Here is a 144179-nt window from a genome sequence, read left to right as displayed (position 1 = left end):
TAGAACTGAAGTCGCTTTGGTCAAAACTTTGTTTGAATGCTGTGCGGGGAGATGCATCTCTCTACAGCATTGAAATGTATGGGCGCCACCAAGACGAGATTCGTTATCTCCGAAGCCGCAAGAGACTTTGTTGAATAACTTTAATTCTAAAACTTGAATCTGAAGTTGGCCTCGGCTGGTACCTTGGTCCCGAAGCCAACTTCGAATTCAAGTTTTAAAATGGTTTTCAAGTTGAAAAATCTAGGTCCAAAATCTTCGCTCAACACTAAATGTAGACGTGTGGTATGTATGAACTCCGCACATCTTGTATTTTTTTGGGGTAGAATAATAGATATATGTTTATATGTGTAAACTTCTGCTTGAATGAGTTTCAGGAGCAAATGTTTGTTTTGATTAAGTTTTTAAATAAACATGAAGGTGGACATGGTTGTCAACGGTCTGTCAAGGCAATGACAATCATCAAGTTGTCTGCTTCCGGAAAATAGGTTTTACTCCTTGTATTAGATATATATAGATCTCTATCTCTATCTATCTATGGCAGCACCAACCATTAATGGAAGTGGGTGCTAGCTCAAGGGGAGAGGCTTACCCAAAATGTATTGCTGAAAAATAGAGCAGCACTCCAGGATTGCAGTAAAAAAAAATTGTGTTTATTCACCTATTAGTGACGCGACGTTTCGGCTTTATGTTGGAGCCGAAACATTGCGTCACTAACTGGTGAACACCACTATTTTTTTACTGCAATCCTGGAGTGCTGCTCTATTTTTCAGAGAAAAATATTATATATATAAACAATCCAAATAAATGTAACGCAGCACTCCTTAGATAAAAAGTGAAAAAATGTATTCAACACGTGTTTATACAGGCCTGTGTTGAATACATTTTTTATTTTCTGCGTTACATTTATTTGGATTGTGTTTGGACCCCAGGGGAAAATGCTGGCACCTGAATCATTTGCATCACTTGAAGTGAGGAGTGCTGCCCTGCCATCTTTTGGAGAGATATTTTATTTACCGTATTTTTCGCCGTATAAGACGCACCGGCGTATAAGACGCACCTAGGTTTTTGGGGAGGAAAATAAGAAAAAAAAATTTTTTAACCAAAAGGTGTACTGTGGGTTTGGTGGGTTTGGAACTAGGTGGTCTGTGGATGGCACTATTACTGGGGATCTGTGGATGACTGACACTGTTATGGGGGGAACTGTGGATGACAGACACTGTTATGGGGGGAACTGTGGATGACAGACACTGTTATGGGGGGAACTGTGGATGACAGACACTGTTATGGGGGGAACTGTGGATGACAGACACTGTTATGGGGGGATCTGTGGATGACAGACACCGTTATGGGGGGATCTGTGGATGACAGACACCGTTATGGGGGGATCTGTGGATGACAGACACCGTTATGGGGGGATCTGTGGATGACAGACACCGTTATGGGGGGATCTGTGGATGACAGACACCGTTATGGGGGGATCTGTGGATGACAGACACCGTTATGGGGGGAACTGTGGATGACAGACACCGTTATGGGGGGATCTGTGGATGACAGACACCGTTATGGGGGGATCTGTGGATGACAGACACCGTTATGGGGGGATCTGTGGATGACAGACACCGTTATGGGGGGAACTGTGGATGACAGACACCGTTATGGGGGGAACTGTGGATGACAGACACCGTTATGGGGGGGAACTGTGGATGACAGACACCGTTATGGGGGGAACTGTGGATGACAGACACCGTTATGGGGGGAACTGTGGATGACAGACACCGTTATGGGGGGAACTGTGGATGACAGACACCGTTATGGGGGGAACTGTGGATGACAGACACCGTTATGGGGGGAACTGTGGATGACAGACACCGTTATGGGGGGAACTGTGGATGACAGACACCGTTATGGGGGGAACTGTGGATGACAGACACCGTTAATGGGGGGAACTGTGGATGACAGACACCGTTATGGGGGGAACTGTGGATGACAGACACCGTTATGGGGGGAACTGTGGATGACAGACACCGTTATGGGGGGAACTGTGGATGACAGACACCGTTATGGGGGGAACTGTGGATGACAGACACTGTTATGGGGGGAACTGTGGATGACAGACACTGTTATGGGGGGAACTGTGGATGACAGACACTGTTATGGGGGGAACTGTGGATGACAGACACTGTTATGGGGGGAACTGTGGATGACAGACACTGTTATGGGGGGGAACTGTGGATGACAGACACTGTTATGGGGGGAACTGTGGATGACAGACACTGTTAGGGGGGAAACTGTGGATGACAGACACTGTTATGGGGGAACTGTGGATGACAGACACTGTTATGGGGGGAACTGTGGATGACAGACACTGTTATGGGGGGAACTGTGGATGACAGACACTGTTATGGGGGGAACTGTGGATGACAGACACTGTTATGGGGGGAACTGTGGATGACAGACACTGTTATGGGGGGAACTGTGGATGACAGACACTGTTATGGGGGGAACTGTGGATGACAGACACTGTTATGGGGGGAACTGTGGATGACAGACACTGTATGGGGGGAACTGTGGATGACAGACACTGTTATGGGGGGAACTGTGGATGACAGACACTGTTATGGGGGGAACTGTGGATGACAGACACTGTTATGGGGGGAACTGTGGATGACAGACACTGTTATGGGGGGAACTGTGGATGACAGACACTGTTATGGGGGGGGAACTGTGGATGACAGACACTGTTATGGGGGGAACTGTGGATGACAGACACTGTTATGGGGGGAACTGTGGATGACAGACACTGTTATGGGGGGAACTGTGGATGACAGACACTGTTATGGGGGGAACTGTGGATGACAGACACTGTTATGGGGGGAACTGTGGATGACAGACACTGTTATGGGGGGAACTGTGGATGACAGACACTGTTATGGGGGGAACTGTGGATGACAGACACTGTTATGGGGGGAAACTGTGGATGACAGACACTGTTATGGGGGGAACTGTGGATGACAGACACTGTTATGGGGGGAACTGTGGATGACAGACACTGTTATGGGGGGAACTGTGGATGACAGACACTGTTATGGGGGGAACTGTGGATGACAGACACTGTTATGGGGGGAACTGTGGATGACAGACACTGTTATGGGGGGGAACTGTGGATGACAGACACTGTTATGGGGGGAACTGTGGATGACAGACACTGTTATGGGGGGAACTGTGGATGACAGACACTGTTATGGGGGGAACTGTGGATGACAGACACTGTTATGGGGGGGAACTGTGGATGACAGACACTGTTATGGGGGGAACTGTGGATGACAGACACTGTTATGGGGGGAACTGTGGATGACAGAGACACTGTTATGGGGGGAACTGTGGATGACAGACACTGTTATGGGGGGAAACTGTGGATGACAGACACTGTTATGGGGGAACTGTGGATGACAGACACTGTTATGGGGGGAACTGTGGATGACAGACACTGTTATGGGGGGAACTGTGGTGTTGATGACAGACACTGTTATGGGGGGAACTGTGGATGACAGACACTGTTATGGGGGGGGAACTGTGGATGACAGACACTGTTATGGGGGGAACTGTGATGACAGACACTGTTATGGGGGGGAACTGTGGATGACAGACACTGTTATGGGGGGAAACTGTGGATGACGAGACACTGTTATGGGGGAACTGTGGATGACAGACACTGTTATGGGGGAACTGTGGATGACAGACACTGTTATGGGGGAACTGTGGATGACAGACACTGTTATGGGGGGAACTGTGGATGACAGACACTGTTATGGGGGAACTGTGGATGACAGACACTGTTATGGGGGGAACTGTGGATGACAGACACTGTTATGGGGGGAACTGTGGATGACAGACACTGTTATGGGGGGAACTGTGGATGACAGACACTGTTATGGGGGAACTGTGGATGACAGACACTGTTATGGGGGGAACTGTGGATGACAGACACTGTTATGGGGGAACTGTGGATGACAGACACTGTTATGGGGGGAACTGTGGATGACAGACACTGTTATGGGGGAACTGTGGATGACAGACACTGTTATGGGGGAACTGTGGATGACAGACACTGTTATGGGGGGAACTGTGGATGACAGACACTGTTATGGGGGAACTGTGGATGACAGACACTGTTATGGGGGGAACTGTGGATGACAGACACTGTTATGGGGGAACTGTGGATGACAGACACTGTTATGGGGGAACTGTGGATGACAGACACTGTTATGGGGGAACTGTGGATGACAGACACTGTTATGGGGGGAACTGTGGATGACAGACACTGTTATGGGGGAACTGTGGATGACAGACACTGTTATGGGGGAACTGTGGATGACAGACACTGTTATGGGGGGAACTGTGGATGACAGACACTGTTATGGGGGAACTGTGGATGACAGACACTGTTATGGGGGAACTGTGGATGACAGACACTGTTATGGGGGAACTGTGGATGACAGACACTGTTATGGGGGAACTGTGGATGACAGACACTGTTATGGGGGAACTGTGGATGACAGACACTGTTATGGGGGAACTGTGGATGACAGACACTGTTATGGGGGAACTGTGGATGACAGACACTGTTATGGGGGAACTGTGGATGACAGACACTGTTATGGGGGAACTGTGGATGACAGACACTGTTATGGGGGAACTGTGGATGACAGACACTGTTATGGGGGGAACTGTGGTGACAGACACTGTTATGGGGGGATCTGTGGATGACAGACACTGTTATTGGGGGAATCTGTGGATGACAGACACTGTTAGGGGGGATCTGTGGCTGACAGACACTGTTACAGGGGGATCTGTGGCTGGCACTGTACAGGGGGATCTGTGGCTGGCACTGTTACAGGGGGATCTGTGGCTGGCACTGTTACAGGGGGATCTGTGGCTGGCACTGTTACAGGGGATCTGTGGCTGGCACTGTTACAGGGGGATCTGTGGCTGGCACTGTTACAGGGGGATCTGTGGCTGGCACTGTTACAGGGGGATCTGTGGCTGGCACTGTTACAGGGGGATCTGTGGCTGGCACTGTTACAGGGGGATCTGTGGCTGGCACTGTTACAGGGGGATCTGTGGCTGGCACTGTTACAGGGGGATCTGTGGCTGGCACTGTTACAGGGGGATCTGTGGCTGGCACTGTTACAGGGGGATCTGTGGCTGGCACTGTTAGGCTGGCACTGTTACAGGGGGATCTGTGGCTGGCACTGTTACAGGGGGATCTGTGGCTGGCACTGTTACAGGGGGATCTGTGGCTGGCACTGTTACAGGGGGATCTGTGGCTGGCACTGTTACAGGGGGATCTGTGGCTGGCACTGTTACAGGGGGATCTGTGGCTGGCACTGTTACAGGGGGATCTGTGGCTGGCACTGTTACAGGGGGGAGGATCTGTGGATGGCACTGTTATACATGTGTCATCCACAGACCCTCCCAGCCCATAACTGTGCCATCCACAGATCCCACGCCGCTCCAGTATACTAATATAATATGTCTTATTCAATTAATAGTTATTAAATATGCCTTTATTCCTAAAAGTACCTTAAATCCTAAGCGCTTCAGTACAATGCCGGCAGGCCGGGCAGCCGGCGCGGCGCGTCACTCACTGACGTCACTTGCCTGCGCCGCCTGCTTCATTCATAAAGTAGGCGGCGCAGGCACGTGACATCAGGGAGTTACGCTGCCGCCCGCCCGGCCTGCATTGTACGGATGCGCTTAGGATTTAAGGTACTATTAGGCATAAAGGGGCATATTTAATAACCATTCATTGAATATGACATATTTTATTAGTACACCGGAGCGGCGGGGCGGGCCTTTAGTACAGTGACTGCACCGCCCCGCCGCTATTGCCGGCCCCAGCTCCTCCTCCCAGTCCCTCCCCTGAGTCCTCGCTCGCTTTACATCGCTGCCAGCGATGTAAAACTGACTGCATTCGCCGTATAAGACGCAGGGGCATTTCTCCCCCATTTTGGGGGAAGAAAAAGTGCGTCTTATACGGCGAAAAATACGGTATATATATATATATATATATATATATATATATATATATATATATACACACATACATATATATATATACACACACACACATATATATTTTATTATTTATTTACAGCTCAGAACTAGATATGTAAATTTAGGCCTAAGTGGTATGCATGTTTATTTTTAAGAGGTGTGGTCCATATAACTTTCTGCTTGGGTTATTCTGTGTGTATAAAGTGATGAGTGGCATTTTAACAATGTGCCAGATGTCTACTTTCAGCAAATATATGGGTATGAGGGGTTAGTATGATTTTTATTTTAGGTTTTATTTGTGCACACCAAAACTGCGAAAACTGTCCTGGCTACCAGAGGTACAGATGGTCCAAATAGCCCTGGCAGTGAAAATTTAAAATATAAACACATTTGCAGGTCATCCTTACCGCATCTGTATTAGGTTAGGGCTAAATGGCAACACTGGTCGCTGCCAGGATCGCAGAGTAGCAGTGATCTCAAATGAACGGGATCGCAATGCGAGTGGCCACAAATCTGACACCGAGATCCCATTCATTTCTATGTGGTCACTGCTACTCTGCGATCCTGGATGCGATCCGTGTTTCCGTGTGGTTCGTCCTATCCTAAAAAAATCCAGAGAGGGAGCCCGAAAGGTTCTGTTCAATATGATCACTGAGGGAATATTCATGCACATGACCACTGTGAGGGAAACATGGCATTACATGGCTCGACTTTGCAGAGGTGCCCTGCTGTGGTCATAAAGGGTGAGCAGGGAACCCTAACCCTATATTATGTCCACATGCCCTACTAAGACATATGTAACTTGAATTCCCTTGAAGATTTGATACTAGCAGAATAAGCCCTCAAGCACATAAGCGTGGGCCTGCCCTGCCTGTGCTGTGAACTGCGGGTCCGTAAAACAGGGACACCAGCCTACCATTCGTAGCATCTTGCAGATCGAGGACCCATTGAAGTAAATGGGTCTGTACTGCGATGCAGAGTGCACACGGCTGGTGTCTGTGTTTTGCGGACCTGCAGTTTGCGGTTTGCAACATGAGCACGCAGGCCCCATGGTCAAGAGCATGAGGCCTAAGGGTAATTCATCTTAGGGAAACCAGCATTTTAAAGGGAGTCCACTTTAACACTGTTACAGATGTGCTAAAAATAAGCCCATTGATGCTACAAGAAAGAGCACACTACATTAAATTATGATCAAGTGAGACAATATGGCTGCATTCACAACACCCTAGTAAGGTGATGTGGATATCGCCATGTGATTCAGCTCACGATCTCCATTTACACAGAATGCCCATATTCTTGCTCTCTTCTGGACTTATCAGATGTATGACACTTCATAAAAGTCATACTTAAAGGGGTTGTCCGGGATTGGGGACATGGGTCTACATGTACAATGGTCCCCTAAATATTACATTCATGCCTGTCCTTCCCTTACCAGACATTTCTGATGGCCCTTTTTCACTTCACAAATTTTCAGCCGGAAGTGCAGTTTCTATCACAGTCAGTGACGTACCGGGTCCCTTTCTGCATAGCGAAGCCTCTCCTTCCGCTTCACAAGGAGCCCGGTGACGTCACCGTCAGCCTCTAATTATTCCAAGCGCATGGAGGGGCAGTAACTATGCGGCAACAGAAGCGCTAAGCCACGCCCATCGCAGCGCTAAGCCACGCCCCTCGCTGAGCAGGGCGCATTCTTAGTAAGGAAGGAGGCGTTTAGCTGCGCTGGGACCCAGAAAGCATTGAGGCAGGAAGTTACCGCACACATAAACAGAAAGGTAAACAATCAGTGGGGGACTGTAGGAGCCCTGCTGAAGTGAAAAAATACCTAAAAACATCTGGGGGGACCTTCAAACCGCTATTAATAGTGATTTAACTGGTTTTAAAAAAAAAAATCTTGATCCCGGACAACCCCTTTAAGAAACCCCTCTTTTAATGTAAAAATACTACTATTTGATCAAGTAAATTAACAACATGCACACAATGCTATTTTTGGTCTCCACATTCGATACGCAACCATAACCCCACTGCAATGAGATTTTTGAGAAAATGTCAGGTGTCCATTGACTCCCTCCCCGTACTCTTCTTTAACAGCGCCCTCTGCTGTTATAACAATGCATCTTACGTTTCCAAATTTCAGTAGCTTTTTTGCTGCATATTTTTTGTTAAATTTGTTTCAGAGAACTGACACAAATGTCTGCCCAAATGTTAATATATCAAACTGAAAATAAATGGCTGAAATAGCCATCTTCTTGGTGTACTTTCACACTAGCGTTTTTCTTTTCTGGCATAGAGTTCCATCCTAGGGGCTCAATACCGGAAAAGAACTGATCAGTTTTATCCCCATGCATTCTGAATGGAGAGCAATCCGTTCAGGATGTCTAAAGTTGAGTCACTGAACAGCGTTTTGGACAGAGGAAATACGGCAGCATGCTGCGGTATTATCTCTGTCCAAAATTCCCAATCCGGCATTAAAAATACCGCAATGCTGGATCCATCCTTCTTAAGTAAAAATTAGAAAAAAAATTATAAACCCATCAGTTTCTCCGAATAACATACGGAGAGACGGATCCATTCTTGCAATGCATTTGTGAGATGGATCCGCATCCGAATCAGTCTACAAATGCTGTCCGTTTGCATGCAGATTGCCAGATCCAGCAGGCAGTCCCGGTGACTAAACTGCTTGCCGGATAACTCTGCCGCAAGTGTGAAAGTAGCCTAAAACCAGACATATTTGTAAATGTGGTATATGTGTTATTTTAATGTCAATCCAAAGTATAAATGTATAATAAGCAAAATACTAGTTAATAAGTTAAAACAAACATGTAAAATACTTCTCAGATTAGTTATATACCTATTAAGTGCCATGGTCACTGTGGCTCCTGGCGGCATATCATGGGATGCTGCAACAGCGGCTTCAGCGAGGGATGCTACAGCTTGAGTGGCTTCAGAAGCTTGAGTAGTTTGGATGGTCATCTCTCCCCCTTGAAGTGTAGCCCAGTTCTGCTCCACCTGAGGGTAAAGAAGCTGTTCAACAGAAGGCTAAACCTGACCCGACTAGAAGAATCCATATCTTACGCTCCATGTTCTGCTGTATAGGCTCCATTGAACGGCATGTGTACAGCAATGCTTATAGGGAAGTAAAGCTCCGGATATATGCCATCCGATCAAAAAAAAAAAAAATCTTAACTTTCAGTTGGTTTTAGGCAGAATACGAAAAAAAAAAAACCTTTGAAACTCTGAAAGTGGAGGCACAGTAAGGTCCGATCCAGTAGAATGCAACCCCTTTTGTGGATCCTTACAAAACGGAGCCATAATACAGCTGTGGCATGCTCTTTATATGCGTTCCATGTCATTTATAACCTTACCTCCCCATCACTAACCGTGGAATAATTGACTTGTGCGACAGTTACAGTAGTTGGCAGCTCCGATGCATCTGCAAGTGTGGCAACAGTCGCCCCTGTACCGACCTGCAGCAATCAAAGCAGCTATTAGGCACCATTAATGGCTGTACATGTGTTCACAAACCCTCTGTAGCAGAAAGAAACGAGCTCTGTTTAGGCTTCGCTAATGCTATGATCTTCAGCCAAACTGAGCCCAGAGAATCTCCCACATTATTCAGTTTGCTTGACAGCTGCCGAAGGGTTTTTCACTGGAGTATTTTGTCTTCCTACTACCCTGTAAACCCATTTCTACGTTCTTGCTACAGAATATCAAGTCAGATGTGCCCCCGAAAGGAGAAAAGACTTCAAGCTGATTGTAAGGTCCCCCCCTTCTCTTTACTAAAGTGGACTACTCATGGGTAGCACTTGCGGTTTACCAGTAATTGCCAGACTGCACCTAGACTTGCAACCTAAAATAACGGCAAGTCCAGGTGGAGGCGGCAATTAGTGGTAAATCAGAAAGATATGTAATAGCACCCCAAGTAAAACAAAAAGAGGTTCTCCGAAATCCAAATGCATTCTTTTAATTGCTTAGCTTACCGCAGACAATGCACAATTGAGCCCCCAGCACATTTATTTTTTTTTTTTTAAAAACACTGCAAAAGGTATCCTCCTGGAGTAACTCGATTACTGCCATGTCTGGTGGTTTGGATCTCGAACTTCCAGTTTTGGAAGTTTCTGCTTGGGTACGCATACCAAACGCAGCATGCATCAAATGCTGGCATCTTTTCTAGCACTTGTTCCACCCATCCACCAGTTTAGTATAGGTGCTGGGGGAAGCAACACGTCCTGACATTAACGAGGACGCCAATAAACTGCACGACCAGAAGACTGAGGGGGTCATTTATTAAGCTGAAATACGCCTATATTAGGAGTATTTAAGGAGCATATCACGATGCAACAGCTAGTCGTGCTGCAGTCTGCGACTACCCCTCACGCCAGGTCTAAGAAAGTGGGCGTGGCGTGGAACGGCCAGCAGGTCCGTCACATTTACCATTTTCTACTCTTGTTTCTGGCGTAGAAAAAGGTCTAAATGCTCGGAAGCTGTCTTACATTTACAACTGGCGGAGATTTGCTAAAGTTATGAAGAGGACAGTGCCTCTTCATAACTTCGCTGGAACCACCGTCAGCTTAGGGGTTTATTAAGACCGGTGTCTAAAACACTGGTCTTAATAAATGTGCCCCTGAATTTAGACTGAAGTCACAGGAGTCTATGAAAATCTGCCTATGTCTGTCAAGTGACTGCAGCTGGGAAAGAGGAAAGTGTTCTACTATAGAGGAATAAGTAATTTAGCAAACATCTTCCATCCATATGTTAAATGGAATCATTTTATTAAATATATATCCTAGCCCCAGTTTGCAATAGCATCATAGAGAAGCAATAAACTTTGTACAGTCTTTGTACAGTTTTTGCACTGGACAGTATATCCATACATCATGAATTATACACAATACAAAAAAAATAAGTCACAAAATAAAATCCCAACACAAAAACAAACAAACTAAACTACGTGGGTGATGTGGAGACTTTCCATGACTTCTAGGGTTTAAAAACTGTAGCAAACCTGAATCAGGGACACCGTGCCATCGGGGTTGCTGATTGTCTGTACCACAGTCTGTGAGGGCACAAGGTGAGCAATACCATGTGCAGTTGCCACCTGTTGTGTCTGTTGATCCTCAAATGCATATAACAGATCTTCCCTACCATGCTGCTTATAACAATTCTTCACTATAGTCCTTAACGCTTGGGTCCAAGAAACCTGCAATACAAAAGGTGGATGTGAGGTACAAGACTTACCATGACGGGGAGTAGAAAAAAATATATATAACGAAACAGATTTTTAGCAATTCACAGTAACACACAAATGGCAGTATTATGGCTTTGTAGTTAGCCCTGTGTGGTACAGAGCAACAGCATCAATAGTTTCTTCTATGCAATGCCAGAGGTTTTACGAATACTGTGACTGTCACCACTGCTGTAACAGGAGCATCTTTAAGGCTATGGACACCTTTGGGGCAATTTTTTGATGATTGCATTTCATCATTCTAGGCTAAAATAATGTTCTCATTTGATCTGTATTAAAAACATTTACACCTTTTTTGAACTACAGTGGTTAAAAAAAAAAAAAAAAAAAAATCAATCAATCAATCTGTTGGAAGAGTATTACTTCTCAGTCCCGCCAGCTGATAGCTCATGTGAAGCCTTATCTCTGATCTCCTGACACCATAAACATTCATTAAGGCTAAACTGTTATCAAACTCATAAGAATATGGCTTAAGGCAGTATTACAATGGCCAATAATCTTTAACGAACATTCGCATCTTGCAATGTGATACTGGCGCCAATTGCCTGATGAACGTGCATGCTTAAAAATCAGCACTTGACGGCGGCAGATTGTGCTGTCTAATAGCGATCTGCTGCCGGCAAACCAATAGACAGTATGGGGACGAGCGATGACATAGCAAACACTCCTCCTCCCTATGCTGTGTAATAGCAGCAGTTTCCTCCGCTAGCTAGCAAGTGATTGCAGAGAGGGAAAGCTTCCCTCATGACAATCGCTTGTTGATCTGCCTGTCTAATACAGGCATTAATTGAGTGTTGATGAGGTCAGGAGATGAGCAATATGGCTTCACATAAGCCGTCACCTGACGAAACTTAGAAGTGATAGTCTGCCAACAGTTAGACCAACCTATAAGAAAAAACTCACATATAATGTATAGATAACACTATGTGATCATGTCTCAATAAATTACATATATTTTATGTGTGTGTCTCCCACTTTTCTTTGGGGTTATTGGTTCTGTTTTTGGGTTGGCATAGTCTGCCAACAGACTGGTTTGGGGGAAATGGGGAAAAACAGCAATACTGCCACTGAGTTTTTACGCTACAAATTTTTCAGCATGAATAACATGATAACTTTATTCTCTGGGTCAGTACAATTACAGCGAAACCAAATATGTTTTTGCATTGCCGCATATCAGTGTCTTAATCTTAAAGAGGAACCTTTTATGGGTTTATATGTTGCAGATGCAAGCACTTTTTTCTTCTTTGTAAAATACCCCTCCGTTTCGGCGCGTTGTCCCCCGCTGCTTAATATGTTAATTTAGACCATCAATACAGGGAGGAGGAGACGGCCGGCTTCTCAATGGGCGTCTCCTTCTCCCTGGTTGTAGCGCAGTCAAGTCGCAGTGGAGAGAGAGAGACGTTTTCTCTCCCTGGCTGTGGCACTCTCCGGTGCGACTGGACCGCGCTACAGCCAGGGAGAAGGAGACACCCTGTTAGAAAACCAAATGTCTTCTCTTCCCTGTACCGATGGTCTAAATAAAACACATCCGGATCTAAAAACAGCGCAGTAGGGACAGCGCCGGAACGTAAGGGTATTTAACAAAAAAAAAAAAAAAAAAAAAAAAAAAAAAAAAAAAAAAGGGACTAGGGGCCGCCCTATCTGGTAAGCATACCAGTTTGTAACATACAGGTGAAACTAAAAAAAAATTAGAATATCGTGCAAAGTTTATTTATTTCAGTAATGCAACTTAAAAGGTGAAACTAACATATGAGAGAGACTCATTAGGCTACTTTCACACCAGCGTTTCGGTGTCCGCCTGTGAGATCCGTTTCAAGGCTCTCACAAGCGGCCCCAAACTGATCAGTTTAGCCCCAATGCATTCTGAATGGATGCGGATCCGTTCAGAATGCATCAGTTTGGCTGCGTTCCGCCTCCATTCTGTTCTGGAGGCGGACACCAAAACGCTGCTTGCTAAACGGATCCGTCCTGACTTACAATGCAAGTCAATGGGGACGGATCCGTTTGACGTTGACACAATATGGTGCAATTGCAAACTGATCCGTTCCCCATTGACTTTCAATGTAAAGTCAGGATGGATCCGTTTGACTAACAATTAGACTTAGACTTTTTTTTTTACATAGAATGCAGATGTTCTGAACGGATACCATCATTTGCATTTATAGGTGCGGATCAGTCTGTGCAGATACCAGACGGATCAGGACCTAACAGGTGTGAAAGTAGCCTTACATGCAAAGCGAAATATTTCAAGTCTTTATTTGTTATAATTTGGATGATTGTGGCTTACAGCTTATGAAACCCCAAAGTCACAATTTTGAGGTACCCTTTGCTCAGGGGGTATGGATTAATTAGCTGACTAGAGTGCGACACTTTGAGCCTAGAATAATGAACCTTTTCACAAAATTCTAATTTTAAGCTTTACTGAAATAAATAGACTTTTGCACGATATTCAAATTTTTCTGAGTTTCACCTGTATAAACCCATGAAAGGTCCTCTTTAATAAGCCTCTGTACTGGCAGTGAATCCGCCGGCCTCTAAATAACTTTAGCATATCCAGCGCTGGTCTAAATGTAATGCATCTTCCTTGCTGGCTTACATTTAGACCATTTTCTATACCTAAACCATGCCTAGAAAATTTATAAGATTGGCCTCCTGTCCCCTTCCCCTGCCATGCCCACTTTTTTAGACCTGATGTGAGCAGGGAAAATTCAGATTGTGGTGCAAATAACCTTGGCGCTGTAATCTGCGCCAGAAATATGCCTTATATTTCGGAACGCAAATGACCCCCGATATATGATTTTTATTTTTTTATTCTACAGAGACATCTGAGGACTTGTAGTTTTTATTTTTTTCCATTTTGAGGTACATAACACTTTCTGGTTGCTTTTTATTCCATTTTGTTTGCGGCGAATAAGCAAAAATATCAATTCAGTTTTTTTTACGGCATTCGCCATGCAAGATAAATTATGTGAAAATGATATAGTGTGGGTCATTATAGATGCGGCGATACCAAATATGTTGAGGGGATTTTATTTTTGCAATTTTCCCATTGAAAAGCATTTCTTCAATGGAAAATTGTGCTTTTTTTTTTTTTTACTTTGAGTTTTTGAGTTTGACAGGGGGTCTTCTGCTCACTTCTAATATACAGTACAGTGTATTATACTGTCAGTGGGATACTGACAGGTACCATCAGGCTGCACATCTGATCGGCATACACTGCAGGCAGACCTGAGGGGGCCTTTGTAAGCCCCATGGCTGCCATACTAAGACATCAGAACCCCACAATCTCATTCACAGCGGTGCTGATGCCTGAGAGAGGGAGCCTCCATCCTCTAAACCACTTAGATGGTGTCGTTGCTATGGACCGTGGCATCTAAGGGATTAAATGGCTAGGGCATCAGCAGTTACAGCAGGAGCCCAGCTGTCATGAGAGGACTGGGCTCCTGTTCTTCGATGCATTTAGACTAAGCTGCCGTAACAAGGTGGCAGCCTAGCCTAAGGCCTCACTAACAGGTTAAAGATTTTACATGTTGCACACTCTTTCTTTAGATTAATGTAATTAACAGCATCATACCCTCTGTTTCTGTTCTTCGGTGCGGACATCACTGCGCACATTTGCCCATGGTATGTCATCAGGCCACCAGATAGGTTTACAGCTCTCTTTGCCCCAGCCTGGTTTACCTCTTCCTGTGGAATATTTCAGCATTTCTGGGATGAATGCACGCAGCTGAGCCTATATAAAAAAGCAAACAAATAAAAAGTTATAACCCTAAAGAAAGTTGAATAATTAAGAATAAAAAAAGTTCACATTTTTAATATAGTTTTTCTAATACAGCTTTCCCTTTTAGTGCATTTGCAGACTAGCAGGCTCTCTGCTTCACAGTGAATCTATCAGAACTGCTTTGTCGGCTGGATCTGTACTTTCCTAACAGCTCATAAACACTCACCATAGCTAAATTCTTATAAGTTTGATAGAATTTATCTTAAATGCGTGTCTATGAACTGTCAGGAATACAGAGATAAGGGATACAGATTCAGCTGACAGTAGTTCTCTGAAGGATTCAGTGTGAAGCCAACAGCCCACTAGTCTGCAAAATGTGCTGTAAAAAAATGGAAAAAATATTTGAAACTGAAAATGGGCAGATTGCAATAACCTAGTACTATTAGAAAAGAAACAAAGAAATATTACCTATCCTAAGGACTGGCCATTAATTGAAAACTCCTGGATAAAACACTTAAAAGAGGACCTGTCACCATGAAATTCAATTCAACCTGCAGGCAGCATGTTACAGAGCCGGAATAGCTGATCACATTGGCCGTGTCCGTTTTTCAGGCCACGGATGCGCAAAGCAAGGACACCGGCCATGTGCACCATGCATTGTGGCACAGACCTGCATCAATAGGTCAGCGAACCGCATATTGCAGCCCAAAATAGTACATTTACATGCAGCAATCTCCTAGACAGTATGGAGAAGTGTGATCGCTAATGTCATTGCTCACCCTGACACAGAATCATTGTTTGTTGGCAGCAGAGTGCTGTTGAGACAGCAAGATCTGCTGCCAGCAAACAATTTAGGTGTCGGCACCAACAATCCTATTACCTGATGAATGAGCCCTTCGCTCGTTCATCGGCAGCACTTTTACACGTGCAAATTATCACTAACTAGCGCTGGTATGCAATATAGTCTGCCCGAACATTGGGTATTATAAAGGGGCCTTAAATCACTGTTTGTGTAAACAGCATTCTGCTGCCGGCAAACAGTGATTCTGTACGGGGACAAATTATGACATTAGCGATTACTCCTACCCATACTGGAAGGCGAGTGCTGCATGTATATGGCAATTCCATGTCTGCTCCATCGGGCCACGTAAAAGGGCCTTAAGAGAGGTTTTGCCTCTTGTAACAGGTAACAGCTTAAGGTTTGTTTGTTTTTTACAGATATGCCTCATGGATTTTACCCTCTTAAGGACACATGACGCCCGCATGTCGCCAATCGCAGCAAACAGCAGGTCGATTCAGACTGGCGGTTTCGGAAGTTTCTGATAGACCGCGGGGATCAGAAAATTCAAATAAGCTTTTTTTTAATGTTTACCCACCCCCTCAGGTGAATACGATAAAAAAAAGAAAGAAAAAAGTGTAAAAAAAAAAAGCAATTGTTTGTCACCTTATATCACAAAAAGTATAATAGCAAGCAATCAAAAAGTCATACGCACCCCAAAATAGTGTCAAACAGTAATCTCATCCCGCAAAAATCATACCCTACCCAAGATATTTGCCCAAAAACAGAAAAAACTATGGCTCTCAGACTATGGAGACACTAAAACATGATTTTTGTTTGTTTCTAAAATGAAATCATTGTGTAAAACTTACATAAATAAAAAAAATAGTATACATATTAGGTATCGCCGCGTCCGTGACAACCTGCTCTATACAAATATTACATGATCTAACGTGTCAGATGAATGTTGAAAATAACAAAAAATAAAAACTGTGCCAAAACAGCTATTTCTTGTTACCTTGCCTCACAAAAAGTGTAATATAGAGCAACCAAAAATCATATGTACCCTAAACTAGTACCAGCAAAACTTCCACCCTATCCCGTAGTTTCTAAAATGGGGTCACATTTTTGGGAGTTTCTACTCTAGGGGTGCATAAGGGGGGCTTCAAATGGGACACTGTATAAAAAAAAAAAAAAAAAAAAAAAATGCAAAATCTGCCATTCAAAACCGCATGGCATTCCTTTCCTTCTGCTCCCTGCCGTGTACCCATACAGCGGTTTACGACCACATATGGGGTGTTTCTGTAAACTACAGAATCAGAGACATAAATATTGAGTTTTGTTTGGCTGTTAACCCTTGCTTTGTAACTAGAAAAAAAATTATTAAAATTGAAAATCTGCCAAAAAAGTGAAATTTTGAAATTGTATCTCTATTTTCCATTACATCTTGTGGAACACCTAAAGGGTTAACAAAGTTTGTAAAATCAGTTTTGAATACCTTGAGGGGTGTAGTTTCTTAGATGGGGTCACTTTTATGGAGTTTCTACTCTAAGGGTGCATCAGGAGAGCTTTCAAATGGGACATGGTGTCCAAAAAACCAGTCCAGCAAAATCTGCCTTCCAAAAACCATACGGCGCACCTTTCCCTCTACACCCTATTGTGTGCCAGTACAGTAGTTTACTGCCACATATGGGGTGTTTCTGCAAACTACAGAATCGGGGCAATAAATGTAGCATTTTGTTTGGCTGTTAACCCTTGCTTTGTTACTGAAAAAATTTATTAAAATGGAAAATTTGCCCAAAAATCTGACTTCTGAAATTTTATTAACTCTTGTGGAACACCTAAAGGGTTAACAACGTTTGTAAAATCAGTTTTAAATACCTTGAGGGGTGTAGTTTCTATTATCTAATTTTTGGGTGGTTTCTATTATGTAAGCCTCACAAAGTGACTTCAGACCTGAACTGGTCCCTAAAAAGTGGGTTTTTAAAAATTTCTGAAAAATTTCAAGATTTGCTTCTAAAACTTTAAGCCTTGTAACATTCCCCAAAAATAAAATATTCCCAAATTGATCCAAACATGAAGTAGATATATGGGGAATGTAAAGTAATAACTATTTTTGTAGGTATTACTATGTATTATAGAAGTAGAGGAATTAAAACTTGGAAATTTGCTAATTTTTACAAATTTTTGGTAAATTTGGCATTTTGTTTATAAATAAAAATGATTTATTTATTTTTTTACTTAATTTTACCAGTGTCATGAAGTACAATATGTGACGAAAAAAATCTCAGAATGGCCTGGATAAGTCAAAGCGTTTTAAAGTTATCACCACTTAAAGTGACACTGGTCATATTTGCAAAAATTGGCCTGGTCCTTAAGGTGAAATAAGGCTGTGTCCTTAAGGGGTTAATTAATGGCTGCTAAATCAAGGAAGTGAGTTTCTTATCTGCTGGATTATTGTTTTCTATATATCAATCTGGTCAGCTCCTTCTGCCGTATAAAATGCTGTCTGCAAATTGCAATGCATTTTGAGGTGCCAGGTTCTCTTTAAAGGGAGGAGGTTACAACTAATGGGCAGTCCTTAAAGGGAACCTGTCATGTGGATATTTGATTATAATCTAACTAATTATATACAATCATTAACTACTAAAAAGTTCCTTAGATGTATTCACTTACTGGTGTGACAGATGGTTACCTCATAATATACACACAAAGATGCCACATGCTAATGAGCTGATTTGAGTCCAGTGGGGTTTTTTTTCATTCAGAGATATAGCCACTCCCCTGCCCACCTGCTGCTGATTCATATGGAAAATAACTGTCAATCTGCAGCCGGTAGGCGGGGAGAGTCAGGAGATCATAAATATTCATGACTCATCATTATCAGCTGGAGCTTTTCAATACAAGATGTTGGCAGATTGACTGGGTCAATTAAAGAAAGTGACCCAGCATTTTGCTAAGAGAATCAGTCACTTATTTATGTTGCCGTTAGTTAGGACACCATAAAACTGGTGACAGCTTCCCTTTAAGATGGGTAATTATTATTTGATCAGTTGACTCCAACCTCCAGGAGCCCTGCTAGTCAGCACTGTGAAGGCCACGGAGCTCATGCAAATGCTGCATCACATTGTGCACACAGGCTTGACCGTATGAATGCTTGTGTCCGATACTGCGGCACTGCCCCATCACTGGAAGAATGAACAATAAACTTCTGCAGCGGATGGAGTTAGGGGTTCATTCATATTCCTTTATTTTTAAGGGCTCCCAAATGGCAAAAAAATTTAAGTGAACAAAGACTTACGAAGACTAGCAACCTTTAAAAAGCACTCAACGGCTAGAAAGGGGAACGTATTTGAAGAGAAACTGTTTGTCGAGATTCGACTCCGTATGGGGAACATGCATAGACAAATCAGGGGTGTGCAGTCAATGGCTGTCCTTGCACTGTGGTAGCTGGACTGTTCTAGGTTGTTCTTAAAGCAGGGGTGGCGCTTATGTGCTTGCAACTATTAATGTATATCTGTTGGTCAAAGAAAGGTATACAGGGTGTGTGCTGATCTCTCCTTTTTCTTGAATACAGTGGCCAAGATTATCGACCGTACATGTCACTCATTGGAAAATGTGGGGGGGGGGGGGGGGGGGGGGGGGGAATCAATGTTGTTCCTCTTACTTTTGCTATTGAACCATTGTTGTCATTTTGGCTAGTCTGTCTATGGGCTTGGTACTGCGGGTCTGCCGACGTCTCCGTTGTCTCCACTATTGAATTCATTACTGTGATTTGTGTATTTGCACATATTCTAATGCATCTAACTATTATGTTAGATTTGCTGCTCTTTTCCTATAATGTTGGGGTTATGGGGGATTTTGTTATTGTATTTTTTGACTACATTTGTATTTACTTTTACTTCAATAAAAATTATCTGATTTAAAAAAAAAAAAGCACTCAACTACTGTATTTTAATATAGCAACTTTTTTGTCCTTTTCACCTATTTAAACATACACTGAATTAACATACATACAACATTCACAACAGGCTTCGTTTACTACATTTTTCTTTAACCCCTTCCAGAAGTCTGTGCAAGCACGATAACCGTCAGGTTTCTGCTGGGTTAAAAAGCAGACACCTAGAGCTAATGTCTGCGATTGGCTATAATGCCGATTACAAACATTTAAACCCTCAGATGCTTCAGTCAACTGTGACCGTGGCATCAGATAGGCTTTTCCCACACAGAGAACGGAGGAGAATAAATTCCACCCCATTTTGAATTTTCTGGGTTGCTTGCAGGACAAATATTGTGTTAATGAACCCAACTACTGAGACAATAGATATTGAGGGCAGAAATAATTACTAGCCCTGTCTAGTTGAGAAGTATAACCTACTTGTTAGCTACATTCTCTGGAGACATGATGATCGTGAGACACAATCACACTAAAACCAGCAACAACAAAAAAAAAGCTTTCAATCGGCGAGTTAACATCTGCAATCCACACATGAAACTAACACAAAGCAAACGCCTCTTTTCAGCTGCATACAGATGTGCCATTGCCTTCTCATAGGCTAAAGGGGACAGGAAAAATACAGCAACCTTCGCACACACAAAAAAAAAAAACAACCATTCCCCACAACACATGTTTATGCCTTGTGGCTTTTCCTAAATGATTGGGTGATCCTTTTTTTCCCCTATAGGGAAGATGTCAAAAAATACCAGTGTGTCCTGTGTTTCATATCACCTATCTGGAGCAAGAAAAAACTAAGAAAAAAAATAAAATAAAAGGTTGTTCAAAGCACCATTGCAACCTGTGTGTGAACCCACCCTAAAGACAACTTTGATTAAGTGAAATATCTGAGCAGCTTATTGGTAGGTTTTTCATATATAGCATTATGTGTAATAACCAATATTCTAGCTGTATGAAATAGCTGGATTTGCAGGCCCATAACACCATCATAGCTCTGTCTCCCTTAAGACTACCATGGAAAATAGAGCAATTAAGGCTGTGTTACCTGAAGCCCTCAACCGGGCGAGTGAGCAGCACACCTGAGCTCTCTTTCACTTGTCCCATTTAATCACTCCTCCTAATGAAAGGCTATTGGCGCTTCCAAAGTTGCTGTAAAATCCCATAGGAAATGATGCGTCACCTTACCTCATTTACTTCAGGATTGACTGAGTGACTGCAAACACTACTTACCCCAATTAATGCTACAATTCCTTCATGAACAACCTATATAAATAAAACTATATACAGTGTGCTGTGTTAGGGCGCAATCACACGACCCCTCCATGTTTTGCGGTCCACAAAACACAGATGCTGCCCATGTGTGTTCCACAATTTGCGGAACGGGCGCATTTACACGATCGTGCAGTGTTTTGTGGTCCTCAAATTGCGGATCTGCAAAACACGGATGCCGCCCATGTGAGTTCCGCAATTATAAAAAGACCGCTTCAATTATTTGGTGCGTTATTACCATCACTTAGGGCTCATGCACACGACTATTTTGCAGCCCACAAAAAATACGGATGACGTCCGTGTGCATTCCGTACCGTATTTTGCAGAACAGCTGGTCCCCAATTACAGTACTATCCTTGTCCGTAATGCAGACAATAAGGCCAAATGCACACAACCATTGTGTGTTTTGCGGTCCACAATTTGCGGAACGGCACGGACAGCCATGATATAACTGCCTATTCTTGTCTGCAAAACACTGACAAGAATAGGACAGGTTATATTTTTTTGCGGACCACGGAACGGAGCAACGGATGCGGACAGCACACTGAGTGCTGTCCGCATCATCTGCAGCCCCATTGAAGTGAATGGGTCCATATCCGAGCCGCCAAAACTGTCTCGGATGCGAACCAAAACAACGGCGGTGTGCATGAGGCCCAATAGGACATGTTCTATTTTTTTGCGGAACGGACGTATGGAAACGGAATGCACACAGAATAACTACCGTTTTTTGTACCAATTAATATTAATGGTTTCCGCATACGGTCTGCAGAAAAAAAATAATAATGATTGGACACAGAAATAAAATACGTTTATGTGCATGAGCCCTTATTGCCAGCCAAAACCAGGTGCGAGTCAGAAGCACAGAACAGGAGCAGATCTTTCTATTATACCTGATCTCTGAGTAGGCTTCACTCCTGGTTGTGGCTCACAGTAACTGATGGAAATAACTGACCAAATAAATGAAGTGTGAACTTGGCCTAACTGAGAATCTAATCGTACAGCAGCAGCTTACACATTCCACACACTCACCTAAATAATGGTGCCGTATAGCAGCTACGACGGGGCTGCTGGTGAAACAATGGTGCCTTTTCAAGAACCAATTTAAAACCTTGTATAACGTATGCATACGTTGATTGAGCTCATAATACCCTCTCTAAAGGACCACAAACAGCTACCCCACACTACATCAGGGTATGGCAACCAGACGTACTGCCCGGATAACTATATTCCGAGCGCTGGACAAGTCTCTATAACTTTCTTAGTGCTCGCCTAGTCTCCAAACGGTTAGCTTGATAAAAGACTGGCAGATATATTCCTTGGTAGCGATAATCTGCCGATGTAAAGGTGACGCCAATTACTCTATGAACGCTCGTTCATAGGGTAATAAGATAGTTTTGCAGAAAAGGCAAGTTTCCCGCAACTTACGTTGTAGTCTGTGAGAGCAAAGTGTTGTGACCATAAATCCAAGAGCATTGTATTTTCTGTAACGGTCGCACCGCAGTTGTGGCATGCCATGTGTCGCACTGCCATACCACTGACAATCGTTAGATGCAATGTTGTGTGACACGTGTGAATAGCCCCAGCTTAAGAGGCTTTTACTTGGGGTGGCATGTTGCTATCATTTAACTACTGCCGTTCTATTCTGAATGTGGGGTTGCTTGTGGGTTTAAATCCAGAATATTAAAACTACCATCAGTCCACTGTGCCTTTTAATACTTTACTTTTTTCAGTTTTTAAGGCTACATGCACACGAACGTATTTTGTTTCAGTGTCCGTTCTGGTTTTTCTATTGCGGATAGGATGCAGACCCATTCATTTCAACGGGTCCACAAAAAAGTGCTGTCCACATCAGTATGTCCGTTCCGTAGCCCCGCAAAAAAAACTGCAATTTGCGGACCGCTAAGCACATACGGTCGTGTGCATGTAGCCCAATACTGTATTCTTCCGAAGGGCAGTATTGGTGAAGCAAGGGACCAGAGAACCTCGTTTTTGCTGAGGTGGCAGTTTCTTTAGAACACAGAAGTGGCATGCTGGCAGACTGCTGCTCACCTGGGTCATCTTGTCCACAGACACTGGAATGCCATCTATAGTCAGAGGGGGCAGATCAGAGTTGATGTCTTGTTGGACAGGCGCATGCTCTGCCAGTGCAGTTTCCAAGTCCTCCAGGATCATACTCTTATACTTGCGCACCTAGGGGAGAGAGTGGGTGGTAAACAGACATGAGTGAAGCTCTCAGCCTCCCTGTGCTTAGTAACATGACAGCCCCAGGGCATAAAGGCAACTTTGACAGCACAGCTGCCAGCTAAAAATACACGGTCCTCTGTGTCTCTGATGGCTGAACGAGGAGGAAATAATGATGAAACATCAAGTAATGACTGCAGTAGTAGCAGTAAGAATGAGTGAATACTAAGGCCTCTTTCACACGAGCGTGACGGATTAGGTACGGATGCGGTCAGTGAAACTCGCACCATTTTGCAAGCAAGGTCAGTTTTGTCTGCACAATGCGTTTTCATGCGTGTGATAAATAATTGAAGGTTTACACACAACATCTCTTAGCAACCATCAGTGAAAGACGCATTGCTACCGAATGCAATGTGTTTTTGACTGAAGCCCCATTTATTTCTATGGGGCCAGGGCTGCGTGAAAAGCGCAGAATATAGAACATGCTGCGTTTTTTACGCAACGCAGAACTGATGTGTGAAAAATGAAAATTGAAATGAATGGGTCAGGATTCAGTGCAGGTGCTATGCGTTCACGTCACACATTGCACCTGTGCGGAAAACTCGCTCGTGTGAAAGGGGCCTAAAGGAACATTCAGTAGGCAAAATTCAACAGCATTGAATCCACCTCAAAAACTTTAGCAAGGGGAAGGAGTAATTTGATTCTGCCACCATTTCCCACTCTGGTAATAGTGGATAATTTATCACCTACACCTCTGCATAATCTCGACGGGAAGAGAAGAAGCATGTCAGTGTCACCAGTGGTCTCTGCATAGCAAACAGTTAACAAGGGTTTTCCCCAAGATCCCCAAAAATAAGGTACAGACAAGGAGTGGCATAATATAAAAAAAAGCAGTCTAACCTGTCCAAACCCCGCAGTTCTTTGTTTTCAGCATTGCAGTAATTATGTCCTCCCAAGTACCCCATGCAAATGCTGAGGCCAGTGACTGGGCTGCAGCAATCATGTAGTCATCGCTGCAGTGTCGCAAACAAAGAGCTGTGGGGAGCACCAGAAAGGTGGGGGATTGGGTACTTGATTAAAGGGGTTGTCTAACCTTTTTTAGGGGATACCCTCAGGATAGGCAATGAATACCTGATTGGCGGGGGTTCCAACACCGAGTACCCCAGCCAATTAGCTGTTCTGTTGAGCCCTGTCACCAGAACTACACTATCAAAATTGTGGTGGACACCACTTGCAACCACAGAACTGCTTGCATTCACTTCAATGAGAGGGGCGTTGCAGTTGTGACCGCTGTCCACTACAATGCCAACAGTGCCGCGTAGTTCCAATGATGGAGTTACACAAAAACAGCTGATCTGCGGGGGTGCCTGAGCCTCATGATAGCTTATCATTTAAAGGGAACACATCACCATGATCTAGGACTATGATCTACAGTAACACATGCCCTGCCCCCATTCCCCCACAATAAGCACTGCTCTGAATTACATTGTCAGGAACGCTGTGCATGCACACAAGAGTCCTCTCCATTATGATATTACAGCACAGCGGTCAGGCCTGGGTATTTCAGAGCAGCTTTGAGAGCCACAGCGAAAAGGTGTGGAAAATAAGGCAAAAGCAATGACTTTGTAGGACTTGTCACCATTGTGCATTATGCAGTTAGTCCGCTGATCTCATAGGCACTGTATAAGGATAGTCCGGTTCCAATTACTGCACACTAAAAGACCAAACACCTTTCCAGTTGGTAAAGAAGCAGGAGACAAGAAGCTGAACACTCACCACATTCTCCAAAGGTGCTGCTCCAAACACTTTAAAAACAGGGTTAGGTTTAGAAGGAGAAATGCACAGGACAATCGCCTGCTGGCCGACCCTAGTGGTGTACTCATCCAGGGTTGCCCTAAGTTTCCTGGAGTCAAAAGAAGCACATAATTCAGTGTAAAACTAGATATATTACAAATTATAAACTTAAATACATTTATACGTTAAAGTTTTTTCTTCGCTATATAAACATGTATGTAATATGTTCTGACGAAGGCCTCTTGCACACGACCGTATGGTTTGCGGTCTGTTTTACAGTCTTTTTTGTTTCAGCAGTGTTTGTTTTTTGCGGATCGCAAACGGAAAACATACAATACTGTTTAAACAATAAGTACATAAAAAAAATTGGGCTGGGCATACCATTTTCAATAGATGTTTTTGCAAAAACGGAACGATACGGAAGACATACAGATGCATTCCGTTTTTGTTATTTTTGCGGACCCATTGACTTGAATAGAGCCACGGAACATTATTTGCGGACAATAATAGGGCATGTTCTATGTTTGAATGGAACGGAAATACGAAAATGGAAGGCATACGGAGTACCTTCCATTTTTTTTGCGGATCCATTGAAATGAATAGCTCCCTATACAGAACGCAAAAAAAAAAAACAACGGAACATAAACCGGTTCGTGTGCAGTAGGCCTAAGGTTAGGGCTAAAATACTGGGATTACAGATTAGATCTTGTATAATATTAAAGGAGTTGTCTCTGGGACCCGCACCTATCTCCAGAACGGGCCCCCTAAAGTAAAGGAGAGCACGCTGCGCCGCATGTGTAGCTACCCTCCATTCATTTCTATAGGAGTTCCAAAAATAGTGAGCCAATTGAGTCCAATAGAAAGGAAAGGCGAGTGCACTGCGCTGGTTCTGTGTGTGTGTAAAAGTGGGTGGCTGCAAGTGACAGTAGGAGGAAGGATCACAGCACGTTAGTGTCATCTCTCCTCTGCACCTCTGGTCAATAGCAGCACACACAGACAAGGTTTAGACAAGTGGGGATGAACTCACCTCAGTAGCCGGGTTTGTTGTCTCTTACGTATGGAAGGGTTAGACTCAAAGATGTGGGGTTTCTTGCGTTTCTTCCCTGTGGCCACCGCTGCCGCAGCAGCCATTCCAACAGGACCTGAAAATAAAAAGATATACTAATAGCCCAAATTCGAGTATTAAAGGGTTACTAAGCCTTTGTTGTAAGAAAGAAAGGGGCGGAAGTGCTGCTCAGAGCTCCCTGCCCCTTCAGTTTCCATTGGCTCAACTTTTCGAGTGTGTAGAGCAGGGATCAGCAACCTCCGGCACTCCAGCTGTGGTAAAACTACGACTCCCAGCATGCACACTTGCTTAGCTGTTTTCAGAACTCCCATAGAAGTGAATAGAGCATGCTGGGAGTTGCAGTTTCACCACATCTGTAGTGCAGAAGGTTGCTGACCACTGGTGTAGAGTATGGCTCCATACTCCACGAGCGCTCGAAGGCCAAAAGTCTGTGTCATGGACCGACTGTGGGTTTAACTGACTTGAACTCACAGCATCATAGAGCTGCATTATGTCATTTCGAGTTGGCTGAACTTGTGGTTGGGGTTGTGACACATACGAGAAATACAGATGCATAACTTGGTCTGAACACGGATCTGACCTAAATGTTACAAGTCACAATAAAATGCCTTCAGACTGTATAAAACAGCACCATCGAGCAGGTGACAACCTCCTGAAAACCTGTTGTAGCAAGACCTCCTCAAGACTAAGCAATGGTGCTCTTGGATAAAAATGATGAGTTCATATTGCAATGAAAGGGGAACACATTTACCAACGCAGTAAACAAAGATTTTCAGGTCGATTTAGATAATTTTCAGTGTTCAGAAATGTAACCAGTATATTACATGCTTACTCACTGCAGGCATTAATATCTTCTAAGGGTACTTTCACACTAGCGTTATTCTTTTCCGGCATGGAGTTCTGTCCTAGGGGCTCAATACCGGAAAAGAACAGATCAGGTATATCCCCATGCATTCTGAATGGAGAGCAATCCATTCTGTATGCATCAGGATGTCTTCAGTTCAGTCGCTGTACGGTTTTTGGACAGAGAAGATACCGCAGCATGCGGCGGTATTTTCTCCGTCCAAAATTCCGGAACACTTGCCGGAATGCCGGCTCCAGCATTATTTTCCATTGAAATGCATTAATGCCGAATCCACTCTGAAAAAAAACGGATCCGGTTTTGCGGTCTGCGCATACCTTTAAAAATGTGAAAAATATAAATACCGGATCCGTTTTTCCGGATGACAACCGGAGAGATGGATCCAGTATTGCAATGCATTTGTAGACTGATTCGGATCAGTCTACAAATGGTATCCGTTTGCATACAGATTGCCGGATCGATGGCCAGCAATGGAACTGCCTGCCGGAATCCAACAATGCCAGTGTGAAAGTACCCCAAGACGAGTATTTAAGTAATGATACTGCTCCCCCTGCTGGCAGAGTGGTGGATTTACATGCAGCTGCTGCTTGGAAGAATTATAGCCACATAAACAATTAGAACTTAATATTTAGAGGGGCATTTATGAATATCTTTACTCCATTATTGTGGCATTAAAAAGATGCATATTATGGTGCTAGCCATCGTTTGCAACTTTCAGCTTTCTGTGGTAGTGCTTAGCGGTAGCAACTGGCGTAAGCTATAGCTCATGTCTAGGCGTGGATTTCAGGTTCTGGTTTATGGAAGGTCAGAGATGTGCCTAATTTGAGGCATCTGACCTTTAATAAATTAGGCGCATCTTACTCCAGCGCACGTATGGGAACGATAGTCCCCGATATTCAGAGATTTATTTTCTTCATGCTTAGGTTAGGGATTTGCACACTATCCTGCACAAACCACACAAGTCTATTGAGATTTGGCTTATCATTCCTAACAAAAACTCCCTCCTTGGGGAGAAGGACAGACAGAATGGTATCCAGCACAACAGCAGTTTACAGCTTGGAAGTTCGGGGAGGCATCTGTGTCTTTTCAAAGCCATTTTAAGAGCTACCAATTTTCTCCATCAATAGGGAATCATATTACTGAGGTGGAATTCACTAAAATGCCCTCAGGACATCTGCAGAAAGTATTTCCTACCCTTTAATTGGCCATTTACCATTCATCCACACCATGATACATTGGAGGCAGATGCTGGTATACGGCAGTTTTCCCATAACAGGTTCTATTAAACGTTTTCCCCCAATAAACGTCAAAGGGTAAACACAAGAAAGTAAAAAGTGTTGGTTACATTCACACATCTGTAAGGGGGTTTGTAAAAATCATTTTGCTTGCTGCAGAAACAACCCTATTCAGAACAAATTTTCAGCAAAAAATAAAATAAATATTATATATATATATATCTATATCTATATCTATATATATATATATATATATATATATATATATCTATATCTATATCTATATATATATCTATATCTATATATATATATATATATATATATATATATATACACACACACACACACACCCCTAGTGTGAATGTAACTGTGTGCTGTCTGTCAACTCAACCCAAAATTAACGGGGTTGTCTGTTTTTTTTATATTGATAGCCTATCCTCAGAATAGGTCATCCATATTAGGCTACTTTCACACTGGCGTTTCTGGGACCACCTGTGAGATCCGTTTCAAGGCTCTCACAAGCGGCCCAAAACGGATCAGTTAAGCCCCAATGCATTCTAAATGGATAAGGATCCGTTCAGAATGCATCAATTTGGCTGCGTTTGGTCTCAGTTACTTTTTTAGACGGTCACTAAAACGCAGCTTGCAGCGTTTTGGTGACCGTCTGACTATACTGAGCCTAACAGATCAGCCCTGACTTACAATGCAAGTCAAGATGGATCCGTTTTATACTTAGACTTTTTTTTTTTATGAATAATGCAAACGAATCCGTTATGAACAAATACAAGTGTTTGCATTATTGGTGCGGATCCATCTGTGCAGATACAAGACGGATCCGCACCAAACGCGAGTGTGAAAGTAGCCTTAGATCGGCGGGGGGCCCCGACACCTGGAACCCTTGCTGATTAGATGTTTGAAAAGACCAGGACACTTTGGTGAGCACTGCAGCACCTACCAAGTACAATGACATCACGTTCACCGGTCACCTGGCCTAGAGCTGAAATAGCAAGCACAGCCACTATCCAATGGATGGCACTGTGCTTGGTAAGGTGCGAAGAGTGCCGAGGATTCCTCAAACAGCTGATTGGTGGGGTCCCAGGTATTGGACCACCACCGATCTGATATTGATGACCTATCCTGATAATAGACCATCAATATTAAACCCCAAGAAACCACCTTTAAAGGGATCAGAGCCAACTGGTGGACTGTGGGTTTGAGCTAAACTGCAATGCACAGATACTCAGATTACTCTCTGTTGGGAATGGGGATAGTGTGCCATAGACATTAATGTGCATATGCGGGAGCTCTGATACGCGAGCCCTCACAGCTCTTAGACATAACCTCCAGGGCTCACATGACATGCTTCACTTCAGTTTTGGAATGAAATTCATTGGAGGGGAACCTGCTGTTTCTGGCCCCATGACAGAGTTCAGCATTGATGATGCATATACCAGATGCTTTCACCTAAAAGAAAACGGTCATTCCACCTTTAGGACTATTCATGGGCCTTCCTTGGGAAATCAAACTGCAGAGATTACTATAATGGAAAACTGGCATGAACATCGGGTTGGCTTGATGGTATTCCTGACGGTGGGGCTCACATGTTATCAAGCATGACACAAAAGCTCATCTTCATACCTGCGGCTGCCAGGTGAGCTGTTATTTCATCAGCAGCAGTGGAGTTCAGTATGTCAGAGTCATCATAAGAGGTGTCCTCAGGAGATGATGGAGAATCCTCATCGGCACTCAGCATACTATGGTCCGTGTAGGTAGCAACATGGACTTGTTGTACTTGCTGACCCACAGAATGGGCAACAGTGTGAGCAACTGTATGTGCTTCAATGGTAGTAAGGTTATCTGTCTGGGTGACTTCATGGTCCTCCATAGCTTCAAACTGTAGAAACAAATCAAGACCAATATTAGACATTACTCAAGGGCAGTGGTGTTCATCCTTCCTTTGCCTGATGCTACTGATCAGTTCCGTTCAAGCAAATGGGATTGTCTGGATATGTATGGCGCTGTGCCCCTCTAAAAGTACCTGCACACGAGTGCGGGTGAACAGGCAGAAGAGCTACATGAACTTCTGTGTGTTCCTGCACCCAAACCACAACCAAAAATGCTAAATCTCTAACAGTGGTTTTAAGAGAGGATTGTTGTGTTTTTTTTCACAGATCTATGGAAAAGTGTGAAATTCGCAGCTTAAACCACAAACAATTAAGATGCTGCAGATTTGGAAATCCACACAGCACGTCAATTTCCACGTAGAAAAAAACCCAACCAATATGTACATGAGAATAGTCTATTCTCATACACTTTGCTGGTACTGTACTACGCCGCATTAGGCTACTTTCACACCTGCGTTCAGGTGTCCGCTCGTGAGCTCCGTTTGAAGGGGCTCACAAGCGGCCCTGAACGCAGCCGTCTGGCCCTAATGCATTCTCAGTGGAGGCGGATCCACTGAGAATGCATCCGTCTGCCATCGCTCAGCCTCCGCTCCGCTGCAAGCAGCGTTCAGGTGTCCGCCTGGCCGTGCGGATCCATCCAGACTTATAATGGAAGTCAATGGGGACGGATCAGCTTGAAGATGACACCATATGGCTCAATCTTCAGGCAGATCCATCCCCCATTGACTTTCAATGTAAAGTCTGAACGGATCCGCTCAGGCTACTTTCACACTTAGAAATTTTTCTAAGTTATAATGCAGACGGATCCGTTCTGAACGGATGCAAACGTCTGCATTATAGGAGCGGATCCGTCTGATGAAACATCAGACGGACCCGCTCCGAACGCTAGTGTGAAAGTAGCCTTATCTGTATGGGAATATGCGTGCAAACTGCAACGTGTGTACGCAAAAAACAGGACATCAATGGTTATAGGGTTTTGGGGGATTTTAATACTGATGACCGATTGGTTAGGGTCAGACACCCGGCACCCCCGCTAATCGAAGGGAAAGCATATGAGCTGCCTTCTCTTCATTGTTAACCTGCTCGCTGCGGTGAGCAGGTGTAACTACAAGCCTCCCCAATCATTTCAATGGGGGCGGCTCGTTCCTATTTAAGTGTACAGGAACGAGGTCTATGGAAGTGAATGGGATTGCTTATAATTACACCTGCTCATTGCTGTTCTGTCGACGGCGAGCAGGTTAACAATGAAGAGAAGGCTGCGCTTGCAGAGAGAGTGGCCTTCCCTTCAAACAGCTGGGGTGCCGCTGATATCGATGACCTGTCCTGAAAATAGGTTATCAATATTAAAATCCAGGAAAACCCCTTCAAGTCCAGGGAAAGTCCTTTAACAAAGCATACCTTTCCAATAATAACCTGATACATACCACATCAGTTGCTTCCAGGAACACAAACAGGAATCCATTTTAGTAGTAGGTACTACACGCAGTGAAACCTCTCAGTAAATGACATCCTCCCCTCTATGACTGTGTACACAGAGATAGCTGTCAGTCACTGATAGGACCATCTACCTGACTTCAATGTCCAGAATGAGCAGGGATATAAATTTATAAATTACAGGTTTTACTGAATCCTTTCCCAAAAAACTATATAATCAGTCTGCTCAGCTCATCCTGCTCTATGACATGCTGCCTGCAGATTATTTTCCATTTTCATGGTGACAGGTTCCCTTTGATGTGTAGCAACATATCCACAATCGTGTTCCCCGTCATCGAGCAACCATATTTAGACAATGCTATTTTACAACCTTACAATCTGAATTTTTAGGGTACTTTCACACTTGCGGCAGGACGGATCCGACAGGCTGTTCACCATGTCGGATCCGTCCTGCTGCTATTTTGCCGTGCCGCCGCCCCGTCCCCATTGAATATAATGGGGACGGGGGCGGAGCTCCAGCGCAGCACAGCGGTGCACGACGGAAGCCGCCAGACTAAAAAGTTGGACATGCAGGACTTTAGTCCGGCGGCTTTAGCCGTGCTGCGCCAGAGCTCCGCCCCGTCCCCATTATAGTCAATGGGGACGGAGTGGCGGTCCGGCGAAATAGCAGCAGGACGGATCCGACATGGTGAACAGCCTGTCGGATCCGTCCTGCCGCAAGTGTGAAAGTACCCTTAGTATGGCAGAAGACCTGGGATAGACAATCTGACCATTTGAACATTCAGACTGCAATTCCTAAGGCTACTTTCACATCTGCAGCATGGAGATCTAGCACAAATGGCAAGAATCGGCCAATGTCCGGCTCATTCTCAGCATTTTTTCCGGAACGCAGCCAGATGTCTGTTCAGACCTCATTATAATGAATGGGGCCAGCGGGCATTCCGGTTGCATCAGGCAGTGAAGGATCTGGAGAATAGCTGCAGCAGATTTGGAAGTAGCCCAAGTAAAACTCTGAAGGGGTGGGGTGGATTCCTGAAGTCCAGCAGTCATTTTTTATTTTAGGACCTGGCTGGGAGTTACTTTCAGGTTGGAATCACACATGCAGCATTTGACACTGTTTTTTGAGCCAAAGACAATAATAGATCCAAGGAGATGGAAAAATATAAGAGGAAAGGCTGATAGAGTTCTGTTTATGTCTATTTCATAGTTTGGCTCAAAACCTGGCACATAAACTGCACGTGTGATTCCCACTTAAAGAGGTTGGCTTACAAACATTTATTTCCCATCTATAAGGCCTCATGCACACAACCATTTTTTCGGGTCTGCATCTGAGCCGCAGTTTTTGCGGCTCGGGTGCGGACCCATTCACTTCAAAGGGTCCGTGTGCTGTCCGCATCCGTATTCACGTCTAGAGGACTGGCAAGTACAGCCCTACAATAGAAGTGAATGGAGCAGTGGTCAGCCATGTTACACAGAGGACACTGCTCTCATGACCATACATTTATTGTCTATCCCGCGGAGAAGTGGTCAATGTTGTTCACAGAAAAGGTCCTTTAATGAAGTATAAGCAATAGATCAGGGATACAGTTAAAAGGTAGATATAAAATGGTCTTTTATTATTATTATTATTATTAACAACTCACCTGTCCACAGTGTCACCCACTTCTGGTTCCTGCCAGACTGGAAGGGGTTTGGTTCCGTCACCCGTGACCACTGCACTCAGTCACTGGCCTCAACTGTCTCATGTACTAGCATATCACATGGACATGCCACTCTGGCACATATGACTGCTGAGGCCAGTGATTGACTGCAGCTGCGAAAGGACCAAGCCACTCCCAGTCCAGTGGGTTCCGAAAGCAGCTGAGAACAGGACAGCAGCACAGGAATGGTAGGACTATGGACAAGTGGTTGTTTTTTTCTTATTGTTTTCATCGCTCCCCAGGCCAGACAACTCTGCTGTGTCGTTTTTAATAGAAAACAAAAACTGTGAATGATGATTTGCAGTGTGTGAATTTGAGCCAATACAGAGTTTTACAGTAGTTGCCCATTATAGCATTTATGCTGCTGCAAAGTTGTCATTCATTACCGCACCGTTCTGTGTCTACAGAAAATATGGTGTGTTTTTCTGATGGAGTTTCCCGAAAACACTGCAATGTGTGAACACCGCTTTAGCAGATTTGTCAGTTATTCAAATTTGAACATGAGGAGCACACAGTACAGGGATTTGGTCAGGATTCATGGAGTCCTCAATGCTGAGAAATATAGGCAGATACTCCTCCATCATACTCCATATCTTCCCTGCAAAGAAGAACAAGAGGGGGGGGAGATGTATCAAACTGGTGTAGCCCATAGCAACCAATCAGATTCCACCTTTCATTTTTCAGAACTCTTTTGGAAAATGAAAGGTGGAATCTGATTTGTTGCTATGGGCAACTAAGCCAGTTCTACTTTACACTAGTTTGATAAATCTCCCCCAAGGAATCCTGGAAGTGAGGATATGGCACCCACAAAGCCCTGATCGCATTATCATTGAGACAGTCTGGGATTACATGAAGAGACAGATGGATTTAGGCAAGTCTACATCCACGTCAGATCTGTCGTTTGTTCTCCAAGATATTTGGAACAACCCCCAGGCCAAGTTCCTTCAAAAACTGTTCAGGTGTAACTAGCAGAATTGATGCTGTTTTGAAGGCAAAGGGTGGTCACATAAGATACTGATTTGATTTACCGAAGATTTATTTTGTGTATTCACTTTGCATTTTATTACATGATAAAAAAAAAAGGATTTACACATCTATTTTGAAGGCATTAAATACCACATAATGGGAGTGAAAACAGAATGTTCTAATTCTTTGCCAATTTATAGAAAAGCAAAAACTAAAATCTTGCATTAACATAAGTATTCAGACCCTTTACTCAGGACTAAGTTAAAGTGATTATGGCCTTCAATATTCGTTGGTATGATGCTACAAGGTTTGCACATCTGGATTTGGGGATTTTCTGCAGATCCTCAAGCTCTGTCAGACTGGATGAGGACTGTCGGTGGACTGCCATATTCATATCTCTCCAGAAATGTTCGATTTGGTTCAAGTCAGGGCTCCGGCTGGATCACTGAAGTAAATTCACAGAGCTGTTCCTAAGCCACTTCTGTTGTTGGTAGTATGCTTAGGATCACTGTTGGAAGGTGAACCTTCAGCCCAGTCTGAGGTCTAGAGCACACTGGATCAAGTTTTCATTAGGAGTATCTCTGTACTGTGCTCCATTCAGCTTTCCCTCAATCCTGACCAGTCTCCCTGTCTCATCTGTTGAAAAACATCTCCACATCATGACGTAGCCACCACCTCTGTTTGCTGTAGGGATGGCATTGGACAGATGAGCAGTGCCTGGTATCCTCCAGACACGATGCTTAGAATTGAGGCCAAAAATGTCATCAGACCAGTGTACCTCGTTTCCTCACAGCTTTGAGTTTGCTTTTTACAAACTCCTGGTGGGCTTCATGTATCTTTTACTGGAGGAGAGGCTTTTTTCTGGCTACTCTGCCATAAAGTCCAGATTGGTGGAGGGCTGCAGTGATGAGCGAAGTTTTTAAAAATTTGATTTGGCAACTTTGCCGTTGTTCACCAAGAAATTAGATTTATTCCAAATTAATGTCACAAATCGCTAAGAGTACTTAGAGTACGGCCACATGGAGCAGCTGTACTAGGGGCGGGTTGTGGCCATGTTGCAGTGAAGAACCGCGCAGCTGCCGTGAATTAGCCCGCAGCTGACTTTCATTTAATAATAAAGACCGCACTTTATAGTCCTTCATTGTTAATGGCTGAGCTACACCTTTAAACAGGGCCTGTTGCTGGTATGGGGTTTGGCTGGTCAGGTGGGGGCTCAATATGCTGGCATACTCACATCTCCAACCCCAGCGCTCTACTGCCCTACAGGTGGAAGCCCTTCTTCTGCCATCTGCTTTCCCTTCTTTTCCACATCATCTAATATCGATGAGAATATATCAGGAACATCCAGATCCTTCTCTCTCTGCATCTTATTGACTTTTCTAAGACATGGAGACTTTGAAGGATGATTTGGAAAAAGTAAAGCCAGCAAAAGATAAGGATGGTCATCATTAAGACCTGGCTTCCCTAAGGGGTGTAGACTAGATGGTAGTGGTGGGCACGCTGGCAGTGGAATAATAAAGGCTTCCATCTTATTGGTATTGAATTACATTTTATGGCTGATGTAAGAATAAATAAATAAAACTGACCCAGAATAAGTCTCCCTACACTGTCCCTGCAGTCTCCCTCTCCAATATTCTTCTATTAATCACTTTCAGCAGCACTGTCCCTAGCACATAAGTGCTTGCCTCTTCTCTCCCTATGCTCAGCTCACAGGACAATGGAGGAGCCTGAGCGGGATGAGGGTTTTATAGGGCTGTGACATCACAGGGGATAGCTATCTGCAGATTGGCTTGCTGCACAACATTATGGGTGTTCTTGTGGTCTCTGGCTTGTCTTCTGTACACTTAGCTTTGCTTTGTAACACGTGCAGCTGCCATTTTAAGAAAACATGATTCATTACCACGAAGCACAAAAAAAACTCAGATTTATTTAGAATAAAGGTTTTCCTAAAATTCCAGACCGAATTTTGCTTCGAATGCTTCGCTCAACAGTAACCACAGCATCTAAGGGGTTAAATGTCTGGAATCAGAGTCATTGTCGATCATAAACATTAGCCCCAGGCGTCTGCTGTGTAAAACGGAAGAAATCTGGCGGGCACCTTCAGAAGGGGCTGTTTGAGATCCTCCATTGGATACATTAAAGGGGTATTCACATCACATGCAAGGGGGGCATATCGCTAGGATATGTCCCCATTGTCTGATAGGTGCGGGTCCCACCTATGGGACCCGTACCTACAAGGAGAATGGCGCGGGGAGAGCTGTGGCTGGAGGACCCTAGGTTTGGTCCACACCAAGTGCTGCTCCCATACAAGGGAATGGAAGCGCACCGCGCATGCCCAGCCCCTGCTCCCATTAATTTCTATGGGGCCGACGGAAATAGCTGAGCCAGCGCTTGGCTATTTTCGGCGGCCCCATTGAAATGAATGTAGGGAGCAGCTGTGCGCAGTACACCCTCCATTGGTTTCCCCACTCCGTTTTCGTTGTAGGTGCGGGTCCCAGAGGTGGGACCTGCACCTATCAGACAATGGGGGCATATCCTGGCGAGGGAAAATGAATTGTCAGGTCAATGTGCAGAGCTAGAGAGACAGTTTCTCCCTGACCCATTGGACCTGAACAGAACTGTGTGGTTAACTGCTGGCAGACAATTATTTATCACACCTACACGAGAAAGCCCGTAGGAAGTTATTCTTCGCCAAACAAATGTACATTGAATTAAATCAGTCTAGTCAGTTGTCAGCCCACACTGTTAGGCAAAACGTCATCTCCAACCACTCTGAAAGTGAGATGCTGATTGATTCTAATGACATGGCTCACAGCTTTAACCAATTTTATAGCGAAATATAAATCTCAGATAACCTATGCGTCAGCACTGCTCGCCTCTCATCTAAACAATTCCCAGACTGACTCCAGAAGCCAATATTACCCCAGAACTTTATATTAGGCTATTCGTACCCTAGGGAATCTCTGGGACGGGATGGCCTTCCCATGGAAATCTGTTGTAGGTACCTTGAAGAATTTCTGACACCCGGAACAGAACCCACAGATTGTGGATCATATCGCCCTATATCACTTTTGAATAATGACTACAACATCTTGGGAAAGGTCCTTGCTATTAGATTAAATAAAGTAATCCTCTCTACTGTAGGTGTGGAGCAATCTGTTTTCATGCCAGGAGGTCTACTTCTGATAACATCCAAACCGTACAGGTAGCTGTGCTAATGGTTAGGGCAATGAATAAGGATTGAGCCTTGACCATCTTTTAGACCAAGGCCTTAGAGTCGGTTGGTGGTTGGTTTTCTTTTTAAAATTGATGGGTAAAGTCAGATTCTTCAGCCACTTCTTTTCGCGCTAGGAGTACAGCTTCTAGCTTTGATTATTCATCCACTAAAGACACAGTTTGATCAGAAGTGATCAAATCTGCATAATTTTTCGGCTGCTTCTGGTGGCGTAAAGGTCTACATATACACTTCAGAAAAATACACTACTCCTTCTCATTGGAGTTTTACCCCTTTCCACTGATTTCAATGGAAAAGCAGCCTCAAAACGCTTGACGCAAGTAACATGACACATGTGCTCTAAGGCATGTATTTCAATTGAAATCAATTGGAAGCTGCTTTAGTGTTTAGAATGCGTATTATGCAGTGTAAAATGCCAATATTCGCAGACCAGTAGTTTTTGGCCGTGTAGATGTACTTCAGGAGAGTCATGAAAGGTATGGCATGGACTACACAGATAGTGGCACAAAGGTCTCACTTTAGTCCTGTGTGGTGTGGACTCGGAAGACAAAGTGTGACAGGGTCACACAGTACTAGGTTCCAGCACAGAGCCACCCTTTTTAGGGCGATAACACCGATTTCATTTTTAGGGTCCAGTACCAGGGTTAGGTATATATTGCCACCCTCACACTGTATTGTTACTCCTCCACTACCCCATCTATTAGCTGAATGGTACCCCCACTGACTAATCTGGGGTTACCTACTGAAAAAGGGGTTTGTTAGTGGACCCTGGTCTTTTTGGCATTTACGCATGTGTGTGTGGTTTGTTATTACACACTATATGTACTCTGCTTTTTAGATGCATACTTAAAGGGGTTGTCTTATCTCAGACAATGGGGGCATATCGCTGGGATATGGCCCCATTGCTGATAGGTGCCCACCTATGCTGGGACCGCACCTATAGAGAACGGAGCCCCAAAAGTTGTGGCAGGCAAACTACACATGCACACACCCCCTCCATTCATTTTCTATGGTGCCGCAGAGCACTTCTATGGGGAGCATGCTTGGCTTTGGCCGGAACGGAGTCCTCCAGACACCACTTTGCGGGGCTCTATTCCCAATATAAGTGAAGGTCCCAGCGGTGGGAGACGCACTTATAAGACAATGGGGGCATATCCTAACGATATGCATCCATTGTCTGAGATGAGACAACCCCTTTAAACATTATGTTTTACATGTCTAGCACTTTTAGTGACTACGTTTTTGTGCAGACCATCTTCATTTTTTGGCGATTTCACTTTCACACGGTCAGCACCAGTAGTATTTTCTATCAGTATTTGTAAGCAAATCCAGGAGTGAAACCTTCAGAGAAACAGTATGGAAGGATTTGTGCTTCTTCTGTGTTGTGGACCCCCTCCTGATTTTGGCTTTCAAATACTCATGAAAAATACGGACAAATACTGATTGTGTGAAGGTAACCTTTCTGTGGGGGGTTTCTCCCAAAGACATCAATTGCTGTTGTGGGCTACTGGAAAACCGCAATGTTTGTTTCCCCATATATTTGTCCCATAGTCGGATTCTGAGGAGCAGTGACGAGCTTTACAATCCATAATTTTTCTAATAAGTTAAAAACCACTTTTAGGGTACTTTCAGACTTGTGGCAGAGGATTGAGGCGACGACCTATGCAAACTGATGGCATTTGTCAGACGGATCAGGATCCTGATCCGTATGACAAATGCATTAAAATGCCGGATCCGTCCCTCCGGTTTCATTCGGAAAAACGGATCCGGCATTAATTTTTATTCACATTTTTCTTGGTCTGAGCATGCACAGACCGCAATGCTGGATCCGTTTTGCCAGAACACTCAGGGCAGGATCCAGCATTAATGCATTTCAATGGGAAAACATGCCAGATCCTGCATGTGTTCCGGAATTTTGGACAGAGATAAAACCACAGCATGCTATGGTATTCTCTCCTTCCTGAAAAGGCTAAAGAACTGAACTGAAGACATCCTGAACATTCAGAATGCATTAGGATAAAACTGATCAGTTCTTTTCTGGTATAGAGCCCCCTAGGACAGAACTCAATGCCGGAAATGAATAACGCTAGTGTGAAAGTACCCTAAGCGGTGCAGGTCAGGCAGTGGTGTTGGGATGTAGCTAGTAAGGTTTATGTCACATTGTTGTGTTATATGACATTCCTGTATGGCTCAGCACACTGAGCGTTTCAGCCTTGACTTTTTTTTTTTAACCGTCTCTGTGCAAAAAAGGTTACCAACCCCTGATCTAGAATTCTAGACTATTGGTAGAGGCAGCTAAATTTCATTTGGCGCCATCTCTCCCGGTCCCAGCCAAGCATGCATATGTAGTGAATGGGAGAGGGAAGACTCCTCTGATAAAGGCATATCACACCACTAATAATACCAACATGCAGGAAAAACACAAGTCATCTGGATGCAATGCATTTTTCAATGCAGCATTAAACCAGCATTTGATTATTTTTCACTTAAAGGGGTTTTCTAATCTCAGACAATGGGGGCATATCGCTGGGATATGACCCCATTGTCTGATAGGTGTGGGTCCCACCACTAGGACCCGCACCTATATCGGGAACGCTCCCATTCACTTCTATGGGAGAGGCAGGGATTAGCGCTTAGTGGTGGACGGACCCCGGGAAATCTGGGGTCATCCAGCCACAGCGCTCCCTGCTCCGTTCTCAATATAGGTGCGGGTCCCAGCAGTGAGGCCCGCACCCATCAGGCAATGGGGGCATATACTAGCGATATGCCCTCATTGTCTAAGATGGGGATACCCCTTTAAGTTATTTGGAGCAGCTGATCCCTATAATATGTTCATCTTAGATTCATAAAATCATGTTTTTATGGGGAATGTTAAAAGCGCTGTGTTTTTTCAAGGTTATGACAGAAGCATTAGGGTACTTTCACACTCGCGGCAGAGGATTCCAGCAGGCAGTTCCATCGCCGGATTCGGCAATAAGGACGCAAACTGATGGAATTTGTCACACCTATCCGTCTGATAAATGCATAAAAATATCGGATCTGTCTCTACGGTGTCATCCGGAAAAACGGATCCAGTATTTATTTGTTTTGCAATTTTAAAAGGTCTGCGCATGCACAGACGGGAAAGCCGGATCAGTTTTGCCGAAACACAATGCCGGATTCGGCATTCCGGCAAGTGAGCAGTATTTTTGGCCGGAGAGAAAACGGCAGCATGCTGCAGTATTTTCTCAGTCCACAAAACATAAGAGGGACTGAACTGATGCATCCTGAACGGACTGCTCTCCATTCAGAATGCATTAGGATAAAACTGATCAGTTCATTTACGGCAGGCATCCTCAAACTGCGGCCCTCTAGCTGTTGCAAAATTACAACTCCCAGCATGCCCAAACAGCCTACAGGTATCAGCCTACAGCAGGGCATTGTGGGAGTTGTAGTTTTACAACAGCTGGAGGGCCGCAGTTTGAGGATACCCTGATTTACGGGATTGAGCCCCCAGGACGGAACTCAATACCGGAAAACAAAAACGCTAGTGTGAAAGCACCCTTAGCCTGGACTATACTTTACACAGAGATATGGATTGATATTTCCATACAGCAGCATGTAGATAGTCATAATGATCAGCACAAAAATGTCCCACTGACTGCTGTGACAGGAGAGTGAAATCAATGGCCACATTGCGGGGAATAGCTATTCCAGTTTATCTCTGCCATAAATGCTTAGTTCAGAGCGACGCCCCGCCATATACCTCGCCTTCCACCCCCCTGCCGTGTAACACAGCCTCACACCCAATCCTACATTACAGTCTTCTTATCACACGCCAACAGTAGCAAGTGAAAGGAGACAACTGCAAGTATTCCATGTCAGGCTTAGGGCTCATGCACACGGAAAGAAAATACGTTCATGTCTGTTCCTTTTCTTGCTGATCTTGCATGGAACCATTCATTTCAATGGGTCCACAAAAAAAACACTGAAGTTACTCCGTGTGTATTATGTTTCCATATATCCGTTCCGCAAAAAGATAGAACGTCCTATTACACCGCGCAACAATGATTTTGCTACTGAGAGAAAAACATGTGATTTATTACTAAAATTAGCGTGCCGATTCCAATTATGAACTCGGAAATTTGCCTGACATGTCTAGATTTTAACCCCTTAAAGACCCTGGGATTTTCCATTTTTGTTTTTCACTGCCCCCCTTCCCATAGTCTTTTTTTTTATTTTTCCATTCACATAGCCTTAATAGGGCTTATTTTTTGCGGGACAAGGTATACTTTCTAATGGCACCATTTACGGTTGCATACCGTGTAGTAGGAAGTGGGAAAAAAATTCCAAATGGGGTAGAATTTGGAAAAAACGCAATTCTCATAATTTATATATATTATTTTTTTTTACACTGTACACTATGCAGTAAAATTTACTTGTTACCTTCATATTCTCCAGGTCAGTACGGTTCCAACGATACCACACTTGTATAATTTTTCTTGCGTTTAAATACTGAAAAAAAAAATTAAATCCTTTGAGGAAAAAAGTAGTTGAAGCAAAAAAAAAAAAAAGGCTAATTTTTTTTCCCCCCATTACGCCATTGTTATATTTTAATTGTATGGGCATTTTTGCAAGCGGCGATGCCCATTTTTTTTTTATTGTTTAAGTATTTTTATTTTAAGGTGATTTGAACTTTTTTTTAAGTTACCTTGGGTGACAATGACTGGCAATCATTTGATTGCCTATTGATGTCTATATAGACACCGTTGAACACTATTTGCACTATACCAATATAATGCTGCCACCTAGTGGCCTGTATTGGTAGAGTAATCTAATAGGCACTGAAGCCTGATTGAGGCTTCAGCCTATTAGGTCAATGTAACAGATTCTTACCGGAGCAGAAGTGCGCAACTTCCGCTTCTGGACTGCGCAGATGCCATGGTCACATTTGACCATGGCATCTGAAAGGGAAAATGTATGCGATCAGCCTTATGGCTGATCGCATACATGTGCCGCAGGTCTCTGCTATTTAAAATAGCACATGCGAGTGAGCGGCATGTTTGGGGACCGGACTTCCGCCGTACATGTAGATCCCAAAGGGTTGAGAATTAAAGGGGTTAAGTTATACATGCAAAGCCTATTTAGTTATAATATTAATGCATTATATTGGAGATATTCAAATTGACATGTCCGGACGCACTCAGGCTGATGTCAGCAGTAAGTACATAAGGCAAGCTGGACAGATTTTGATAAAGTGATCTGTTATAGTGCTATCAGTTTTGAAACTTAAGATGGATAAAAGCAAATGTGTTAACGATCCAGACAATTTCTGCTACCGATATTCAGTATTTTGACCGGTATCGGCATGTATTTTGCCGATATTCCGATAACGTATTGGGAACACAGATCGCGCTGCTGACAGCGCTCTCCGTGTTCCCTCAGCAGCACAGGGGAGAAGGAAGCAGTGTCTCCCTTCCCCCCCCCCCCTGTGCTGCTGCCACCAATGAGAGGAAGGAGGACAAGAGGAGGGGAGGGGTTATGGCCACTGCGCCACCAATGAAGAGAAATCTCTCGTTCATTTATATACAGGCGGCGGGAGCTGGCTGCAGAATGACATAACCGGCTCCCGACCTCTATGAGTGGTAGCTGCGATCTGTGGTAGTTAACCCCTCAGGTGCCGTGGCTCGCAGCTACCGCTCATAGAGGTCGGGAGCCGGCTATGTGATTCTGCAGCCAGCTCCCGCCTCCTGTATATGAATTAATTAAAGATTTCTCTTCATTGGTGGCGCAGTGCGACCCACACCCCAGTATTAAAAACATTGGTGGTGCAGTGTGCCCCCAGGATCCCCTCTTCCCTGCTCCTCCGATTGGAGCCCCAGCAGTGTAATGCTGGGGCTCCGATCGGTTACCATGGCAGCCAGGACCCTATTGAAGCCCTGGCTGCCATGGTAAGCTCCATGCTGCTGTGTGTACAAAGCACAGAGCAGCAGGGACAGTGTGAGCTCCTAATCACCCTGACAGAGCTAAAAGTTAGTTAAAGAGAAAAAAAAAAAAAAAAAAAAAATTATAATATATATATATAGATAGATAGATAGATAGATATATATATAGAGAGAGAGAGAGAGAGAGAGAGAGAGAGAAATAAAAAGATTTTAAAAGAAAATACACGTTAACAATAAACATTAATTTTCTGCAGATTTGTGTCAAAAATGAAAATTCCCAGAATATCGGTATAAATTATCGGCAATCGGCCTGAAAGTTCACAAATTATCGATATCGGCCCTAAAAATCCAATATCTGTCGATCCCTAAAATACACTACTTCTGATCAGCGCAAGAATCTGACAAAGCGAGTGAGTCTTGCAGCTTGGGATGCATTTGTGCTAGTAGTGCAGAACTTGCTTGTGAACAGACGAGCTGCAAACTATGCTGAATTAGTAGACAACATGCTTACAGCATATGAACAACTTGGCTGCCGAATGCAATTGACACGTCCATATGATGGGTCTGCATCCTATCCCCATTCATTCTCTATGGGGACGGAATGGATGCAGAGAGCACACTTTGTGCTCTCCGTATCCGCATTTCCGGAGCGCGCCCCCTGATCTTCCGGTCCACGGCTCCGGAAAAAAATAGAACATGTCCTATTCTTGTCCGTAATTGCGGACAGAAAACAGGCAGTTCTATGGGGGTGCAGATCCGCAATGCACTACGGACCTCTGAATTGACTTTTTCCCACCCAATTTGGGACACGTAAGTGACGAACATGGAGAGCGGTTCCATAAAGATATTTCTACAATGGAGAACAGGTATCAAGGCCGGTGGAATCCCAACATGATGGGGGACTACTGCTGGTTTTTGCAACAGGAAAATATGACGGTTCACAGACCAAAAAGCAGAAGCCTGAAGCACTTTTAACAGTAATGGGCCTTGCTCAAGTAAGACTTTTAAACTGAAAAACAAGACTTTTTGAAATTGCTATTCCATTACATTTTCATACACTGTTTACTACGCAAACTTTGATGTAGATCAGGTAATTGTTGGAGTAAAACTCGTTCTGTTCAAAATTATTCAATGCTTTCCAAGTGCTTAATTCATTGAGGCATACTTTATGCATAGCACAAATGTTTTTTGCCCAGAAGCAGACGAAAAGGTTATTTTTTTTGTTGCGTGGTGTTATTGTCCGCATTACGGACAAGGATAGTACTGCTCTATTATGGGGCCAGCTGTTCCCCCTCCACAAAATACGGAACGCACACGGATGTCATAAGCCCTTACACTGAAAGCTGAAGCTAAATGGATTTTATTTTCCATTGTTACTTGAATCTTCTGCCTTCAGTAAAATCAATTACCGGAAAATGGTTACATGTTTCTGGCCCACCTCATATACACATAATACTGAGCCTATAGTCTTACATAGGGTCCGTTGGCATACAATTAACCATTTTATTTTTAAGGGTACCAGTAAGCATACTGTGCTATCACAGAAGAAAACTTCTACATAAAAGTATCCATTTTAGTACATGGAAATCTATGTACGGCTACATTTCTATAAATCTGATGAAAACCAGCCAAACAAAAAAGTAAACTGAACTCAGGCTACTTTCACACTTACGTTGTTGTTTTCCGGTATTGAGATGCAGCAGAGAACATCAATTCCAGAAAAAGAAAATTTCCGTTTGGTCCTCATGCATTCTGAATGGAAAGCGATCCGTTCAGGATGTCTTCCGTTACAGCAGTATTGTGTTTTGTGACTAGACACAAAACCGCTGCAAGATACGGTTAAAAATGGATCAGACACTGAAAACAATGTACGTCAATGGTAATGGATCCGTTTTATTTGAAGCCTAAAAAAAAAAAAAAAAGATCCGGATCACCCATTGACTTTCAATGTATGTAGTAACAGATCAGTTTTTTTCTGTTTTGATTTCACACAACTGCACCCTAACGGAACTGATGAATCCTATTGTCAAAAATCTAAACTGATCTGTTTAATTCCGATATTGGGATCCTCTGCTGGATCTTGGAATTAACAACGCAAGTGTAAAAGTAGCCTAAAGCGCCTTTCACACGAGCGAGTTTTCCGCGCAGGTGCAATGCGTGAGGTGAAAGCATTGCACCCGCACTGAATCCGGACCCATTCATTTCTATGGGGCTGTGCACATGAGCGGTGATTTTCACGCATCACTTGTGCGTTGCGTGAAAATCGCAGCATGTTCTACTTTTTGCGTTTTTCACGCAACGCAGGCCCTATAGAAGTGAATGTGGCTGCGTGAAAATCGCAAGCATCCGCAAGCAAGTGCGGATGCGGTGTGATTTTCACGCACGGTTGCTAGGAGACGATCAGGGTGGAGACCCGATCATTATTTTCCCTTATAACATGGTTATAAGGGACAATAATAGCATTCTTAATACAGAATGCATAGTACAATAGGGCTGGAGGGGTTAAAAAAAATAATTTAACTCACCTTAAGGCCTCATGCACATGACCGTTATGTGCATCTGTGTCCGTTGTTCCGTTTTCTGTGACTTTCAACGGGTCAGTGGAAATCTCGGAAAATGCACCGTTTGTCATCTGCGTCCTCCCACCTCCCACCTCCCACCATTGGTGGCAGCGGAGAGTTCCGATCGCTGGGCTCCGGTCGGTAACCATGGCAACCAGGACGCTACTGCAGTCCTGGCTGCCATAGTTAGGGTACTTTCACACTTGCGTTTTTCTTTTCCGGCATAGAGTTCCGTCACAGGGGCTCTATACCGGAAAAGAACTGATCAGGCATATCCCCATGCATTCTGAATGGAGAGTAATCCGTTTAGGATGCATCAGGCAAAAGAGAAAACCACAGCATGCTACGGTTTTCTCTCCGGCGAAAAAAACTGAAGACTTGCCTGAACGCCGGATCCGGCATTTTTCCCATAGGAATGTATTAGCGCCGGATCCGGCATTCAGAATACCGGAATGCCGGATCAGTCGTTCCGGCATGTGCAGATCGGTAAAAATGAGAAAAATGTACAAGACGGATCCGTCGGTCCGCATGACAAGCGGAGAGACGGATCCATCCTTGCAATGCATTTGTGAGACGGATCCGCATCCGGATCCGTCTCACAAATGCTTTCAGTCAGCGGCAAATCGGCGGATCCGGCGGCCAGTTCCAACGACGGAACTGCCCGCCGGATCACACTGCCGCAAGTGTGAAAGTAGCATTACTTAGCAATTTTAGAAGCATTATACTTACCTGCGCTGTCTGTGACCGGCCGGGCGCTCCTCATACTGGTAAGTGACAGGTCTGTGCTATAAGCAATGCGCCGCAGAGACCTGTCACTTACCAGTAGGAGGAGCGCCCGGCCGGTCACAGACAGCGCAGGCAAGTATAATGCTTCTAAAATTGCTAAGTAATCATGGCAGCCAGAAGTGCAGTAGCGTCCTGGTTGCCATGGTTACCGATCGGAGCCCCAGCGATTAAACTGGGACTCCGATCGGAACGCTCCGCTGCCACTGGCCACCAATGAATTGAATACAGGGGAGGGAGAGGGGCCGCACTGGCCACCAATGAATTTAATACAGGTGAGGGAGGGGGGGGGCCTTACTGGCCACCAATGAATTTAATACAGGGGAGGGAGGGGGGCCGCACTGGCCACCAATGAATTTAATACAGGGGAGGGAGGGGGGCCGCACTGGCCACCAATGAATTAAAAACTGGGGAGGGAGGGGGGTCTGCCCCCTGCTGCCTGGCAGCACCTGATCTCTTACAGGGGGCTATGATATGCACAATTAACCCCTCAGGTGCTGAGGGGTTAATTGTGCGGATCACAGCCCCCTGTAAGAGATCGGATGCTGCCAGGCAGCAGTCGGCAGTCATGTCCACAGTTCTTAGTATATTCTAACTTGAAGCGTCCCCCATCACCAGCGTTTTCACGATGTAACTCAAATCCGATGGTATATTCTAACATAGAGGCGTTCCCATGGTGATGGGGACGCTTCAAGTTAAAATATACCATCGGATTGGAGAAAACTCTGATAGGGACTCCTGACTTTACATTGAAAGTCAATAAGGGATGGATCCGTTTGCAATAGCACCATATTGTGTTAACGTCAAACGGATCCGTCCCCATTGACTTGCATTGTAAGTCAGGACGGATCCGTTTGGCTCCACGCGGCCAGGCGGACACCAAAACAACTTTCCTTCATGTCTGGTGATCCTCCAAAAATCACGGAAGACACACGGAAGAAAAAGGGACATGGATCACAGAACAACAGAACCCCGTTTTGCGGACCGTGAAAAAAATACTGTCGTGTGCATGAGGCCTAATCCACTTGTTCGCGCAGCCCGGCTTCTCTTCTGTCTTCTTCTTTGCTGTGCACAGGAAAAAGACCTGTGGTGATGTCACTGCGCTCATCACATGGTCCGTCACATGATCCATCACCATGGTAAAATACCATGTGATGAGTGCAGTGACGTCATCAAAAGGTCCTATTCCTCAAAGAAGACAGAAGAGAAGCCGGGAGGCGCGAACAAGTGGATTAAGGAGAGTTAAATTATTTTTTAACCCCTCCAGCCCCATTGTACTAAGCATTTTGTATTAAGAATGCTATTGTTTTCCCTTATAACCATGTTATAAGGGAAATTAATAGCAATCTACACAGCATCTAACCCAAACCCGAACTTCTGTGAAGAAGTTCGGGTTTGGGTACCAAACATGCCGATTTTTCTCACCCGCGTGCAAAACGCATTACAATGTTTTGCACTCGCGCTGAAAAATTGTGCATGTTCCCGCAACGCCTGTGTGAAACCAGCCTAAGGCTACTTTCACACATGCGGCAGGACGAATCCGACAGGCTGTTCATCCTGTCGGATCAGTCCTTCCGCTATTTCGCCGTGCCGCTACTCCATCCCCATTGACTATAATAGGGACGGAGCTCCGGCGCAGCACAGCGAAAGGCCGCCGGACTAAATGTCCTGCATGTCCGACTTTAGTCCGGTGGCCTCTCACCGCGAGCTCCGCCCCTTCCCCATTATAGTCCATGGGGACAGAGAGGCGGCACGGCGAAAGAGCGGATCCGACAGGGTGAACAGCCTGTCAGATACGTCCTGCCGCATGTGGGAAAGTACCCTAAGCTAACTGGATGGATTTCTTGATAGATTTATCTATACAATAGCATTTCTGATGTAGGGCACAAACACAGTCTGGCAGCTATACCTCTTAAACATAAAACTTCGCTTTTAATGGAAACTAGGCCATAAAAAGGTCACCAAGAAACATAACCACAATAAAGAAAGACGTAAGGAATAAACGACCAATCCAAAAAGCAAAAAGTACATGGTGCAAGATAGGCTTGGTGACAAAACGTAATTACTACACAACAAGGTCTGCAGTTTATATGGTCCTACGTGACCGGAATACTCAAAAGTTCAATACAACAACAACCACGAGAGTATATATAATTCCTTACATATAAAATATTTCTTTATTAGTAATTAAAAGAGTGTACAAAACACTATCATGAATAACATATAGTACAAGTTTCCAAGTTTTTTTTGGTACTGCATCTATAGCTTTCAATTACTAGTACAATACATCCACATAGGTAACAAATAAGTATATGAAGGAAACACAATGTGCATGACTTAATAAACTGCAGGGTATTAGTAATCTCTGCTGAATTGAAGTGCATAAGTGTCCCAATATCTGTCTAGTTCAATATTAAGTGGCTAATGCATAGTGGTAGACAAAAATATGGAATCTGTCAATACCTGTGTGGTGACGATATAGACGAAGGTACCGCTCCTCATGAGAGAGAGATTACTAAACCCTGCGGTTTACCAAGTCATGCACATTGCGTTTCCCTCATATACTTATTTGTTACCTATGTGGATGTATTGTACTAGTAATTGAACGCTATAGATGCAGTACCAAAAAAACCTTGGAAACTCGTACTATATGTTATTCATGATAGTGTTTTGTACACTCTTAATTACTACTAAATAAATATTTTATATATAAGGAATTATATATACTCTCGTGGTTGTTGTTGTGTTGGTGACAAAAGGGTAAAGTTTAAAAAAATAAGGGGGTTAGAGGGAAGCAGCCAGCTACCCCTTGATTATACCTGAAATAACCCCTATAAACAAAGTAATACCATGATGGTGCATGGACTCTAACGAAACCTATCCCTGGTGCACCCTAAAACAGGACAGGTAATATCTGATGAATGGGGATCCGACTCCCGGCACTGCCACCGATCAGCATGCCAAGCACAGTGCAGTATAGTGGCTGTTCTTTTTGCACAACTTGCTGTAAGGAGCTTATCGGTAAAATTCACAACAGGTGTTTGATCCATGAGTCGCCCAATAAATTTCCTGGTTCAATTAGAATTGGTATTTGAACAGTCCTCCTCATCATGCTGTTCACATTTTGACATCATGAGACCAAGCAGGGTGTTCTCACACTGAAGTGGCCCCTGAGCTTAGAGCGTCATCAACTGGTTGTATCAGGGATACAGAGAGACTGGAAGAGTCACAGAAAGGCATAGAAGTGGACGTCCTTTTTGCCACATCCCACACTGATGACCGCTTCATTGTGAACAATGCCCTGTGGAACCGGACGATTAATGCCACACAACTCCAGGTACATTTAAAGGGCTTCTGTCACCCCACTAAAGTCATATTTTTATTTTTTTTGGGCTACTTAAATTCCTTATACTGAGATAGGCCCATTGAGGATGGAGCAGCCTGTGCCGACTGAAGACCGGTATGGCGCAGGCGCCAGATTTTGAACGCAGACAGGGCTAGCCAGAGGACGAGCCCGTTCGCTGGCCCTGTCAATCAACATGAGGAGGGGGCGTCTTTATGAAAGGAGGATGCGGCTGCTACCAGCAAGTAGCCGCCCTACTTGCTGGTAGAGAGGTAATTTACATATTATAAAAGTCCTTTTTTTTTGTTGAAGAAACTGCTGAAGGAAAATTAGTAATAGCATTATATATTGATATATCGCAGTATAAGGAATTTAAGCAGCCCAAAAAAATATGACTTTAGTGGGGTGACAGAAGCCCTTTAAGGGAGGCGAGAGGCACCCAAGTGTCACGTCAGACCATTCAAAACTGTTTACATCGGTGTGGGCTGCATGCTAGACGACCTGCAAGGGTACTTGATCACACTCATCATCGTCTTGCATGGACCAGGGAGCATCTACGTTACGTCAGGGACCAGTGGGCTTCAGTGCTGTTCACTGACGAAAGTCTATTCACGGTGAGCAGAAATGATGGCCGCCAACGATGTTGGAGACGTCAAGGAGAGTCCTATGCATCAGCCACTGATGAGCCTTTGGTGGTGTTACAGTGTGGGCAGGTGTGTCTAGTCAATACAGAACTGCCATACACTTTGTGAATGGTATAGTGACAAGCCCATACTACTTGAATAACATCAGTAATCCAGTCATTGTGCCTCTGCATGAACAACACAGGCCTGATTTCATCTTCACAGACGACAATGTGCCAGGTCATCGAGGTTGCATCATTAGGGAACAGGCTGCTGGAGACTGGGGGACCTAAATGGAGTGGCCTGCACTTTCTCCAGACCTGAATCCCATTGAAAACCTATGGGATCAGCTGAGTCGCCGCGTAGAGGCTTGTAACTCTGTACCCCAGAACCTCAATGATCTGAGGGCCACCCTTCAAGAAGAGTGGGATGCCATGCCTCAGCAGACAATAAGTCGACTTCTGAACAGCACGAGATGTCGTTGTCAAACTGTAATTGATGCTCAAGGCACCACTGGTGTGAGCTTTTGTTTTTTGTTTCAATGAATTGTTTGAGATGAGGAAATCACCATTGCTGCTTCTACTTGCCCTACTTTTATGATATAATATCACTGAAGCGTGAACTTTGTTTTCCATAAATTTCACCCAAATGCAAAATATCCCTAACTTTTTGTGAGTAGTGTATATCATCAGAAAATAAAGAGGTTAGAAAAAAAATGGTGTGTGTCACTATCTGGTTTTAACTAGCAATATTAGGTGACATTTCCTATAAAGGGTTTTTCCAAGGATTTTATACCGATGACCGATCCTCAGGATAGATCGTCAGCATCTAAGAGCTACTACCTACACCCCGACTCATCAGTTGCTTGAAGCAGAAAATCCGATGAGCACTTCTGCCTCCTTGAAGCTTACCCTAGGCCAGTGATGTCACATTCATCAGCCATGTGGCCTTGGTGCAGCTCGAGTAAATAGGTTTTAGCTGTGATAACTTTCTTATGTAGGGGCACTTTTTTTTCAGTATGAGATGACCGTTTGATTGGTACTATGTTGGGATGCATATGACTTTTTGAATCACTTGGTATTACACTTTTTGTGATGTAATGGCTTTTTTGACACTTTTTTTACGGTGTTCACCTAAGGGGTTAGGTAATATATTTTTATACAACAGGTTCTAAGGGACGCGGCGATACCTAATATCTATACTTTTTATTTAAGTTTTACACTGTAATATTTTTTAAACAAAAAAAATATATATCATGTTAGTGTCCGGGAGCCATAGTTTTTTTTTGGTTTTTTTCTGGGCGATTATCTTAGGTAGGGTATAATTTTTGCGGGATGAGGTGACGGTTTGATTGGCACTATTTTGGGTGCATATGACTTTTTGATCGCTTGCTATTACACTTTGTGATGTAAGGTGACAAAAAATGGCTTTTTTGACACCCATTTTTATTAGTGTACACCTGAGAGGTTAGGTCATGTGATATCTTTATAGAGCAGGTTCCTTTGGATGTGGCGATACCTAATATGTCAACTTTTTTATTTACTTAAGTTTTACACAATAACAGCATTTTTTAAACAAATTATATTTTAGTGTCTCCATATTCTGAAAGACAGTTTTAAAAAAATAAAAATTTGGGCGATTGTCTTAGGTAGGGGCTAATTTTTTGCGGGAAGAGGCGACTGTTAGATTGGTACTATTTTTGGGGGCATACGCCTTTTTGATCGCTTGGTGTTGCACTTTTGGTGATGTAAGGTGACAAAAAAGTGGGTTTTTTGCAGTTTTTTTATACACTCACCTAAAAATTATTATTAGGAACACCTGTTCTATTTCTCATTAATGCGATTATCTAGTCAACCAATCACATGGCAGTTGCTTCAATGCATGTAGGGTTGTGGTCCTGGTCAAGACAATCTCCTGAACTCCAAACTGAATGTCAGAATGGGAAGGAAAGGTGGGCTACAACAGCAGAAGACCCCACCGGGTACCACTCATCTCCACTACAAATAGGAAAAAGAGGCTACAATTTGCACAAGCTCACCAAAATTGGACTGTTGAAGACTGGAAAAATGTTGCCTGATCTGATGAGTCTCGATTTCTGTTGAGACATTCAAATAGTAGAGTCCGAATTTGGCGTAAACAGAATGAGAACATGTATCCATCATGCCTTGTTACCACTGTGCAGGCTGGTGGTGGTGGTGTAATGGTGTGGGGGATGTTTTCTGGGCACACTTTAGGCCCCTTAGTGCCAATTTGCCTGGGGGATGTTTTCTGGGCACACTTTAGGCCCCTTAGTGCCAATTTGCCATCGTTTTAATGCCACGGGCTACCTGAGCATTGTTTCTGACCATGTCCATCCCTTCATGACCACCATGTACCCATCCTCTGATGGCTACTTCCAGCAGGATAATGCACCATGTCACAAAGCTCGAATCATTTCAAATTGGTTTCTTGAACATGACAATGAGTTCACTGTACTAAAATGGCCCCCACAGTCACCAGATCTCAACCCAATAGAGCATCTTTGGGATGTGGTGGAACGGGAGCTTCGTGCCCTGGATGTGCAGCCCTCAAATCTCCATCAACTGCAAGATGCTATCCTATCAATATGGGCCAACATTTCTAAAGAATGCTATCAGCACCTTGTTGAATCAATGCCACGTAGAATTAAGGCAGTTCTGAAGGCAAAAGGGGGTCCAACACCGTATTAGTATGGTGTTCCTAATAATTCTTTAGGTGAGTGTATACATTTTTTTTTTACGTGTTCACCTGAGGGGTTAGGGCATGTTATGCTTTAATAGAGCCAGTCATTACGGACGTGGCAATACCTAATATGTCTACTTTCTTTTATTTAAGTTTTACATGATGACTTGAAATCATGTTTTAGTGTCTCCATATTCTGAGTCAGTTTTTTTGGGTGATTTTCTTATGTAGGGGCTCCTTTTTTGCGGGATGAGGCGACTGCTTTATTAGTACCATTTTGTGGGACATACGCCTTTTTGATCACTTCATGTTGCATTTTTTGTGATGTAAGGTGACAAAAATGGCTTTTTTTGACACTATTTGTTATGGTGTTTATCATGTGATATTTATAGAGCCGGCAGTCACGGACGCGGCAATACTAAATATGTCTATTTTATTTTTTTAATTACTTAAATTGGGGGATTTTGTATATGTAAAACTTTTTTTTACTTTTGTTTTATAAAACACAATTTTTTTATTTTACACTTTGTGGCCCCCATAAAAAGGTCATACAAGACCTCTGGGGGACATTTGACTTAATTTTTTTTAGGGCTCATGCACACAGCCGTGCCCGTATCACAGCCTGCAAGCAGCGGGTCCGCAATATGCAGGCACTGGCCGTGTGCTCTCCGCACAGATGCAGACCCATTCACTTGAATGGGTCAGCAATCTAGAATGTTCCTCTTCGTGCCTCCGCACCGCAAAAAAAAATAAAAAAATATAACATTTCAAGTTGAACGGGTCCAGATCTGTCTGCAGCAGCTGCACAGATGGTCCCCGTGCATTGGGGAACGCAAATTGCGGCACCCAAAGCACAGTACGGCTGTATTTAAGAGGCCTTAAAGAACTGTAATCTTTACATTTTTCCATGTCAATATCTATATTTAAACAAACCCTATACAATCCTGCACTGGCCACTAATCCTAATAATAGGCGCCACTTCTTGGTCTGAACAGATCACTTTACTGTAGTTATCTGCTTATCATTACAGACAGGATTAGGATGACAGGTATCACCTCTGTATAGATAAGAGATGATCCACCATTGACAATAGGTGATTGTCAGATGTTATCTCTTCTTTCCTTGTACGATGACCTCTGCACAGGGCACACAGCATGCCTAGAAGACAATGGGATGTGTTTTGCTATCTGGCAGAAGAAAACGTTGGTGACATATCTTTACACGGCGGATCAGCGGGGGTCCCGGGAGTCGGCCCCCTATTATTACACATATATTTTAACCATGTGGCAAATGGAGGGGCAGAACTGGTCACTAGTAGCGCCAGAGACAATACGATTACCCGTATCAACCAACAATTGGGCCTCCATACTCTTCACCTATATCAGCTATAGGTCCAAGCAGCTGAAGCCCTACAGACACAGCACATACAACAGGGAGGACGGCAGGGTGAAGGGTTAATACAATGGGCTGTGCTGCAGGCGGCCTGTCTATGCCCCCATTCACACAGCCGGTCCTGCACATGATGCAGCATCCAGACCCCAGGGACTGCACCGTCATATACGTGCACGGGTCCGGCCTGGTCTGCAGCCAGCACAACACCCTGCAAGAGGCCACCCCAATAAAGAGCACGTTCACACGGGCCTAGCTAGGCCTGCGGCCTCCTCCCCGCCTTTTCCTGGCGCTCCAGCCGTTTCCCATCACCCTTCTTCCCGCAGTTATCCCCGACAAGCGCTGTGCGGGGCGGAGCTGCTGGCTGAGCCCCGGAGCCCGAGCTCCGTGTTGCGGCTGCGCCAGCAGGGCTGAGATAGCTGGAGATTGCGCGGTAGGGCACTCACCTCAGAGCGGCTGCGCTACAGCGAGCCTGCGCCGTGACACTAAAGCAAAGACCTCTCTGAGCTGCAATGGCTGCGGGAGCCCACGCTACACACGACCAGAGCTGGAGCTGCGTCAGTAGCGTGGTGACGTCACGGCTCAGCTTAGTCCACGTAGCGGCCTGCTCTGTCGGCCATTGGGAGAAGGTCACAAGCTGCTCTGTACTAGTCGTGGGAGCCTGTGTCCTGCCAGACCTCACCTTATCAGTTACATGAGGGGAATGCTCTCCTGTCATAGTGGTTCTATCTATCTATGTAGCTATCTCTCATATCTATCCAATATCTATCTATCTCCTATCTATTTTATATGTATATATCTATTTCATATCTTTCTATCTATCTAGAAAATGAATATCCCACAGAACTCCAGAAAAGTAAAACAGATGTGACTTATTCACCAACGCAACTGCTTGAGGAAGGTTCCAGTGTGCGGACCGAAACGTTGGTGATTAAAAGTCACATCTATTTTACTTTTCTGGAGTGCTGTGGAATATTAATTTTTTTGCATTTTTGGAGATGGGATTGCTTCAACATCCGCTGGCACCCATTTGTCTTTGTACTTGCGGTGCCGTTCACATTCTATATTATTTTTTCTATCTATCTCATATCTATCTATCATATATCTATGTAGTATCTATTATCAATTTAATATCTATCTATCTCATATCTAATCAAATAAGCTTTATTGGCAGGACTAAATACATTTTAGCATTGCCAAAGCAAGTGGGAAATAATTGGGTAGGGTTCGGGAATAGGGTCACGTCTAGGGTGGGAGTATAGGGTAAGTTTGGGGGATGGGGACACTTCCAGGGTGGAGTATCCATGGTATATCAGGCTCCTCTCAGTATATGGCAGGCAGTAATATATTGTGCTGCTATGGCCGCTGTGTTCTCTTCCCCCAGCAGTATGGGTAGTCTCTCTTCCTCCTCCATGGAGGTGAAGTCTGGGCAGAGATCAGACAGTCTCCTGAAGTGAGTCTCCCTCACTGCTGAATATTTAAGGCACCGTAGCAGGAAATGAGCCTCATCCTCCACGGTCTCCTGGTCGCACTGCTGGCACAGTCTGCTCTCCCTGGGCATATACCTCTGTCGGTGATGCCCAGATTCAATGAGCAGGCTGTGGGCGCTCAGTCTGTATCGGCTCAGGATCTGTCGGTCTTTTGGATTGGGGAGTTTCTCCAGATATGGGGCCAGTTTGTACTCCTTCTGCAGGCTCTGGTATACTGTCAGCTTCTGTGATGTTCGTATGTCGTTCTTCCAGACGCTGATATACTTCTCTTTGCCCTTGTGTATCGTCCTCTGGGTTACCCCCTTTGCCAGGCTGTATTGTTTGGTGGCTTGGGCAGGCTGGGTTTGGGTGACTTGCAGGGTGCTTTGTTTTTCTGGGGCTTCTTGGTATAGCAAGGCTTTGTGATGGTAGGAGTTGGGATTGCTGCTATGCAGATGGGCTCTGAATGATGGCGCCCACTTCTGAACAGCAAAGTAGAGTGGGAATCTGCCCAGTTCTGCTTGACAGGTGCTGTTTGAGATGCTCTTGTGGACCTGGGGAAGGTGTTTGCAGAATTCTAGGTGGAAAAGTTCTGTTGGCCCAGAGTCCCACTTTGCCCATTCTGGGTATGTGTCTATCTATCCATCTACCATCCATTTATCATCTAAAGGGCTTTCTGACTTGAACAACCCTTTTCATCCTGTGGGATCTATGTGGATACTAACCACCTGTACATTTGGTGACTGTACATAATAAGAAATGTATGTATACACGTCTTTGAAGCCTTTTTTCAACTCCTGGCACATGCAGTGAACCCTCAGCCCAGCACTAGGCACAAATGGGGTCATTTATCAAAGTGGTGTAAAGTAGAACTGGCTCAGTTGCCCATAGCAACCAATCAGATTCCACCTTTCATTTTTAGAACCCTTTTGGAAAATGAAAGGTGGAATCTGGTTGCTATGGGCAACTAAGCCAGTTCTACTTTACACCAGTTTAATAAATTACACCAAAAGTGTTTCAGAGAGTGTTCCTTTAACCCCTTAGGGACACATGACGTACCGGTACGGCATGTTTCCTGAGTCTTTAAGGACCCATCACGTACCGGTACGTCATGGGTTTAAACCGCGATTGCGGGGGGGGGGGGTTAATCGGAACAGGATGCCCGCTGAAATCATTCAGCGGGCATCCTGTCACAATGCCGGGGGGGGGGGGGGGTCATTCCTTTCCTTCTGCGCCCTGCCGTGTGCCCGTACAGCAGTTTACGACCACATATGGGGTGTTTCTGTAAACTATAGATTTAGGGCCATAAATATTGAGTTTGGTTTGGTTGTTAACCCTTGCTTTGTAACTGGAAAAAAATTATTAAAATAGAAAATCTGCCAAAAAAGGGAAATTTTGAAATTGTAGCTCTATTTTCCATTAATTCTTGTGGAACACTTAAAGGGTTAACAAAGTTTGTAAAATCAGTTTTGAATACCTTGAGGGGTGTAGTTTCTAGAATAGGGTCATTTTTAGGTGGTTTCTATTATGTAAGCCTCGCAAAGTGACTTCAGACCTGAACTGGTCCCTAAAAATTGGGTTTTTAAAAATTTCAGAAAAATTTCAAGATTTGCCTCTAAACTTCTAAGCCTTGTAACATCCCCAAAAAATAAAATATCATTCCCAAAATGATCCAAACATGAAGTAGACATATGGGGAATGTAAAGTAATAACTATTTTTGTAGGTATTACTATGTATTATAGAAGTAGAGAAATTGAAACTTGGAAATTTGCAATTTTTTACAAATTTTTGGTAAATTTTGTATTTTTTTATAAATAAAAATGATTTTTTTTTACTTCATTTTACCAGTGTCATGAAGTACAATATGTGACAAAAAAAACAATCTCAGAATGGCCTGGATAAGTCAAAGCGTTTTAGGCTACTTTCACACTAGCGTTGTTTGAATCCGGCGTTCAATTCCGACACCGGATCTGCCCGCCGGATCCAGAAAAACGTGTGAAAACTGATTACATTTGAATCCTGATCAGGATTTTGATCACAATGAAAAAATGCATTGGCAAAAACGGATCCGCCATTTATGGACTTTAACATTTTTTTCATATTTTTCGGGTTTAACATGCAAAAGCCGGATCCGTTTTGACTGAACACACGGCGCCGGATCTGGCGTTAATGCAAGTCAAAGGGAAAAAGGCCGGATCCGGCGTTCAGTCAAAGTGTTCAGGATTTTTGGCCGGAGGTAAAAATACTGCATGCTACGGTTTTCTGAAAAGCCTGATAAGTCAAAAAGACTGAACTGAAGACATCCTGATGCATCCTGAACGGATTACTCTCCATTCAGAATGCATTAGAATGAAACTGATCAGTTCTTTTCCGGATTTGAGCCCCTAGGACGGAACTCAGCGCCGGAAAAGAAAAACGCTAGTGTGAAAGTACCCTTAAAGTTATCAGCACTTAAAGTGACATTGGTCACATTTGCAAAAAATGGCCTGGTCCTTAAGGTGAAAAAGAGTCCTTAAAGGGAACCTGTCACCGGGATTTTGTGTATAGAGCTGAGGACATGGGTTGCTAGATGGCCGCTAGCACATCCGCAATACCCAGTCCCCATAGCTCTGTGTGCTTTTATTGTGTAAAAAAACTGATTTGATACATATGCAAATTAACCTGAGATGAGTCCTGTATGTGAGATGAGTCAGGGACAGGACTCATCTCAGGTTAATTTGCATATATATCAAATCAGTTTTTTTTACACAATAAAAGCACACAGAGCTATGGGGACTGGGTATTGCGGATGTGCTAGCGGCCATCTAGCAACCCATGTCCTCAGCTCTATATCCCAAATCTCGGTGACAGGTTCCCTTTAAGTGGTTAACGGCTCATGCACACGACTGTTCCGTGCAATTTGCCGTCCCCAATGCATGGGCAATATCTGTGTGGTTGCCAGGACGGAACGAGACCCATTTAACTTGAATGGGTCCGTGATCCGTCCGCACCATAAAAAAATAGAACAGTGAATAGGTCCGCATCCGAGATGCGGGGTGCACATGGCCGGTGCCCGTGTATTGGAGACCACAATACGGCCGGGCAACAGTCGTGTGCATGAGCCCTAATGGGTTGTCTAGTTTGCGAGAGGAAACCGGACAACCCTGGGATCCACCTGAAATAAAGAACAGGTAAGTACCTGACAGACCCCGCACCAGTTCTCCCACCCAGGCTCTTCTTACTGGCTGCAGTGGTAATGTCACATCAACAACGTTACTGGTGAAAGCCCATCAATGGCTCTTTAGAGCGCTAAAATCAAACAACCACTTTATGTTATCTGGGCCAGTGTGTGTCGGTGCACTTTTTTTTTATTATATGGAATAGCGCATACATGTCAACTCTCCTGGAACATCTGAGAGCCTCCCAGAATCTGTGGTGGAAATGAACACCATATTAAGGGTCCATTGACACGTCCGTGGAATGGGTCCGCATCCGTTCCACAATATCCGGAACGGGTGCGGACCCATTCATTCTCAATGGGGCAGGAATGGATGCGGAGAGCACACCGCATTTCCAGAGCGCGGCCCCGATCTTCCAGTCCGCAGCTCCGGAAAAAAATAGACCATGTCCTATTCTGGTCCGCAATACACTACGGATGTGTGAATGGACCCTAACATGCTGCCTCAGATTCAAAATCCACTCTGTAGGTCAGTTTCTGCCATATGGATGAGATCTTTTAGGCCACCTGCACACGTTGCAGAATACATGCGGATTTTCGTGCAGAAAAACCGCAGTGTAGTACAGTACCAGCAAAGTGTTGGCGATTATACAAATCTCATGTACTTTGCATATTTTTTCTGTGCAAAAATTGACCCACGTTGCAGATTTCCAAATCTGCAGCATGTCAGTTACTTTATGTTTGCGGTTCTAACTGCAGATTTCACCCTTTTCAATGGAAGGTTGAAATCTGCAGCAAAACCGCATCTAATACACAATTAGAAATTGCGGATTTTGGTATGGATATGCATGCAGAAACGCACATAAATTAGTGCGGATCTTATGTGTATTGACCTGCACCTGTGTGTCGGTGGCCTTATAATGCTGAGACTGCAGAAAATCCTCAGGGTTTATGTAACCTAAATCTTATGTACCATAAACAGTATGCATCGTTAAGCCATCCTGCTCAATAATATTGGTTTTATGCCGTTTGCTGTATACGTTAGGGAAAAAAAGGATACAAATAGCAGGATACCACGTTTTTGTATCCTGCACAGTCCGGTAAAAAAAAAAAAACGTGTCTGTGTATATGTACAGTACAGACCAAAAGTTTGGACACACCTTCTCATTCAAAGAGTTTTAATAACTATGAAAATTGTAGATTCACACTGAAGGCATCAAAACTATGAATTACCACATGTGGAATTATATACATAACAAAAAAGTGTGAAACAACTGAAAATATGTCATATTCTAGGTTCTTCAAAGTAGCCACCTTTTGCTTTGATTACTGCTTTGCACACTCTTGGCATTCTCTTGATGAGCTTCAAGAGGTAGTCACCTGAAATGGTTTTCACTTCACAGGTGTGCCCTGTCAGGTTTAATAAGTGGGATTTCTTGCCTTATAAATGGGGTTGGGACCATCAGTTGCGATGTGGAGAAGTCAGGTGGATACACAGCTGATAGTCCTACTGAATAGACTGTTAGAATTTGTATTATGGCAAGAAAAAAGCAGCTAAAGCAGCTAAGTAAAGAAAAACGAGTGGCCATCATTACTTTAAGAAATGAAGGTCAGTCAGTCCGAAAAATTGGGAAAACTTTGAAAGCATCCCCAAGTGCAGTCACAAAAACCATCAAGCGCTACAAAGAAACTGGCTCACATGTGGACCTCCCCAGGAAAGGAAGACCAAGAGTCACCTCTGCTGCGGAGGATAAGTTCATCCGAGTCACCAGCCTCAGAAATCGCAGGTTAACAGCAGCTCATATTAGAGACCAGGTCAATGCCACACAGAGTTCAAGCAGCAGACACATCTCTAGAACAACTGTTAAGAGGAGACTGTGTGAATCAGGCCTTCATGGTAGAATATCTGCTAGGAAACCACTTGTTTGGGCTAAAGAACACAAGGAATGGACATTAGACCAGTGGAAATCTGTGCTTTGATCTGATGAGTCCAAATTTGAGATCTTTGGTTCCTACCACCGTGTCACAGAAAAGGTGAACGGATGGACTCTACATGCCTGGTTCCCACAGTGAAGCATGGAGGAGGAGGTGTGATGGTGTGGGAGTGCTTTGCTGGTGACACTGTTGGGGATTTATTCAAAATTAAAGGCATACTGAACCAGCATGACTACCACAGCATCTTGCAGCGGTATGCTATTCCATCCGGTTTGCGTTTAGTTGGACCATCATTTATTTTTCAACAGGACAATGACCCCAAACACACCTCCAGGCTGTGTAAGGGCTATTTGACCATGAAGGAGAGTGATGGGGTGCTGCGCCAGATGACCTGGCCTCCACAGTCACCGGACCTGAACCCAATCGAGATGGTTTGGGGTGAGCTGGACCGCAGAGTGAAGGCAAAAGGGCCAACAAGTGCTAAGCATCTCTGGGAACTCCTTCAAGACTGTTGGAAGACCATTTCAGGTGACTACCTCTTGAAGCTCATCAAGAGTGTGCAAAGCAGTAATCAAAGCAAAAGGTGGCTACCTTGAAGAACCTAGAATATGACATATTTTCAGTTGTTTCACACTTTTTTGTTATGTATATAATTCCACATGTGTTAATTCATAGTTTTGATGCCTTTAGTGTGAATCTACAATTTTCATAGTCATGAAAATAAAGAAAACTCTTTGAATGAGAAGGTGTGTCCAAACGTTTGGTCTGTACTGTGTATATATATATATATATTTATTTAATTTTTTACAATGGAACTCTGTGGGGAACAGATGCCAATGTGTGGTATCAGTCTGAGGCATCCGTTTAACGTATGCGTTTTTCTGTATTAGAGTGGGTTCACATCACATTTTTCCTGTAAGTTTAACGTATACAAAAAAATGTATACATTAAACGTACAGGAAAAATGTGATGTGAACCCCCAGCCTTAAGCCTTATTCACATGTCCGTGCTCAAATCCGTGAGAAGATGGTCAGTGATGGGTCCATGTGTCCGTTTTTTGCTGTCTGTATGTTTCACTCACCCTGCACAGCTGAAAAACAATTTTGAAAGCATCTCTTCCTAATGATCCGTGAAACACGGATGACATCCATGGTTTTCATAGACCCATAAACTGTAATGGGCGTGATAGATTTGTGAACACGGACAAAAATAGAGCATGCATCCATGCTACAAAACTGACCCGCAGACCGTGGTAAAACACTGATGTCTGAATACACACATTAAAATAAAAGGGGACGTGTGCTGTCCGCGGAGAACATGTACAGCACACTGACGTGTGAATGAGGCTTTACATAGAAAGAAGGAACACCCTAAGGCCCCTTTCACACAAGCAAGTTTTCTGCGCGATGTGCAATGCGTGACGTGAACACATGGCACCCGCACTGAATCCTGACCCATTCATTTCAATAGGTCTGTGTACATGAGCTTTTTTGTTTCAAGCATCAGTTCTGTGTTGTGTGAAAAACGCAGCGTGTTCTATATTCTGAATTTTTGGGGGATTCAGTGAAAAATACATTGTATCCGGAAGCAAGTGCAGATGCAATACATTTTTCACGGATGGTTGCTAAGAAATGTTGTTTGTAAACCTTCAGTTTTTTTATCACGTACGTGAAAAACGCATCAAAAAGCATTGCACCCATGTGGAAAAAACTGAACTGAACACAATCGCAGACAAAACTGACAAAAATGTTGCAAGTTTCGCTGAACGCACCAAGACACAATCCGCCACGCTCGTGTTTAAGGGGCCTAATAAAGTTATTTGCACTGGTGTTTCTAATGTCCACAGACTGAGCGAGTAGAAACTGGGCCGAGCACTTGAGAATGAAAATCCAAAAGGGACAATAAAACAGAAAGTGCCATATTCACAGCTAGCTCCTGCTTGAGAGGATAAAAAGAATAGCAATAGAATTGAAAAACCAAATGTTCTACCGCTCTGCCATCTTTCCACATATAACTGATATGCTGTTGGCAAGATAAGTTGTTGTGGCGGCTCTACAACCTTTCTAATGACCTGGATGTGTGTACTGTGCATTACAGCTTTATTATTACTTCATATATGGTAGGTTGCCTTTAATAGATCTTTATATACTCCCACAGAGATGCTAAGTCACACATTTACAGATATGCATCGTATGTTGGCAACTTCTCACAATTTTAATGTTCTCACATAGATCCAGTTAAAAAACAAACAAAAAAAACCTAACATATAATGGTAATCCTACTAATAACTACAATGTAAACTGGGCACTAATTCTATAGACAAAGGTTTTTCATATTTGGCACCAAACGCTCAGGAGATGTTATTGTGATTGGTGAGAACTATTTCTTTTTCTTTCCTTTTCCCTTTTTTCCTTTCTTTTTTGGAGCTCCAGACCAGCCAAATCCTCGAAATTCCAGGCAGTCCACAGCATTATGGGAGATGTAGTAAGCATTCAGCATGGCGGCTGGACTAAGGATGTCCACCTCAGGTTTAGGTTCTTTACTTTTCTTTGATTTCTTTGACTTCTTTCCTTTGCTGTGGGACTTTGCTGAGCTCTTGGATTTGGCACTTTTCGTTGGCTGAAACACATATAATTACAATGCATAAAAAATATGGTTTAAAGGGGTTCTCCAGAAAAGATGTATAATGGCCTGGGGCTACCTGTCCTAGAATGTGAGCAGGGCTGGTTTCCTCCACTTGCAGAGCTGCCTAGGGCTGAGGGGATGGGCCTCACTACACATTACGCTCTGGCTTTTCCATATACTACACATGGGTGAACCTGTCAGGCTGCTCAGTCATAATGGCATATCATAGGCAGGATAGGCACCGCTCAATGGCTATAGCTCTATAGCCATTGAGCGGTGTTGTGACATGACCCCTGGATGTGACTTTGCTTAGGGCCCATTCACACGACCGTATGAACGGATCTGCATCCGTTCCGCATTTTTGCAGATGGTATGCGGATCCATTCATTTCTATGGGCTCTGAAAAGATGCGGGTAGTTCCGTTCCGCGGATCCGCAAAAATAAACTCACATGTCCGATAGTTGTCCGCATTAAACGTTCCGTAGCCCCATTCAAGTCTATGGTTCCGCAAAAATGCGGATCATACGGGAGTGCTTCCGTATGTTATCACGGAAGAACGGATCCGCATATTTGCGGATCCGCAAAACACATACGGTCGTCTGAATGAGGCCTTAGGATGAGGAATTTTATCAAATCAGAAAAATATTTATTGGATTTATTTCACTAGGGGCATTTTAAAGTGCACAAATAGGTAGAAATAGTTAGTATATGGTTGGATGAGTATTTTTATTTATTACTGTTATTCATACTCGCATTGTACATCTCACCCGACATTAAAGTCAGGTGTTGATATAGTGCTGCGTTCCCTTCTAATTATCCCCCACACGGTGGGTCTACTGCAGGGATGCTCAACCTGCGGACCTCCAACTGTTGCAAAACTACAACTCCCAGCATGTCCTAATGGCTGTCCAGACATGTTGGGAGTTTTGCAACAGCTGGAGGGCGCAGGTTGGGCATCCATGCTCTACTGGATGCACAGGGAACTACAGCCAGCCCCATTCACTTGAACTGCATATCTATGTGGCTAGAAGCACCGTTAGAAGGGAGTGGAGAGCAGTGTCCTTATCATTCTCAGGTCCCAGAAGTCAGACCCTCACTGACCATAAGTGATGGCACAGCCTAGTGAAAAGATAAAAGACATTATCCGGCTATAAGAGATGTTCTGTCGGGTTGTTTTAGACTTCACTGAAATGAAGGAAATTGTATTTTTGCTGAGCATATCAAAAAGTTTGGTCTGGTCTCCATACTGACGTACTTAACGGTTTTGCCCTTTTGATGACAGTGCATTGGCAGTGGATGGTTTTTGTCTATTGTTAACCGTACCCTGTGCCTTATGCTGTGTGTGATAGGTGTTATACAGTTGGGGCTGGTGATTTTAGCTGTACAGCAGGGGCGTCGCTAGGTTAAAACATTCGGGGCCTGGGCCCCGGATGTTTTGTCCCATGCCCCGAATGTCCTGCCTGCCTGCTAGATACAACTGTATTGCCGTACACAGAACGCGGATCGGTGCGGATCCGTCCTGTACAAGTACAGGACAGATCCGCACGAACGCAAGTGTGAAAGTAGCCTTAGGGGGTGATGTTTACATGGGATTGTGTGTTGGAGGCGGCTGGGGAGGAGGTGATGTTATTTACATGGGACTGTATGGTGGAGGGAGGATTATAACTGCAGGATGCACTGCAGATCCAGGGGACATTATAGGCGGTCTTATTGCTACTGGGGCTCTATAGGAGGGTCTTATAGATCCGCCTTATTTCTACTAAGCGCACTATGGGGCCCTTATTACTACTGAGGGGTCTGTAGGGAGCTTTATCACCACTGGGGGAACAATAGGGGGCCTTATTTCTACTGGGGACTCTGTGAGGGTATTATTAATATGGGAGGACTCTTCTAATAATGGGGGCATTGTTGAGGAGCATTATCACGGTTGGGGCAGTGTTACTAACAAGGGCATTCTAGAAGGGAAATACTATTGGTGGGACTATGAGGAGCACTATTACTATGGGGGGCAGTAATGTTTCTTCAGGATAGTATTTAGGGGTATTGGGGGGGGGGGGGCGGGGGAGTAACTAAAGGCTCATGGGCCCCGGTGCAAGAGTTCAGCTCGGGTCCCCCTTCCCTCAGTGCTTTGTGTGTCTTCTTATGCGGCACAAGTGTCTTTTGGCCCCTTCAGGCTCCTGGGCCCGGTAGCGACTGCTACCTCTGCACCCCCTATAGCTACACCCCTAAATACACAGCAAGCAGCAGGAGAACACTGTGGGGACTCCAGTTGGGGGATAATGATAGAATGTGAGGAAGCTAAGATGTCTGTGTGTCACACTCTGCAGAGACGAGGCGGCTGAGAGAAGTTGTCCGGACCAAGTGGAGAAGATGTTGAGAGAAGATCTACATTGGAGGAGACGTCACCTGGAGGCCCTGGATGTGACAGGTAAGTGCTGCTGTATAGCAAGTACAGCAAAGTGCGGGGGGGGGGGGGGGGGAGGACATATTTATTGGGGCTTGTGCCCCGGATCTTTTGAGACCCTAGCAACGCCCCTGCTGTACAGACAGAAAACTATAGGAAGTTTAGTAAATAAGAAGAAACAACTTATTACCATTCTTGTTAGCCTAAAGCACCTTGAACAATGGCTATATTTCCATAATATCACATCCTATGAAAAAGAAAAATAAATTATTATAAAACGAATGCATAAAAAAAACATAAGCGTAATACTAATGCAAAACACAAGTAATTCTATAATAAACTAATATGAGCAAACACATATACATACATATACAATTATTAAAAAAAAGAAAAAACAAAACAAAAAAAACAAGAGTTCTGCATTAGGCCCCTTTCATACGGGCGAGTTTTCCCGCACGGTTGCAATGCGTGAGGTGAACGCACAGCACCCGCACTGAATCCTGACCCATTCACTTCAATGGGTCTGTGTACATGAGCAGTTTTTTTTTCACGCATCAGTTCTGCATTGAGTGAGAATAGCAGCATGTTCTATATTCTGTTTTTCACGCAGCCCTGTAATTCGGATGTAGCCTGGATGCAATGCGTTTTTCACTGAAGGTTGCTAGATGTTGTTTGTAAGACTGAATGGAATTGCAGACAAAACTGAACTTGCTTGCGAATTTCACTGAATGCATCCTGACACAATCCGTATCATTCGTGTGAAAGAGGTCTAAACAGCATTTCTACAACAATATCCCAGTAAACCCTAATAGGGAACCTTATATACATATAATCATCCTCTTCCATAAATACATGAACCATGATGCTATGTGTGTGTGTGTATATATATATATATATATATATATATATAGTGGAGGTCAGATCAATAGTGGTAGGCACAGCAGTCAGAGACAGTAACACAATGGCTCAGTTCACACAGGGATTATTCTCATCCACAAGCAAAATATAAGGCCTTTACATTCAGGCAAAAATACAAGATACATTCCTGCTCGGCTGAGCACTAACTAAACATAAAATGACCCTTTCTATACGGCGGCCTACTACCAGCCACACGACACAATTCAAAATAAACTCAGTGGGCCAGATTTATCATTAGCTCAAGTCAGAATAATGGAGTGAAAAAGTCGCAAATTTTTGCGCAATCACTAAAACTGCGCAAAAATGTGCGACTTTTTTCTGCTCTGCACTATGCTCGCCAGTTTTCTGAAAGTGGGCGTTTTTTCTTATGTAAATTAATCTCAAGCCAGATTTACTATTGAGACTATTTAAAAAGTCGCAAAAAAGTCGCAAAAAATTGCGCAATTTCACTCCAGTGAGGACCATGCTTATCTTATGAGACTTTTTAATAGAACATGCGACTTTTTCGTAAAGACGTGCAACTTTTTCGTAAAGATGTGTGACTTTTGTAAAGCTGCTTACTGACGGATAAACTGCTACCGTCAAACCACATTTATTACAGTCTTAAAGGGCCGATCATAAATCTGACTTGGCTAAAACTGACTTTAGCCAAATGTGAAAGTGGAGTGAGCAGTCAGTCGTGATAAATCTGGCCCAGTGTCCTTTTTGTTGTTTGAGCAGACTTCAGCAGAAATGAGCTGAGCTCCATCACCTGGCTGAGAGCTCTATATGAAACCGGTTCTGGACAGGAAGGGAATGAGGAGCACCGCTACCAACCTGCATCCTCATTCCATTAAAATCCAGGCCCGACAACACCATTTACCAAAGTCCTCAGCAAACTATGTTTTGCTAAGGCAGACCATATTTCCTGGATTTCTGATATCTCACCCAGCTTTCCTAGTTGAGATATACCATGTACTAGGCTACAGGAGGTGGATATGAAAGAAACCTAGGCGAAATATAACGATTCTCTACTACTTTTCCAGTCACTGTCTCACATACCCTCCCCCTTTGTTTGAACCTGTGGGACCGAACACTTTTACTCCCCAAACAGTGTGTTCTGGATAGGGCATCGGAATTTCCTTGCAGTTTGCCTGACCTGTGCTCAACCAAAAAGTTTTATAAAGTCAGAAACCACCTTGTGACTCTCGCGTTTCTCTCCTTGGCCTGCCTCATCCATGTAAAGGGGGAGTGATCTGTCACCAACCTGAACTGTCGCCCCAACAAGTAATATCTTAGGGTCTCTAGAGCCCATTTAATTGCCAGACATTGCCGTTCGATAATACTATAATTTTTCTCTGCGGGAGTAAGGTTTTCTACTCGGGTATATAACCGGGTGTTCTTCTCCTCCAACCTCCTGCGACAGGACTGCCCCTAAGCCGACATCAGAGGCGTCAGTCTGTACAGTAAACACCATTCTGAAATCTGAGGTCATTAACACTGGTTGTCTACAAAGGGCAGACTTTAACTCCTGAAATGCACTCTCAGGTTCTGTGCTCCATTTTACCATGGCCGACTTACTTCCCTTGGTGAGGTTTGTCAATAGTACTGCTACACTAGCAAAGTTTGGGATAAACCTACGGTAATACCCCACAATTCCCAAAAAGGCTCTCACTTGTTTTTTGGTTATGGGCCGGGGCCAATCTTGGATAGCTTCTACCTCAGTGTTTCCCAACCAGTGTGCCTCCAGCTGTTGCAAAACTACAACTCCCAGCATGCTGGGAGTTGTAGTTTTGCAACAGCTGGAGGCACACTGGTTGGGAAACCCTGTTCTACCTTATTCACCTGAGGTTTTATTACACCTCTCCCAATTATATACCCTAGATAACGTGCTTCCTCAAGACCTAAAGCACACTTCTTAGGGTTTGCTGTTAACCCGGCTGCCCGGAGGGAATCGAACACCGCCTGCACTTTTGGTAAATGACTTTCCCAATCATCACTAAAAATAATGATATCTAGATAAGCAGAAGAATATCTACGATGGAGTTTAAGTATGACATCCATTAACCTTTGGAAGGTTGCTGGAGCCCCATGTAACCCGAAGGGCATGGTGACATACTGAAAAAATCCTTCTGGAACGACAAAAGCCGTTTTTTTCTTTAGCATTGTCAGTAAGGGGCACTTGCCAGTACTCCTTGGTTAGGTCAAGAGTAGAGAAATACCTTGCATGGCCAAGTCTCTCAATTAATTCATCCACTCTCGGCATTAGGTATGCGTCAAACTTTGGCACTTTATTTAATTTTCGGAAATCATTACAGAATCTCACTGTACCATCTGGCTTTGGGATTAGGACTATGGGATTGGACCACTCACTTTGCTTCACGTGCCCTATATGGTTTACTGTGTACTCGTACCTGCGGCTCAGTTATATGTCATGTTTGATAACTGAAATGCGCCCAGGCAAATCTGAGAACACATTTCTTGAGCTAAATTTTTTTGTCTCCTGCATTTGAAACTTGGACAAGGACTCTGACATATGCACACCTACAGTATTATTATAAGGGTTGTTTACCTTATTTGCCCACAATTCTGGGGCAACATTGCCAGGGGAACTCATTGCTGACAGAGTCTCTCTGTCCTTCCAGGGTTTGAGCAAATTTATATGATACAACTGTTCAGGCTCTCTTTTACCAGGCTGGTAAACTTTATAATTTACCTCTCCCACTTTTTCTATTACCTCATATGGCCCTTGCCACTTAGCCAGGAATTTACTGTCTACAGTGGGCACCAGCACCAACACTCGGTCACCGGGGTTAAAGGTTCTAATTTTAGCTGACCGGTTGTAGACACAATTTTGTGCCTCCTGAGCCTGCTTTAAGTGTTCTTTGACAATTGGCATGACAGCAGCTATTCTGTCTTGCATGAGAGCAATATGCTCTATTACACTTCGGTAAGGGGTGGGTTCCTGTTCCCAAGTTTCCTTAGCAATGTCAAGGAGACCACGTGGGTGTCTGCCATATAAGAGCTCAAATGGAGAGAAACCTGTTGAAGACTGCAAACATCAAATAAGGTAATAAACAATCCCAGTCCTTTCCATCCTTGCTAACCACTTTTTTTTTAACATGCCCTTCAGTGTCTTGTTACATCTTTTAACTAGGCCACCAGTTTGAGGGTGATACACAGAAGTACGCAGGTGTTTAATTTTCAAGAGCTTACACATTTCTTTAGTGACCTTGGACATGAAAGGAGTCCCCTGATCAGTAAGGATCGCCTTTGGTATGCCTATGCGAGAAAACATGTAAAAAAGCTCTTTGGCAATAAGCTTAGCAGAGGTGTTTCGTAAAGGCATTGCCTCAGGATAACGTGTGGCATAATCTAACACTACAGGTATATGTTGATGTCCCCGTGCAGACTTTACAACAGGGCCTACCAAATCCATGGCCACCCTTTCAAATGGTATTTCTATAATGGGCAGGGGTACCAAAGAACTTCTAAAATGTGACACAGGAGAGGTTAGTTGACACTCTGGGCAGGATTCACAAAACCTCTGTACCTCAGTAAAAATCCATGGCCAAAAATACTGCTGGACCAAAAAAACTGCTGGAGGATGCGTTCTCTGGTCTTTTCAGACCCCAGGTGGCCTCCCAGCACATGCGTGTGTGCCAGATTCAATACCAGTCTGTGATACGGTTGAGGCACCACCAGCTCAACAATTCCCACATATTTTATCTACCCGGTATAATAGATCCTGGTTAACAGCCATATGGGGAAACTCATGATCAGCACCTGGATACTGTGGTACACCATTTAACACCTTCACATTTTCCCTTGATCGTGTCAAAGTGGGGTCTCTGAGCTGTCCCAAAATTGTCACGAGATACCTCTAAATTAGGCATATCAGGAACCCCCCCCACATTTTCAGTATCACCAGCTAGAACGGCTAGAGGAAAATGATCAACTTAGTCAGTGGTCACCCCTACTGCGGGAACCTCAGAATCTGGGTCATATGGTTCAGGGGTAACCTCAGTACACACATTATCAGTCAGATTTTCTCCACAGGCTACATTTCTGCTCTGCCATAAGTCCCAGAATAGGGAAAAGTCTCTTCCCAGTATCACACTATGAATTAGTGATTTAACCACACCCACTTTATGACATGATACACCACATTGAATTTCTATTGTGACCCGAGCAGTTGGGTACTCTCTGGTTTCTCCATGTATGCATAGTACCCCAACAGTATGTCCACTGTATGTCCCAGGGTTTACCAAAGAGCCATCTACTAAGGTCACTAAGCTCCCAGAGTCCAACAGCGCCTCAGCTATACAACCTCCTATGGACACAGTACACATTTGAGGTTCCAACTTAGACATACTTTCTGCAGAATACACTAGTTGTACAAACAGAGAAATATGTCTGGACATATGGCAGTCCATTGGCTCAGTTGTGAGGGGGCAATTAGCAACCATATGTCCAAATTCATGACACCGCCAGCACTGTACATGGCCCTGGTCCCCATTTTGGGACCTTGGCCTGGACCTCCAGGTCCCAGCGGAACGTGGCCCAGCTGGCTCCCCCTTTGAGCCATCTCCCCTTAAAGTATTTCTCACCACTCTAGCAAATGGTACAGTCTTACTAGTAGACTTTGGTGACCTGATGTTCCTGGGGCTGGCATACCTGGAAGATGCTTGGAGTAGGTCCTCTGTTGCATTGTACTGCTCCACGAGACTCGCCAATTAGTCAGCAGTTGTAGGTCCTCCTTGTCCAACCCAGCGCTGGATCTTGGGGTGTACTGACCTGATGAACTTATCCAGGACAACTTTCTCTACAATTTGACCTGGGGTACTTTCCTCAGGCTGCAGCCATTGCTTCACTGTGGGTATGGTGTTCTTTTGGTGATGTGCAGTGTTGTTTTTGCACCAAACATATCTTTTGGAATTATGGCCAAAAAGTTCAACCTTGGTTTCATCCGACTATAACACCTTTTCCCACATGCTTTTGGGGGACTTCAGATGTGTTTTTGAAAAATGTAGCCTGGCTTGGATGTTTTTCCGTAAGAAAAGGATTTTGTCTTGCCACTCTACCCCATAGCCCAGACATATGAAGAATACGGGAGATTGTTGTCACATGTACCACACAGCCAGTACTTGCCAGATATTCCTGCAGCTCCTTTAATGTTGCTGTATTCCTCTTGGTAGGCTTCCAGACCAGTTTTCTTCTCGTCTTTTCATAAATTTTGGAGGGCGTCCAGTTCTTGGTAATGTCACTGTTGTGACATATTTTCTCCACTTGATGATGCCTGTCTTCACTGTGTTCCATGGTATATATAATGCCTTGGAAATTATTTTGTACCCTTCTCCTGACTGATACCTTTTAATAATGAGATCTCTCTGATGCTTTGGAAGCTCTCTGTGGACCATGGCTTTTGCTGTGGGATACGACGACAATTTTTTTTTTTAGGAAAGACCAACTAGAGCAGCTAAACTTTATTTGGGGTTAATCAGAGGCACTTTAAATGATGGCAGGTGTATGCTGACTCCTATTTAACATGATTTTTAATGTGATTGCTTAATTCTGAACACAGATACATCCCCATTTATAAGACATTTTATTTATTTTTTCTTCCCTCCACCTAAGGCCTCTTTCACACGGGCGTCATATTTTTGGCCCGGATAAGATGCGGGTGCGTCGAAGGGAAAATGCGCGATTTTTCCACGCAAGTGCAAAACATTGTAATGCGTTTTGCACGCGCGTGAGAGAAATCGGCATGTTTGGTACTCAAACCCGAACCCCGACTTCTTCACAGAAGTTCGGGTTTGGGTTAGGTGTTGTGTAGATTGTATTATTTTCCCTTATAACATGGTTATAAAGTAAAATAATAGCATTCCTAATACAGAATGCTTACTACAATAGGGCTGGAGGGGTTAAAAAATATAATAAATTTAACTCACCTTAACCCACTTGCTCGCGCAGCCCGCCTTCTCTTCTGTCTACATCTTTGCTGTGCACAGGAATAGGACCTTTGATGACATCACTGCGCTCATCACATGACCCATCACCATGGTGATGGATCATGTGACGGACCATGTGATGAGCGCAGTGACGTCACCACAGGTCCTTTTCCTGTGCACAGCAAAGATGAAGACAGAAGAGAAGCCGGGCTGCGTGAGCAAGTGGGTTAAGGAGAGTTGACATTTTCTTTTTTTAACCCCTCCAGCCCTATTGTACTATGCATTCTGCATTAAGAATGCTATTATTTTCCCTTATAACCATGTTATAAGGGGAAATAATATAATGATCGGGTCCCCATCCCGATCGTCTCCTAGCAACCGCGTGGGAAAATCGCACCGCATCCGCACTTGCTTGCGGATGCATGCGATTTTCACACAGCCCCATTCACTTCTATGGGGCCTGCGTTGCGTGGAAAACGCACAAAGAGGAGCATGCTGCGATTTTCACGCAACGCACAAATGATGCGTGAAAATCACAGCTCATGTGCACAGCCCCATAGAAATGAATGGGTGCGGGTGCAATGCGTTCACCTCACGCATTATACTTGCCTGTGTGAAAGGGGCCTAAAAGATTTCAGTTGGTTTTTAAATTGAGTGGTAAAGTTTATAGGTCACAATAAAGGTGGAAAAGTTTTGAAATTATTTTTCTTTGTCTCATTTTTTTATTACAGCACAGAAACCTGACATTTTAACAGGGGTGTGTAGACTTTTTATATCCACTGTATATACACTCACCTAAAGAATTATTAGGAACACCTGTTCTATTTCTCATTAATGCGATTATCTAGTCAATCAATCACATGGCAGTTGCTTCAATGCATGTAGGGTTGTGGTCCTGGTCAAGACAATCCCCTGAACTCCAAACTGAATGTCAGAATGGGAAAGAAAGGTGATTTAAGCAATTTTGAGCGTGGCATGGTTGTTGGTGCCAGACAGGCCAGTCTGAGTATTTCACAATCTGCTCAGTTACTGGGATTTTCACGCACAACCATTTCTAGGGTTTACAAAGAATGGTGTGAAAAGGGAAAAACATCCAGTATGCGGCAGTCCTGTGGGCAAAAATGCCTTGTTGATGCTAGAGGTCAGAGGAGAATGGGCCGACTGATTGAAGCTGATAGAAGAGCAACGTTGACTGAAATAACCACTCGTTACAACCGAGGTATGCAGCAAAGCATTTGTGAAGCCACAACACGCACAACCTTGATTGGATGGGCTACAACAGCAGAAGACCCCACCGGGTACCACTCATCTCCACTACAAATAGGAAAAAGAGGCTACAATTTGCACGAGCTCACCAAAATTGGACTGTTGAAGACTGGAAAAATGTTGCCTGGTCTGATGAGTCTCGATTTCTGTTGAGACATTCAAATGGTAGAGTCCGAATTTGGCGTAAACAGAATGATAACATGTATCTATCATGCCTTGCTACCACTGTGCAGGCTGGTGGTGGTGGTGTAATGGTGTGGGGGATGTTTTCTGGGCACACTTTAGGCCCCTTAGTGCCAATTGGCCATCTTTTAAATGCCACGGGCTACCTGAGCATTGTTTCTGACCATGTCCATCACTTCATGACCACCATGTACCTATCCTCTGATGGCTACTTCCAGCAGGATAATGCACCATGTCACAAAGCTCGAATCATTTCAAATTGGTTTCTTGAACATGACAATGAGTTCACTGTACTAAAATGGCCCCCACAGTCACCAGATCTCAACACAATAGAGCATCTTTGGGATGTGGTGGAACGGGAGCTTCGTGCCCTAGATGTGCATCCCTCAAATCTCCATCAACTGCAAGATGCTATCCTATCGATATGGGCCAACATTTCTAAAGAATGCTATCAGCACCTTGTTGAATCAATGCCACGTAGAATTAAGGCAGTTCTGAAGGCAAAAGGGGGTCCAACACCGTATTAGTATGGTGTTCCTAATAAGTCTTTAGGTGAGTGTGTGTGTATATGTGTATGTATATATATATATATATATATATATATATATATACATACACACATATATTTATTAAAAACTTTAAGTAGAAGAATCCAATGGTGATTTTCAAGGTACTGTTAATCAACTGTTAGGTGTCGTCCTGGTCTCAAGATGTCAAAATGTGAACAGCATGATGAGGAGGACTGTTCAAATACCAATTCTAATTGAACCAAGAAATTTATTGGGGCGATTAATGAATCAAACACCTGTTGTGAATTTTGTCGTTAAGCTCCATGTTGAAGAACAGCAAGTTGTGCAAAAAGTACTGAAACATTGAACATTTGCACATGTGCAATTAAAAGTTTAGAGAAGGTCACATTAAACCCACCTGTAAAAGGTTAGAGTGCATTTTAGGTTCATCCTGAAATCTTACCCACAAGCCTAATATAACTAACTTTTTGTGAGTAGTGTATATATTTTTTCCTATGGGAGAGTTTTCTAGGCATGCTGTGTGATCTGTGCAGAGGTCAGGATGGAGTAGATAAGCTGTGATATCGCCTATTGTTAATGGTGAATTCTGTGTTATCTATAGATAATGTCATTGCAGTCTAGCCTTTGATAAAGAAGTGGCACCTATTAGGCTTAGTGACTAAGTGCATTTTGGATTCATCCTGAAATTTCACCCACAAGCCTAATATAACTAACTTTTTGTGAGTAGTGTATATATGCATACCTTATATACATAGCTCCCATCTCTATACTTAGGTTTGAATGTAATGCAGTCATTCTTCCTGGATTTAGAGTCAGGAGACTATAGACACAATGCTTAATGTTTATGCTACTTTCACAATAGTGTTTTTTGCGGATCCGTCATGGATCTGCAAAAACGCTTCCGTTACAATAATACAACCGCATGCATCCATCATGAATGGATCCGATTGTATTATGTCTTCTATAGCCATGGGGGACGGATCCGTTTACTATTGTGTCAAAAAAACCTGATCCATCCCCATTGACTTACATTGTGCGCCAGGACAGATCCATCCTGCTCTGCACCACATCGCGGACAGAAAAGCACTGCTTGCAGCGTTATTCTGTCCACGATGGGAACGCAACCAAACAGAACACAATGCATTTTGGTGTATTCAGTTTCGTTCAGTTCAGTTTTGTCCTCATTGACAATGAATGGGGACAAAACTGAAGCATTTCCTTCCGCTATTGAGCTCCTATGAAAATGTGAAAGTAGCCTTAGCCAAAACCTCAAGAAAAAAATAAATCATATACACATTGAGTGTCTGTCAGAAACACATCTACTGCAGCTGAATTTCTGTGAACCTGGCCTTAGGGTAATTTCACACTAGTGCATTACGGATACAAATCCTGGTCTGTTCATGTGAGCTAACAGCATCATAAGGATAAACAGTGCTGCAAGTCCAAGTCACATCAAACCATAGCAAAGTGAAACTGTATATCCCAGCAGGGTCCCCCTCCTTCCTTCCAGTAATCCCAGCAGGGTCCCCCTCCTTCCTTCAAATAGTCACAGCAGCGTCCCCCTCCTTCCTTCCAGTAATCCCAGCAGTGTCCCCCTCCTTCCTTCCAATAGTAACAGCAGTGTCCCCCTCCTTCCTTCCAGTAATCCCAGCAGTGTCCCCCTCCTTCCTTCAAATAGTCACAGCAGCGTCCCCCTCCTTCCTTCCAGTAATCCCAGCAGTGTCCCCCTCCTTCCTTTCAATAGTCACAGCAGTGTCCCCCTCCTTCCTTCCAGTAATCCCAGCAGTGTCCCACTCCTTCCTTCCAGTAATCCCAGCAGTGTCCCCCTCCTTCCTTTCAATAGTCACAGCAGTGTCCCCCTCCTTCCTTCCAGTAATCCCAGCAGTGTCCCACTCCTTCCTTCCAGTAATCCCAGCAGTGTCCCCCTCCTTCCTTCCAGTAATCCCAGCAGTGTCCCCCTCCTTCCTTCCAATAGTAACAGCAGTGTCCCCCTCCTTCCTTCCAGTAATCCCAGCAGTGTCCCCCTCCTTCCTTCAAATAGTCACAGCAGCGTCCCCCTCCTTCCTTCCAGTAATCCCAGCAGTGTCCCCCTCCTTCCTTTCAATAGTCACAGCAGTGTCCCCCTCCTTCCTTCCAGTAATCCCAGCAGTTCCCACTCCTTCCTTCCAGTAATCCCAGCAGTGTCCCCCTCCTTCCTTTCAATAGTCACAGCAGTGTCCCCCTCCTTCCTTCCAGTAATCCCAGCAGTGTCCCACTCCTTCCTTCCAGTAATCCCAGCAGTGTCCCCCTCCTTCCTTCCAGTAATCCCAGCAGTGTCCCCCTCCTTCCTTTCAATAGTCACAGCAGTGTCCCCCTCCTTCCTTCCAGTAATCCCAGCAGTGTCCCACTCCTTCCTTCCAGTAATCCCAGCAGTGTCCCCCTCCTTCCTTCCAGTAATCCCAGCAGTGTCCCCCTCCTTCCTTCCAATAGTCACAGCAGTGTCCCCCGCCTTCCTTCCAGTAATCCCAGCAGTGTCCCCCTCCTTCCTTCCAATAGTCACAGCAGCGTCCCCCTCCTTCCTTCCAGTAATCCCAGCAGCGTCCCCCTCCTTCCTTCCAGTAATCCCAGCAGTGTCCCCCTCCTTCCTTCAAATAGTCACAGCAGCGTCCCCCTCCTTCCTTCCAGTAATCCCAGCAGTGTCCCCCTCCTTCCTTTCAATAGTCACAGCAGTGTCCCCCTCCTTCCTTCCAGTAATCCCAGCAGTGTCCCACTCCTTCCTTCCAGTAATCCCAGCAGTGTCCCCCTCCTTCCTTCCAATAGTCACAGCAGCGTCCCCCTCCTTCCTTCCAGTAATCCCAGCAGTGTCCCCCTCCTTCCTTCCAATAGTCACAGCAGCGTCCCCCTCCTTCCTTCCAGTAATCCCAGCAGTGTCCCACTCCTTCCTTCCAGTAATCCCAGCAGCGTCCCGCTCCTTCCTTCCAGTAATCCCAGCAGCATCCCACTCCTTCCTTCCAGTAATCCCAGCAGCGTCCCGCTCCTTCCTTCCAGTAGTCCCAGCAGTGTCCCCACCTTCCTTCCAATAGTCCCAGCAGTGTCCCCCACCTTCCGTCCAATAGTCACAGCAGTGTCCTCCTCCTTCCTTCCAATAGTCACAGCAGTGTCCTCCTCCTTCCTTCCAATAGTCACAGCAGTGTCCTCCTCCTTCCTTCCAGTAATCCCAGCAGTGTCCCCCACCTTCCTTCCAATAGTCACAGCAGTGTCCTCCTCCTTTCTTCCAGTAATCACAGCCGTGTCCTCCCTCTTCCTTCCAATAGTCACAGCAGTGTCCTCCCTTTTTCTTCCAATAGTCACAGCAGTGTCCTATGCCTAAATTAGACGTATTTCTGGCACAGATTGTGGCGCAAAGGTCCTTTGCTCCTCAATTTGCGACTTCTCCCCGCTCACGCCAGGTCTATAAAATGTAGGCGTGGCATGTGCGGGGAAGGGGATGGCCGACAGGCCCGTATCATTTACCTTTTTCTATGCCTGTTTCAGGCGTACAAAAAGGTCTAAATGTAAGACAGCTTGGATCCACCGACGGCATCTACATGCACTTGGGGCCCTTGTAGCAGAGCTACCCACGACCACATACCTCCTGTAATCTGGCTCTGTTGGGGTCTACTTGTTAGGGTGATGTTGGTACAGATTGTAGGTAGCATGGTGGCTCAGAGGTAGTGCTGCATGGAGTTCGTATGTTGTCCTGTGTTCTGGGGGGGTTTATTCAGGGTACTCCTGTCTCTTCCCAAAATCTGAAAACATACTGATAATTTAGTTTGCAATTTAGATTGTGAGCCCCAAGGGGAGCATTGAGGGGTCACAATCTCTGTACTGTGCTGTGGACCATGCTATCGCTATATAAATAAAAAGTATGGTCTTCCTATGTAGTGAGTCATGCCACAGCCCCTCTCATTTTTTTCTCTTAATACTAATAAGGGGGAGTTCACATCACTGTTAGTTTTGAATTCTTCTGATCTTACGTACATGTACAGTACAGACCAAAAGTTTGGACACACCTTCTCATTCAAAGAGTTTTCTTTATTTTCATAACTATGAAAATTGTAGATTCACACTGAAAGCATCAAAACTATGAATTAACACATGTGGAATTATATACATAACAAAAAAGTGTGAAACAAATGAAAATATGTCATATTCTAGGTTCTTCAAAGTAGCCACCTTTTGCTTTGATTACTGCTTTGCACACTCTTGGCATTCTCTTACACCGCCTGAGCCGGCCTCTGATAGGCCGCAGGCATTAGTGCCTGCGGCCTATCAGAAGAACAGGGAAGGGAGACACCTCTCCCTCCCCTGCCGCACAGCACATCCATCTGTATCGCTGTCCTGAGGATGGTGATACAGATGAATATGGAGATGAGCGCTTCCACATTGGAAGCGCTCATCTCGTACTGCCCCCCCACCCCCCACCGCCGCCGGCAACTAGAAGCAGGGCTGCGCCGCCTGTGGTGATGAAACCAAGGTTGAACTTTTTGGCCATAATTTCAAAAGATATGTTTGGCGCAAATCCAACACTGCACATCACCAAAAGAACACAATATACCCACAGTGAAGCATGGTGGTGGCAGCATCATGTTTTAGGGCCGTTTTTCTTCAGCTGGAACTGGGCCTTAGTCAAAGGGGTTGTCCGGGTTCAGAGCTGAACCCGGACATACCCTTTTTTTTACCCAGACAGCCCCCCTGAAGATAGCATCGGAGAATCACATGCTCCGATGCGCTCCCTTGCCCTGCGCTAAATCGCGCAGGGCACGGGCTCTTTTGTTTTCAATAACACACTGCCGGGTGGTAACTTCCGTCCAGCAGTGTGTTCGGTGACGTCACCGGCTCTGAGGGGTGTGCTTTAGCTCTGCCCTAGCTGTTTTACTGGCTAGGGAAGAGCTAAATCCCGCCCATCAGTTCCGGGGTTCCTGGCAGCCCCATGGAGAGCCCCGGTACATCACCGGATCTCCAAAAAATGCCTTTGCCCTGTGAGTGGGGTTTATATTCTACCCTTTACCCCTGTCCCCTAATGAGTTAAGGGGTCTGTTATAGGTAGTTACCTTTATTTCCTTCACTGCAGGATATATAAAGTATGTTATACTCTCCAACGAAACGCGTAGGGACTTAGAGCATATCTCCATACTAGTTTATACCCCCACATTAGTGGCCTACCCAGGCCAATAAGCCCCACAGGGCCTTTTCCCTGTCCTCACAGAGCTATTCTAGGGTCATTGTTTCTAGGGCTAGGTTCCGGACGGGGCCACCCCTTGCGGGGATCGGACCCCGTGTTAGCAGGCACTTTAGGGCTTGTTAGGCCAAGTAGGGCATTACCAGGGACAGATTTTTCCCTGTGGCCCTCTCGTACAAAGTGACCGCCAACTGGAGGACGTACCCACATGCGAGAACACCTCCTTCAGGGCATTGGACTTGCTGGTCCTCTCGCCCACCACCGGTAAGACCTACCCTTATCTTGCCTTTTTGGCATGTTTTAGACCATGGCAGCCGCCACGGTCTTCATTATTTGTTTATGTCTATTGGTCATACAGTCCGCCCCCCCGCTCCACCTGGGGACGTGAACGTGTAATTGACCACCGGGCGACCTGCCAACCCAGGTCCCCTGCAGTTGTGTGTTTTGTTTGTCTGGTAGGGGTTCTCTTCCCATTTGGGACTTATAATTATCCTAATAAAAGCTAGGTTTTAATACATCACTACCCCTTTCTTTTCCATTAGTGTCAATTAACGAGTAGTTTTTTTGGGGGGTGCCCTCGCACTACCCCCAAGGGACCACCCCTTGCAATTCTTCATTGTAGTTGGTGCCAGACGGGCCGGTCTGAGTATTTCACAATCTGCTCAGTTACTGGGATTTTCACGCACAACCATTTATAGGGTTTACAAAGAATGGTGTGAAAAAGGAAAAACATCCAGTATGCGGCAGTCCTGTGGGCGAAAATGCCTTGTTGATGCTAGAGGTCAGAGGAGAATGGGCCGACTGATTCAAGCTGATAGAAGAGCAACATTGACTGAAATAACCACTCGTTGACACAGGCAGGGGGCGGAGCCTGGCTGGAGATGGAGTGAGACGCGCGCCTCCATAGCTCCTGCCAAACTCCTGTAGTTTATCCTGCCGGGCTGTCCGGAGCGATACCTCTTATAGACAGACGGGTGTGCCATTGGCCATAACAGCTGTAAGGACCGACTCGGGCGTCCAGCATGCCGAATAGGGGGAAAACTCCAATGAAACCGGACCGGGAAGTGCGGGAGCAGCATGGCGCCGGGGAAGAAGAAGGCGGAAGTCGGCCGGCAGCAGCGCAGCACGGCGCGGCGGAGAAGCTGCAGAAATATGCCAGACAGGAGCGCATGGATTCAAGAGAGAGGTGGGGAGACAAAGGGGCAGAAGATTCAGAGTATGATAAATCTGAACAGTCCTCTGAAGAGGACATGCAAGAGGAGGAGGGGCAAGCTGTTGCGGGACAGTATAAGTATGGTGGCAATGAAGGTACTGAAATAGGGGCAGAGAAATCCGAGCCCACCTTGAAAGATGTCATGGCAGCGATTGCAGGCTGTAATGCCACACTGAAAAGTTTGAATTTGCAATTTGGCAGCCTAAAAGAAGATTTATCCGTTATACGGCATGACCTGCGTAAAGTTGTGGAACGCACCACAGAGGTTGAGCGCAGAGTGTCGGATCTGGAAGATGGGGCGAGACCCTTAAAGAAAGCTGCTAAGAATGCTGCTAAAAATATTGGTGCGCTTTTTGCTAAAACAGACGACCTGGAAAACTGGTCGCGCCGGAATAATATCCGTTTAGTGGGCATGCCAGAAAAAACGGAAGGGGCGAATCCCACTGAATTCGTTAAAAAGTGGCTGGCTGAAAAATTTAAAGATAAAGGCCTCTCCTCGCTATATGCCATTGAACGCGCACACAGAGTTCCAACTCGGCCCTTGCCTCCAGGAAGGCCTCCCCGCCCGATAATTGCTAAAGTCCTCCATTATAAGGATAGAGATACCATTCTTAAGCAAGCCCGAGACCATCCAGATCTCCTGGTCAATGGGTCCAAAATTGCCCTTTTCCCAGATTACTCAGCGGAGGTACAAAGACGCAGAGCCTGCTTCCTGGATGTAAAGAAAAAACTTTGTGGCCTACAGATTCAATATGCTATGATGTTTCCAGCGAAGCTACGAATAGTAGCTCTAGGAGCAACGCATTTCTTTGAGGATCCTGAAGAGGCGGTGCAATGGCTGGAATTAAATGAAAGGCGGATCCGGGATCAAGATCAGAATACTTGAAAAGTGGTCCTGTCGGATACGAAGACAGCATAACAGTTATGGTACATCTGTCTTATATTCCTGCAGCCCTGGACTATGGACACGCACTTTGGGCAGGTGGAGTAGTGCGTAGCGCAGAAGAAGGGCGTGAGTAACAGGAACAGTTGTTCACAGTTGTGTTACAGGTTTGCCTGTGGTTGAGCTGGACTGGAATACAGTGCAGGCACAGTTGGGCTGTTTGTTTTCATGGCCCTCAAAAGGGTTAAATGTCATATATGACAATTGTTCTGAATGTTGGTTTTCAGGGGGACGGGTAGGGGAGGGGGGTTATTATCCAGTGTTGGTATAATGTTTCTGCTCTACAGGTACCATGAGAGGGGGGGGGGGGGGGATATATGTACTCAGCGATCCTTTCTGTGATCTAATTGATAGAACCGATGTCACCGATTAGTGTACTCAGCTGGAATGTGCGGGGAATGTCAGAGGCGACTAAGAGGCATAGTATCTTTCAATACATATCCAGGTTTCATCCAGCAGTCTGTTGTCTCCAGGACTCATATGACCAAACAGAAATTGCACATGCTGCAGAAACCATGGGTAGGATACTCGCTGCATTCGGCCTTCTCCGCTTATTCTAGGAAAGTTAGTATATTAATTCACAAAAATATAAGATTTGAATGTTTCCGAAAATATGTTGATGGGGAAGGTAGATTTATATGTCTGCATTGTACTCTAAACGGTGTTCAAATGGTATTGGCGAATATCTATATCCCACCGCCCTACTCGGTGGTTCCCCTGAGGTCTGTTCTGGAGTTTGTAGCGTCGGTGCTCATTATAGGTGATTTCAATACGGTGATAAATGAAGCACTTGACAGGTGCAGAATGGTGACGGGGGTGGGAGACGGCGCTATAACCTCATTTGGCAGGCTATTGGGTGAAGTGGGGTTGTATGATGTGTGGAGGGAGAAACATCCAGAAACTAGGAGTTACTCTTGCTGCTCCTCCACATACAGGTCCTTCTAAAAAATTAGCATATTGTGATAAAGTTCATTATTTTCTGTAATGTACTGATAAACATTAGACTTTCATATATTTTAGATTCATTACACACCAACTGAAGTAGTTCAAGCCTTTTATTGTTTTAATATTGATGATTTTGGCATACAGCTCATGAAAACCCAAAATTCCTATCTCAAAAAATTTGCATATTTCATCTGACCAATAAAAGAAATGTGTTTTTAATACAAAAAAAGTCAACCTTCAAATAATTATGTTCAGTTATGCACTCAATACTTGGTCGGGAATCCTTTTGCAGAAATGACTGCTTCAATGCGGCGTGGCATGGAGGCAATCAGCCTGTGGCACTGCTGAGGTGTTATGGAGGCCCAGGATGCTTCGATAGTGGCCTTAAGCTCATCCAGAGTGTTGGGTCTTGCGTCTCTCAACTTTCTCTTCCCAATTTCCCACAGATTCTCTATGGGGTTCAGGTCAGGAGAGTTGGCAGGCCAATTGAGCAGAGTAATACCATGGTCAGTAAACCATTTACCAGTGGTTTGGGCACTGTGAGCAGGTGCCAGGTCGTGCTGAAAAATGAAATCTTCATCTCCATAAAGCTTTTCAGCAGATGGAAGCATGAAGTGCTCCAAAATCTCCTGATAGCTAGCTGCATTGACCCTGCCCTTGATAAAACACAGTAGACCAACACCAGCAGCTGACACGGCACCCCAGACCATCACTGACTGTGGGTACTTGACACTGGACTTCAGGCATTTTGGCATTTCCCTCTCCCCAGTCTTCCTCCAGACTCTGGCACCTTGATTTCCGAATGACATGCAAAATTTGCTGTCATCTGAAAAAAGTACTTTGGACCACTGAGTAACAGTCCAGTGCTGCTTCTCTGTAGCCCAGGTCAGGCGCTTCTGCCGCTGTTTCTGGTTCAAAAGTGGCTTGACCTGGGGAATGCGGCACCTGTAGCCCATTTCCTGCACACGCCTGTACACGGTGGCTCTGGATGTTTCTACTCCAGACTCAGTCCACTGCTTCCGCAGGTCCCCCAAGGTCTGGAATCGGTCCTTCTCCACAATCTTCCTCAGGGTCCGGTCACCTCTTCTCGTTGTGCAGCGTTTTCTGCCACACTTTTTCCTTCCCACAGAGTTCCCACTGAGGTGCCTTGATACAGCACTCTGGGAACAGCCTATTCGTTCAGAAATTCCTTTCTGTGTCTTACCCTCTTGCTTGAGGGTGTCAATGATGGCCTTCTGGACAGCAGTCAGGTCGGCAGTCTTACCCATGATTGCGGTTTTGAGTAATGAACCATGTTGGGAGTTTTTAAAAGCCTCAGGAATCTTTTGCAGGTGTTTAGAGTTAATTAGTTGATTCAGATGATTAGGTTAATAGCTCGTTTAGAGAACCTTTTCATGATATGCTAATTTTTTTAGATAGGAAATTTGGGTTTTCATGAGCTGTATGCCAAAATCATCAATATTAAAACAATAAAAGGCTTGAACTACTTCAGTTGTGTGTAATGAATCTAAAATATATGAAAGTCTAATGTTTATCAGTACATTACAGAAAATAATGAACTTTATCACAATATGCTAATTTTTTTAGAAGGACCTGTATATGTCTCTTTCTAGGATAGATATGGGAATAGTGAATGCCAAGATGCTTCCTTATATAAGTACTGCGGATTATTTGCCCCGATCGATCTCTGACCATTCCATACTGCAGATGACGTTGGTGGAGGATGGAGGGGTCAGATCAAGTATAAATTGCTGGAGGTTTAATCCTTTTTGGCTCACATTAATGGGAGATAACTTAGAAGTGACGGTCCAGTTGCAGGAATACTTTAAATATAATGCTGGTACGGCATCTGTACATATAGTGTGGGAGGCCATGAAAGCATACCTTAGGGGAGTATTGATAAAGTCGGTTAGTAAGATCAAATCCAAGTCTCAGGAACGGGATAAGCAAATGCACAATAATATGAGAAGGGTGGAGGAAACCTTTGCGTCTAACCCATCAGTAGAAAATAGTATTAAATTGAAAGTTACTCAAGAGGAATTTAGAGGTTATATGCTCCAGTTGTCAGAGAGGAAAAGGATGTTTTACAGACAGCTATTTTTTGCTGAAGGGGAAAGGTCAGGTCACATGTTGTCTATGATATCAAAGGCACAAGGGGGTTCCTCCTGTATCGCGGGGCTGATGGATGAAGAGGGCATTCTGAGGCAGGATCCTGGTTTAATCCTCCAGATTCTGGAGCGATTTTACACCTCATTGTATAAGTCTAAACGGACATGTGCAGATTCAGATATAGAGGGCTTTTTGACAGAAGCTGCTCTGCCTAAATTGTCGAGAGAAGACTGCGAGTCTCTGGAGGCCCCCATAGAGCTTGAGGAATTACAGGAGGCAGGGAGTTCTATGGCTAACGATAAGGCGCCGGGATTAGATGGTCTCCTTGTGGAGATATATAAGAATTTCGCGGACACTCTACTGCCGGAACCGCTTAAAGTGGTTAACTATTCCTTAGAGACAGGTGCTGCTTCTATGCAAGAAGTTTTAATTGTTGTGCTGCCCAAACCGGGCAAAGACCCGAAATTGCCAGATTCTTATAGGCCTATATCATTGTTGTCAGTGGATGTTAAAATACTTGCAAAGGTCTTGGCCCGGCGTTTGTCTAAAGGTAATATTAAGCGTCATACACCCAGATCAGACGGGTTTTATGCCCCAAAAGTCGACAGCAATAAATATACGAAGGGTGTTTGCTAGCTTGCAAGTGCCGGCGGATAATATGGGTGACAGAGCGATATTTTCCTTGGATGCGGCCAAGGCCTTTGATAGTATAGAGTGGAAATTTTTATGGAGCACGCTGGAACATATGGGTTTTGGGCAAAAGTTCATAGCCTGGGTGAAGGTCTTGTATTTGAGCCCCAAAGCGTGTATTAGGGCAAATGGTGGAGTGTCCGCGAAATTCCAACTTAAGAGAGGCACTCGACAGGGATGTCCCCTGTCTCCGCTATTATTTGCATTGGCCATAGAACCACTGGCTGCTGCGATAAGGGGCGCTCAAGATATTCAGGGTTTTAGATACGGTGATCTACAAAATAAAGTGGCTTTATATGCCGATGACACACTATTATTTTTGGGCGATACGACACAGTCGTTAGCTGCGGCAATGTCGGTGATAGATAAATTTGGCCATTTATCGGGTTTAACAATTAACTGGCATAAGTCAATGTTGATGCCTATAGATGGTCAACTTACATCGCGGGTGGTAGTCGACCGCAAGATTCCCTGTGAAACTAGGATCAAGTATCTAGGTATCCATATTTCGCCCAAAGCTGGGAATTTTATTGAAATGAATCTTACGCCCCTGCTCCGACAATTTAGGGACAAATCAAAGGCCTGGTGCAACTTGTATTTGTCAGTAGTGGGTAGAGTGAACTTGATCAAAATGATCATGATGCCGCAGCTGCTATATGTTTTACATAACTCGTTGGTGTGGTTGTCTAGGGATAAATTTGATCAAATTAACACTATCTTTAGGGAATTAGTGTGGCGCAAAGGCCAGCCCAGAATAAAATTGGAAACTTTACAATATGCCAAAACGGAAGGAGGTCTGGCGCTTCCAAACCCTTGGATATATTACTTAGCTGCCCAATGCCAACATTTAAAAGGATGGCTAGAACCTGAGACAAAGGACGTGAACAGGCAGATATTGGGGTCGCAGATTTCGGTGAAGGATGTTATGATTTTGTTGGAAGGAGTGGAACCAAAAGCCGCAAGGCTGACTGGATCATTATATCGTACAATGTACGATGCCTGGAATAAAGTGAAAAAGCTTAGGGGGATTGGAGGCTTTACGCCATATACTCCGCCGTGGGGGAATTTAGCGCTGGCGGAATTCAGCTCATTGCAGGGTTTTGAGGAGTGGAGGAAGAAGGGAGTGCTAAGACTAGAGCATTTAAGGCAGGGGGGAGTTTTTAGGACTTTCAAATCTATTCAAGATCTATTTGGTATCCCTAAGACCCCCTTCTTTAAATACTTGCAACTACGGCATGCATATGATACCACGTTTAAAAATGGCGTACAGGTCTCTCAACGAGATACAGCGCTTCAGTTAGCCCTGGTTGGAGGTGGAAAGAAAGGGTTAATTTCCATGTTATATAAGCTGCTGTTATGCTGTTAGATAAACAGCTTGAACTTCACCCCTTAAACAGAATGCATAAGTGGGAACAGGATGTGGGGGAAATCTCTATGGAACAATGGGCTGATATTTTAGAGGCAATCCCGCTAACCTCCTTGAGTGAGGGGGGGTAAGCTGTCACAGCTGTTTATTGTTCACAGAGTGTACAAGACACCGATCTTTCTGCACCGTATAGGGTATAGGTCGGATGACAGATGCCCCAGGTGTTTTGTGGGCTCTGCTGATCTAATACACATGCTGTGGAAATGTGCCAGGTTACAGCACTTCTGGGACGCAGTACTGAAGAGTGTTAGGAAAGCGTACCGGGTGCATATATCAAAAGACCCTAAAATCACCGCAGAACTAAGTACAGATGATGTTAGCAAAGTGGCAATTGGGCGATTGTTATATGTGGCAAGGAAATTAGTGGCGCAACATTGGATCCAAGCTGAACCGCCAGGGTTTCAAGAATACCTGTCCAAGGTTAATACTATGCTTTCGTATGAAAAAATTATATTTCAGAAAAGAGGCTGCCCCGCCAAATATGAAAAATTGTGGGATTCATGGAGGGAACATGTGTCCTCTATTGGTAGTAATAACTAGTTAACCGACACTGGACTAGGGGGGGGGGGGGCAATTATATCAGTTGTATTGTCTTTTATTTGTGATTCCTGATGTATCATATAATGTGATAAGGAAGTTCCTGTACTTATCATCTCTAAGGTACATTAATTTGCATTGTCTGATACTGTATGACAAGTAAATTTTCAAAATAAAAAAGATCTGATTCAAAAAAGAAATAACGACTCGTTACAACCGAGGTAAGCAGCAAAGCATTTGTGAAGCCACAACACGCACAACCTTGAGGCGGATGGGCTACAACAGCAGAAGACCCCACCGGGTACCACTCATCTCCACTACAAATAGGAAAAAGAGGCTACAATTTGCACGAGCTCTCCAAAATTGGACAGTTGAAAACTTGGATAATGTTGCCTGGTCTGATGAGTCTTGATTTCTGTTGAGACATTCAAATGGTAGAGTCCGAATTTTGGCGTAAACAGAATGAGAACATGTATCCATCATGCCTTGTTACCACTGTGCAGGCTGGTGGTGGTGTAATGGTGTGGGGGATGTTTTCTGGGCACACTTTAGGCCTCTTAGTGCCAATTGGCCATCGTTTAAATGCCACAGGCTACCTGAGCATTGTTTCTGACCATGTCCATCCCTTCATGACCACCATGTACCCATCCTCTGATGGCTACTTCCAGCAGGATAATGCACCATGTCACAAAGCTCGAATCATTTCAAATTGGTTTCTTGAACATGACAATGAGTTCACTGTACTAAAATGGCCCCCACAGTCACCAGATCTCAACCCAATAGAGCATCTTTGGGATGTGGTGGAACGGGAGCTTCGTGCCCTGGATGTGCATCCCTCAAATCTCCATCAACTGCAAGATGCTATCCTATCAATATGGGCCAACATTTCTAAAGAATGCTATCAGCACCTTGTTGAATCAATGCCACGTAGAATTAAGGCAGTTCTGAAGGCAAAAGGGGGTCCAACACCGTATTAGTATGGTGTTCCTAATAATTCTTTAGGTAAGTGTGTGTGTGTATATGTATGTATATAAGAGAGAGAGAGAGAGAGAGAGAGAGAGAGAGAGACAACACGGACCGCATCTGTATTTTGTGGATCGCAAAGTGGATACGGTCATGTGCATGGGGGAATAGGGTACATATGACTGTGTGATCACTTTTTATTATTTACTTTCTTTTGGGGGGCATGATGCGCGCTCGAGCCTGCCTGAGTGTGCACACGCAACCTCCAAGCATTGTGGGTTGAAACGGGGCTAGGGTCATGTGCCCAACGTAAGAAGTGCCTGCTATAGAATTACACCAGGAGTGCAGCGATCGTACGATAAGGATAAAAATAATCATGGTCATCCTACTCTTGTTAGACTCGCCACTGTGCCGACATGAACAATATAACCGGATAACCCCTTTAAATCGACGTAGTTCCAAGCTGCTGCAGATTTCAGTACTCTATTATGCCAGAAAACAGGAGTAAAAGAGGACTTCTCCAAGATCATTGGCCCAGCCTTCCCTCCCCAAGCCCCCTTTTCGGGAAAATGGCACGGGTCTAGATCAGTGATGGCGAACCTTTTACAGACCGAGTGCCCAAACCCAAAACACACATATTTATTACAAAGTGCCAACACGGCAATGTAATTTGAATTTAGTGCGCCGCCTGTGCTGTGCATAGTGCGCTCTGCGCTGATGAATGGCAGGAAAAGTCTAAGGCATATTGGTACACCATAGACTTTTTCCAGGGTGTGGGTGCCCACAGAGAGGGCTCTGAGTGCCGCCTCTAGCATCCATGCCATAGGTTCACCACCACTGGCCTAGATTCTGGAGCAATGGCGTTTAAAAAGTTACAAATACCAGAAACTGGTGCAGGGTGAATGATCAATTCCCCTAAAGTTAGTGGAGGAGGACATGCTGGCTAGGGAATCCATAGGAAACACTGCTGAGCTCCAGGCTGGTGGCTGGCACACGCTCATACAGGGCAAACGGCTGTTAGATTGTTTTTTTTTTTACTGCCGGTGCCATGTACATTGTCACAGGACGTGAGGGCGGGCTGCTCACCAGGCGGCGCTGTCCCCGGGGCTCCGCGTCTCCGGTGATTGCACGATCCTTCCTCCAAGCTGTGTCCTACGGCTCTGTTGCCTTAGCTACCAAGCGGCCTCAGCGTGGGATAGTTGTCATGGTGACGAGTGACCCCGCCCACATAACGTGCCTCGGTACCCGGATACAGCGGTCACGTGCTTCAGTGAGAGCAGTCCGTGGGCGGAGACTTTAATCCGGTTCACAATGTCGGCCCGTTTATGAAGCGGTTCTATATTATATACGAGACCGCGGCAGTAATGGCACCACCCTCGTGTCACTTCACATAACGGCCGTGCGGCACCGCAACATACTGTGACCACAACCCTATCATAAGGCCCAGCCACAGGATCTGTTCACACACTGCAGATTGGTTTGATGCATGTTTCTGCAGCATGTGCATGGTTTCCTGTAAGTGTCAGTGCCAACAAATCTGCGCCATGTGAATATACCCGTAGGCTAGGTTCACATCTCCAAGCTTTTCTGTTGCGGTCTAGTAAAAGAAATGGAAGCGCCAGGGCTGCATACCTGGACCCATGGACTAGAAGGCCCCTTGCAGACGAGCGTGTCCGGATTTGCTCCTGATGCGTTGCGTCTGCGATCAGGGAAAATCGTGCAAGTAGGTACGCAATTGCAGTCAGTTTTGACTGCAATTGCGTTCCGATGTTCAGTTTTTATCGCGCGGGTGCAATGCGTTTTGCACGTGCGTGATAAAAAACTGAATATGGTACCCAGACCCGAACCTGGACTTCTTCACTGAAGTTTGGTGTTGTGTAGATTTTATTATTTTCCCTTATAACATGGTTATAAGGGAAAATAATAGCATTCTGAATACAGAATGCTTAGTACAAGGTCCATTGTGGGGTTAAAAATAAAGTAACTCACTTCATCCACTTGAGCGCGCAGCCGGGCTCGTCTTTTTCCTGCAGGACCTGGCTGGAAAAGGACCTTCGGTGACGTCATCGCAGGTTCTGCTGAATGAAGATAGAAGAATCTTCTATCTTCATTCAGGAGGACCTGCGCTGACGTCACCGCGCTCACCACGTGGTGAGCGCGATGACGTAATCGAAGGTCCTTTTCCAGCCAAGTCCTGGAAGAAGAAGAGCCCGTGTGAAAGGGGTCTGATGGGTTTCCATTAATCTGCAGGAATTTTCAATGGGGGCTCCTGCTGAAACCTCCACCACAGACAGCAATGTGGCCTAAGGTGACAGGGAAGCACTTCTTTAGTGACGTGACACCGGCAATTTGTTTTATGCAAATTTTTCCTAAAAATGTGATCTGACCATGACATGGACTCCTAGGGCTCATTCACAGAAACTTATTTTCTTTCCATTTATTTTTTTTGTGGACTGTTTGCAGAACCATTCATTTCAACGGGTCCGCAAAAAAATGGACGTTACTCCGTGTGCATTCCGTTTCCGTATGTCCATTCCGCAAAATAATAGAACACGTCCTATTATTGTCCGCATTACGGACAAGGATAGTACTGTTCTATTAGGGGTCAGCTGGTCCGTTCCACAAAATACGAAATGCACGCAGACGTCATCCGTATTTTTTGTGGATCGCAAAAAACATACGGTTGTGTGTATGAGGCCTTAGGGCAAGTTCAACAAAGGACAGGACAATGTTAGTGAATCAGGTTTTACAAACTCCATTCCCTGTGGATATTGAAAGCTGCAGCATGCGGTGTCCGGACTCCGTCCAGTGCCACGCCATCAGAGGAATGTACACCGGACTGTGCGCCACGCTCCTCAGGCCTCAGGCACGTGGCTTTTCTCTCCGCTATCGAGGACAAATTCTGTGACTGAATCGCAGACAAAACTGATTTAAAGGGGCACTGTCACCTGGATTTCACTTACTGAGCTGCTAACATCAGTCTCCAGGCTTTACATTACACTATACCAGTATTACTGCCCGCGTCTTGTAACTTGTCTATAAAATCGCCTTTAATATGCTAATTACCTCAATAAGGAGCCCAAGGGCCGTCCCTCCGGAGCCCAGCACCGCCCCACTGCTAATTTATTCACTCCTCTTCACCGGCGTAATGTTTGCGCAGCGCCTGTAATCCCGCGCATGCGCCCTGGATACCCACGTCAGCGCCCGCGCAGTGTCCTGGCATCGGCCTCACAGAACTCACTGCGCATGCACCAGCTTCGCTCGACCCGGAAAGGAAGAGCGGAGTGGCGCAACTTGCCGGGCAGAGGACAGAGGAGCAGGTTGGGTCGAGCGAAGCTGGCGCTGGCGCAATGAGTTCTGTGATGCCGATGCCAGGACACCGCGCAGGCGCTGTCATGTGTATCCAGGGCGCATGCGTGGGATTACGGGCGCTGCACAAATATTACGTCGGCGAAGAGGAGTGAATAACTTAGCAGTGGGGCGGTATATTAATAAAAGGGATTTTATAGACACATTACAAGACGCGGGGCAGTAATACTAGTATAGTGTAATGTAAAGCCTGGAGACTGATGTTAGCAGCTCAGTAAGTGAAATCCAGGTGACAGTGTCCCTTTAAGGCTACTTTCACACTTGCGTTGTTAATTTCAGTATTGAGATCCGGTAGAAGATCTCAATACCGGAATTAAACAGATCCATTTTGATTTTGAACATCAGGATGCATCTGTTCCGTTAGTCCTCTTTCACACGAGCGAGTTTTCCGCAGGTGCAATGCGTGAGGTGAACGCACAGCACCCGCACTGAATCCGGACCCATTCATGTCAGCGGGTCTGTGCACATGAGCGTTGTTTATCACACATCAGTTCTGCTTTCCATGAAAAACGCAGCATGTTCTATTTCAGGCATGCTCAACCTGCGGCCCTCCAGCTGTTGTAAAACTACAACTCCCACCATGCCTTGCTGTAGGCCGATAGCTGTTTGGGCATGCTGGGAGTTGTAGTTTTGCAACAGCTGGAGGGCCGCAGGTTGAGCATGCCTGTTCAATATGATGCGTTTTTCACGCAGCCCTGGCCCCAAAGAAGTGAATGGGTCTTCAGTGAAAAACGCATGGCATCCGGAAGTAAGTGCGGGTGTGATGCGTTTTTCACTGATGGTTGCTAAGTGATGTTGTATGTAAACCTTCAGTTTTTCATCACACACGTGAAAAACGCATCAAAAAGCATTGCACCCACACAGAAAAAAACTGCACAACTGAACGCCAACGCAGACAAAACTGACTGACCTTGCTTGCAAAATGGTGCGAGTTTCACTGAACGCAATCTTGGTTGCGCAAGATCAAACCAAAAAATAAAAAATAAAAACACCCATCACTAAATACACTGAAAGTCAATATGTATCAGATTTGTTTTTTTTAGGCTCCAAAAAAAATTTGATCAGTCGCCATTGACTTACATTGCTCTCGGTGTTGGATCCATAGTTTTCCATTTTTAAGACCGGACACAAAACCGCAGCCGCCGGAACGGAAGATATCTCTTTCCAATCAGAATGCACGAGGACTAAACGGAAACGTTTTTTCCGATATATATTGATTTTCTATGCTGGATCTCAATACCGGAAAACAACGACGCAAGTGTGTAAGTGGCCTAATCCCTGCATGCAAAACCATCAGTTTCTCCCTGACCAGGACTCATCCCATAGCCTTAGGCCTCATGCACACAGCCATATTTTTGCAGTTAGCACACTGACCCATTCAGGTCTATGGGGCCATGCACAAATCCTATTTTTTGCAGATCTGTCTGACCATTCCCCAAATTATAGAACATGTCCTATTGCTGTATAGGAGTAAAAAAAAACGCAGAGAGTGTACATGGCAGGTACCCATATTTAGCAGATCCATCGTTTGTGGACCAGAACACGGACACAGCCGTTCTCTTCTGCGTCAGAGGCCCGTTGGAGGATTGGTGCAGTGTAACTACAACTACTCGCCCTATTCACAGAGCAGGCTCGCAGGACCCCTTCAAACAGCTGATTGTGGGGGGGGGGGGGGGGGGGCGGGTGTTGGACCCCGCTGATCTGATATTAATGACCTATCCTGAGGATCAGTCATCGATATCAGATCAGCGGGGTCTGACTGCCGGCATTCCCAGTTTGAAGGGGCCGCTGTCCTCATAGGAGCGCTGCCTTCTCTTCACAGTTTACTTGCTCACCGTCAATATTGCAGACGGAATTACAACTGTGCCGTCCCTATTCACTTGGATAGGACAGCTCCTCCTATTGAAGTGAATGGGGATGGCGAATTTATAATTACACCTTCCCACCGCTGATAAGTCAACGGCAAGCAGGTAAACAGAGAAGGGACGGCTGCGTTCGCTTTAAACAGCTGATCAGAGGGTGAAGGCATTCAGCCCCCCCATCAATCTGATAATATTACAAAAGCGGACAACTGCTTTACGTGACACGGTCACTGGGGGTCATTTATCAAAGAGCAGCTTTTGACGCTGGTCTTCGATAGTCCCTGTGCTGCCAGAGGATGATGAGGCATCGTTAGAATATTAGGTGCATCCTCTGGCAGTCTGTGCTCCTGGAGTGAATCCAAAATAACATTTCTCTCTAGGAATTTGAAGCAACAGTGTTAATTTAATATTATTAACATTATAAAAATCCTCCCTAACAGGTAGAATAGACTAGAGGACTGGACCCTCTGAAGATCTAGTATATACCACTGAAATACTGTCTGCTCATTTCCCAACCCTTTATTGATCTCTGTGATGGATATCCTTAAGGGGAACCTACCCCCCTGATGTAAAACCTATCACCTTAAACATCCTATCCAGTCTACCAGCAGCAGCATGTTATGGAGCAGGAGATGTTGAGCAGACTGATACATTGTGTTTTGGAAAAGATTCAGTAAAATGTGTAATTTATTCATTGAAATCTCTGCTCTGACCATAGGAGTCCAGTGAGCCCGCACCCTCATGCAGAGAAGGCTGTCAACTCCGCCCACTAGACCCCTAAGCCCATAACAAGCAGGGATTTCTATCAGTAAATGACTACTTCTACTACTTTATACCATGCTGCTGGTAGATTGGACAGCATTTTCATGGCGGCAGGTTTCCTTTTCAGGGATGCTCAACCTGCGGCCCTCCAGCTGTAAAACTACAACTCCCACCATGCCCTGCTGTAGGCTGTTCAGGCATGCTGGGAGTTGTAGTTTTGCAACAGCTGGAGGGCCGCAGGTTGAGCATGCCTGCTTTAGACAAGTCTCTTTCATACCGGGACATATGGATCAGGATCCATCAAAAAAAAGAGCTGGAGGACCCGGCTTGTCTGTGCATTACATGGACACCCCTTTGATTTGAATGAATGCTTCATTTCTTCTTAGCTTTGGGGACCCCCCACAGTCAGCTTATCATTGGAGCGCTTCCAGATGCATTGGTATTGGCCATTTGTTTGCATCTTTAAAGTAAGAAATACTAAAAGTAAAGTTAAAAAACTTTTCTAAAGTCTATCAGGCAATGTATGGTGTGAAATTAAAGGGGTATTCTAGCGAGAAGCATTCATTAGCTGGGTCCCTGCCCCTCCCCCAGCCACATGGCTGCAACTGGGAGGAATGGAGCAGCGCCTGAGCACCGCGCAGCTTCATTCAAATCAGTGTTTAAGACCTGAAAATGCAAATGATGGTCCGCTGACTTACCTCCTACAGGTTATGCCAGGTAACTGACGGCATTTGTGCCGCTAAGGAAAGAGTAGGTGATCCTTGGGCACAAACAGTGATGAGTGGGGCACATTTACTAAGGCCTCTTTCACACGGGACGTGCGCACCCTGTCGCCGTATTGCGGACCGCATTTGCGGATCCACAATACACGGGTGCCGTTCACTTCAATGGGTCCGCAAATCGTGCATTGCGGCCCGCATTTTGAGGGCCGCAGCACGACCACGGGGCGCACACGCCCGTGTGAAAGAGGCCTAAGACTGGCTTTTTATGCCGGTCTTAGTTTCCCCTCTGCACTGTAAGATCCATCTAATTCACGATGTGGCACGTGCCTGGTCATAAATTAGGAGCATATGTGAAAGTCCGTACGCCTGGAGTAAAAAAATTACGCCAGCCCCCGGGTGGAGCAGCTTTTAGCTAACATTTGCACCTGTGAGTAAATTTGCCAGGGCTGGAGTCCTAGCCCCTGCATGGCCCCTGTCGCACCCAACTGGTGTACGAGGCGCAAAACCGTCCATGTGCCAAAATTGTGTGACACGGCCAGATAGAAAAGGGGACCTGCAACACGTTTTACATCTAATATGTCTCAAGTCCATTAGTAAACAGATTGTACAATGAAAGGGAAGCAGTGTGTGCATAGATTCCTCTCGGTTTTCCACATCTCTGCTTTGAGTCACTGAATGTGAACATGCATGGTTTTCTCCCAGCCGATAATATCCGTCTTGGCCATGTGGTGGACGCAAAGGATGTAAGGCTTATTACAAGACACAGCTCCTATATCTGTACTGTAACCAGCTGGGCACATGTGCCATCATCACGTGGCCAGGACAGAATCTTAGCCTCAGAGACTAAACCAAAAAAGGTTCACATTCAAGCAGAAATCCTGAAAACCGCAAGGAATTGTTATATGAAGAAGTAGACACATTTCTCACTATACAATCAATAAGCTTGAATGGCTAAAACCAGGGACTCCTGAGGACCTGTCGCCTCTCCAGACATGGCTGTTTTAGTAACTACTTCCATTCCCCATGTAATAACAGTTCTGGAGCATCTATTCTTATGGCTCTACGTGCTACAGAAATAGCACAATAAGAATAGATGCTCCGAAATCGTTATTACATGGGGAACGCATGTAGTCACTAAAACAGACATGTCAGCAGAGGTGATCGGTCCTCTTTAAGAACTGTAATTATATACATCAGTGCCGTGCTACTATATAGAGGTAGCAATCTGAGACCTTCTCCTCGTGGCCCAGACTAAATGATGGGTAGGTAGTCCTATGTAGGCAGCTCGGTGTAGGGTTACAGGATTAGACACACACTTCTTCTGCTATCTCAGCTTCCAACTGAATCCCTGCAAACATGATAGGGTTAAATTTAGAGCCCCCCTGATCTATAGCTATATTACTTAGCGTGCCACTGAGAAGTGACCCGAGATGGATCTGCTCCAATCCAAACAGCAGACAGAAGGACAAAGCGATTCCCACATTTCCTAGTCAGGAATACTGTAGAAGGTCTTCCCACTGGATTGGATTGGAGAACACCTCCCTTTCCAGCCAGAGCTCGTATGTATAATGGAAATCTTCTGGGAGATCAAGATTTTGTCCCAAAACACTCTGCAAACAGTTATCTACTGGGGCAAACTCCCAGTTTGGATTCTTCTCATATCTCCGACTGTTGAAACTCTCAATGTTTCCCCGCAAGGTGCACTCTTCAGCCTGGAAGTCCCAAGGCCTAGCGTCTATATCTAAGGGAATGGACAGAGAAAGAACATTACCAAAGAGGTTCTGTCATTCTACCACGATTAGCTAAAATGTATGGCTGTACAGGGATACCTAAAGACTCTACCCCTGGAAATCACTGCTAGTCTCTGTAGTCATGGAGTGTCCCGATTTTTGCTGTGCATCTTACTTGGTAAGCTGGTTTTAATAAATGGTCCTACATATGACAAGCATTAGCTCTGATCCACGTCCAGCTATATGACCTGGCAGCTTAAAAGGGATTATCCCATGATTGATGTAAAATAAGAAAATCAGCCATCCTATAGTACAGGACAATCTCCATCTAACAAAGCTAGAACCAGCCCTGTACCTCACATGGATCCAGAGATCTCCTCATTCAAGATGGTAACTCAGTAGATGTGTCCTTTCCTGTCAAAGGATGGAACTGAGCACGTGCTTCCATCTCAGATAGCAGGACAGAGAAATTAGAAAAAGGGCCAACACCAGGTGGCGCTATACAGGTTTCAGTGAATAACTCAGTGGCTAGGCTATATTTTTATATTTTTAGGTTTTTCGCCCCATAAGACGCGCCCCCCCCCACCCCCAAAGTGGGGGAAAAATGCCCCTGCGTCTTGTGGGGCGAATACTAATGAAGCGCTTCCATTATGGAAGCGCTTCATTAGTACCAGAGGACCAGGAAGCGGTAAAGGCTCTGTACTCACTGCTTCCTGGTCCTCGGCTGTAAAGGCTGCGCACAGTGTGAGGGCGCACTGTGATCTCATGCTGTGCGCGCCAGTTGACAGCACAGCAGACAGAGGAAGACCGAGCGCGGGCGGTGAGGAGCGGGCGTCCGGAGCAGGAAAGGTAAGTGTTTTTTTTATTTTAGAAAACATGAGGCACTGGGGGAATATGGAGATGATGGGGCAATATGGACATGCTGGAGGCTGATATGGGGGCAATATGGACATGCTGGAGGCTGATCTGGGGGTAATATGGACATGCTGGGGGCTGATTTTAGGCAATATGGAGCTGATGTGGGGCAATATGGGGATGATATGAGGCAATGGGGGCTAATATGAGAGGCAATGGGGGCTGATATGAGACTGCTGGGGACTGATGAGAGGCATGAGGCTATTATCTGAGGTCTGATTGGGGTCTAATTAATATTGGAGGTCTGATTAGTGGTCTGTCCCGAGTTCTAATGAAAAATATTTTTTTCTTATTGTCCCCCTCTAAAACCTAGGTGCGTCTTATGGGCCGGTGCGTCTTATAGGGCGAAAAATACGGTACATGTAATTACAAAAGTATTCAAATCCAAGTGCTGGTTTGAAAAATGTAGAAGATTGGGAAACTGTAAGGCCTCTTTCACATGGCCGTCATGTTTTTGGCCCGGATAAGATGCGGGAAAATGCACAAAACATTGTAATGCGTTTTGCACGTGCGTGAGAAAAATCGGTATGTTTGGTACCCATTGGCACCCAAACCCAAACTTCTTCACAGAAGTTCGGGTTTGGGTTAGGTGTTGTGTAGACTGTATTATTTTCCCTTATTACATGGTTATAAGGGAAAATAATAGCATTCCTAATACAGAATGCATAGTACAAAAGGGCTGGAGGGGTTAAAAAAGAAATAAAAATAATTTAACTCACCTAATCCACTTGTTCGCGCAGCCGGCTTCTCTTCTGTCTTCTTCTTTGAGGAATAGGACCTTTGATGACGTCACTGCGCTCATCACATGGTCCATCACATGATATTTTTACCATGGTAATGGATCATGTGACGGACCATGTGATAAGCGTAGTGACGTCACCACAGGTCCTTTTCCTGTGCACAGCAAAGAAGAAGAAAGAAGAGAAGCCGGGCTGCGCGAACAAGTGGATTAAGGTGAGTTAAAGGGAACCTGTCACCTGGAAAACGCATATTAAAACAGACCACAGTACCTTACAGGATCCCCCAGTGTGTTGCTAATCATGTTTTTCTTTCCTCATACTTGTTAAAAACGCTGTTTTAATGACGGTTGGCGCTGTCTCCGAGTCAGGCTGGAAGTCAAGGGGGCAGCGGCCTCCTTGCTTCAAGTAAAGCTAAGCCCGCCCCTTACCCCTCCTCTCTACAATTAGATGGACGTGATGCCAGGATCGAGCTCTTCTAGCACATGCGCAGTACGCTGCCTGTTACAGCGCGCTCCTCACTCACCTGCCTGCCTTTTGCTGACTGCGGATGCGCCGGGCAGTTCAACCGCTCGCCCGGCCGTCACGCTGTAACATGCAGCGTACTGCGCATGTGCTAGAAGAGCGCGATTGCGGCATCACGTCCATCTAATTGTAGAGAGGAGAGGTAAGGGGCGGGCTTAGCTTTACTTGAAGCAAGGAGGCCGCTGCCCCCTTGACTTCCAGCCTGACTCGGAGACAGCGCCAACCGTCATTAAAACAGCGTATGAAGAAACACAAAGAGGAAAGAAAAACATGATTAGCAACACACTGGGGGATTCTGTAAGGTACTGTGGTCTGTTTAATGTGTTTTCCAGGTGACAGGTTCCCTTTAAATTATATTTTTTTTTTTAACCCCTCCAGCCCTATTGTACTATGCATTCTGTATTCAGAATGCTAATATTTTCCCTTATAACCATGTTATATGGGAAAATAATAATGTTCGGGTCTCCATCCCGATCGTCTCCTAGCAACCATGCGTGAAAAATCGCACCGCATCCGCACTTGCTTGAGATTTTCACGCAGCCCCATTCACTTCTATGGGGCCTGCGTTGCGTGGAAAACACACAAAGAGGAGCATGCTGCGATTTTCAGGCAACGCACAAGTGATGTGTGAAAATCACCGCTCATCTGCACAGCCCCATAGAAATGAATGGGTCGGGATTCAGTGCGGGTGCAATGCGTTCACCTCACCTCAAAAGCTTAAGTTCTGCCACATGGGTGGTCGCAAATCAGTTTATTATTACAGTTGAATGAGCGCTGTAAATGTGCCTATGCAGTGGCATCTGCTGGAAAGCTATAGATTTTTTAAGGGAACGGGGAATTTGGAGCTCTTTTTAACAATTGTCTGGAAAAGTATTCGAGACCTAATTATTAAATGACCTAAATTATCAGTACATTTTCCTGCCAGGGAACAGCTACCCTGTCCCATTATAGGCCTGTGGCTTGAGTCCCGCAGGCAGAGGGTCTCCAGCTATTACAGCGTCAGGTACCCACTGAAGTGGATGGAAAAACGGAGTGCTATGGGATTCGTACACCGCTCAGTCTCTGCCAGCACGCATTTCGGTTTGTGGGGACGCATGCATTAAATACGGCACTCTGTTACATAAGTGCACCTTACTGCTAAGGCAATGTCAACTGGAAACCTCTACCCATGTACAAGTCGTCTGACTGCTCTCTGAGATCCGTGAAAGTAAATGGAGTCCATGGAGATCTCAATCGTGTGGACTATCCCCAGGCTGACCTCTACTTACCATTGCCATAGGCCCAGTCGTCATTCATTCGGTGGCGCACCATTTGGTAGATGGCAGACATAGTTTTCATGTTGCTCTTCCTCCACTGTCTGCCGAGGTATTTGGTCTGGAGCTTCAGAAGTTTTAGCACATATAGCTGCATCATTGCCTGCTTCACCTTCAGCGCACGTTTTAGAATGGGGGCAGATTTAAACACCACCAGCATCTGACAGCAGAGAAAGACAAGAGAGAAGAAGAGGGATGAGCGAGTTCTTCACCTGAGAGGGGCTAATGCTGAAGGAGTTCCCCCTGCCGCCTGACGATCTTGCCCCTGCGCCACTGCTTCAGGTAGCGGCACAAGTGAAGATACCTGAGCAATGATAGTGCATGCGCTGCTACACTTCCGATTAGTGCTGATGAACAGTCCCTCCTCCAGTATTGGAGGCAGAGCCTCGGCGCTTGCGCTGCTACTTGAAACAGTGGGGCAGGCAAGCTGTCCGGTACTGGCAATGAAACAGCAGGGGGCGAGCTTCTTCAGCAGTAGGGACAGGACCTCGTAGCTGATTCGCTCATCCCTAGTTAAGAAGCATTAAACAGTCACTACTGTCTATTAAAGGGGTTTTCTGGGACTACAATATTGTAGACCTATCCTTAGAATAGGTCACCAAAACCAGATTGGTGGAGGTTGCTGCACACCAGAGCAGGACGCAGAACAGCACAGCGCCAAAGGCTGGGTAGTGGCCATGAACGGTAGTGCAGCACTGCTCCCAATTAACGTAAACTCCATACAAAAATATGTATTTATCACCTATGACCAAGTGAAGTCAACGTATGGTTGTTGCGCACTTACCATGGTGCGGGAATGCTTCCATTTAGTGAGCTTGTTTAGGATCCGCAGCAAATTAATGCAGGAAAAGAGATTTCTCCAGCAGAACTGATTGTTGTCTCCCGATTCCTGCATAAGAAACAAGATGAAATATGTTCGTCAGTTTAGTTCTTCACTGAAGAGTGTGGAATTTGGTTCCCTGGTATCAAAAGTAACAGTTTCTCATGAACATCCATTGAAAACATCGATTTGCATTTACAAGAAACCACTTTTTCCACTAAAAAGACATAGGGGTTCATTTATTAAGACCAGGGTTTTGGTCTTAATAAAGCCCCATTACTGACGGAGGATCAGCGCCGTCCTCTCCATAACTTAGGCCCATCTAGCGCCAATTCTAAATGTAAGACCGCTTCCTTGCTGTCTTACATTTAGACCATTTTTCTATGTCTGAAACATAGAAAATGATGAATGCGATGGGCCTACCGGCCCGTCCCCTTCCCCGCCGTGCCCACTTTTTTAGATCTGGCATGAGCGCGGAAAAGTTGCAGATTGCAGCGCACCTAACCATTGCTAATCACTAATATAGGCGCATTTCAGGTTGATAACTGACCCCCATACTCTGTATACATGTATACAGTCTTAAATGCATATAATTAATTTCAGAGAAAAGTGCTAAATGGTAACGTAATAATCCAAATGTAGCAAAGCTATGTTTATCTAATCCTCGTCACCATTTCTGAATCAATATACCAAGTACAAACAGACATAGCAAACAGCTAGTCATACATCACACCCCAACGCAATAAATGCTCTGCTTTATGTATCACGAGACATGATATCACCTAGCATAAAATAAAATACAGGATACATAAAAAGCAAATATGCAGTCGATTCCGCATTGGTAAGTACTGCAGTACTGCTGATTGCCCACTTGGTGGCGACAAAAGATCATTATATATTTTTTTGTAACATGGAAAAACCTGCATAGTCTGCATTGGTATAATGAGATCACGGAGGTGGCCACCGATTCCAGAGGGCGCCTCACCACACACGTTGGCTAGACTCTATAGCCAATACTGTGGTGCCTCACATAAAAATGCACATGATGTAATGACAATCTGCAATTACATCCCAAATTATATTCATCAGGGGTTCTGCACAGTGCACTATCTGCATGTAAGTATGAATATTCATAAGCTGCCATTCACTTGTACATAATCTGGCTAAAAGAAACTCATAGACACTAAGGCTCCATTCACACGTCCGCAATTGTGTGGAACAGGTGCGGACCCATTCATTTTCTATGGGGAAGAAATGGATGTGGACAGCACAGTGTGTTGTACACATCCGCATTTCCGGAGCGCGCTGCCGATTTTCTAGTCTGCGGCTCCGGAAAAAAATAGAGCATGTCCTATTCTTGTCCGCAATTGCGGACAAGAATAGGCATTTCTATGGGGGTGCCGGCCGGGTGTATTGCGGATCCACAATACACTACGGACGTGTGAATGGACCCTAAAAAGTCCTGCCTGAATATGGCTTAAAGGGTTGTCTCATATGCCCTCTACAAGCCAGAGCGGAGAGCTGCTGAGTATCAGCGGTCCCTCTCTGGAGTGCCCAGCCCCTCCGCGTATTACATTTATTTGAATGGTTGCTATACAATACCACAGTGCAGGTCCGGTTTTCTTTTGTCTTTTAGAGACAACTCTTTTAAGGGTCAATAGTCTAAATTAGATTAATAACATCATCCTCAGTGTACGGCACATGAAACAAATGCTATATAAGCTGTCATACAAAAGAATATGGCCGTGGAGGCAAAGTCGTCACCATCTAGAGATCTCTTACCAGGCTTTCAGCCGTTAGCTCCGGCAACTCATGGACAACACATGATGGGAAGTCCAGAATAGAAATACTAAGAAATCAGGGAGAAAAGGGCAAATATAAAGGGTCACTCATTTGGGGTTACTTACATTGACGCATGCATGACTAGTTACAGCAGATATAAAAGCAGAACAAAACATCAGGTATACCGAAATCCAACATGGCAGACTCCTTTTTTATTCCATGGTGGCAGATTGTCATTAGTCCTGCCATGAGTTTGGTCAATGTGTATAAACGGTGTGTATAATCCCGATGACCTATCTTGAGGACAGATCAGTGGGGGTCTGACAGCTATATAAAGAGGCCGTGGTGCTCCAGCAAGTGCTTCAGCCCCCTCAAAGCTTACCAAGCACGGTGCAGTCCATTGGATGGCGGCTGTCTTTGGTATTGCATCTCAGCCCCAATTCATCTGAAAAGGACTGAGCTGCACCTAGGCCAGGTGACCGATGAATGTAATTTTACTGGTCAGAGGCCACAGCACTGACAGGGGCGCTACAGCTTCTCCAAACAGCTGATCGGCAGGGTGCTGGGTGTCGGACCCCACCAATATGATACTGATTACCTATTCTGAGGATAGGTCCTCAGTATCAAACACCCGGACAACCCTTTAAATAAAAAAAGAACTTATGTAACTTTCCTGATATAGTTTGTTTTTCAATCCCTCACCAGGTTCAGAATCTCTGCTTGCCATCAGTGAAAGATAACATTCTTGTTTACACAGCTCTGTAGGACATTAACCTCATAAGGACCTGCACTGTACATGTACGGCGCTAGTAGACGTGACTTAAAGAGGACCTTTCACCGATTATGACATTGTGAACTAAGTATACAGACATATACAGCGGCGCCCTGGGATCTCACTGCACTTACTATTATCCCTGGGTGTCGCCCCGTTCTCCTGCTATGCCCTCCGGTATCTTCAGTCACTAAGTTATAGTAGGCGGAGTCTGCCCCTGTTCTTCTGTAGCGCTGGCCAATCGCATCGCAGAGCTCACAGGCTGGAGCAGAACAAGGGCAGACTCCGCCTACCATAACTTAGTGACTGAAATCTCCGCCTACTATAACTTAGTGGCCGGAGATACCGGAGGGCATAGCAGGAGAACGGAGCGGCGTCCAGGGATAATAGTAAGCCCAGTGAGATCCCCGGGCGCCGCTCTACAGGTCTGTATTCTTAGTTCACAGTGTCAATCGGTGAAAGGTCCTCTTTAAGGACCAGCGTCGTACACCAGCAGCAGGGGTGTCCGGCAGTCACTGAAAGGCAGACCCCTGCTGTATGCGCTGGAATCGGCAAAAACACAGATGCCAGCACATTAACCCCTCCTTTTCATATTAGTCCGGACTGCGCGCTGCCCAGAACTCCATGGGCAGCTGCGCTTAGCGGAGCGACAGTAGCAAAGTTACAAATCTTAGCAGCGCCGCCACACAGGTCACCTGTAAGAGCCGCATTCAAGGGGCTAAAGAGCCGCAGTTTGCCGACCACTGGCTCAGGTGAACACCGTCAAAAAATAAAAAACTGTGCTAAATTTTTTTTTTAAACAATCGTACCAATTGTACCAATCAAACCGTCATCTCATCCTGCAAAAAATGAGACCATACCTAAGACAATTGCCCAAAAACAAAAAAAAAATATATGTGGCTCTAATAGAGACACTAAAACATGATTTTTTTTTGTTTTTAAAATGCTGTTATTGTGTAAAACTTAAATAAATAAAAAAAAGTAGACATATTTGGTATTGTCACGTCTGTAACGACCTGCTCCATAAAAATATCACATGATCTAACCTGTCAGATGAACATTGTAAATAACAAAAAATAAAAACTGTGCCAAAACAGCTATTTTTTATTACCTTGCCTCACAAAAAGTGTAACATAGAGCAACCAAAAATCATATGTACCCTAAAATAGTACCAACAAAACTGCCACCTTATCTCATAGTTTCCAAAATGGGGTCATTGTTTTGGAGTTTCCACTCTAGGGGTGCATCAGAGCGTCTTCAAATGTGACATGGCAACTTAAAATTATCCTAGTGAAATCTTGGCGTTCCTTTCCTTCTGCGCCCTGCCGTGTGCCCGTACAGCAGTTTACGACCACATTTGGGGTGTTTCTGTAAACTGCAGAATCAGGGCAATAAATATTGAGTTTTGTTTGGCTGTTAACCCTTGCTTTGGTACTGGAAAAAATTGAAAATCTGCCAAAAAAGTGAAATTCTGAAATTTCACCTACATTTTCCTTGAATTCTTGTGGAACACCTAAAGGGTTAAAAAAGTTAGTAAAATCAGTTTTTTGAATGCCTTGAGGGGTGTAGTTTCTAAAATGGGGCCATGTATGGGTGGTTTCTATTATGTAAGCCTCACAAAGTGACTTCAGACCTGAACTGGTCCTTAAAAAGTGGGTTTTGGAAATGTTATAAAAAGTTTCAAGATTTGCTTCTAAACTTCTAAACCTTCTAACGTCCCAAAAAAAAGAAAATTTAATTTACAAAATGATCCAAACATGAAGACATATGGAAAATGTAAAGTAAGAACTATTTTAGGAGGTATCACTATCTGTTTTAAAAGCAGAGAAATAAAAATTTTGAAAATTGCGCATTTTTACTAAATTTTGGTAAATTTGGCTTTTTTTTTTTATAAAGAAAAATGAAACATTTTGACTCAAATTTACCAGTGTCATGAAGTACAATATGTGACGAGAAAAGAATCTCAGAATGGCCTGGATAAGTAAAAGTGTTTTAAAGTTATCACATAAAGTGACACTGGTCCGATTTGCAAAAAATGGCCGGGTCCTTAAGGTGAAAAATGGCAGGGTCCTGAAGGGGTTAAAGCAATCAGTGCTGGTTTTCAAAAACCTCTTTCATGTTTCAATGTGATGCCACCGAAACCTTTACGACACATGCCAGGACACGCTGGTGGCATCATGTTGTAGAAACAGCTGTCAAAATAGATTACAAGAAGCAGAAACTGAACAGAGGAGTTCCTGGCTCCAGTCACTGGAGATGGGCAGAACAGAAGCCTGTTCTGTGAGCACCGCTGTGTGGAAGAAGCATTTACAGCCCGCGTCATATAGGGCTGAATGGCCCATCCCTTTATTTAGCTATAGAGCAGGGGTAGGCAACCTCCGGCCCTCCAAATGTTGTGAAACCACTACTCCCAGCATGCATACTTGCTCTGCTCTTCTAAGAACTATTATAGAAATGAATGGAGCATGCTGGGATTTGTAGTGCCGAAGGTTGCTGATCCCCGCTATAGAGAATTACAGGACTGGTGCAGAACAATTATTCCACTGCGATCCCAGGGCCTCTTCGGAATTTGCCATTCACTTCCAACAAACAATACCACTCCGGCGTGCCGCAATCAGTCGTTGGCGTTCGCGTCTTCCTCTGTGCCGATTTCTGCCCCTGATGAAGCCGAGCAAAACCCGGGTCAGGCAAGTCCGCAAGGATTATTTTATAGTTCTATCTTGTGAGTGAATAAAAAATGTATTTTATTTTTTGGCAAAACCTGCTGATTCAGCACGTCACTATGTGGTATTTTTCTAGATTGAGACACCAGCACAGAGGAAGGTGTGTGTTGGAAGTAAACGGCGTATTCCGAGGAGGCCCTGGGATTGCAGCTGTTCCCCCATTTGGAAGTATCTTCCATACCGCTCCAGGCATCCACTGGATGTTCCTGCGGCGCAGATCTGGTAACGCTGGATAACTGACTGTGAGAATATGGACCTATTCTTTTTAGGATCCTGCGGCCAGTTGTGCACATAACAAAGGGACGGTTTTATCCGAAATCACATTCAGCTAGTAATGTCATAGAGGCGATCCGCGCCGCACACCATTCGATCAGACTGTGCACTACACTGGCAAAATGCCTGAATGGCCCTGGTGAGCAGCCATCAAATTGGAGTCAATTAGTGGGTGCTGCATTGGGCTGAGTTCACATCAGCGTTCAGCCTTTCCGTTCTCCTGCTCCGTTATAGGAGCAGAAGAATGGAAAGGACGGATTCGGCATATAACTGAGCCGAACGGAGCCCACGGGCCCCATAGACTATAATGGGGTCCGTTAGGTTTCCGCTCAGAGGAAGATTTTCAAAGCGGAGACAAAATCTTGCTGCAAAGTCTGAATGATGATGTGAACGCAGCTTTACCAGAGTAGATCCTCTGCAGTACTAGTGCCAGGATACGCTATACAGGACACTGAAGACTCCTGTCCCTTACACAGAAAAGGATTGCCAGCAGCTACCTCTGACTTCTATGTACAAGAAGGTGTTTTATCTATATTAGTTAGCTTATTTTTCATTAATTTTTTTTTTTTATTAGGGTAACACTTTGGCGTCTTTGAGACCAACAGTTTTCCTTAGAGTTATGGTCTCGCATTAAGGGCTCATCCAGACGGCCGTATGCTGTCCGCAAAAAAATGCAGATCCGTTTTTTTGCGGATTAGATGCTGTCCTATTCACTTGTATGAGGCCCTTTTCTTCCATTGCACAGCTCAGAAAAAAATAAAAAAAAAAATAAAAAAAGGGATCCACATTTTTGCGGACAGCATACGGCCGTCTGAATGAACCCTAACAATGATTGTGCTGCATATACTAAAATATATATATATATATATATATATATATATATATATATATATATATATATATATATATATATATATATATATATATAAATAATACAATGGCCTAGATTTACTAATGAAAAAAAAAATAAAAGTAGAAAAGAGATGGGACTTCGCTGGAAAGGGGGAATGTCGTCGTTTTGACCAAAAAAAGTGCTACAATTCTGGCGTTAAAATCGGTCTGGAAGTAAGCCAACCAATAGCTGATACAGCGTCTGTTCCTGCACCACACATATCATCCAGCCCCAAGCACCTGTGATAAACCTGGTGCCGGTCTAAGCTTACTCCACAGGCTTAGTAAATCTGGGCCAATGTGTGATGAGGACTGTACCCATTATATTAGTCCGTATGCCATTCCCTCATTTACCGCATGTAGGTGGAAACATTGTCAAAATCCTGTTTTGTTGTTTAGGCGAGTACCTGTTCTTGGCGCAGATGTAGGACATAATGTTCTGGTTGAAGAACTTCAGGATCAGGGGGATGCAGTTTGCAAACACCAGGTGCTGAGAGACGTATTCAAACTGCAAAACAAGAAGGTGACACACTGCGAGCAACCACACAACGCAGAATATAGCGCTGGCGGAACACAGGGAATGGCGTCATACCCAAACAGCAGCCAGTCTTTTAAGACACACCGAGTGGCACTAATTATGGTGGCTGGTGTTGTCCAGTAGCATGCCCCATATAATGGAATACACTACACTACTATTCTGCAGTGGGCAATACTCCCATTCCAACTGTTTCACCGGGTTACGGTAGATGGCATTTGTTTCTACGTACGCTCACTGTAAGGGTATGTGGATGCAGCATTACAGTACCAGTAAAGTGGTTGAGATTTTAAGAAGTCTCATCTGCACACTGCGGAAAGCGCCTGCAGCGTAAACCGGAGCAGATTGTTAAACCCACCGCACGTCAGTTTAGGCTGCAGATAGCCAGTGTTTGCAATGGTAGGGGGAACTCCGGAGCGAATCTGCAGCAGATGGCGCAACAGATCCGTTATGTGTGCCCGTACAGTGAAAAGACTGCTTTAATGCACAATATTGTGGTCACTGATTTACGGAATAAATAAGTCTGGCGTGTCGCGGATTACCTGGTAAATGTGGCTTAGCTTGAAGTGTTTCAGCAGCAGCACTAACAGGGCAGACGCACTTTTCACAATGATCTCCTTGTGACGATTCACATCAATCCCTAGCTTCATGCTCTGCAGTACAGTGACCCTGAAGACAACACAACGGGTGGGAAAAGTGATGTATAAATAAGAAATATATATACGTTCACCAGGGGCGGACTGGCCATAGACCCTACAGGGAAATTTCAGATGATCAGGGAGCCCGCCCGAGCCGTCCTCGCGACCGCTGTCCGGGTAATTACTTAGGCTACTTTCACACTCGCGTTTGGTGCGGATCCGTCATGGATCTGCACAGACGGATCCGTTCAGAACGGATCCGTTTGTATTATCTTTAACACAGCCAAGATGGATCCGTCTTCAACACCACTGAAAGTCAATGGAGGACGGATCCATTTTCTATTGTGCCAGATTGTGCCATAGAAAACAGTTCTGTCCTCATTGACTTACATTGTGTGTCAGAACGGATCCGTTTGGCTCAGTTTCGTCAGACGCAGGCAGCGTTTTGGTGTCCGCATCTAAAGTGGAATGGAGACGGAACGGAGGCAAACTGATGCATTCTGAGCGGATCCTCTTCCATGCAGAATGCATTAGGGCAAAACTGATCCGTCTTGGACCGCTTGTGAGAGCCCTGAACGGATCTCGCCAACGGAAAGCCAAAACGCCAGTGTGAAAGTAGCCTTAATTAGCAGAAAAGCTTCTAAGCTTCTTTTGTCATTACACAGGGTTTTCCCCATAACTGTTACATTACATGTCCGGGTGCCCCACATATTGCACAGAAAGTGGTAAATGTTACTGTGTAGGGGACATATATGGACCTGCCTGCCACGACAATGTGTCCACGCAGCAGCGGTCAGCTCAGTGACTGACATATTTTGTGAAACATGCAACAGAAGACCCTTTAGACCCCTCTAATCATCTTTTCCCAGAACAAGCCACACTGGGATCGGCCATGGAGAAGTACAGGTTTCTACACTGGCGTGTACAGATGTCTACGGTACTACTCACGGCATTTCCTCAGGCAGGATATCAGCTAGGATATTTATGGAATCAGTCTTGGCTTTGGAGGTCGGTGCAGCTGCCAGGAGGATCTTCAGTAGGGCAATCTGCCAAAGTATAAGCACAGTATATAGATTCTGTCATGGAGCATGTGTCTTCCCTCAGAGATTTCAAGGCACCCACGCAAAAAAACTGGCCGCTTTTAACACTGTATCTGCATTGTTTGCCTGAGGTTTACTATGTGAGCATTTCCCAACGGAACCCTCGAGCACATGTAGTTAATGGATGCCAATGAATGGCATCCTCCACCCATAGGTGCAGTATTGGACACCTCTGTATGGAATAGAGCAGTGCGCGCTATTGGAAACGCAGGTGGATACTGCCATATGGCGTCAGTGGTATAATAGGGGCCTATATATAGTAAACATCTTCGTGTCCTGTCTGTATAATGAGCAGGGTGTGCTGTCTGAATAATGAGCAGGGTGTGTATGTTTTATGGCAGAATGTGATATATTAGTCTCCAGGAAGGTAGAGAGTGACTGGGGAGAGGTGTACAGAGCCTTCTCCATGTATAGTGTTGGTATTCTGCATTATCTGGGCCTCAGCACCTGTCATCAGCTAGTCAAGTGTCCATTCACACGTCCGTATTTGTGTTTTGCGGATCCGCAAAACACGGACGCCAGCAATGTACTTTGCAGACCGCACATCGCTGACAAGAATAGGACAAGAATAGGACATGCTTTATTTTTTGGCGGAACGGAAGTGCGGGTCCGCAAATGCGGACAGCACATTCCAGCCCCATTGAAAATGAATGGGTCCGAACCTGTTCCGCAAAATTGCGGAACAGATGCGGAACCATTTTGCGGACGTGTGAATGGACCCTTATGGGAGAGATGGATGACACACAGGGGAGTATCTGGAATGCGCTGATAGTTATCTGGTACATAGACACCTCTGTTGGGTTGGAGAGTTTTGGTCAGTTGTCTCGCTCTGTCATCAGCTAACCACCCTTTAATGGTAATAGGATGACTCTGCTCATGTCCCAACCTATAAGGTAAAGCTACCATGAGCGACAGAATACAGGAAAGGTCTGCTTATTGTGTCTGCTCTAGTGTCAAAATTCTGTACGTGGATAGTCACAGAAACAGTTCTTACTAAATATGTTTGAAATATTATTTAATCCTGGTCTTTATTATATTTTCTGATTAGAAATTCCCTCTAACATCAAGATTTGACCCGAGGAAGGAGGTGGTGTGCCTCCGAAATGTGTCGCCCTCTGCTTCCCGGTTTTAATTGTTGAAACCATTTATGTGTAATAAATTACAGTTTTAGTGTCCAGTGCCCCAGAAGAAATTTTTTTTTTTTGGGGTCCATTCACGTGACCGTATGAACTGGTCCGTATCTATTCTGCAATTTTGCGGGACGGATGTGGACCCATTCATTTCAATGGGGCTGCAAAACAATCGGACAGCACACCGTGTGTTGTCCACATTCGTAGTTCCGTTCCGCGGCCCTGCAAAAATCACATCCACAATCACAAACAAGAATACGCATTTCTATGTGTGTATTTTTTGTCCGTGTCCATTGCATTTTTTTGCGACCCGTATGCAGAACCATTCACTTCAACGGGGACGCAAAAAAGGAAATGACTCCATGTGCATTCTGTGTCCATATGTCCGTTCTGCAAAAAAAAACATAAAAAAAATAAAATAAAAATGTCCTATTATTGTCCGCATTACGGAAAAGGATAGGACTGTTCTATTAGGGGCTGCCCCTTCCATTTTGCAAAACGCACATGGCCGGTTTCCGTGTTTTGCGGATTCGCAATTTGCGGACCACAAAACAACGGTCGTGTGCATGAGCTCTTAGACTAGAAGTGAATCTTTGCCATTTGACACCATGCCATTTTTAAGCTCAACGTTGTGTGCCATTAATTTCTCTATATATCTTTATAGTAGTTCCATCTCTGCTTTTCTGACAGAGCTCTGAATGCCCTGGACAGTTAAAAATACTATCACTAGGGGGAGCTAACAGCATCGGCTTGGCTGTGTGTAGTGATTGGCTGTAGCAGTCATGGGGACTTGTACGTGCCCATCTGTTTTTTAATGACATGATCAACTAAGAGTAGATTCACACATAGAGGGAGATTTATCAAACTGGTGTACAGTAGAGCTGGCTGAGTTGCCCATAGCAACCAATCAGATTCCACCTTTCATTTTCCAAAGGAGCTGTCAAAAATGAAAGGTAGAATCTGATTGGTTGCTATTGGAAACTAAGCCAGTTCTACTTTACACCAGTTTTGATAAATCTCCCCATAGTGTTTCAGTGGCGTTTTTCAACAGTTTTGTATTTTTTGCTGAACAAACTCCATCTCGTGATGTTAGCTGACAGTCTATGGTAAATATGATATGCAGGATAAACATATTTTTTCATTTTGGTGGTGTGTTTTGTGTGAAGCAGTGGTGTTTTTACAGGCATTTTTGCTTTATCTCCTCTATAGGGGAAAAAATGCCTGAAAGGGGGAAAAAAAAAAAAAAAAAAAAAAAAAAAAAAAAAACACATCAAATGTGTCATCACAAAAATCGTAGGTGGTATGGAAAAACCTCAACAGTTTTTTTTTGTTTGTTTTTTTAGGTAAAAAGGTGCCAGAGCAAATGTGTTTTTTGCACAAATTAAAAATAAAATGTATAATACAGGTAAGCACAATTTGAGGACGCCAGCATGTGAAAATTGCTTGAAACAAACAGTCATACAGCTGTAGATAGTAAACTTCAGAATTAAAGTTTAAAGTGTACCTAGAGATATAACTAAACTTTATTAAAATCTACTGTAAATGTGATTACAATAAATAAATATATATATATATATATATATATATATTTTACTTTTCATAGTAAAATAGGAGCCAGAAGTTCAGGCGCTATTGTGCTTTAGAATCTACCACTCTGTGTGGCAGTATGGACTCCCCCGTGGCCGCACTGAGCACTCCGGCCTGTACCAGCGCTGCTCTGTCAGGCATTAGCAGAGCGGGCACAGGCAGAGGAGTGATGTGCTATGGAGTTCCTGCTCTGTGCCCACTTGCTCTGCTCGGTTAATAGCCTGTACCGCTGGTAGACAGGCCATTATCGGAGCGAGCGCAGAGCAGGAGCCCCACAGCACATCACTCCTCTGCCCGTGCCTGCTCTGATATAGCCTAAAATCTGCATTTACAGTAGTTTTTATTAAAGTTTTTTCATAAATTTAAGCACACTTTAAACATAGCAAGAAATGAATGGCCAGAATAATGCAGGCTTTTGTCAGTCATGACAGAAATACGGCTTACCATGTACTGAGGGATGTTGAACAGCATGGCCCTGTACAGACACTCCGTTGCAGTCTCCTCAACATCTTCATCTCCCTTCAAGAAGAAGCGTTATGTTAAAAGTCATCTGTTTTATAGGTTACTAGCTGACGCTGAAAATATGCAACTGAATTTGCCCAATGGTGGACCTTAAGATAAGACTTTCAATATAGTCTCCTGGACCATATGGACTTTGCATAAAAAAATAATTGCTATTTTTATTTTATTAGTACATATGGTTTCTATTTGTTGTAGGTTCGGCTACATACTTTGTAGAGAATAGTATTAAAGAGGTTCTCCGGGGCTACAGATATTTTGAGCAGGTCATTGATTGGTGGTGGTCTGACACATGGCACCCTCACCGATCAGCTGCTGTGGGGTGCCTGGGTACTGCAGCTCAGCTCCCATTCAACCGAGAGCGTTTATTAAAATAAAGTAACAGCAAATGTCCCAAAAAAGCACTCACTTCTTCTATTGCCCTTCCTCCTTGCAGATGAAGCAGTGGTCCATACGTAACACACTTACTAGCATCATTGCTCATTTGAAAACTTAAAGGGGTTGGTCAGAATTGAATTTCTAATAGCAGGTAATGCTTAAAAATTATATTTAAAAAAATATACACTCGCCCACTGAATCCCTCCAGGGCTGCTTCCGAGGTCTCAGCTGTTGACTTACCCTGCGGTAATGAAGTGCCGTAGCCGATCACTGGCCTCAGAGGTAATGCTAGTATATACAACAAAAAACTGCAGAGGCCAGAAATTATCTGCAGCAGTCATGCAAATGTACGGTGGTGGCGCTCTTACCAGAGACATGGGACATTTCTCCAGTTCTTCCTCCTTTTTGATCTGGATGTCAGCAACGGAAACATACTTATGCTGCAGAAAGAAACATTTTCATGATTAAAACAGGAATCTATACCGAAAAAAACTCTGCTGATGGTTAGTCACGTTCCTATATAATCTATGACCTACACCGAATAGGGAATATGTTTTACACACTCAGCTCTTTTTAGAGGGAGCCTTGGCTTCTGGTTACAGATACAGTCATCTGGGCTGATAACTTGTGACTACATTGTAGCATTTATCATCAGACTCCAGAGAACGGGTAATGCATTTACTGGTGAACAGGTTACCTCAAAAATCTAGAATACCACTTGAAACAGTGCCCCTTACCAAAACATGACTGGAGGAGGCTTCAAAGGCAATTAGGCCTTAACCACATGTCCATGCTGACGTCTGAGAAAAAGATCAGTGGTTTATCGTGACAATGTTTTAGACCCTCTGCGAGTCATCTATTTTTCATGTGCTAGGATGAAAAGGGATGCCCAAGCATCTCCTACCAATGGTCTGTGAAATATGTTCCGGCCACAGATGTCATCCACGTTCTGACGTGGTTTTCATATACTCCGAGACTTTAATGGGCGTATTTGGTCCACAGCATGGACCAAAGTAGCACATGTTGTTTTTCCACTGACCGAGGATGTGTGAATAAACATACTACAATCAATAGATACATATGGTGCCCATGGAAAACACCGACAGCAAATGTCCACGTCACGAAATGTAGGGAACAGTGCAGCCTTAGGGTCCATTCACACGTCCGTTATAAAACTCAGTTTCTGTTCCGATTTAAATCGGAACGTTTTTTCGGATCCATTTATTTCAATTGCCTCTGCAAAAATGCGGACACCAATCATAGTGCTGTCCGAATCACGGAATCCGTTCCGTTTTCCTATTTTAGAGTATGCGGATCCTGAAATTTTTTTTTTAGCTTGTCCTACTTTCTGTCCGTTTTTCGGGTCCATTGTCCATTCAAGTCAATGGATCCGCATAAATGCGGATGACATGCACAAAACCATCCGAATGTCATCCGATTTTGCGGATCCATTGACAGGAAAATGGATGAAACAAAAAAAAAACGGAAACACGGAACGGATTCGGAAGCACTTTAGTAAAAAAACAGGAAGGTTGTACTGAAAAACGGATCCGCAAAAAAAGTAACGTTTATCTGGAAAGGTAAAAATACTGACGTGTGAATGGACCCTAAAACTGTACCTGCACCACTGTCCCTACCTACTTGGACGATCCGCCTTTAAGGGCGGCCCCCAACTGGTCGATGGTCCCTAACCTTGATAAGTGCACGAGACCTAAACCAGAGGGGAAGGAGAAGTCAGACAGGCCAGGTCAGAACCATAATGAGAAACCAACTCGGAGTCCAATATCAGACAGGTCAATACCAGTAAGTCACATCAGGAGTCAAATCGGCAAGCACAGGCAAAATCAGGAGTGGGTCAGCGGTTAGAAATCTGGAGTTACAAACAGTAGAGCAAAACATGCTTGTGGGGCAAGGAAGACCAATCACAGGAACGGTGGCCAGCAGTTGCTTGTTGAAATATCCCGCCAACACATGACACAAAGCCCAACGCACCTGCTCCCTTGTAGGCCAACCAGCCCCAGCGTCATTGAGCCTGGTTAACACAGTAACATAACGCCACCACCATAGGGAGGCTGGTAAGTACATAACAGTCTCTTAGTCGCTGACATGTGAATAAGCCCTTACGGTCAGGTGTAATCTCTCCATTTCTGTTTTTTGGTACTGTAACTCGTAGGACACGCTAAGACTTGTAATGTCTTCTCATGGGCAATACAGGTTTCCGTATGTGAACCTGCTGTCACATAAACTTCAGGTTATATGGGGCTGTGGCAGAAATGAATCAGAGCACTGAATCTATTCAGGCTATGTTGGCACTCCAAGGTAAATATACAGAAGGGGGCCCCCTACGAGGGGGGGGGGGGGGGGAGTGTAATTATTTTAAAATATAACTTTTAATAAGGTCTAGAAATATCAGAATAATAGGACTCACTACAATAAACAGACATACATACATGCAGAGAGGGACCACATCAATGGTACCCTGGTGGCTGGTAGAGACAAAAAAACTCTGCTCCGTCTAATGAAAGGCGTGAGCAGTCTTACCAGACCCTTGTAGATACTGGGATAAGTCCGGGATGATACGGTACAGGAAACGGTGGAAGTATGCCGTACGGGAAGATGTAGACTTGTTGTGTTGCTGTGTAGATAAAGCAGCAGGACTTGTCCTGAATGACCCTACCAATGGTGGAGGGGGCCATTTAGCATCTACCTACCTACACAGAGCACTCGCCCCGAAAGGGGCGACCCCGTCCGGATACCTGTCCCTATCTTGGACCTTATCCCTAGATCTACAATATAATTGCCAGTGCAAAAAATTATTATGATGGTGCTTCCAATGGCCTCCCGACGTGCCACGTTTCTGTCCGTGACCCTTCAGGGGAGTGAATGCAGGAAGATAATGGATAGGTAACCGCAGGTGTGTAGCCTGAGGGTTAAGTAAACACTGGAAAGAAAACAAGCTGCTTTAGTAACATCTAGTTTATCAATGTCTGTATCACACATAGCCTGTCATCTCTTCCCCTGCGCTAAATGTCATTAGCCTGTTCATGGCAACATGTTCTTATTGTCACTATGGTGATGCATACACTTTGCCAGCGTGTGACGTGGCGTCGCCAGCGTGACGTCACATGCTGCGTCCGCGTTTGATCTAGGGTGCGATTCCTCTGCCCAGATTATCCTCCTGACGCGCGGGTCTCGTACCCAGGAGATTCACGGCGCTCCGGCCTGGCGTCGCATCCTGATGACGTAAGTGAGGAGGGGGCGTGACGGAGGAGAGGCGCGAGCATTTAAAGTCCACTACTCAGGTACATTACTGCGGCTGGTTGACATCGTTGTTTCCCCCAACCATAGGGGACTCATTAGATATTGGATCATTGTATCCCCCTTGACCGTCCAGCAGAGGACCACCCCTCCTCTGCAAGACCACATCCCACCACCCTGGGATAGCGGATATAGGCCTCTGTTGCTTGTTTTCTTTCCAGTGTTTACTTAACCCTCAGGCTACACACCTGCGGTTACCTATCCGTTATCTTCCTGCATTCACTCCTCTGAAGAGTCACGGACAGAAACGTGCCACGTCGGGAGACCATCATAATAATTTTTTGCACTGGCAATTAGATTGTAGATCTAGGGATAAGGTCCAAGATAGGGACAGGTATCCGGACGGGGTCACCCCTTTTGGGGCGAGTGCTCTGTGTAGGTAGGTAGATGCAAAATGGCCCCCTCCACCATTGGTAGGTTCATTCAGGACAAGTCCTGCTGCTTTATCTACACAGCAACACAACAAGTCTACATCTTCCCGTACGGCATACTTCCACCGTTCCCTGTACCGTATCATCCCGGACTTATCCCAGTATCTACAAGGGTCTGGTAAGACTGCTCACGCCTTTCATTAGACGGAGAAGAGTTTTTGTCTCTAGCAGCCACCAGGGTACCATTGATGTGGTCCCTCCCTGCATTTATGTATGTCTGTTTATTGTAGTGAGTCCTATTAGTCTGATATTTCTAGACCTTATTAAAAGTCACATTTTAAAATAATTACACTCCCCCCCCCATTACACTGTGCAAGTACAAGCAGTGTTACGGGAGCTGCTACGCAGAACAGAACACTAATATACATACCATAAACTTGCTTTTCAGGAAATATATAATTTGATAAATGGTAAATTGAACTAACGAGTAACCAACTATTTTGTATATGAGTAGGTACCTGGAGTACAGCTGAATGTCCGACGGCACTACAATGCAAAGTCACCAACATAGCCCTTGCCAAAGGGAATATTTGCATTACCTGCTTTAAAGTTTTCACACTTTCATGGATAGGACGAGGCAATCCAACCAATGTGTCCGTGTCACTGATCATAGCAGGAATGGGCGAAAAAGAAAAGGTTACTAAATCTGTAAGTATCAGATGCACAACAAGTCTGATGCTACTCTGATGTTTGTTAATGTAGGACGCTGACTTAAATGGGTTTTCCCACAAAACTCCTTTATTGGCATGGCATGTAGATAAGCCAAAGAAGTGTGATCAGTGGAGGTAGGTGTCTGTAGGTTTGATTCATTATAATGGAGGGTGCACTGCCTCATCTACCATCCTTGGGATCTGATCAAACCTTTATGGCATACCTATTGCTATAAAAGGTAACACTATACACATACAGTAAATAGCCGTAAAGCAACACAAATGGGATTTGCATAGGAAAAATAGAAAGTAAAGAAAGCTCACTGATACGCACTGTCCTAGGGTGAACCCAATGAACTTGTTCCGACTCATCTCCAGGAAATCTTCAATGTCTTTCTGTCTGGAGGGCAATAAAGAGACAGAATAGGATGTGCAATTCTAAATCTGAAAGCTCAGAACACGGCGCCTGTCGTTTGTCAGTGTTTTTTTTTTTTTAGCATATAATGGTGCATTTTCCACTGCACTGACATTCGTTACGCTAGGAACACTTATTGGGCCATACATTTCCACTATCCAACTTTTCAAATCAATAGTTTATACATAATTAAAGGGAACCTGTCACCGGGATTTTGTGTATAGAGCTGAGGTCATGGGTTGCTAGATGGCCGCTAGCACATCCGCAATACCCAGTGCCCATAGCTCTGTGTGCTTTTATTGTGTAAAAAACCCAGATGTTGTGTAAAAAACCCAGATGCAGTGTCATCATAGTGTTCCTTCCCTGTGCTGGCATCAACCTCAGGGAAGGAACTGCGCATGCGCTAGCTCGCGCATCGCAAGATTACAGCGCTCTGGCTTTCTGACATTGTGGAGCAAGGAGGAGATTCTGACGATGCGGGGCGGTGCTGGGCTCCTTCACGCTGGACTCCCCTCATGTACAGGACACATATCAGGTACATTTGCATATGGATCAAATCGTTTTTTTTGACACAATAAAAGCACACAGAGCTATGGGGACTGGGTAGTGCGGATGTGCTATCGGCCATCTAGCAACCAATGTCCTCCGCTCTATACATAAAATCCCGGTGACAGGTTCCCTTTAATTATGTATAAACTATTGATTTGAAAAGTTGGATAGTGGAAAAGTGCTTCAAAAAGGGGTTGTCTCATGATGGCAACCCATATGCTCATTTAGGTGGATGTCTTTATTAGAACCAAAACAGAAGGCAGTCCAGCTGCACTGGAATGAAAATTAAAATCTCCTTCTTTATTTAAAACATTAAAAAGTCATAGGTAGCGGTAGCGAGTACAAATGATGCATTTCAATCTAACTAATCGATTTTAATTATAACATATACGTGCTATGATGAAGATCGCTTAGTCGATCAAACACATTACCGGTACCTGTGACTTTTTAATGTTCTAAATAAAAAAGAAGGAGATTATAGGTTCCCCATTCATTGAAATGGTCAATAAAAGAATAAATGTGGTTGTCAACAGGTGATAACTAGGGGACAGCTTTCTTCAGAGAAAGGACTTGTTAAGACAACCCCTTTAATCAGACTGCTCTAATCTTTATTTGACAACTACTTGTTTTAATATAGTAAGCTTCTGATATAATGAGAGTTTATTGTATTAAAGGGGTTGTCTTGGGACGACAGTTCTTGTCCATATCCCTTATTAGGTTATGTGGACATCATGGAGGAGATGCCCCTCAGAGCGGCTCAAACTCTGGCATATATGTGCATTACATGGATGACCATGGTATGACTAGAACAGGCCTCTCCTGAGAGATGCCAGACTGTCCATGAGACAACCCTTTAATAAAGCTACAAGTTCACAAAACACACCTCAATACGTTTTCTCTTTCACCAATACTATAGAGTAGTTGCTCTACCTCACTTTGGGTGCCCAAGGCAGACCCTTAGGAAAGCACACCCTATCCATGTTATTCCTTAGGGCAGACAAAGGTTGTGACATAAGATCCCTTTCTTGCGCATCAGACTCTGTGTCCACCATGTTCTCTGAATCCTCATTCTCTTCCTCTTCTGTTCCAGGTTCTTCACTCTTGAAAGGATCTTTCTCATTGTATAGATCCAGGCTGTCCTGTATGAAATAGATAATGGTGTAGTTAGAGTAGATATTACTAATGGAAGACCAAAGCCCCTTCCAGTCAGCTTGTAGACCAAGTGAACTTGTGACTATGGACTTGCAGAGACCATCTGCTGTTTGATGTAGCATTATATTTTTATTGCCTTTTATAGAGTGCAAACATAAAACCTAATACTAATAAAGTCATACTCTCCGGCTGCGTCGCCCACGTTTCTGCTGTTCCCCTAGTTCAATGCCATAAGATGGTGGAGTTGTGGCTTTCATGTTCTTCACTACTTGGATGCAGTCTTCAGACAGTGGTGGAAGGCCCAATTCTGCTCTTTTCTTTTCTTTAGCAGCCTGTAGCTCTGAGAATCCTCCTAGTGTGAACTGACACATCAGTTACATTAGAACCATTCATTAAAACCATGCAAAATGTTCAAGTTTGTTAACAGGAACATACCAGTAGCACTTTCCAAAGCAGTAGAAGGACCTTTTTCATAGGAAAATGGGGAGAATGCCCGCTGCAGAACTTGGTTACCATTGTGAAAAGGAGATGAGAAAATGGTTCCTCGTCATCAGATGGGAAGGCTTGGATAAATGAACATACATCTCATCAGAACTGTCATACATGAGACTTATTATTACATTTGCAGAAGGAAATTCACAATGGAGGACTTTGCAGTTGCTAGGATAATTAGAATGAACTGAATAAAATCAGCCATCATTTACCATGTATATTGGTTTCTGACCTTCACATGGGTATTCAGTGTTATACTGCATACTTACATGCAATAAAGCGACTCACCAAGTTCGATGCGGAATGTCTCCCTCTGTGTAATCCATTCTGTGTCATCTCCAGGTGACACCTGCCTTATGTTCTCCACCAGCAGATACATCACACTCAAGAACACCCTGGGTAAAACAAGTAATGAGCATAGCGACTTCCTTGGAAAGCAATCTAGCAGCTTAATGTACAGTGCTACAGACATCATTTAATGTTAAACTGGATAACCTTTTCAAAGAAATTCTTATAGCAACCATAGGACAGGTCATCAATATCAGGCCAGAGGGGTCCAACACCCCCACCAATCAGCTGCGGTTCCAGAAGTAAACAGTGTACTTAGCTGGAACACTACAGCTCCATACCCTATGTAGTGGCCATTCTCGTGTACTGCACCTGATAATCCTATTTAAAGTGTACCTAAACTTTTGAAGATCCAGTATTAAAACTATTCTAAACACCATTAAAAAAAAAAAAAAAAATTCTAGTATACCTTATTAATTTTTTTTCTTATGAAATAGGTACCTGAACTTCAGGTGCCTATAGCACTTTGGGATCTGTACATTGTGGGGCTGCAATGAGTGCTGTACTGGCAGGAGCGCACTCCTGCTCCTGCCTGTGCCAGCTCCACTCTGCAAAAGCCTGGCATAGCACTTCCCATGTGCCGTGTCAGGCTTTAGCAGAGCGGGCAAAAGGCAGAAGCAGCAATGTGCTAGGAAGAGCTCCTGTCTGCGCTCGCTCCGCTAAAACCTTGCATAAGACAGCGGTACGGCTGAGCTGCAGTACACCAGAACGGCCATTGCATAGCGTATAGAGCTGGGGTGTTCCTGCTCCACAGCCTGTTTACTTACGCTGGGTCCACATCATATTTTTCCCAGCCGTTTAAAGGTTAAATAGATGCTTTAGACTGATGCCTTACAGTGGCATCCCTTCACTATAGAGTTCCATTGTAAAAAAAAAAAATTATATATATAATATATATATATATATATATATATATATATATATATATATATATAAGTATCCACTTTTTTTTTTTACCAGACTCTGCAGGATACAAGAACATGACGTATATGTCAAACGGAGGCAAGAATCGTGCTGTGAACCCACCCTTAATGAGCAGCAGCAGCGGCTAACTAATCCTATAGATAGGTCACCAATATGCTGGTCCCAGAAAACCGCTCTAGGGGCTTGGGTAAATGTTTGCATGATCTTGGGTGTGTGGCCAGCAGCCATTTGGATCTGGAAGCATCTCTAGGAAACTTTTGATTAGTCCTCCACTTAACAAGTCTTTCCCAGAAACTTCTCAGACATTCACCCCCTGCCTTTTTCCGAGCCTCAAAGTGGTCCAACCACAGGGCTAAAAAAATCCTTTAGAGGCTCCTACTGTGGCCTCCCGAACCATGCACAACTCAGAGGAACCAAAGCTGTTATGTCTTTTGCATATATATTAACACCAAAGGACTTTTTTACATCACACTTTGGAAGCCATACCTCCAACTATGCCGCACTGCACCCCGAAATGCTGCCCTCTCCCTGCCTAGACACCGGGAGCCTTAAGAGAGCTAGGAACATGTATGAGGAGATACACATTTTTGGAACATGATGAATAATGTTCTTCTATTGTAGTGGACAAAAAAAAAAGCTAATTTTAATCCACACAATGAAAATAATTAACCAGAGAGTTCAATTACTGGCAGTGCAACATTTTGCTGTTGGACACTGATACTAACCAGTACTACTAACCAGACCAACTATCAAGAGTCTTATGTGACATGGTGAACTTGTGTACAGTACCGGAGCTCCGTGCTGTCAGCTAGTGATAGAGCTGGCTTCCTCAGAGCCCTGCTGCAGGCCTGGCTGTTCCTGGAACAAAATAAAATATAACAATAATTATATAAAACCATACCGAAACAAGGTTTATGGAAAAAAAGTTATCACATTCCAGTGTTCATATGCTGTCAGATGATTTACCATAAATGTAAATCATGCGCTCACCTGGCTATAATGACAAAAGAAGCACGGAAAGCGCCGGGAACCAAGCGCAGGATATATGCCAAAAATAAAAACAACATCCAGCTTCCAAAAAACGTAACAGCTTTTATTAAAAAAAAAAGAAGTGCAATAAAAACCGACACAGTCCATGTCTACGCGTTTCGCATCGATCCTTACTCATGACAAAGAATGAACACACAAACCTGAGTTTGAACCTTCAAAATCAGGCGATTACAATTAACCTTGGCCACACCTCGATACATGTTCTTAAGATCCAAGACATGAATGCAAATAAAATATTTATCAAAAGGCACATCTTAAAAACAAAGAAACATTACGTAAAAATCTATAATGTAGAATAAGATCATGTTTGCGATTTAATCCATTTGGGATACAAGACCCCATACGAAAAATCCAAAAGGATTCCCTGTACAAAAGTAGTCTCCTGTGATCTCCACCTCGACTAGGAGGATAACAACTGGCTGTAATCCATCATTACATGTACCCAAAATGGTGCATTAAAAACTATAACTTGTCCTGCAAAAAATAAGACCTCATACAAGTACATTGATAAAAAAAAAACTAAAAAGTTATAGCTCTTGGAATGCCATTTTAAAAAAAATTGTGGGGTCACTAAGCGGTTAAAGAAGTATAATAAACATGTGCTTACTGACAACCTGGTAAGGCTAGTTTCACACTAGAGATTTTAGATGCAGCAGTCTGCTCCCTGCCGAAAATCCTCTGCATTCTAGAATTGCCCAAAGCTACCGCCTTTAGTCCGGCCGATTTTCAGCATGTTTGCCGGGTTGCGGTGGGATCTCCACCGGTCCCCATTATAGTTAATGGGGCTGGCGTGTATCAGGTGGCCTCTGGGAATGCCAAATCCAGACATTTCTGACAGGCTGCTCCATGCCGGAACATCCTGTGCAACAAGCCTCAGGATGGAGAGGATCCTGCCCACAAGGGATTACTGTCTCCACCTTGTTCTCCACTCGGTTTCATCAAATGCTCTCAAATTGTGTACCATCTACATTTAGTACCATTTTTTATTTACTGTGTTAACTCCTTAAAAATCTTGCACAAGATCAGATGATGGGATCTGCCATGACTTGCCCATGAGCTTTGGCTGGTATCGCAAGAGTGTTGATGTTTTTGGGATAACATAACCATAGAGATAAAACTCTAATTGCTTCCATCCATGCAATAACATCCTACCACAGTAGGGTAACGCAATGGAGTTGTGCTTTATAATAAAAAAAAATAAAAAAAAAGGAGGGTCCCTAGAAGCCCGGAATTAAATCAGTGGATACAAGTGTGAATTCATCATACAAATAATGATCATTTTTGAGTAGATCTCCCATAAACGTACGCAATCTCCATGTTCAGCAACTCCAGGAAGACAGCAAAGGTTCCCATCTGGTGGAGGAGGAAGCAGTTATAGCGGGACCAGTATAAAACATCTGATTCAGTGTCACATTCTCCGAACACACCTGGTCAGGAAACAGAAAGAGGGGGATTTCATAAAATATTGATGACCCCTTACATCATCAATGTATTATTATAGGGGTCAGACCACAATAAAGCAGTAGGAAGGAGGAGGGTGGTGCAGGCTAAGCTGCATGGACCTGGAAAAATGATGTGTTATTGAAGCAAAGTCCTCAGTTGCCTCTGCTTACGGCATTGTCACTGCGGGGACAACAGCAGCAATAACGTCACAGGGTTGTGCCATCCAATCTCTACTGGCAACAGTGACATTTTGTTCATAGTAATGTCCCAAAGCAGAGACTGAACCTGGTCACAGGATGTTTTGTCACCATGGATGCTGCATCACTGATGTCTAGTTTTTGGCCAGGCTTAAAAAGTGTTCTCCGGACTTTACTAAGTGATAGCCTCCTCAAGATAGGCCATAACTAGCTGGTCGGCAGGGTCCAACGCCCTGTTGATCAGCTGTTTAAATGCGTAGCTCGATTGCTAGATGTCGGTGCCAAAAACAACACAGTTATGTCAATCTTGTAGTGGACATTGCTCATCTCTGCAGCGCTGCTCCCATTGAAATCACCTGAAGAGGCTGGTCTATGGGTGTGAGGGGTGTTAAACCACAATTGATCAGCTAGTGATGGCCTATCCTGAGGATAGACCATCATTTAGTAAAGCCCAGACAACCCCTTTTAAATGACTTTGAAGAAGTGTATGAAACTAGGACCACCCATTCATGGTCTAATCCTTGCTGCGGATAGAAGTGGCATTCACCACGACCACAACCAACTTGAGGTTCTCACCTTGTGCCAAGTACAGAATAGCTCTGGCAGCGGAGAATCGCTGCTCCCTGATCACCACCTCCAATTCATCAAGGAGGCGCATGACATGCGTTCTGTGCTGTGCTAAACCCAAAGATGCCCATCTGGCCTCTCCTCCTGGAAGAAGAAGGTCATTACAAGTGCAGTAAGAAACTTTTTCACCTTATCTTTATAAAGATGAACTAGTGAACCATGTGCGTCTTTACATGCAGGCACCAAAGGGCCAGTTGTCACAGAGAGATGATAATACCTACACATGAAAGCATCCTTCTATCTAGATGGACAGATGAGACAAATGTTATAAAAGCTCCCATGCAGACACATATAATGGCAAAAGTCACCTTGGAGTCTAAACCTTTCCTCAAAGCACCTGCGGTTAAGGATCAGCTCTGGCTCCTCCGTGTAGCTGTACAGTTCTATGATGAGAACGAGACAGTGATGTCAGGATTGATCACATATAGCATGCTCATACACACACCTTATGCTGGCATCAGACATGGCAGGGATCAGCAACCTTCGGCACGCCAGCAGTTGTGAAACTACAACTCCCAGCATGCACACCGATTTGGCAGTTCTTGTAACTTCCATCGAAGTGAGAGGAGGATTCTGGGAGTTGTAGTTTCAGAATAGCTGGAGTATTACGGGAGGTTGCTGATCCCTGATCCAACGTCTATGGGGGCCTCACGGGAAAGGAATAGGTAGATCCTTTTGTATACGGAGCGCAGCGGCTTTCTCTCCGATCATAACACCCGCACACTCTACGGAGCCTGGCGTGCATGTGTATGGGGGAGGGGAGGGAGAGGTAACTGTTGGCTGTACAAGAGTTAATGTGTACGGCTGACCATAGTGGAAAGAAAAGGCAGTAGCAACACAGATGACATTTACTTTTATTGCCAAAACTGGCTACAGACATGGGGGAGACTTATCAAAACTGGTGTAAAGAAAAACTGGCTTGGCAACCAATCAGATTGATCCTTTTATTTTCCAAAGGAGCTCTGAAAAATGAAAGGTGGAATCTGATTGGCTGCTATCAACTACGTCAGTTTCCCTTTGCATCGGTTTTGATAAATCTCCCCAATAATGATTATTATTATTCCTACCAGTAAAGACAACGGTTAAAAAAGGGGTTAATCACTTAGTCCTCCTGAGGCCGCCCACCAATCAGGTCCTTCTTCATAGCCAGGTTGGTAAGTACTCCCCTTCCCCTCTGATACATGTGAACGGTGTCTTCAAAACCGAATGCACGTGAAGCAGAAAGGCCTGCGTGGCATTTAGGGCTGATTTTCTGATCTCTTGCACATCTATTATGTTGCATAATTGCTACACATTTCACCCTTTACAATGCAAAGGGTTAAATCCACTGCAAATCCCTAGCAAGATCTGCAGCAGTTTTTCTGGACTCTTTCACATAAGCGTATCTGCAATCCATATAGGGCCTGGATTTTATGTACCGGAACCTGCTGCTAATGGTAAGGCGTTTCCATTGGTATTTGAAATCCACAGCATGTCCGAAGTCTTTGCTTCCACATGCGCCCATTATAGTCTAGGGAGTGCGTCAAAATTGCAGGAATTAAAGTAATACACATGGAAATCCAGATGAATTACTGAAGCAATACTGAAGACAACCTGGAAGTGTTAGGCTACTTTCACACTGGCGTTTTGGCTTTCCGTTTGCGAGATCCGTTTTGGACCGCTTGTGAGAGCCCTGAACGGATCAGTTTTGCCCTAATGCATTCTGAATGGAAAAGGATCCACTCAGAATGCATCAGTTTGCTTCCGTTCAGTCTCCATTGCGCTCTGGAGGCGGACACCAAAACGCTGACGATGCGGAGGCCTGGCACACAACGTAAGTCAATGGGGGCGGATCCGCTTTCACTGACACAATGCAAAACGGATCTGCCCACCCATTGACTTTCAATGGTGTTCCAAGATGGATCCGTTAGGCCAATGTTAAAGATAATACAAACGGATCTGTTCTGAACGGATGCATGCGGTTGTATTATCGCTGCGGATCCGTATGTGTAGATCCATGACGGATCCGCACCAAACGTGAGTGTGAAAGTAGCCTTATCTGGAATGTGTGTGCAATCAGGAGCCAGAATACGATACGCACCTATGAAAGAGGCCTGAGAGGGGGGGGTCGATTTATGAAAGCTATAAAGCAACATACGCCATATCGGTGGCATCATTTATGATCTCTCGTGCTCATCACTTTTCTAAAGGGCTGGGGTTTAGCCGAGGTGGCGGAGACGCGGTTGCACACTGGTTTTACTCTTTTACACCTGAAACTAGCATAAGCTGGCGTAGATTTGAGTTTCTGGAGAATGGAGGGTTAGAGATGCGCCTATTTATTAAAGGAGTTATCCGACTCCTCTGGATATGTCATCAGCATCTGATGGATGGTGGTCTGACACTCAGTACCCCTGCTGTTTGAGAAAGCCTCGGTCATCTCTCTACTCATCCTAGGCCACTTACTACACAACCATCGGTCCCATGGCCTTGGCCTTGTTACCTTGAAAGATTTCACTGGAAAGTGGCCGGATCCCATTATAGTCAATGGGGTCCAATGGTGATCTGATAAACGGAGGTGCCAACCTACTCTACAAGGAACCACCAGTCCTGATTAATTTACAAGTGCCAAAGTCTTTCTATAGGCTGTTCTTATCAAAGAGGATGCCACAAGCATTAGACTGGGTTCACACCTATTTGTTGCAGAAACTGCACCAAAATTGCTGAGGACTTCTTGTAGTGTATGCCCCATTAAGGTCCAGTGATAAATCTCAGAAGACTGGTCGGATCAGCATCTGTCCTGGGTATGACCAACGTAACCAACCTTCCTTGCAGAGAGTTGGCCTCGCGCTCCGATTCTCATGCATTTACCTGATAACTCTGCTGACAAGTGATCGGAATCATTGTACTCAAACTCCAGGCTTGGACAATCCAGCGAGACCTGCAAACAAACAAAATCAATAAAGCTGGTCGTAAACTTCTGTTGGACCGGCGACTTTCCCACTGTATGGAACTGGCGCCACTGTACTCAACTCTACCATGTTTTCCCACTAGGTCAAAGTTGCAGACTGCAACCGGTATTTTTTGGTACCACATCTGAGGAGGTTCTAAGTGAGCCAAGTCCCGTGAAGGTCATATGTCCACACTGCTGAGTAGTAAGTGTATCGTCACTCCACTGCTACCAGCTACACAGAGGGGGTGCCATATCCACACAGGAAAACAAACTACCTGGTACCAAAACAGAGCAGAGCAGGGGAAAAGTAGCCAAATATGTATGGGGGCCTCTCGACTCTCCTCCAACGGCACGTCAAAGGAGCTATTGGGAAGTTGGACGTCAACTCCCCGATCCTTTTTGTTCTCAGCGCAATGAGCCTATAACAGAGGAGTCTATCAGCAGCTTTCTCCCGTTCAAAACACATGCACACTCTGCCGAGCTGAGGGTCCATGTGTATGTGGGAGCTGTGACAATTGGCTGGCCCAAGCAGGATGGATCCCTTTGTCCACTGATCTTTATGGAACATCAGGGAGAGATCCCAAAATAAGAGGCATACAACCAGGGTGCTGTCATGTAAAGGGAAAGTAGGAACGGAACCCAACAGAGGACACTCAAAGAAAAGCTTTATACTTCTCCCCTCTGAGATATCTCCTTGGTTTCCACAAGAGGAAATCTTTACATAGATGTAATGTGCCAACCTTGAATAGGGGTCCTTTTACATGGGCAAATCAACTGCTCGTAACCAGTGCCAACTGATGTCATACTTTTATTTTCATGTTACATGACCATGAGGATACATGCACACGTTCAGGATTCATGTGCGGAGAATCCGCACTGAAATCCACAGGTAAATCTGTGCGGCCAATCCGCATTAATTGGTGCGGACTTGCGTGCGGATTCGGTGCAGATTTTCCGCATGCGGATTTCACGAAGTGAATGAAGAAAATCCGGTCAGGAAAAATAAAATAAATTGACATGCTGCGGATTTTAAAATCCGCACCGCAGGTCAAAATCCGCACGGAAAAAAATCTGCATCATGTGCATTGAGAATTTCAAATTCTCATAGAATACAATGTACATGACCTACGGTGCAGATTTTCTGCACGCAAATCCGCGCAGAAAATCCGCACGCAATCCTGATCGTGTGTATGTACCCTGAGGGGTTTGAATGAATGATCGCTGAGACCGTTCATTCCCCACCCCTCTCATACAGTCACATTAGTGTCAGCGGCACATCCTGGTTACATGAGGGGGATGTGCTGCCGATGTCCACATAAGGCCTCATGCACACAACAGTATTTTTTCACTGTCCGCAAAACGGGGTTCCGTTGGTCCGTGATCCGTGACCGTTTTTTCGTCCGTGGGTCTTGATTTTTGGTGTCCGCCTGGCCGTGCGGAGCCAAACGGATCCGTCCTGAATTACAATGCAAGTCAATGGGGACGGATCCGTTTGACGTTGACACAATATGGTGCAATTGCAAACGGATCCGTCCCCCATAAAGTCTGGAGTCCCTTTATACCATCTGATCAGAGTTTTCTCCAATCCAATGGTATATTTTAACTTGAAGCGTCCCCATCACCATGGGAACACCTCTATGTTAGAATATACTGTCGGATATGAGTTACATCGTGAAACCTCATATCCGACAGTATATTCTAACACAGAGGCGTTCCCATGGTGATGGGGCGCTTCTAGTTAGAATATACTACAAACTTTGTACATGACTGCCCCCTGCTGCCTGGCAGCACCCGATCTCTTACAGGGGGCCGTGATCAGCACAATTAACCCCTCAGGTGCCGCTCCTGAAGGGGTTAATTGTGCGTATCATACCCCCCTTTAAGAGATCAGGGCTGCCAGGCAGCAGGGGGCAGACCCCCCCTGCCCAGTTTGAATATCATTGGTGGCCAGTGCGGCCCCCCCCCGCCTCCCTCCCTCTATTGTAATAATAGCATTGGTGGCACAGTGTGTGCCCCCCGCCCCCCCTCCCTCCATCTATTGTAATAATAGCATTGGTGGCACAGTGTGCGCCCCCCCCCCCTCTATTGCATTAACATTGGTGGCAGTGTGCCCCCGCCCTTCCTCCCTCTATTGTTTTAATACATTGGTGGCAGTGTGCGGCCTCCCCTCCCCCCCCCCATCATTGGTGGCAGCGGAGTAGAAGCATCATACTTACCTGGCTGCTGGCTGCTGGCTGCTGCGATGTCTGTGTCCGGCCGGGAGCTCCTCCTACTGTTAAGTGACAGGTCTGTGCGGCGCATTGCTGTCACTTACCAGTAGGAGGAGCTCCCTGCCGGACAAAGACATCGCAGCAGCCAGCAGCTAAGTATGATGCTTCTACTATTGCTAAGTAACCATGGTAACCATAGGGGGGCCCGCACTGGGCCACCAATGAAATGTAAACTGGGGAGGGAGGGGGGTCTGCCCCCTGCTGCCTGGCAGCCCCGGATCTCTTACAGGGGGCTATGATACGCACAATTAACCCCTTAAGGTGCAGCACCTGAGGGGTTAATTGTACGGATCACGGCCCCCTGTAAGAGATCGGGTGCTGCCAGCCAGCAGGGGGCAGTCATGTACACAGTTCGTTGTATACTCTAACCTGAAGCGTCCCCATCACCATGGGGACGCCTCTGTGTTAGAATATACTGTCGGATCTGAGTTTTCACAAAGTGAAAACTCAGCTCTGAAAAAGCTTTTATGCAGACGGATCTTCGGATCAGTCTGTATGAAAGTAACCTACGGCCACGGATCACGGACACGGATGCCAATCTTGTGTGCATCCGTGTTCTTTCACGGACCCATTGACTTGAATGGGTCCGTGAACCGTTGTCCGTCAAAAAAATAGGACAGGTCGTATTTTTTTGACGGACAGGATACACGGGTCACGGTCTCGGCTGCAAAACGGTGCATTTTCCGATTTTTCCACGGACCCATTGAAAGTCAATGGGTCCGTGAAAAAAAACGGAAAACGGCACAACGGCCACGGATGCACACAACGGTCATGTGCATGAGGCCTAAAATGAAGAACGGCAGATGAGTGTTATATCAGTTGAGTGTCGCTCAACACCTTTACAATGGCAACAAATGTTCATGTGAAGGACTGTTCGATGATCACTGACCCATGTAAAAGGGCCATTTAGGGAGCAGAAAAGGGAAAGAAGAAAAGAAACACATAGAAACTATAGTCCATCAACAGCCGCAGAGCCTGACCCCGATTCTACATTGTCATCAAATTTCAAGGTGTCATTGTCATCAAAGTGAGCAATGACACCTTCCATCAGAAACTTCTAACCCAACTCTACAAGGATTTACATGAAGGACATAAGATATTCATAATATTCGAAAGTTGACTCAACATCGCATTAAACTGACGTTGCCAACTCTCCCAAGCTAAACCAGTGTAGGAGGCTTGTACTGGTTTTCAGCTCCATTATGTTTTCTTCTCTATTCACTTTTAATGCTAAATCCTAAACTTTGACAGTTTCATTGTGGAATCTAAAATAGCTAAGATTAGCTGCAGATACAGTCCCAGCAGAGAAGACTGGTGAAGTAGATACAACATCATTTTAAATTGGCGCAAATAAAGCAAAAGTGTTCTGCTGACCTACATTTAGAAATGTAGAAATTTAAAAATAAAACATTTGCCGTTTATACAGGTACATGCTACCTGCGGTTTTGTGGGTTTTCAGCCTCTAATAACCCCAATACCCTGGACTGGCCAGAGTGTTAGCTTAGGGCAGTGATTGTTTAGAAACTACAACTCCCAGAATGCTTCATTCACTTCTGTGGGAGTTAGAAGAACAGCCGAGCATGTTTGCATGCTGGGAGTTGTAGTTTCACAGCAGCTTGAGTGCCGAAGGTTGCTGATCCCTGGCTTAGGGTGTGTAACAGACAGCAGCATGAACGCTAAAAATAAGCCAAGAGTCACCAGCTGGTCGAAAACCATCTATGTACAGATCCCTCCACGTACGTCTGCCAGGAAGAGGGGCCGCACACGTTATTTACAGGCTACGGGACAAAAATGATAAAAAGCCAATACAGAAAAGAAACATTTATTTCTCTGCATTCTATATTGTTACTACTGGGGTTATATCCAATTGTCTGTTTGAAGGGGCTGTCTGGGCTTTTAATATTGATGACCTATCCTCGAACACCCAGCACGCCCTCCGATCAGCTGTATGAAGGGAAGGCACAGGGGTCATCTTTCTCTCTTCTTGCTCGCCATAGACATAGCAGCAGCGGATAGGAAGAGAGAAGTTAGATAGCGCGCACCTTCTCTTCATACAGCTGATCGGCGGGTGTGCCGGGTGTCAGACCCCCACTGATCCCTGAGGATGGGTCATCAATATTAAACGCCCGGAGAACACTTCTGGTAATATTAGCTATAGGGCCCTGAGATATTGTCCATTTCTTTTTGTGGAATTCATTTTCACTCTAAGGCCTCATGCACACGACCGTTGTGTGCACCCGTGGCCGTTGTTTCGTTTTACGTGATTTTCTGCGGACCGATTGACTTTTAATGGGTCCGTTGAAAACTCGGAAAATGCACCGTTTGTCATCCGCCTCCGTGATCCGTGTATCCTGTCTGTCAAAAAAATAAGACCTGTCCTATTTTTTTGACGGACAACGGTTCACGGTCCCATTCAAGTCAATGGGTCCGTGAAAAAACACGGATGCACACACGATTGGCATCCGTGTCCGTAGGATACTTTCATACAGACGGATCCGAAGATCCGTCTGCATAAAAGCTTTTTCAGAGCTGAGTTTTCAGGTCCGACAGTATATTCTAACACAGAGGCATTCCCATAGTGATGGGGACGCTTCTAGTTAGAATATACTACGAACTGTGTACATGAATGCCCCCTGCTGCCTGGCAGCACCCGATCTCTTACAGGGGGCTGTGATCCGCACAATTAACCCCTCAGGTGCCGCACCTGAAGGGGTTAATTGTGCATATCATAGCCCCCGGTAAGAAATCAGTGGCTGCCAGGCAGCAGGGGGCAGACCCCCCTCCCTCCCCAGTTTTAATTTCATTGGTGGCCAGTGCGGCCCCCCCCCTCTATTGTATTAATATCATTGGTGGCCAGTGTGCGCCCCCCCCCCCCCTATTGTATTAATATCATTGGTGGCCAGTGTGCGCCCCCCCCCCTCCCTCGATTGTATTATCATTGGTGGCCAGTGTGCGGCCACCCGCCGGCCCCCCCTCCCTCCCTCTGTTGTATTAATATCATTGGTGGCCAGTGTGCGGCCTCCCCCCCCGATCATTGGTGGCAGCGGAGAGTTCCGATCGGAGTCCCAGTTTAATCGCTGGCCACCAATGATATTAATACACTAGAGAGAGGAAGGGGGGCCGAGGGGGGGCCGCACGCTGGCCACCAATGATAATACAATAGAGGGAGGGGGGGGCCGCACACTGTCCACCAATGATAATACAATAGAGGGAGGGGCGCACACTGGCCACCAATGATAATACAATAGAGGGAGGGAGGGGGGCACACTGGCCACCAATGATATTCAAACTGGGGAGGGAGGGGGGGTCTGCCCCCTGCTGCCTGGCAGCCCCTGATCTCTTACAGAGGGCTATGATACGCACAATTAACCCCTCAAGTGCGGCACCTGAGGGGTTAATTGTGCGGATCACAGCCCCCTGTAAGAGATCGGGTGCTGCCAGGCAGCAGGGGGCAGTCTTGTACACAGTTTGTAGTATATTCTAACTTGAAGGGTCCCCATCACCATGGGAACGCCTCTGTGTTAGAATATACTGTCGGATATGAGTTTTCACGATGTAACTCAAATCTGATGGTATATTCTAACAGAGGCGTTCCCATGGTGATGGGGACGCTTCAAGTTAAAATTTCTCCAATCCGATGGTATAATAGGGACTCCTGACTTTACATTGAAAGTCAATGGGGTCGGATCCGTTTGCATTGTAAGTCAGGAAGGATCCGTTTGGCTCCGCAAGACCAGGCGGACACCAAAACGACTTTTTCCTTCATGTCCGTGGATCCTCCAAAAATCAAGGAAGACCCACAAAAGGAAAAACGGACACGGATCACGGAACCCGTTTTTGCGGACCGCAAAAAAACCGGTCGTGTGCATGAGGCCTAATAAAGATATTGCCCCATTTTATGACTTTTTGAAGCCAGACTTCTGGCGTGAATAAATCAGGGTCTATACATTTTGAATTTTTATGAGGTTTAACATTCACTAATTTTTGGTCATGTTGACCAATTGTAGTGTAGCTTAAAAGGGAATGCATCACTGAAAATGATTTTTTTGCTAGTTAAAACCAGATAGTGTGCACCCTGTGCCCGTGCTGCGGACCGCTAATAGCATTCGTGTGCATGAGCCCTTAGGTGTTCCCTAAAAACACATCTTTTTAGGTTGGCCTATCACATCCCCTACCTCTTCTCCTTTCACCCCTCCCTTCCTTCATCATCATTCTTCTGAACCCGATCCATCCTCAAATATTCACACCTCGTGCACTCAGAGGCACCGCAGATGGTGGCGGCTCATGGACCTTTATATCTACTCCCCTATTATGTTAATATGGCCGGACCACCTCTTGCGTCACCGAAGCCATCAGGCATCAGCCAGCTCTTCTCTACAGAAGTTGAGTCTACTCATCCAGCTGTGTTTTTGCCCCACTTCCGTCTCTCAGCCCTTTTCTCTGGTAGACCTCCCATGAGAAGTGAGACCCCCCCTATTTCTTGTCTCCTGTATGTTATAAAGTGGTACTGCACAGTACTGCACAGTAGCATAGCAAATTACAACTGCCATATATGTGTGTGGGAAAAAACGCTCTAACACATACCACTGTCAAGTCTGTATCTTTAACCTTGGCACTTAAAACATGCCAGATCGCTTCATGCTTCCCCTGATGTTCTGCTGCACGTTGCCCACAGAGCTGCTTGTATATCCCACCATGCCCGAACACTAGAGGATAAAGGTATGTAAATCCAGCTTACACTAGATCTAAGGCCTTATACGAACGTGTGCATGAGGCCTAACCTCCTAGATCAGGCATGCTCTACCTGCGGCCCTCCAGCTGTTGCAAAACTACAACTCCCATCATTCCCGGACAGCCTACAGAAGGGCATGGTGGGAGTTGTAGTTCTACAACAGCTGGAGGGCCGCAGGTTGAGCATGCCGGTCCTACATTATACAGCACAGTTCCCAGTCTATCCAAGTTTGTAAGTTGGTAAAAGTTCAGAAACCGCTGTTCATTTCTGGGTTTTTACTTGAAATAAAAACTCAACATGGATTTTAGAGGGAAATCTACGATAACCTTTTGCTATAACCTCTACATTTCATTTTGCCTTTTGAAATCAGCATTTTTGGCAGTGCCCATCTGGTTTTGATCTTATGGGTCACTTCTATGGGGCACCACGGTGCCCGTAAGGGCGACATGTGTATGGAGTTTGTATGTTCTTTCTTCTGCCCTACACTGCAACAAAATTCAGATTAAGGCCTCATGCACAGGAATGTGCCGTTTTTTTGTGGTCCGCAAACCGCGGATCCGCAAAAAACGGAGGCCGCCCGTGTGCCTTCCGCAATTTGCGTGCACTATGTCCTGACGATGTGTCAGGAAGACAGAGCTGCACGCGGGCCAGCAGATGACCACGGAGCATGTCCTATATTTTTGAGAGGCCACGTAATGGATATACAGATGCAGACAGTAGGGATGGGCGAATCGACTTCAGAGGAAACATCCGAAGTCGATTCGCATAAAACTTTAGAGCAAGTGCTCCGTACAGTATTAGAATGTGTTGGCTCCGATGGTACCAGATTTTAACAGTAGAAACTAATTTTTGAAGTTATTACTCGAAGTAATAACTTCGGCTCATCGGAGCCAATACATTCTAATACTGTACGGAGCGCTCGCTTGAAGTTTTATGCAAATCGATTCGCTCATCCCTAGCAGACAGCAAACAGTGTGCTGTCCATATCTTTTGCAGAAGTGAATGGGTCCGCATCCAATCTGCAAAAACTGTGGATCAGATGCGGGAAAAAATATGTTTGCGTGCATGAGCCCTTAAAGGTAGCCCTTAAAGCAAGTTTTGTTAGGGTACTTTCACACTTGCGGCAGAGTGATCCGGCAAGCAGTTCCGTCGGTGAAACCGCCTGCCTGATCCGGCAAAACGTATGCAAACTGATGGCATTAGTAAGACCCCTTTCACACGAGCGAGTTTTCCGTGCGGGTGCAATGCGTGACGTGAACTCATAGCACCCGAAGCATCACTTCTGCGTTGCGTGAAAATCGCAGCATGTTCTATATTCTTCCTTTTTTTTTTGCAGCCCTGGCCTTATAGAAGTGAATGGGGCTGCCTGAAAAACGCATTGCATCCGCAAGCAAGTGCGGGTGCGATGCGTTTTTCACTGATGATTGCTAAGAGATGTTGCTTGTAAACCTTCCGTTTTTTATCACGCGCGTGAAAAACGCATCAAAACGCATTGCACCCGCGTGGAAAAAACTGAACGCAATCGCAGACAAAACTGACTGAACTTGCTTGCAAAATAGTGAGAGTTTCACTGAACGCACCCTGAACGCATCCGGACCAAATCCATCACGCTCGTGTGAAAGGGGCCCAAGACTGATCAGGATCCTGATTAGTCTTAAAAATGCCTGATCAGTAAAAAAAAATGCATTGAAATGGCAGATCCGTCTTTCCAGTGTCATATGGCAAAACGTATCTGGCTTTTTTTTTTCACCTTTTTTTCGGTCTGCACATCCAGCACTAATACATTCCTATGGGAAAAAATGCCGGATCCGGCGTTCAGGCAAGTCTTCAGTTTTTTTCGCCGGAGATAAAACCGGAGCATGCTGCGGTTTTCTCTTTTGCCTGATCAGTCAAAACGACTGAACTGAAGACATCCTGATGCATCCTGAACTGATTACTCTCCATTCAGAATGCATGGGGATAAAACTGATCAGTTCTTTTCCGGTATACAGCCCCTGTGACGGAACTCTATGCCGGAAATGAAAAACGCTAATGTGAAAGTACCCTAACACAAATTTTCTGCAACTGAAAATCAGTTTCAGTCACTTGAATGGGATTGTTTTAGTGGCAAGCACATGAATTCCTACAAGCCCCATTCAGATAAGGGTACTTTCACACTAGCGTTATTCCTTTCCGGCGCTGAGTTCCTAGGGGCTCAATACTGGAAAATAACTGATCAGGTATATCCTAATGCATTCTGAATGGAGAGTAATGTCTTCAGGTGCGAGTATTCCGCGCAGGTGCAATGCGTGATGTGAACGCATTGCACCCGCACTGAATCCGGACCCATTCATTTCTATGGGGCTGTGCACACGCGCAGTGATTTTCACGCATCACTTGTGCGTTGCGTGAAAATCGCAGCATGTTCTATATTCTGCGTTTTCCACGCAACGCAGGCCCCATAGAAGTGAATACAGAATACAAAGTACAATAGTGCTGGAGGGGTTAAAAAAATAATAATAATAATTTAACTCACCTTAATCCACTTGCTCGCGCAGCCGGCATCTTTTCTGTCTCTTTCTTTGCTGATTGCAGTCAAAGGACCTGTGGTGACATCACTCCGGTCGTCACATGGTCCGTCACATGATCCATCACCATGGTAAAGATCATGTGACGGACCATGTGATGACCGAAATTATGTCACCACAGGTCCTTTGACTGCAATCAGCAAAGAAAGTGACAGAAGAGATGCCGGCCGCGCGAGCAAGTGGATTAAGGTGAGTTAAATTATTTATTTATTTTTAACCACTCCAGCACTATTGTACTATACATTCTGTATTCAGAATGCTATTATTTTCCCTTATAACCATGTTATAAGGGAAAATAATACAATCTACAGAATAACGATCCCAAGCCCGAACTTCTGTGAAGAAGTTCGGGTACCAAACATGCCGATTTTTCTCATGCACGTGCAAAATGCATTACAATGTTTTGCAATCGCGCGGAAAAATCACGCTTGTTCCCGCAACGCACCCGCACCTCCTGCAACGCCCGTGTGAAACCAGCCTAACAGCCGGTTCAGACCTAAGCGTACTGACCTGAGAGCTGTGTATGCGCGATTCTCCAGCGTCTCACATACGCAGCTCCGGTAGTATGCGAACGCCCATTGTCGCGCGTTCCCGGAAGTCTATGTACGGGAATGCGCGACAAGACGCCCCAAAGAAGCTCATGTACTTCTTGGGGTGTCGGGCATTTTACAGCGCGATCATACGCGCTGTAAAACGCTCAGGTGAGAACCATTCCCATAGGGAAGCATTGGTTCTTGCCTGTTGAGCGTTTTACAGCGCGTAAGAACGCGCTGTAAAACGCTCAGGTCTGAACCCAGCCTAAGTGATTTTCAGTCGCAGAAAATGTCTGTAATGTACCAGGAAAGCTGCCATATGTGAAGACATTCTTAGGGCTCATACACACTACCATAACCGTAGCGATCCGCAAATCGCAGATACCGGCCGTGTGCATTCTGCATTTTGTGGATCGTATGTCCTGCCCTCTGTTAGAACTGCTTATTCTTGTCCACATAGGACATGTTTTTTTGTTTTTTTTGTTGTGCCGTGACACGGACACGCGGCCCCACTGAAGTCAAAGGGTCCGCATCTGATCCGCAAAAAATGTGCATCGTACACGGACCAAAACCTCGGCCGCGTGCATGAGGCCTTAAGACCAGTACGACCATTTCTCCAGACACGCCAAGAATAACTTATAACCAAAAATCCAGCACGTTTGTAAGTTTGGGGACAATTGTGCCACGCTCGATTTTGGATGTGTGCTGCAAGGTGACCACGTATAAAACAGACGGTGCCACACTGCGATCATCAGGTCAGTGGATGTGGGCTTCTGTCACGTGACCACATATAAAACAGACGGTGCCACACTGCGATCAGGTCAGTGGACGTGGGCTCCTGTCATGTGACCACATATAAAACAGACGGTGCCACACTGCGATCATCAGGTCAGTGGATGTGGGCTCCTGTCATGTGACCACATATAAAACAGACGGTGCCACACTGCGATCAGGTCAGTGGACATGGGCTCCTGTCACGTGACCACGTATAAAACAGACGGTGCCACACTGCAATCATCAGGTCAGTGGACATGGACTCCTGTCACGTGACCACATATAAAACAGACGGTGCCACACTGCAATCATCAGGTCAGTGGACGTGGGCTCCTGTCATGTGACCACATATAAAACAGACGGTGCCACACTGCGATCATCAGGTCAGTGGACGTGGGCTCCTGTCATGTGACCACATACAAAACAGACGGTGCCACACTGCAATCATCAGGTCACTGGACATGGGCTCCTGTCATGTGACCACAGGCACACTGGCAATCCACAGCACAGGGACATGCAGAGGCTTCTGGACTTTGACACTTGCTATGTACTCCCCCCACCTACCGCTGTCCCTTCCTCTTCCTGCCCCACACTACAAGTCACCATTGTGCCCGCGGCCGCACTCAGTGACCCGAGAACCCCCTCCTCACCTCGGCTTCCCTCCTCCTGCCCTTGCTGATCCCCTCCATGCCGAATCCGCAGCTGTCACTCATGGATCCGTGACACACACGTGCTGAATAGTGGCGGTGACAGGCGCCGCCCCTCTCTCTGCTCGCAAACTGATTGGCCAGAGTGAGGGGGCGGGACGGAGAACTTGTTTTTCTTCTTAATGATTGGTAGAAAGTTACAGGAGGGCGCGGCCGCCAGACAGGATGAGCGGCTGTGTTGCTCTCCTGACACCTGGGTTGGGTGCGGGTGAAACATGGAGAAGCGGGGCAGACCATTGTGCCATGCCTCCCAAGTGTCCCTCTTTGGACCTATGTCCCGCTGTCTCTCTTTTTTAAATGTTCCTCTTTAACCCTTAGTCCTCTTTCACAGGGGCGAGTTTTCTGCAGGTGCAATGCGTGAGGTGAATGCACAGCACCCGCACTGAATCCTGACCCATTCATGTCAGTGGGTCTGTGCACATTGAGCGTTTATCACACATCAGTTCTGCGTTGTGCAAGAATCGCAGCATGTTCTATATTCTGCATTTTTCACGCAGCCCTGGCCCTATAGAAGTGAATGGGGCTGCGTGAAAAACGCATTACATCCGCAAGCAAGTGCAGGTGTGATGTGTCTTTCACTAATGGTTGCTAAGGCCCCTTTCATACGAGCGTGTCGGATTAGTTTAGGGTGCGTTCAGTGAAACTCGCATTTTGCAGACAAGGTCAGTCAGTTTTGTCTGCGATTGTGTTCAGTTCAGTTTTTTTCCACGCGGGTGCAATGCGTTTTTTACGCGCGTGATAAAAAACTGAAGGTTTACAAACAACATCTAGGACCTTTCTGCAACCATCAGTGAAAAACGCATCGCACCTGCACTTGCTTCCGGAGGCAATGCGTTTTTCACTGAAACCCCATTTATTTCTTATTTCTATGGGGCCAGGGCTGCGTGAAAAACGCACAATATGGCTTCATTCACACATCCGCAACTCCGCTCCGCATTTTGCAGAACAGAATTGCGGACCCATTCATTTCTATGGGGCCGCACGATGTGTGCCCGGGTCCGCAATTCCGATCCGGGAAAAAATAGAACATGTCCCATTCTTGTCCGCAATAGTGGACAAGAATAGGCATATTCTCTTAGTGCCGGCAATGTGCGGTCCACAAAATGCGGAACGCACATTGCCGCTGTCCGTGTTTTATGGATCTGCAAAACACACACGGCTGTGTGAATGGACCCTATAGAACATGCTGCGTTTTTAACGCAACGCAGAACTGATGTGTGAAAAAAAAACGCTCATGTGCACAGACCTATTGAAATGAATGGGTCAGGATTCAGTGCGGGTGCTGTGCGTTCACCTCACGCATTGCATTTGCGCAGAAAATTTGACCTGAGGGAATTAGTGCATAAATGTGCATTAATAAATGTACTAAATTGCTCCTTACTAAACTATCTGTATGGTTTCTACCTGTATATTAGACCAGAACTTCATTATTTGGTGCAATTTGGACCTTAAAATATCTATAATCCCACGAATTACAAGCTAATATTTAAATGGATATTGAAGCGCAAGAAAAATAAATTGTCCCAGGGGCTTCACATGCTGTAAAAAAATAAAGGATCGTATACTCACCTAGCCAATTCCCAGCTGCTGCAGTTGTGATGGGCTCAGTAATTCTGCTTTGGGCCGGAGATAGAGGCATGGCCTAGTATTAAAGAAATTGCCGCGATGCGCGCCGCACATATTGTCCCTCTTTGCAATTATCAAAAGTTGGAAAGTATGTTGTACTGCTGGTAGTTTGGGGGTTAACATCCCTGCTGGTCTGTAATGGTTTAGGGGGTCGACCACTGGGATACCCTAAAACAGCTGCCTGGTCCTCCTGTAGGTGCATTCTCACTGAGGACAACCTAATATAGTCACTAAGGCCTGGATGTGTCACATGGTGGATACTGATAGTGCCAGATGCATATTGATTGTAACAGTGATCATTGTTTTACGGATGATGGGAGTAGTGCCTCATTCACATCTCCATTAGATCCAGCAGGCTGTTGCTCTACTTGGATCTGCAGTGAGGTCTGGTGGTGAGACGCCCAAATAAATGCCTGGTTTTGGCCGAACAAAAACCATTGAATGCAACATTTTTTGTCCGTCCGACAGCTGGCATTTGCACCAGATCTCCTTAAGGCCTCCTGCACACGAATGTGTGCTGCCCGTTGCCGTATTGCGGACCGCATTTGAGGATCCACAATACACGGGCGCCGTTCCGTGGGCATTCCGCATCACGGATGCGGACCCATTCACTTAAATGGGTCCGCAAATCCAGAGATGCGGAACGGAAGCACGGCATTAAACCCTACGGAAGCACTATGGAGTGCTTCTGTGGGGTTTTGTCCTGTAATTCCATTCCGCAAAAAGATAGAACATGTCCTATCTTTTTGCGGAACTGCCGGATTGCGGACCCATTAAAGTGAATGGGTCCGCGATCCGCTGCGGCTGCCCCACGGTCGGTGTTCGTGCATTACGGGCCGAAGCGGAGATGTGAACTTAGCCTTCACCCTTATTCACACGACTGTGTGACTTGTCTTATTTTGGACACATCTTGCAGATCATGGACCTCTTGAGGTCAATGGGTCCGCATTGCGATGTGGGGTGCACACAGCCGGTGCCCATGTTTTCCCAACCCACGGTGGTGTGAATGCTGCCTTACAGAGTTTGTCTTCACTTTACAGGAAGAGTGAGTAAGAAAGCCAGCTCACCATAAAGTGAGGACACCTGTGACAAGGTGGTCAGTGGTTCATCAGTGAAGATGTCCATAAAGAATCCGTGTTTGGCCTGTGTTGGTATTTTGCCCTTCATGTATCATCCATATTTCACATACACTGCCAGGTTGAACATTAGTTTCCAGAGTATCTCCTACTAGTAGTAAAAAAACTGATGTGTGAATACACACATTAAGGCTACATGCACACGACCGTTGTGTGTTTTGCGGTTCCGCAAAACATGGATGGCGCCAGTGTGCGTTCTGAAATTTGCGGAACTGCATGGACAGCAATTAATATAACTGCCTGGGACGGACCAGCAAAAAAAAAAGGATGACATCTGTATGCAATCCATTTTTTTTGCGGATCCATTGTAACAATCCCTAAAACGGACAAGAATAGGACATGTTCTATTTTTTTGCAGGGCTACGGAACTAACATACTGATGCGGAGAGCACACGGTGTGCTGTCTGCATTTTTTGAGGACCCATTGAAATGAATGGGTCTGCATCCAAAAAAAAAGCGGAACGGACACAGAAACAAACAATGTTAGTGTGCTTGAGGCCAAATTCAGATGTAATGCGATTTTCACTGATGGTTGCTAGGAGATGCTTGTAAAGTCTTGTTTTTTTTTTCACAAGCGTAAAAAAACTCATCAAAAATTTATTTCATCCAAGCAGAAAAAACTGAACGCAACCGCAGACAAAACTGACTGAACTTGCGAGTTTCACTGAACGCACCCTGACTCAATCCGTATCGTTCGTGTGAAAGAGGCCAAAAGGTGCTCTGCGGCTGGGCATGTTTGAACAGGGATAGGGTGTGGGGAATATCGAATCAAAACTTTGCTGTGGAGCATGCCGAATGTAGCGTGACCTCCTTTCAGTTCATTAAAAGTTAGAAAATATGATGGTGGAAACTTAAACCAGGCAGTCCCAAAATGCTCCAAATAACCTCATGCTGGATGATGGATTTTGGGGCATCTTGCTAGAAGTTGGGCTAAGGCTACAAGTCATCACCTGTCGCGGCTAGGATCTCTGAGCAGCGGTGATCCCATAGAAGTGAATTGGATCGCCGCGCAGTTGCAAGAAATCCAGCCATGTTGAATTTCTTGCGACTGCCGCGGCGATCC

At 44.9% G+C, this 144179-nt stretch overlaps 3 protein-coding genes across 11 annotated transcripts in view; all 3 read right to left on the bottom strand.

Moving 5' to 3' along the window:
* The window catches only part of NRF1 (nuclear respiratory factor 1), a 75136-nt gene extending 19882 nt beyond the window's left edge, over positions 1 to 55254 (bottom strand). For 5 of the 9 annotated variants that reach the window (XM_044279984.1, XM_044279985.1, XM_044279977.1 and 2 more), the window contains exons 1-9: positions 41822 to 41876; positions 29796 to 30051; positions 26022 to 26136; positions 24977 to 25103; positions 23069 to 23209; positions 14871 to 15029; positions 11057 to 11251; positions 9417 to 9518; positions 8903 to 9060 (exon numbers count right to left, since the gene is read on the bottom strand). In XM_044279984.1, coding sequence (XP_044135919.1) covers positions 8903 to 9060; positions 9417 to 9518; positions 11057 to 11251; positions 14871 to 15029; positions 23069 to 23209; positions 24977 to 25103; positions 26022 to 26136; positions 29796 to 30051; positions 41822 to 41827 — 1259 coding nt within the window. In that variant the 5' untranslated portion in view covers positions 41828 to 41876. Of the gene's footprint in view, positions 1 to 8902; positions 9061 to 9416; positions 9519 to 11056; positions 11252 to 14870; positions 15030 to 23068; positions 23210 to 24976; positions 25104 to 26021; positions 26137 to 29795; positions 30052 to 41821; positions 41877 to 55165 lie in introns of those variants that run through there. The other 4 variants (XM_044279982.1, XM_044279978.1, XM_044279981.1 and 1 more) reach the window with 4 other exon arrangements.
* Positions 55255 to 63478: 8224 nt separating this feature from the next.
* SMKR1 (small lysine rich protein 1) lies at positions 63479 to 90561 on the bottom strand. Its single transcript, XM_044276723.1, has 3 exons — positions 90250 to 90561; positions 66501 to 66557; positions 63479 to 63900 (listed from the first exon to the last, which is right to left on the bottom strand). The coding sequence occupies exons 2-3, from the start codon at positions 66501 to 66503 to the stop codon at positions 63661 to 63663; spliced, it is 243 nt and encodes an 80-aa protein (XP_044132658.1). The 5' UTR covers positions 66504 to 66557; positions 90250 to 90561; the 3' UTR covers positions 63479 to 63660.
* A 3751-nt stretch (positions 90562 to 94312) lies between these two features.
* On the bottom strand, positions 94313 to 140400 carry STRIP2 (striatin interacting protein 2). The gene is made up of 21 exons (XM_044279976.1): positions 140298 to 140400; positions 128690 to 128759; positions 126151 to 126225; positions 125792 to 125926; positions 124882 to 125002; positions 123315 to 123383; positions 121542 to 121648; positions 121197 to 121324; positions 120944 to 121123; positions 120540 to 120748; positions 118980 to 119045; positions 118535 to 118598; positions 114615 to 114686; positions 113794 to 113868; positions 110481 to 110578; positions 109437 to 109563; positions 108767 to 108867; positions 103701 to 103767; positions 101883 to 101987; positions 101054 to 101258; positions 94313 to 97619 (listed from the first exon to the last, which is right to left on the bottom strand). The coding sequence occupies exons 1-21, from the start codon at positions 140358 to 140360 to the stop codon at positions 97369 to 97371; spliced, it is 2388 nt and encodes a 795-aa protein (XP_044135911.1). The 5' UTR covers positions 140361 to 140400; the 3' UTR covers positions 94313 to 97368.
* Positions 140401 to 144179: the final 3779 nt, after the last annotated feature.

The sequence above is a fragment of the Bufo gargarizans genome, chromosome 2 (genome assembly GCF_014858855.1).
Source record: "Bufo gargarizans isolate SCDJY-AF-19 chromosome 2, ASM1485885v1, whole genome shotgun sequence".
Taxonomy (NCBI): Eukaryota; Metazoa; Chordata; class Amphibia; order Anura; family Bufonidae; genus Bufo; species Bufo gargarizans.
This window is presented reverse-complemented; position numbering and strand designations above follow the sequence as displayed.

Bases quoted from the DNA above. Each gene is read 5' to 3' on its own strand.
- STRIP2 (XM_044279976.1), bottom strand. From the start codon at position 140,360: ATGAGTGACAGCTGCGGATTCGGCATGGAGGGGATCAGCAAGGGCAGG. The intron at 109,564-110,480 runs GTGAGTAGTACC...TGTTGTCTTCAG, and splicing joins ATCCTGCCTGAGGAAATGCC to GGTCACTGTACTGCAGAGCA. The intron at 108,868-109,436 runs GTAATCCGCGAC...CTTGTTTTGCAG, and splicing joins AGCTAAGCCACATTTACCAG to TTTGAATACGTCTCTCAGCA.